Source organism: Bactrocera tryoni, chromosome 3 (assembly GCF_016617805.1).
Source record: "Bactrocera tryoni isolate S06 chromosome 3, CSIRO_BtryS06_freeze2, whole genome shotgun sequence".
In the NCBI taxonomy this organism is placed as follows: Eukaryota; Metazoa; Arthropoda; class Insecta; order Diptera; family Tephritidae; genus Bactrocera; species Bactrocera tryoni.
In genome coordinates, this window is record NC_052501.1 from 36,215,106 (window position 1) to 36,342,371 (window position 127,266).

General features: G+C 38.0%; 2 protein-coding genes across 2 annotated transcripts in view; both read left to right on the top strand.

Moving 5' to 3' along the window:
* LOC120770118 (serine-rich adhesin for platelets-like) overlaps positions 1-12,417 on the top strand; it is a 21,425-nt gene extending 9,008 nt beyond the window's left edge. The window contains 3 exon segments of the mRNA XM_040097296.1: positions 10,439-11,160; positions 11,220-12,240; positions 12,325-12,417. Of these exon segments, the coding sequence (XP_039953230.1) occupies positions 10,439-11,160; positions 11,220-12,240; positions 12,325-12,353 (1,772 nt within the window). The 3' untranslated portion in view covers positions 12,354-12,417.
* Positions 12,418-43,659: 31,242 nt separating this feature from the next.
* On the top strand, positions 43,660-121,260 carry LOC120770386. Its single transcript, XM_040097807.1, has 23 exons — positions 43,660-44,639; positions 82,946-83,037; positions 100,404-100,471; positions 102,010-102,145; positions 103,996-104,067; positions 104,192-104,336; positions 107,069-107,124; positions 107,200-107,448; positions 107,516-109,021; positions 111,711-112,871; positions 112,955-113,221; positions 113,282-113,403; positions 113,684-113,789; positions 113,849-113,994; positions 114,059-114,178; positions 115,180-115,295; positions 115,520-115,639; positions 117,598-117,665; positions 117,737-118,100; positions 118,163-118,580; positions 118,647-118,721; positions 120,359-120,472; positions 121,152-121,260. Exons 1-23 carry the CDS (start codon positions 43,781-43,783, stop codon positions 121,258-121,260), a joined length of 6,489 nt encoding a protein of 2,162 aa, XP_039953741.1. The 5' UTR covers positions 43,660-43,780.
* The last annotated feature ends 6,006 nt before the right edge of the window (positions 121,261-127,266 follow it).

Genomic DNA, 127,266 nt, shown 5'->3' on the forward strand with positions numbered 1-127,266 from the left:
GAGGACTCATGCTTTGGCGTAAGAGGGAGTGCGGTAGACAAACACCTCACCTGAAAACGCATCAAAATGAGTTAGCTCAAGATCTCATTATTTTCTTTCATCGGGTTCCAGCGACAGAGGAAAAGAGCATATATAAAGTATCAAAGTATCGATCCCGTACAATGGTAATTATAGACTCTTGCTACATCAATAACATATATCAACTGCTACATGCTAATACATTTCTAAAAGAGGAAACATTATAGAGCTAAGGGGTGAAGGGAGAACAGGAGGCAGCTAATAAAGTAGAATAGCGCGCTGGCGTTTCTTTTATTGAGTTTACTTTATTGAGTGCATTTCATTGAGTTCCAGTTAGTAACGAAAGATATCCTTTGTTGCCAGCACAGAGGACTCTTCTATAACAGAGTGTGTGCGTCTGTGTGATTCGAAGTGTGCAGAGGTCCATTTGAAAAGGCGCAAGACACAACAATGCAATTATGATTTATGTTTGTAATTGTGTTCCGCTTTGTGGCCGACCTAATATACTCATATACATATGTGTGTACGTAAAAGTATTTCTATTATTTGTTAGCAAGTAAATTTCCATACTGAGCAGCGCCTTTCTGAATTGCGTCAAGCATCACGCGAACAAATAACCGGCGATTTGATTAGATCCGATAAAATTGTTGTGCCAAGTTATGTACAGCAATAAGTTTTGTGTTTATCGAAGCGAGTATGCAACACATTTTAGATATTATATACTATACATATAAGGACTTGTTTGAATACCTATGGACATACATATTAAGCTTTTCTGCAGCGTGAGCGAGAATGAAAGGCTGATGATCGCTTGAAAAGACAATAAATCCATTGTATCAACGACCGAGCGTGATTTATACCCACTTCCAATTCAATAAAAAGTTCCACTTTTGTGTACAATGTGTAAATATTTAAATAAATGTGAAATATGAAAGCTCTAACCAAACTAGCTGTCATGATGTGTCACAGTAACAACGAATTGATAATTCTGAGCATAGTTTGTGGCTTATATTATCTTCTTAAGTTCGTTCAGTGATCGATGCTCAAGACGGGATTACACATGGATTGCTCTATGCGGTCCTTCTTCTTCTTAATTGGCGTAGACATCGCTTACGCGATTATAGCCGAGTTAACAACAGCGCGCCAGTCGTTTCTTCTTTTCCCTACGTGGCGCCAATTGGATATTCCAAGCGAAGCCAGGTCCTTCTACACTTGGTCCTTCCAACTGAGTGGAGGTCTTCCTCTTCCTCTGCTTCCCGCGGGTACTGCGTCGAATACTTTCAGAGCTGGAGTGTTTTCGTCCATCCGGACAACATGACCTAGCCAGCGTAGCCGCTGTCTTTTAATTCGCTGAACTATGTCGATGTCGTCGTATATCTCGTACAGCTCATCGTTACATCGAATGCGATATTCGCCGTGGCCAATGCGCAAAGGACCATAAATCTTTCGCAGAACCTTTCTCTCGAAAACTCGTCACGTCGACTCATCGGTTGCTGTCATCGTCCAAGCCTCTGCACCATATAGCAGGACGGGAATTATGAGCGATCCATTGATCCATGAGGCGATCCATTTCCAGGTCCCCTTCTGTTTTTTTTAAGAAAAAAACACAGAAACTTCAAATTAAGTGGAGGAAGGACATTCTTTAGCATTTATTTTTGAATATGATCTCTTTCAAAAGTTGGCCACGGCTACGTCTCAGATGGTCAATCCGTTGAGTCCAAGTTTTGATGACTCGTTTAAGCATTTCGATTGGTATCTGGCGAAAGACACTCGTGATATTTTGCTCCAAGACTTGAATCGAAGCTTAGACTTTAGACTTTATGTATCCCCAGAGGAAAGATTCTAACGGTGTGATATCACACGATCTTGGCGGCCAATCGACCGGTCCAAAACGTGAAATTATCTGCTCACCGAAGTGTTGTCTTAATAGATCCATTGATACTTAGATGCGACGTGTAGAAAGTGGTAAGAAGTGGCATCGTCTTATTGACACCAAATGTCGCCCAGATCAAGGCATCAAAAAGTCGGATATCATGGCGGATAACGGTCGCCATTGACGGTTACGCCCCATCGCTGAACAAAATTTGTCTCGAAAATGTCGTATCTTCTGGGAACTTTTCAAAAGCCGACCAGGCTTCAGTTCTGGCGCAAGCTGTATTTTGTACGCTTTCATTTTAAGATCTCGACGTAAAGCGCGTCAGTCCGAGTTGCTGCGAACGGCGCCGAATTGACTCTCCCCGGTTTTCGTTTACACGCTCAGCTCCTACTGCTATCTTTTCTTCACTGCGTGTTGGATGTGATCTTTTCGGTCGAATATTATCAAATAATGAATGCTAGGTCTCAAGATGGGTGAGGGTGTTGCGAATAGTACGCTCAGTAGGCCAATTATGTTGACCATAAGTTCTTTACAGAACCTGAATTTTCGTAATAAAGTTGAACGATTTGTAAACGTTGTTCAGACGAAAGCTTTGCCATGATGAAATGCCAACAATACTGAACAAAAATAACATGACAGCTTGACACGACCCTCGTGGTCTGTAAAACAAAAAAAACTATCGAAAAAAGGATCTCTCCTTAGCTCACCCAATATGTCGATTAACTTATCGCAGAATCAGGACAGCCTGCTTGAAATGATTCAACTTCGTCTTCTTGCAAGCGTTGGCAAATAAGATTAGTAACTCACCGCGTGGATACCAATATGGCCATGACCGCAAACAACCTGTACGATTACAGAAAAGCTAAGCGGGCTGCTGAGAGCAAAGGGACAGCGGGTTCTCTTGAGATTTACATTGAGCCAGAAAGATCTTCTGTCTTAATAAATCTTAAATTTGCCTCGAAAAGTGACTGTGAATGGAACATATTTTAATCATTTCACCTTGAAGCTCAAATGCCTATTATGTCAAAGATTTTTTACTCGTCTTAGTGGCAGAAAATATTCCTAAAGTAGTTTCGAGACATTGTGCTGAGTTGAGAGTCTTTGGCCGGATGAAAATACTGGTTCGCCCGGTTACTTAGACTCGACAGTCGTGGAAACGGGCTTCGTCATTCGTGTTGCTACTTTTCTGCACATAAGTGTGTGACTATTGGGCAAATAAGCATTTAAGCCTTTATCAGTCGTCAACTGCAGCTGGCGCTATCGGCTGACCAGCAGCCTGTCTTCAGCTGCTCGCTATTTGCCAAGACAAAAGTGCGCCATCTAATGTTTTTACCGCTTTTGTATTCCATTTCGGAACTGACGTTGTGCTGCTCATAAAGAAGGCCATACATTATTTGTCATTGCCATGAAATATGGGACCATATATACATATATGATTCGCTATTCATATGAAAGTGTCTATGGACATTTGTATGAACCACGTAAAGTATGCAATGACTTCCCTTAGAACACCCTTCCGCACGCCGCGCTATTCACTTGCACCAACACTTGTTGAAAAAGTGAAATATCTCGTCGAAAATAGGACATTAATGAAAGACACATATTTTGTAATGTTCAGCGTAACGGTGACAGCCAACAGCTAATTATTGCCCGCACATTTGTCAGACACTTCGGGCCACTCTTACGGCTATTCCCCCGTAAGGCTAACTGGGCTCGTCATGACACGGCGTCGGCTGATGTACGCACAGCTGAGGAAAGCGGCATTTGCCGTGTGTTTTTTGTCTAAGCCAAAGCTTGTCCTTTATGCCCAGAATAGCCACGCCGTGTCCTTGTAGGACAGTTGTGGTATCGAATCAGCCATACCTTCAGTTTGAGACAACCAAATGGTCAGTGGCCGACGTAGTTACCTTTAAGCTGGGGCTAAGCAAATGTTGCTGTTTTTGTTTTTTTTGTAGGATATTTGCCGTTGCAATGTTGGTGGCGCCTTTTAGTTTTGGCCTCTAGCCTTTGCCAGGGGACCGGGCGACTTTTGCGCCGAGATGCACAGGTCACATGGGTGTGTGCGTGGACTGGTGTCTGTGTGTGAGTGTCATGTGTCGCACCAACACTCGTCGAGGCAATGCCACAATGCTAATAGCAATAAAAAAACAATGAGCTGCCTTGTTGTTCGCCAACATCAACCGGATACTTTTCGGCCTGAACACTTCCACAAATACACCAGCAACCACACAGAGGAGCGCTTGCACTTTTGCAGCGGCATTGTGTTGTTCGTGCGAAGACATGGCTCATGCAAAATGCAATAAATACGTCGGTCCACTTGATTTAAAGATGGGCCATCTATCCTCGCCGTTGTCGCTGTGTGTTGTACACACGATATTTCGCTTGCAGCATTGCTGAGTGAATATTTTTCCTTTCTGACCCTCATCTGCCGAGGGTTTGTTTATGCCTCGCTCTCTGCCAATATTTTCCACAGCCGTGGTGGGGTAGCGACTTGACTAGGCAAGTGCGCACAAGTGTATGGCGCTGTATGGGAACCGCTATGTGAGTGAGAGAGTGCGTGCGTTCCTCGGTTGTAACAGCACCAGCAAGTACCGCTTGACGCTTAGCCTACGGCCTTGCTCTTGAACATTGACTTGCCTGTCATTTCAGTTGTGGCATGTTCGAGTATATTTTATTTGCGTTGCAGCCAGCGCTTCAAAGTTGTTTGTTTTGTAATAAAATGGCAAGACACTTTGCATTTAATAGATATAATATGCGAATAGTGATGACGGAACCCAGTGTCAGCGACACAGGTCCCTAGACATTGCTTACAGAGTAGTTCTTTCCTTGCAGATTTAAAGAAAAAAATACTAATGTAACTCTTTATGTTGGACGAAACGCCGCCGTAACTGCAAAATTTAGCGTTGCGAAATTGAACTCGACGAGTGTTAACTCCTTTAAGGGGAACAGATATGTCGAAGTATACATATCCAAGTGGATGTCAGTCCTTTTTGACAGATCGCGCGTGAGACGTGTCTACCTGTCATGTTATTTTTTTCAGCATTGTTTGGCCATGGAAAGACTTACGCCTGAACAACGTTTACAAATCGTTCAATTTATGAAGAAAATTCACGTACTTCGCTCAACTTATGGTCAACAGAATCGGCTTACTGTGTGTACTATTCGCAACACCAACAACCAACTTGAAACCCAGCATTAATTACTGGATAATATTCGACCGAATATATCACTTCCAGCTCGCAGTGAAGAAGATATAGCAGCCGTAGCTGAAAGTGTACACGAAGACCGTGGGGAGTCGATTCGGCGCCGTTCGCAGCAATTCGGACTGATGTATGGAACGACTTAGCGCATTTTACGTTGAGATCTTAGTTGAAATCGTACAAAATACCTATTGCGCAAGAACTGAACACGACATCGCTTAGCTGTATGGGTTCTTGAAAAGTTCCAAGAAGATCCAACGTTTTCGAGCCAAATTTTGTTCAGCGATTATACCCATTTCTGGTTCAATCAATCGGAAGACATTCAAGATTTCATCCAGAAAAACAACGGTTTGGTGTGGTTTGTGAGCGGGAGCAATCATCGGTCCATATTTCTGAAAAAATGGTGCTAAGAACGTAACCGTCAATGGCGACAGTTAACGCGCCCTAACCGACTATCTGATACTTGAAATTGAAGCTTGTGATCTCGATGACATGATCGGTTTCAACAAGATGGCGTCACTCTTCACACATCGCATCAATCAATGGATTTATTGAGAGAACGTTCGGTGAGCACGTTTTGAGCCGGTCGATTGGGCACCAAGAAGTAATATCATACCGTTAGACTTTTTCTTGTGGAAATATGTAGAGTCCAAAGTCTATGCGGACAATCCCGCTTCGATTAAGGCCTTGAGGCAAATCAGCACGCATTTCGGGTGATTGTGTCTGGAGTGTTTGCTTTGTGCGTGAACAAAGTCCATGTAAGAGACGGTGACGGACGATATGGCAAATATCGTGAAGGTATTGGTTTGTGAAGACTTGCAGTTTTTGGATGTGAGAGACTACGAGTTTCCATTTGGACTAACCATTGAAGACCGCATTGAAGGCGTCTTCAATAAACATTAATAAACGCCTTTTAAATTTGATATATTTTTATTTAATTTGACATTTTGTGGTGCATTTAGTCATCAATCAGCTATCAGCGCATTCAGTATGCATTAGCTGTAGTTATCAGCTGTCGATACGAGCATGAATACTTTGCAAATATTTGTTAACGTCTTGTAACCGCATTCTTCTAATCTTTAGACGCTGGCCGCCCTGATGACTTCTCCACTTGGTTCATTATTTTCTTGTTAAATGCCGAAGGAGTGTCAACGCGTACAATCAAACCAAGAGCTCCGACTTTCGCCCCCTCTTTGAAAGCTTTACAACATTTTTCTTGCACCCTTCGCATGTTACCCTCCATTACTCCTCGTCATCCCGCCGTTGACGATAGTCTTCGTATAGTTCCATATGCGTGTGTATGAATGTCATTGCTGCCGTTGGCATTGTCTTCGGCGCTGTCAACTGTCTACTGACTATTGTCATGCCATAACGTACTGTCGATTTGTACATTTCCGCGTGCGTGTCGTGCATAGCCAACTACTGCCTCGCATGCATGCGTCATGCATGTACATGTGTCCGTGCGTCTGTCTGCTGGCGCACATGTGGGATCCGCGCGCTGTGTGTATGGGCGAGTGTTCGCGCGTCCTTCGCTGCTTCGCTGCTTTGCGCTTTTTGCGTTGCTCGGACGCAAGCAGTAAACAGTTGGTCGCGCGCCGGCTGCGAGTTGATTTTGTTAGAACGCGTGAACGTTCTTTACAAGCGGGTACAACGTAACGGCTAGTCGCATAAACCGCACCGCGGACCTTAGAAAGAACCATCAGAATCGTCGTCGAGGCAGCAGCAACAGTGGAAAAACAGTGGCAAACGCCGCGCGGCCATACAGCCTAGGACGGAGGTCCGCCACTGCTCGCGAGGACAATATGAAGCAATAAATTTCCGGTTGGTGTACGCTTTCAAGTGGTTATCTTTCCTTGTGCGGCCTTTGCTGTTGCTTGCGGTCGCTATTGTTGTTTAGTTTGAAGTCTATTATGTGCAGTTATTTGTGTGTATTGTTGTTTTTTTTATCAGCTGTGCTCGTTTTGAAAGTTCTAAAAAATGTTTTTTTTTGTTTTTGTTTTTGCGCTTGTCGCTTTGCATATTGCCAATGTCAATTCAATTTGCCCGAAGTGGGCGGAAAACGAGACATTTCGTTCTTTAAATGATTGCAAGTGGCTTGACAAGCGCGTATGCCTGTGTGTGTGTGCGTGTATGTGCATGTGTGCGCAGTGGGTGTGGCAGTGGCCAATGTAAATTTGTCATGTTGGACAAGTTAGTTGTCATGTTGTGGGAGTTGGCGCAACAAACGCACGCTACCTTCCCCGGTGCAGTGTTCCCAGCATAGTTGGCGTACGTGTCGTATGAGTAATATATTTTGAGATATGACATGTGTTGAAATGAAATATATCTAACATCTATTGCGTCTATACGCTATTTTTATCAATGAGGGTGACAGAAAGATTATTTTTAACTCCATTAAGGAACAGCCATTGTATGTGCTTACAGAAGTGGCCATGGATCCTTGGAAAATAATAGTGCAGTTCGATTTAATTCCAATTTTGTTTGGTTATTATATTTGTGCTTTTATGAAGTATTTTCGACATTTCGAAAATACATTTGACATCGACATTTGATTCAGCCATTGTATTTTTCCGCTAAAAAAGCGTTTGTTAATTTTGAACTCAAGATTTTGTTATATGTAATCCTAGAGGCCATATAATGATGAACGAAATTTTTTCTTTCAGTTTCGACCAATCGGCATTATGTGGTTGGTTTTAATTAAATTTTATAACAAAACATGCAGTGAAGCAATAAAGTTTACATACTATTAAATTATGACCCGTTTATTTGTTATAAAATGAATAAATTTTGAGTTTTTAGCTGGACGTACTGCCACAACCACAAATCGCCATTAACCGAAGTCATATAAAGTGCCATAACTAAGCACTAAATTAAGCTACAAAACTGTAATTCGGTCCAGACGATCGTAGTAGCCAGTGGCAGCTGTGAGTAAAAAATTTTGAAAAAGTTTCATGTACATATCTTCTACACCAATCCAGCTAGAATAACCAAGTTCGCCCGGCTCAAATATTATAAGAACTCTTACCTATACTGTGAAAATGAATGAAGCCCTGCTCACTCCCCATATAACAGTACCGTTAAAAATTACCAAAACGAAATAAATTCATAACTAAATACGGCAGAAACATTAAATTTTACCTACGACATGGTATGAGAGGGTTTAATGAGAGTCGATGTAAAAATTGGACACCGCCCAGTTTTTGGTGAAATCTCATATCTCAGGACCTGACCAACCGATTTCGACAAAATTTGGTACCTGACATATAATATAGTATATCATGATTTTCGTTTTTCTAACAAACCCTATGTGTCTGTCAATATAGGAGTTATACGAGTATATGTTATTTTGTACTATCGATAATATAAAATTGCTTGGATTTCGATCCTCTGGTTAACGTTTTATACATTCAAGTATTTCCCTCGTTTTGATTCTCGTAAGTTGCAAGAGTATAAAATGTTCAGTTGCTCCCGAACTTAGCCCTTCCTTACTTGTTGAAGTTTTCTTTACGTGAAGCTAATGGCTTTCAATAGGAGGCTTGTTCAAAAAATATCGCACATTTTGTATTATTTAAGAAAGTGTATATTTATTCATGAATATCTATTTAGTCTCTTGGCCAAATACCATTTTCTTCACATCCTTAATGTTTTTGTGTTTTCTTGACATGCTCGGGCGTCCGGTATGCTTTTCGTCGTTCACATCTTCTCGATCCTCTAAGAACATTTTGTTTGTTTATCGATAAATGTTGCTTTTGTCCAAGGTAGCTTCACCATATGCCACATTCAACAAAGTTTGCAAAGCGAAATTGTCGCAATCTTTCCCAGATGAGATAAAAATTTTGAAGCTAAAACTTCTAGACTCGACGAGAGTAAAATATCTACCCAAGGTCCTCAACCTGCTGCTGAGGCACTCTTCATATACCTAAGTCTCGTCTCGCGAGTCAAGAGTCGTTCTAGATATTACTGTAGCTTAAACTCCAACTTATATAGAATCGAACAAACAAATCAAATATATGTCTTGCGCGCAAAGAATCCCCCATGACTCTAACAATGTGTCGCTTGGACTTAAGCTCCATACAATCGCTCTTGGCATATCAAAAACTTGCGAATATACAAGGTGCGTTCCAAAGTAAACAGGAGTTTTGAAACTAGCGCCCCCTGGTAGCGCCATCTATATGTCGACTAATGCGTTAGCATCTGGTATATTATCGATTGTCCAGTGAGAATTTCATGACAATGATTGGAAGTGAAGTTATTGCGTTTTAAGTTTCAGAATGTTTGTGTTATCGGTGCGAAAATAAGCTTCGAACAAAGAGCCAACATTAAATTTTGTTTTGAAATTGGTAAAACTTTTACCGAAACATTTCGATTGATGAAACAAGTTTATGGCAATGATTGTCTATCTCGCAACAGAGTGCACGAGTGGCGCAAAGTCTTCGTGAGGACATAAATGACGATCAACATGTGGGCCAATCAAAATCCGTGATCATCGGAAATTCCATCGAAACTGTGCGTGAATTTATTACAAATCAGCCGAAATCATCATTGAAATTCATGGAAATGGAATTGAACATCTCCAAAACATCGATTTATCGCATTTTGACCGAACATTTGGGCTTACAAAAGGTGTGTGGTTTGTTCCGCACAAATTGACTGACGACCAAAAATTGCTCATATCGATCGACGCTTGTGACCGATTGTTTGACCAAAAATCACATTTTAACCATTAACCACTTCCCGTATTCACCTGATATGGCACCGTGCGCCTTCTTCCTTTTCGGAAAAATGCATTTGCCAATGAAAGGAAAGCGTTATGCAGACGTAGAGGCCATTCAAAAGGCTTGCACCGGCATATTGTCGGTCATACCTGCCAACGAGCTAAAACACTCGTTCGACATGCTTTTGGACTGTGCAAAAAGTTGTATTGAAGCAGAAGGAGACTATTTTGATTAAAAAAAATTGATTTTGTCGAAAAACCTATTGTTCGGTTTCTTTTTAAAGTCCTGCTTACTTTGGAACGCACCTTGTAGTATGATTTAGTCGACGAAGTAACAAAATTATTCTCGTTCTCGCAGCAGATTTTAGGAAAAATCCCTAGAATTGTTAGTAAATTAAAACGGTATTTAGATTTGAATGGAACTGGACATGAACATTTCGATACTAAATCCTGTAGTTAAGAAGTTTTGAAAATGCAAAAAGAAATATATTTTATATCAGATAATTTTTGATACACAGTGAAACAAAAGTTGTCCCCTAGCGACTATCCCTGACTTTCTGCTACTGTTTCCTAAATAAAATGTGCCTTGCTTCTGAATAATTTTCATTAAAACCGTTTAAATGTTTTCAGAATCGAAGGAAAACGGAGAATCAAGCAACAACAATGTTGCTAGTGCAAAACCAGCAAAACCAACAACAACAACAACTACTAAAACTACAAAAACAAAAGCAACAACAAGACACCACAACACTTCCACACCAATGCAGCAGCAACAACAGCAGCAATTGCAACAACAACACCAACACCAGCAACAACAGTTGCAATTGCAGACGACGCAAAAGCAAGCACAGACGCAACAGTTAACCAACAACATCATATTGCTGCGCGGCGCACGCAACGAAAACGGGCAAATTGTCATACAGAACAAGCATGGCATAATCAGCATATATAATAATGATCAGCAACAGCAACAGCAACAACAACTGCAGTTGGAACATCAAAAACAGCAGCAACAGAAAATTGATAAAACAACCGTTGCTGCGACACTGACACAATTGCCCACAGCCACAACAGTTGCACGCAAATCAATACAAACAACAGCAACACCCACAACAACAACATTACTTGGTAATACGAAAAGCCCTGCTTATGTTGCCAAGGAGACCGCGGCGACACCGTCCCAAGGTGGCAGTGGGGGCGGCGGTGGTTCCACTGGCAATGCGACCAACACAATTCTGTTGCAAACGCCAATCAATGCAAGCCAACTGGAATCGGTGCTGCTGCACACGGCCAATTTGAAGAAGACATCCAACACTTCTACCGCTGCAGATCGCCAGTATCTCTTTAAAACGGTAAGTACCTGTTGTTTTACTTATTATGAGCACTGTACTAACGCTCTCCTGCATTACAGGCCTCGCGTAGCCTCAGCACGGACAGCAATCGCCTAGGTCGCGCCTCGGAGGGCGGCAGCATGGGCAGCGGTAGCTTGAGCAACAACAGCAGCAGCAGCAGCAGTAGCATCGCCAGCAAAGCACCGTTTGTGTTGCAAACACTTAAGCGGCTGGAGAAGTCGCAATCCATACTAGTCATACGTAATCCGTCTGCCTCATCGGTGGCTGCGCTCACAGCCTCTGCTTCCGCATCATCGCTATCGACTGTCTCCTCGTCGAGTAATATTGCGCACGCCGCAACCTCCACCAGCTCAGATAATGTGTCCAACACCGGCGCGCTACTTTCCTCATCTTCCGCTTCCTCCTCCATATCGGGTTCCACGATTTCACTGTCTTCAGGCCATTTGGTCACGGCAGCGCAGACGGTTAGTGTTAGCACCAATACACAGACGGGCGCCGTGAACTTCACACGTGCTACCAAAAGTCAACAGACCAATGGAACGGCTGTGGTGTCATCCGCAGCTACAACAACAGCCAAATTGGGCAATATCACCGTGAACCGCACCAGCAGCGGTGCAACAACAGCTGCTGCGTTATCAACGAAAACGACGCTGCCAGTTTCTGCTGCCACAACAACTACAACATACTTGCGCTTAGCCAATGCAACAACTGTGTTTGCCAACAACAACAGCGGCAATCACAATAATGGTAGCGTCAACGGGGTGGGCATGAATAAGGTTGTGGTGGTCAGTGGCAGCAAAAGCCATAACGTCAGTGCTGTAAACAGCAGTAAGAGCATCAGTGCGAGCGGTATGAGAATTGTTGACACACATACCCAACAACAACAGCAACAGAAAACACAACTCTGTTTGTCCGACATGCAGTTGAAGTTGGAGACACGCGGTGGTGGAGCGGGAGGCATCGTTGTTGCCTCACCACAGCAGCAACAAGCAACAGCAACAACATCCGTGCACCAACAACAGCAACAAGCTCAGGTGCAGCAGCAAAAACAGCCAGTGTCAAATGCGCCTCGCGGGAGCGGTAAGTCGAATACCTGATTTCATTTGCTTTACAAGCGAGCCAATTTTTACCTTTTCTTCATATTTTATTTGGCCATAATATTAGTGGCTAGTGCTTTTAGTAAAAATACGTAACTGAAATTGTCAACAAAATACATTTGTCAGCGTTTAGACGTGCTTTGTTGTCTATTTGGAAATTCGGATGGTGAAGTGTCACTTGGGAATTCACCGGTCGCACATATGGTGGTCTCCTTTACCTGTAGTATTACGGTCGTATTTTTGATAGGAAGTTATGTGCGTTTTTCGGTGAGAGCATTGGTTTTGATAAATAATAAAAATATGAGCAAGTGAATAAAGGTGTGATTGCGTCCATTACCGAGGCTTTCTTTTGATGACTAGACTGTTGTTATTTATATTTGAGTTTATGCTTTCGCACACAATCGTTCGTGTTCGTGTTCTACGTGCTTAGCTTACGTGAGCATAACTCAATTAATGCGAATAAACCTTTCTCCAGGCGGAGTGACCTAATCGAAGGCAAAATCATCAGCAATGATTGCGAAGACTGCGCTTTTTGATACTTTTTTATTTGCGATTTAAGTCTGTAAGACAACCTTTTATCCACGAGACCACTTTTGTGATTTCGGCTAGTTCAAGTGGTGTTGGTTTTACTAGGTAATTTGAAGCTGGCTTTGACTAAATTTGATTAGAGTGATGAGCGGGCAAACCGACAAAGGTTTTGAAAAATCATATCAGATAAAGGATTCTTGGTATAACTGCGAGATTATCTTTGAAACTAAGTTTTTGTATTGTAGTCTTTGGCATTTGCATTTGCATTTGGCCACATACTCGCTTTATTTTAGAAACATTTTTAGTCTCCGAAGCGACTTTTGTATGAGAAGCGGGATTTTTGAACTTCTTAGCAAGATAGAATTCGAATATTTCTTTCTTTTTGCCTTTTTATTATTTCTTATTGATTATTCCAATTACAATATGTAATTAATGAAAACAGATTAATTTTTTGATCCAATAATTTGTGAATTTTTTTTTAATTTTTTGTACAAACTGAAATCACAATGCTTTTTTCATATTTGAAGACAAGAACATGATGTGCTCATTTCTAAGACTGTCTGATATATCTAACATTCTGATCTTTTCTTTGAGAAGAGTTGCCAGTTTTCCATTATTGATCTTGATTTACTGTAAATTCAAGTCCATACTGCGTAAATTATTCTGAAAGAAACGTTCTTCATTACCAAATGAAACCGTCTCCTAGGGACTTCAAGAGGTCATTCCGACCACATAGAACAACACGCCGACCAGACTACGAACGCAACTAGCTTCAGATATGCACTGAGTGCCATTCAGTGAAGTCATTAGGACATACTGCGTAAATTATTCTGAAAGAAACGTTCTTCATTACCAAATGAAACCGCCTCCTAGGGACTTCAAAGGGTCATTTCGACCACATAGAACAACACGCCCACCAGGCTACGAACGCAACTAGCTTCAGATATGCACTGAGTGCCATTCAGTGAAGTCATTAGAACATTCGCCGACTCCCTCCCAGTGAATCGCGTACTTGGAGTAAAACCATCACCCATTGCAGACGAATAACTCGAGTGTGATGCGAATCTAGAGCGACGCTTGTCGAACTTTGTTATGAATATTTTAGCATATTAAACTCCTACTCATTCATAATCGATCTAGACAAATCTAATATATATCCTGCATGCAATAAATGCCCGCAATGTTTGATAATAAAAGTAAGAAATGTCTTGTGTAGGGGAACCCAGGCCTGCTGATATCAATAAAGGGTTAAATGAAACCATGGATGTTTTTATAAGCTTGGACATTGTAAATATTATTATTTTAATGCCCTCCAATAACTCTGGTTTAAAATAATTCATAGTGGGCAATTGAGGATATGTTCGAATACCATTCTGAATCCAACTGGTGAACGTAACCGATACTACTTGCATGTTCTCTCGATAATTAAGCGGAAGAGAGAGACTGTGATTTTTATCGAGTTAAAGGTTGTTCTCCAAACTATGTGGTAAATATTTTCTTTATAACAACAACAACAGCGTGAAAATACTTTTATTAAATTGTTTAATTTTGATAAAAGCCTGAATTCCTTCTGCAACATTTTGGCTCGTTAAGCCTGTGTCTTCTATTTAAAGCAAATTAAGAAGAATTAGTAAAACTTTCGAGCGTTGCGTTCTATTTGTGCCTCGTTCTCTATTTCCTAATTCATTACCTTTCCATCATTGATTGCACTCTCGGCGAATTTGTGCCCATTCACTTCGGTTGTAACATGAAAAGTTTCGCACAAGTGTTTGCGGCTCATTGATATGCAGTTGGTGGTTTCTTGAAAATTTGCTGAGTTCGCTGTTGTGTATTTACACCTCAGGGAGCAAATTGCACTTGAGTGACTTGGAGGAAGAAACTTGTTTCGTTTGCCACTTCCGACTTTTGTGAAGTTAAGTTCATTGATTTCTTTTATACTTAGTTTTATCATTATTCACTTGGATGTTGTTAAAATATCAACGCGCTGGAAAGGGGAATTGTGATTATGAGGATTGGTGATTACCAATTCGAAATAAATTTAATGCCTTAAACACCTGAACATTATAAATAAAATTAATATTGTGCTCGATAGCTCTGATTATGACGAGCGTGCTGTATTGATCCGAAGATTTTTGAAAATTTCGCTTCACTTTCGTTTATACTGAGTTTTACTTTCATCTGATGTCTAGCTAAACTTGGATTCGCTAAGCATGAGAAAGTAACGAATCGAACATATTATACGAGTATACCAAACATACAGTTAGCACTAGCAAGAAGTTGTAGAAAATAATGTATGTTTGCTTGCATTGAATAAATATTTTGAAAAGTCCGAGTTATTTTTGTGGATTTCTTTCCATTTTTTTAATATGTTGTGTTTCCGTCTTTTTGTAATATACTATTAGAAAGTGGATATTTTAATCGAGATGTTAAAAAAGGATATTTTGATGACGAGGCGAGTTGAAATTCGGGTGAATATCTGCCAGCAAAAACTGAGATATTGAGATCTTGATGAAACTTGATATGCGATTTTCGCGATTTTTTTTATAAATAATACATTCATAACGAATATAAAATGATATTTTATTTTTATTTATTGGGTGTATAATAGTTAAATAAATAGTTGAAATGATAAAAAAACGATTGCGGCCGCAATTTTGGTCGAAAACAAAAATTTCAAAAAGATTATTAATCTGTAGGAAAGTCGCTTTTGCGCCATGTAACCTTTTTTGTTTTTTTTTTTTTAAATTTGACGAAATGGCGGTGGTGTGAACAAAAAGTATCGAATTTGGCCGCTTTTTCGACAGTTTTTTGTAAAAAAAAATATGAAAATAAAAAAAAAAAATTAATAAAAGCTTCCTTGGCGCGATATCAAATGATGTTAAAAATGTTATTTCCAAATTGGTACCAGATACCTTCAAAACTCCTCCTTTGAGAGTGGAAACCGTTTTGAAAAACACCATTCTGAGAAAAACGCGTTTAAAGATTGGATTCGCATATATCCCCACACTGTTCCCTTTCCAAAAACAAAAAAACGCCGTAGCGACCGTAATAATTTGAATTCCGATTTCAAAATTTGAGAGAACGGTTATTATAGTGTATACTATGCGATAACGCAACTCAATTTCTCGAAAATTTCACATTAAAACGATCCCTTAATGAAAAAACTACGAGTTCGTAGATGGGCGTAATGGCGCGCTGCCACGCCCACAAAACACCATTAATCGAAAACCTATAACAGGCCATAACTCACACCAAACTAAGTACATGGGATCGCAGTAGTAGTGGTCGTGGCCCCGCCATCTAATAAATTTAATGTACATATCTCCTAAACCAGTACAGCTGCAATAACCAAAGTTACTCAGCTCAAATATTATAAGTATTCTTACCGAAATCGGAAGATAACTCCCACACTGCCTACATAACGGTACTGTCAAAAACCAATAAAAGCGCGATAAATCAGTAACGAAATACCCCAAAACATTAAAATTTGCCTACAAGATGGCATGAGACGACTTTATTAGAGCTTGTGTGAAAATTTGACGATGGACGTTGCACCGCCCACTTTTAGGTGAAATCACATATCTCGGGTCCCAACCACCCGATTTCGACTAAATTTAATACGTGGTATTCTTCTCATATTTATACCCTGAACAGGGTATATTAAGTTTGTCACGAAGTTTGTAACATCCAGAAGTAAGCATCGGAGGCCTTATAAAGTACATATATAAATTATCAGTATGTTGAGCTGAGTCGATTTAGCCATGTGCGTCTGTCTGTCTGTCCGTCTGTATATATACGAAATTTCGCAAACGTCATTTTCCCTTCAAGAAGCTGCTCATTTGTCGGAACTGCCGATATTGAACCACTATAACATATAGCTGCCATACAAACTGAACGATCGGAATCAAATGCTTGTATGGAAAACTTTCACATTTCACAAGATATATTCACGAAATTTGGTATATGTTATTTTCTAAGGCAATAATGTAATCTTCGAAGAAATTGATCAGATCGGTTAACTATAGCATATACATAGCTTCCATACAAACTGAACACATTCTATCTCACACAAGTGCGTTTTCTTGTTCTATCTCACAGTGCGAAAATAGGCGAAATCGGATTAAAAACACGCCTACTTGCCATATAGCATACTTTTAAATTCCATTGATATTTGATTATTCCACTTTCCAGTACACAAATCAAGAAGTAATTAACTTAACGGGATACAATTTTGCACTAATAATTCCTTTAAAGGAATCCAACCAAAACTGTTCAAGACCCTAGATACCTAACATGTGGACCGCAGTATCTATAGTTGACTTCTGACCGCAAATATCTGTCAATATGTGAGATATATAATTGAACTTCAGAGAGAATGCTTTCCTGGAAATAGTATACTCGTATCGAATCGGATCAATACTTCATTGAACACCCGCATACCTAATAGTTATAAAGATTTTCGAACTTTCGATCAATCAACTTTCAGTCAATCTGTGAGTTATCTTAATAAAATTGTAAGCGCATGTTTTACTCATAACTGTGTATCTTTGTGCCTAAAATAGTAGATAAATTTGAGCAAAAACGTGACCTAGCCACCATACAACTATTATCTGGATTTTCAAACATCCGGCTGACATTACTCCATATGATTGGTGGTTGTACGGGTGGCACCTTAATGAAACCCAGAGAACACTTTTTTAGTATGCGGCATGATAATAGTTAGTAGATAAAATCGGGTCGATATTAGCCCAACTCCCTTAAACTACATATAACGTTTGCCGACTTTGCCGGTCAGTGTATAAGTTATATAAAGTATATGAATTAAAAGTTACAAATTCAAACTTTAATCCATGTTTCAGAGATAAAAATCCAAATTTTCGATTTTTAATCGCAAAACGGAATTAAAAGTCCAACAATAATACTCCAAGGTAAGTCTTTATATCTTGAATATTTTAAGAATGACAAATAATTGTTACTTTTAAAAGCTGCGAAAATAGAAAAGTTACTCGAAATACAATCCAGCATGTAGTTAAAGAATCACTTTAAATGTAAAGGTATTTGAATTGAATTCACTCTTTTCGAAGAGTTTTATTATTTTCCATGTCGCATTAAAACTTATCGCTCTTCACTCTTTTCGTTAAATTTGAGATTTGCTTTTCACACTTGAAAATGTAAATTGTGACTTTTAACACGCTCTAAACTACAATATGTTGATGTCAATCTTTCGGCGCACAGTCGCCCACAAGACGCTTGTATCGAGTTTCAAAATGTCCTTTGGCCATTGGGAATTCGCAGCAACTCAAAGGATAATGTAGCATGTTTATTTGCTGTTCACATACACAAGCACACATCTATTGAAATGTATGCTAAAAATCACATGGCATCGCTTATAGATGAGAGTAGGGAAGCTGCCACTCTGCCCCGTCAGAGATCCTTAGCTGTAGCTCAAGCATCGTGACGAGTTGAGTTGATTCAGCCACGTCTTGCAAGCTCTACAAGTTATAAGCTTCGTTGTAGGGTGTTTTAAGGGTATATACTATAATTCTCTAATAGGACAGCTGTCAAAGTAGACATATGAGTTTGAAGTTTATGTTCAGTATTCTTCTGTAAATTACTATGTAAATAAATTTCTGTAAATTACTATGTAAATAATTTAACTAGAAAAGTTTTTAAAATTCGTCTGAAATCATTTCCTAACCCCGCATTCTGTGCGGCCAGCTTATACTCGTATATCTCTTCTCATATGCTAGCGAAGAAACACATTTTCTAGTACTATTCAAGTATTTAAAGCGCGAACTATCTTAAGGAGATTTTCCAGACTTCCAAATAAGCCTGAATTTGACACATAGGTAATCGGATTTGACTCCGTTAGAGAACTTAAATATATGTATGTGTATGCGTTAACATTATGGTCTCATCTATGTCGATCACCTAGCAAGGACTGACCTGTAAAAAAAAGCTTGGCGTGCCATTTGCAAGAAATGCCCGGTTTTGCTAGAAAAAAATCAAAATTGGACCGAGAGAATAATCTTAGTAAAACTATAGCGAGCGTTAGCGCATTAATTTCTCTGTTTTTGTTTGAAAATAAAAGTTCTACCTCTCTAAAACACCCTACATAGAAGATTCGCCAGTGGAAAAATATTTCCGAAATATTCTTATAAGCTGATGGCCGATATAATTATCTTCCACATCTCTTGTTGTGGCAATTGGTAATCATTTCTTAATTTAAACTACAGTTACTCATACAAGTAATAAAATCCTTAGACAGCATGTTGCGCTCGGGTATACAAATATGTTCACATGTGTTCACAGGAAGCCTTTTGGGGGTTTGGTAAGCGCACTTGAAGAGCCAACCCACTTACAGAGCACGACTGACAGCAAGCAGACAACAGACGAAGATGGTTAGTTATTGTTGTTAGTGGTATTGGTCGTTTCAACGATTTGTCGATTTGGCATTACCGATTACGCTCAAGTGACAACTTCACTTGCGCTCGAGTGCAGCTGTGGCAGTAAGATTAAATAGGTGGCAGCACACACGAACAGCGTATGCCAGCCGAGCAACGACGAAGGGCAAGTCGCAAGTGGTAAATGGCAGCAGCGCCTACGGGCGTCGACGCGCCGCGTTGTGCTGATGTCTTCAGAATTTTCGATATGTCGCCGCTGTGATAATTCGACAATCTCGAAGCGTTTCTGCTGACAAGCAATAAGAAATGCTTATGATAAACGATTGAGAGGACGAAGCGGCGTCGACTGTGCCGCAACGAACGCGCGTGCAGTAGCTACTACGAACCCACGTGAGGAGATGCTTCGAAATCACTTAGTAAGTGGATTCGCCAACTTGAGTATTGCGTCGATAATTCACAGCAAGTGGCGCTGTGGGGCGTGGGTGGGCTGGTTGCCGCTGCAATTTTTGGCTTTCGCACAGCTTGGCGCGATTGTTATCACGACGCGCCTGCTTTCAAGGCAAGCGCCACATATCGTGAGCAAGAATTAATGAAAATAAAATAAGTCGAGTAAATACTTGTTATTGATAAAACAATAACTTTTGTGTGTAATTTGTATTGTTTTAATTTTTTACTTATTTAAAGTTTGGCAACGAATTCTCGCGTACACACGTGTGAGCTTAAGCAGTGATATACAGTCTATTAAATTGTGGTAACACCAAACACCCTTCGCTTATTCGCGTTTTTAACCTTCGCCGTTGTATCTTTGTTACATGCAGCGCCTGATTTTATGCACATTTCAAATGTTACGTATACGACCCGTGGCACAATCACCATTTAACCTTTCGCCTCGTTGGCATAGCCGTTGCACTCATAGCTATTTCTTTATTTTCAATGCTAACGATTGCAACAAACAAATGAGTATAAAAAGTCCAGTTGTAAAACAACAATAAAAATGTTTTATTTATTTGCGTTTTTGTCTGTAAAATAAGTGCACAAATTTTGGAATTTTGGCAGTAGATCAGTTGCATCTAGGAGAGATATGCAGGCCAGTACCTGGCGGTGCAATAGCTAAACAATGATCTCCCTGATTCCCGCATGCTCATATTTGTACAACTTCATGCGAATGATTGCGGGCAGGAAAAGTTTTGGAGAAATTAAAATCCCTCAAATAAAGCGATTCAAGATTGGCTTCTCCTGCAAAGGCATTTGAACTATTTTGTATTTAAAGCACTAAGCATAAGAACGTTCTGGTAATAGCGTTGAGTGTTTTGTTTCTTTTTTTGTTTTTTGGTTTTTTGGTTTCCGAAGCAGGAATTTTCCAAAGATAGTGCTGAGGTAAGCTGGCAACAGGCGTGATTCATATTGTCTGCTAAAGTACAGCTCTTTCGGGTGCTTTCGCAGCTGTAGCTTGTATTTGGACCTGCGGCACCGGCGTTAAGCACTACTTCGCTGGACCAAGCAGATAAATGCCTCTTCACACTCTCTCCTAATTTATTCATGTGTTCCGCTGCCTTTCTTTTATTCTTTTTTCTTGTAGCGCTATTGCAGCGCGCTCTTTCTTTTTAGCCCACACCAACTCTGATCGCAGCATGTGACTCACTATGTTGTCGGGCGTCATCCTTTCGTTTGTTAGTTCTTTTATGGTGGTTCTCTCCACTACACACCTCAGTTAAAAAAATGCTCTGCTCTTTAGCCTACTTTTCTTTACCTGCCGCATCCAATTGTTTTTGCCACTCATCGAGACTTGTCTCTCTGTCCTTTTCGCGCTCGCCGGCTGTTAGGCGCCTATTCATGGCTCTTGTTTTACAATAGAATCCTCTTAAGTCAGAGTTCTTTATATCCGTTGGCATAAAACTAGACGTGATAGCAATCGCTTCGTGTGGCATCGTTCTAAATAAGAACGTTCAGTGTGATCACGGAAATTTGCAGTAATGGAAGCCATGATAATCAGCCCACGTTTCCTCAATGGTTACGGCCGTGTTTGTAAATATTCCGCCAAATATTACAGAAACTGCTCTCCTAGCCTGCAGCCAAAGTCAGTTCATAATAGCTAATGTAACGTTTCAACAAGAAATTAAGTGTTATGGCCTGATGTGCTACGATCTTTCTGACCCAAACCTAAGAGTTCTGGTCTTCACAATAGTCCAGCTGTTCAAGTGGGATTTTTATTGGTCATTGCCCTATTGGCGTCCAAGCTGTTAAGCAGGTAATATTACCAGTCGCCATCTGCAGAAGCTGTATGGAAGAACACGAAGTGGAGACATCTCAACACTTCCTTCTTGACTGTTTGGGAGATCAAGACATAAACAGAAGAGAGCGCATATTTTCAGACATCCCACCGAGCTGGATGGAATGGAAATTAAACGCCTGTGCAAGTTTGTATTGGTGGCCTTTTGTTAATTTATAAGTTCGAACGCAGCAGTTCTTCATTTTTATGGCTTCACAATGGACTATGTATAGCAGACCACGTGCGATCTCTAGATCTGCCATCTAACCTAACCTAACCTTCAAGGCCCGAACGTTTCTACACTTTGCTCTTTAAATTTTCTCTCCATTCTACTGGAAAGGACCAGTTTATGTTGCCAAGGATTTTAAATTTCCGATTTGCGAATAAATCCGCAGCAAGTATTTAATTTTCACTGATCACATTTTTTCCAAGAAGTATACGCTTTTTTTATAGTAGGAGGAAGCATCGAAGCCGGAGTGCGGGACTTTAATCCGCTAAACCTAACCTACTCCCACCTTATGTCTCTCCCACGGGACTACTGGACAAAGTATTACTTCATGGGAGAGAAGAAGACGGTGATACTTGATGAGTGTCTATTGCCCAGCGCATCTATAAGTTAGACTAACTTGGCTGTAGCCATTGTAATGTTTCCTAGAAGCAAACTTAGTCGAAGCTTGCAATCTTGAGCTTTCTGCCAGTTCTGCACAGCCTTTATTTAGAGCTTGCGACAACCAAATGTGTGCGAAATATTTCTCACAGGGCCTACGCCGTTTGTCTAAGTATTCGTCAACGGTATTGTACAATTTTTCACCGTTACATTTCTAAACTTTTTATTATATTATTTGCGCGCAACTTATTTTATTAGTTGGCAAAGTGCATAACGGCCTCGCGAGGGAGCATTCCACAGCGGCGTTGGCGTTGCACACGGTTTACAGAACAGTGCTCGGACGCGACCGCCTCACACTTGCATGCGGGCCAGGCCAAGTTGGTGCTGATTTTGTGCAGCTTTTGGCGCTTAATTTGCTAACCATTTCGGCTTGAGCATTTAGCACAGTGCGCACAGAGCTAACATTTGGACAGCATTACATTTGTTTTGCTCAACAGTGCATTAACTGCATGCGAGAGTGCGCTTTGCTTTGCTCATCATTCGCTTTGGCCGCGCTTTGCGGTGTGGAAGGGGCAAGGGCTTTGTGAGTTTCGGAAACTTTGGAAGTTTACATAAATGATTTTTTCCTTTTCCGTTGCCTGCTCACTCTGTCTGTCTTCTTGCACGTTTTTGGTATCTTCTATGCTTGATGCACTTTTTGTATTTACCGTTGTTTCAAATATGCTCTGTAGTTGCAAATAAAGACAAGTGAAATCTACATTTGCTCACCGCTCGTTTGCTTGTGTGCATGTGTGTGTGTGTGACATGTTGTTTGGCAAAGTTTTCGTCTTTCCATACTCCACTATCCCCTCAGGGGTTTCTCAGTTTTTTTTTATTTTGTGTGCTTTCCGCTTTGTCCTTTGTGCTTTGCACTTTGTGTATTTCCGGCGCATCGAAATGGAACAGTTGGTTCCTGGTACTAGGTTTCACTCGTCTACTAATTAGATATCACTCGGCTCAATTTGTAATTTTTCGCCTCTACTAAAGATGCCCGCCTCACCCTCTCCACTCGGTCTCGGCTCCGTGCGCTTTCTTTTTACTGTTTTCCTGGTGGCAAAAGAATTTCAAATATTTTTCATGTGAACACAAAAGCTCGGCGCTTATTAGGCCTACAAATAGACAAAGAAAGATTATGACAATATTACACATCAATTACACTGTGCTCCACTAATGTGTATATTAACCTCACCGAGGCACACTTTTTCATTTGCGAATGTATGTTTGTATTTGTTGGTGCAGCGAGCGACTTGTTTTCAACGCTCTTTTTAAGTTTCGCTACTATTTCCGTATTTTTTACGTCGAAATTAGTTTAAAACTGCCTCTGACACTTTGGAACGATGATTGCCGAAACAAGCCGGGCGTTGCCAGCTAATTTTCTCCTCACGGAGTAGGGCGTGCTCTACTTAGCAGCTAAGTAAATTGCATTTTACGTAATACTTGTAATTAAAAGTTGGTGTTTTCGCTACGAAACTTGGCCTGTGATATTTATTTTGCCGTTTTGCCGAAGTCCGCATACAAATAAAAGGTAAACAAACAAAGATTTTAAAAATAGTTGAAGGTCTTAAGAAAACAGAGAAGAGCTATACTCATACTTGCAATGTAATATATACATATCGTCATCTAAAATGCAAAATAACGTAACAACATTTTCGAAAATTTACAGTGGCGTGAATGAAACACGAAATAAAATGGAACAAGAGTGAAAAAAAAATTTATATTGGTTAAAACTGGTTTATATTTGAACGCAGAAAATGTTGGGCAAATGTCATAATATGAGTGTAATTTGAAGTAGTGAATCGTAATCAATAAGATACTCAATTCCGAATTTTTTGATGATACGTTATTTTGCATTTTAGGTGACGATATATTAATTCTAAAATACAAAACATAAATAATCGGTTGGTTTTAGAGCGCACTGAGCGCGCAAATTATACAGAGAGTAGTGTTCCAAGCAGCTTTGGCAAGATAAGGGCTTTATCGAACCAACTTGCTAGGGACAAATCATTCTTACATTGGAGTTATGCATTCTACTCTAGTTGAAATACAGAACAGAAACCTACTCGTCTCTCACTGATTTTATCTTTGAGCACTGTTCAACTACTGGCATATTAGCCGTGGGATGGCATTTTCCGATCTCTTCACATTGCCACGGCTAGGTTAGGTCACGATAAAAGATAAGGATCTAACTTAGACAAAACGATAATTCCGTTGTTGTACCTAAACTCCTCTATAATTTATCAGAAAATCCTCATAAATGATTGGGTTTAAAGATAAAACCATACTATCCATCTTTTCCATGACACCAATCAATGAGATGGTTTATAATTGTGTTTCTATGTGTAGTGTGGCGAGAGCTTCATTCACAGTGGTGAAATAAAGTTATTGGCGAAACTAAATTTGCGTTCGTTTGCTTGCTCCTTGAAGTATTTGCGTCTTCCATAAAAGCGCTTGGTTGTTTGATGTTAGGTCTTTTATTGCCGAGAACATTAATCAGGTGAGTAATGACATTATGCTTGGTATGGTACCGCGGCTTCCTGTCTTAATTTAAAATTGAAAACATTTATTCAATGAGAATCCCAGAAAACTGCAAGAGGATAAATAATGTTTTGCATATTCAGCAAGAAATCCTCACTTCTTTCTCGCGCTTAAAAACGTTCTTATGCTATTACCATATTAAAACTGAGAAGAGAATCCTTCTAACACTCTACAAGTGTTTACAGTCTAGTACAGTCTTATCAGAGTATATAATATAGCCGATGTGAGCTAATATCTAAAATCTACTCTTTCATACTAAAGAGTGATTCATTTCGAGCTTCCCTACTTTTTTTTTTAAGAAAAAACGCGAAAGAACATTCTTTGACATTTATTTTTTGAAGATTATCTCTTTAAAATGTTGACTGCGGACATCTCATATAGTCCATCCCTTGAGTCCAATTTACGATGAAATCACACGATCTTGATAGCCAATCGACTGGCCCAAAACGTGTAGCTATCTGCTCAACGAAGTGTTTTCTCAATTTATTCATTGATTGATGCGACGTGTGAGAAGTGGCGTTGTCTTGTTAAAACCAAATGTCGCCGAGATCACTAGCTTCAATTTCATGCACCAAACAGTCGGTTATCATGGCGTGATAACGATCATTCATGGTTACGTTCTCTTCGGCATCATTTTTGAAGAAATATGGACCGATGATTCCATCTGCCACAAACCTCAACAAAAACCAAACCGTTGTTTTTTGTGTGTGAAGTGGCAGCTCTTGGATCTCTTCAGGTTGCTCTTCGTCCCAAATGCATGTTTACATACCCATTGAGCCAGCAATAGGCCTCATCGCTGAACAAAATTTGGCTTGAAAACGTCGGATCGTCTTGGAACTTTTCAAGAGTCCATAGAGCGAAGCGATGTCGCTTTGGAATGTTGAAACGCTTCAGTTCTTGCACAAGTTGTATTTTGTACGGTTTCAATTTGAGATCTCGACGTAAAATGCGCCAAGTCGTTCCATACATCAGTCCGAGTTGCCGCGAACGCCGCCGCATCGATTAACCACGGTCTTCGGGTACACTCTTAGCTATATTCTCTCGGGTGCTATATTTTCTTCACTGTGTGCTGGACGTGATCTCTTTGGTCGAATATTATCCAATAATGAGTGGTGGACCTTAAGACCGGTGATAATGCTGTGAATAATATGCTCAGTAGGCCGATTATGTTGACCATAAGTTGAGCGAAGCGCGTGATTTTCGTAATAAATTTGAATGATTTTTAAACGTTGTTCAGACAAAAGTTTTTCCATGGCAAAACAATGCAGGTAGACACGTCTCACGCGTGATCTGTCAAAAAAATGCTATTTTGGAAAAGTGCCACTATTTGGAGCGTCCGTTGTAATTGATCAGCGTGACGAACTTAGTCGATTTAGCGATCTCAGTCTGTCTGCCTGTTTATAGGCGAAGTAGTCCGTCAGTTTTTGAGACTTCGATGAAATTTTGCAAGCGTTCTTTACTCGCAGAGAAGCTGCTGATTTGTTGGGGTCGCTGATATCGGACTACTATAGGATGTAGCCGCCATACAAACCGATAGATCAAAATCAAGTCCTTGTATTGAAAGCATTTTTGTTTTTGAAGGGTGTGAACCTGTTATAAAATTTAATGTTTCATTTTAATCATTCCGTTTATTTGTCTACTTTTGCCTTTTTACTTATATACTTTTTATACTTGAAAATACAAATCTCTACACAAACGAGATAAATTCTAATTTTATGCTGCCGGCCAATTTGCTATTTCGGCAATTTAATCGTTAATGATATTGAATTTTTAATTTCACATAATCAATAAACAATAATCCACTTCAGCTAAGAATCGCTGCAATCCACCAAAATAGTGCCTATTAAACCCGGCTCCGCAAGCTAGGCAACAACAAATATGGACGCCTAGTTGGCCATTATATTCACACATGTATGTGTGTTCATGTGTACATTTGTGTGTAAACAGAGACTCTTAGCTTCCAAATTGCCCAAAACAATGAGCTCATTACCATCGGAAAGTGCTAAAATAAACAAAAATAACAACAGCAACTGATTCCACCGCTCCACTGGCAGCCTCAGCACAAATATAATACAGTTTGTAATATTCCTTCTTTGTTGCTGTTCTCGTTGTTGGTGTTTCGAATTTAGTTGCATTATTTTAGCTATTTGCTAATAATGTCATTTTGTTGTTGCTAAAATATAGTCATTCCACTCAAGTTGTTGTTGGCGCATAATAAATAGTTTTGTTCTTGCTGTTGGCTGGCATGGTAGAAGAGTCATAAAATTAATCTTTACTCAATTTATTTTGCATTAAATGTAAACAAAAATTAACAACCACATACACACACACACGCAGAGGCAACCGAGTTGACCAGAATTTGCATGTGAAGTGGCACAATTACGCACCTATTTGCCTAATATTACACAACATTTTTGCTCATAGCAAATTTTGGACATTTTGGTATTTCGGCTGCGAGAAAATTTTATCGTCCACGAAGTGTATTTATCAGACCTTGTTAAAGGCTAAACAGAATAGCTACGTGTACATTGTTTTACAACTAATAAATAAAAATTATATATATATATATAAAAATAAATAAATCATAAAATTATAAAACTTTTGGGTGTTGAGATTATAAGTGCTAGTTTTCTTTTCGTAGTATGCCCAGACTCCAGTTCAAAAAAGATAAAAAACAAGATCCGCAATATCTTGTCAAATAAAAAAAATTTCCATGCAAGAATTTGGTTTGTTTGACAGCTATATGCTATAGTGGTCCGACATCGGCGGTTCCGAGAAATAGACAGCTTCTTCGAGAGGAAAGGGCGAGTGCACAATTGGAATTAGACGCAAATGTCGAAAACTTAGTGACTGAGAGAGCGCGTATATTCAGACGGACATGGCTAAATCGTCTGAGCTCGTCAGTCTGAACATTTATATATTAGTACATTTTATAAGGCCTTCAATGCCTTCTTCTGGGAGTGCACACACCTTTCGTAAGCCCAAATGTTCGGACAAAATACGATAAATCGATGTTTTGGAGATCTTTAATTCCATTTCCATGAATTTCAATGATGATTTCTGCTAATTTTTGATGAATTCACGCACAGTTTCGTTGGAATTTCCGGTGATCACGGATTTTGATTGGCCCACATATTGATCGTCATTTATGTCCTCACGACCACTTTGAAAACGTTGAAACCACTCGTGCACTCTGCTACGGGATAGGCAATCATCGCCATAAATTTCTTTCATCAATTGAAACGTTTCGGTAAAAGTTTTACCAATTTTAAAACAAAATTGAAAGCTGACACTTTGTACGAAGCTCATTTTCGCACCGATAACACAAACATACTGACACTTAAAACGCAATAACTTCACTTTCAATCAATGAAATGTCATGAAATTCTCACTGCACAAGCGATAAAGATAGCAGATTCTAACGCACCAGTCGATATATAGATGGCGCCACCAGTGGGCGCTAGATTGGGAAAGTCCTGTTTACTTTGAAAAGCCCCTTGTATTTGAGTGTTGTGCGTCATTTGTGCGAAGTTATTCTTGAAAAAAGGTCGGAAAGACCGCTTCTGCGGAACCATTTTGAGTTAATTGAAGACATTAAACGCGCATTGAAGGCTATTCCGGAAATCGAGGATTGAAAAAAACGTTTGCACAAGTGTATTGTGGTCAAGTGGGATTACTTTGAGGGGGCGACATAGATTTTAAAGAATAAATTAAGAATTTTAAAATTATGAACAAAGTCTTACTATTTTTTGCTTCATGGTAGTAGGTTCCGTCGGTGGGAATACATCTTTGATTTCGATACCATTTCTGTTAAAGAGGCTAGAAAAAAGTTGCTGAGGCAAGATTCGAAAAATAATTTAATTCAATTCGTCTCAAGTCAAAAAGTTATGCAATCATTTTTATTGAAAAGCTCATGTGTTATCATGTGTCCACTTTGCAGTTTGAGTTTTCGGGCACCCAAATATTTGAAACCAATATGATGTTCACTACGTTCCTTTGATATCTTTAGAGAATCGACTATCGCGATGAACATAATTTTACCGCCATCATATTTTGGTTTAAAACTGGGTTTCTCTCGAACTTACAGTGGGTTCATAGTCTTTGGTCTGGTCTGTACGGATCATTTTTAGTATCAGTGGATCAATAAAAAAGCTGTTTCATTTACACGAAATTCCTGTTTATCCATTGTTTTTAAATACTCAAAATATAATCACAGATAATTTTGAAATTTATGCATATAATACTTTCTGAAGATTAGCACCTATGTTCCATGCACTTGACATACTAACAAAATATTCTTAAAAAATATTAAAGTTTTTTAAGTTTAAGTAAATCCTTTTTGTGTTTCTGTTGCTTCGACTTTGCCGATCCATATTTATCTGGACGTCCAGGATAACAGTTATTATTTCGCAGATATGGACATAGCGTATACGAGGGACAGTAAAAACCCATTTATTTTGGCTTCTTTGATAAATTTTGAATAAAAAGAATTATGAGGATTCTCACAATTAAATTGGCAATAAGAGTTCAAGCCACAAACGTGCCGTCTTTAAGATCAAGTGTGAAACAATGATTTCGCTCCTGTAATTTTGGCTGACGGTCGTGAGTTTCGAATGTAAAATTAGGGTTTATTGTTGTCTCAACGCCTCGTTGTCTGAAAACCTATGACGCGTGGGTCAAAATCTCGGCTCTTCAGCGACAGTTAAGTGCTTAAAGCTATTTTAGGATTTTAAGCATCCTTGTCATGACCTTTCGAAAACAATATAAAAATGTAATTATCCTTCGCTTAACGCATTGAAAAACTCACCTAGGACACGTGTGCTTGTGTGGGTATGTATGTGTGTGGTCGTATTGCTTTCTTGAATGTCAACAGGAGTGCATTTGTCCTTGCGCATAAATATTTGCATTGCACAATCCAGTGCAACTTGATTAACATTCCACGGATGACAAGCAGGCGAGTAGAGAAATGCGCGTGCCACATACACCACGCGCATACAAACAAACATATATCCACTATATGTATAAATATAGTGCATGGAATAAATATTTATTTAATGTGTGCGCACGGCACGCAGTTCGTCAGGTGCCGCGGAATGCACTTAAAGTGCTGTCAACGCGCGCTAACTCGCCACTTGCCACACACATTCCACATGCTCGTGCGGCATTCCACATAAATTCCACTCAGGACGAAAAGGCGCGCAAACCATCCAGCCAAGGAAGCGCTGCTGCTGCTCGTCTGCAAAAGGCAGTGAAGTGCGGAAAAGGCATGCCAAAGAAGGAAGCGAGAACTTTGTTTGTCAACAACTTTGCCACGTGCCACGTGACACTTGTTGTTATTGTTACTTTGAGTGGTTGTAGTGGTGGCAACGCTGTTGCTTTTATTGTTATTGCCATGTTATCGTGCAAATCACAAGTGTTGCTGTAGTTATTATTGTTAGTGTGGTTGCTGCGTTGCTTGTTTGCTGGCGTTTGCACGCTTGTTGTTGTGGGGAAGGTGGTGCCCAAAATTTTGTTGTTAGTCTAAGCTAAGGCATGCTTTGGCATGCAGTAGCAAGGCACAAGCAACAACAACCACATGGTCAGTTATCGTTGGCCAATGCGCAGGACGCCAAAAGCCACCCCTGAACCTGCTTAGATTTCACAAAATATGAATGTGCAAAAAGGAGCTAAACGAAGCGCTGGCTAAAAAAGGCGGGAATGGGCTGTCTTAAGCGGCCGGCAATGCATCTATACATGCGTATGTGTGTGTGTGGATGGCTTTGTTTGTGCTAAAAGTTGTGTTGTCTTCGGTGAGAAGGTGCGTGGGCGTATGAGTAACTTTTTAGCCAAATTATGAATTATTTTTCTAAAAATATGCAAGCACATAAATGTAATTAATTATATTTCTTGTCATGTGTGTTTATTAATTAATTTGTTATTTAAACTTAATTATTGATTTATAAATTGATGAACATTTTTATATATTTTATTTACTTCTTGGGGCCTTGGTACAAATTTCTTAATTTTTTTATGAATTAGAGTGAATGCTAAAATTATAAAAAACGGGAAAATATAAAAAAGTTTAAATTAATTTACGATATATTAACATTATTAAATTTTTTGCACAAATATTAAATTGATTTAGGTTATTGAACAACGCCTAATCTGTTAAAATGATTTGAATAAAATCTGGTACCAAATACATATATTTTATTTGTTGTAAATGCACTGCATAAAGACATTCAAATAATATTGCTAGAAGAATTATGAAAACAAAACACTTATTTCTCCCATAATACTATTGATATTTCTGCCTAAATTTAAGGATCCAGTAATTGATTAAGCTGAGTGGATTTAGCCATCTCTGCCTGTATATAGGCGAAATGGGCGCCCAGTTTTTGAGATATCGATCTGAAATTTTGCATACGTTCTTTTCTAATCAAAAAGCTTTCCATTTGTCGGAACTGTTGATATCGGACAACTACAGCATAGAGCGGCCATACAAACTGGCTGATCAAATTCAAGTCGCTGTAAGGAAAACCCTTTAGTTATCGAGATATCTGCACGAAGTTTGGCTTGGACTATTATATGAGGCTTATAATCTCCGTAGAAATTGTTCAGGTCGAACCTCTATAGCATATAGCGGTCATACAAACTGAACGATCAAAATCAAATTCTTGTAGCGCAAACTTCTTGTTTGTGATGGGTATTAAAGATTCGGTGTAAGCAACATTTTGGAATTAGCGCTCATAGTGGTGCATAGAGACCCATACTAATTGGAAAAGAAGTGATTTTCGAAATTCCAATTCAACTTCTTTCATAAAGTTTTTTTTTTGTCAAATTATTTTATTTATTGGATCTGCTTTTTCTTAAAGCCTAACAATAAGTTATAAAATCTTAAATCTATTTAAAAACTAGACAGGCTCAGTCAGATTAAAGGATCTCATCTATGAAGTTAAAAGATTTTATTTTTTACGATCACATGCTGTTGTTGTAGCACCAGAAAATATTTCAAAAAAAAATGGTAAACGCTGCCTGGTTAATAGGCCGAGACCGATAGTAATCCCAGTTCCATTTAGTCGCGCAGAACGCTGGTCGAGGTTATCGAGGTCATACTGTTCTCCTTTTGAAATAAATAATTTGCGATATTAGATTACGAGCTTCATGAAGTATTATCTATTGTAACAATAATTTGCTGTGAATTGAGTGCAACTTCCTTCAGAGGTAATCCTTATTTTAATAAGAGCATAAATGATAATCTGTATTTAGAAAAGCTTCAATCGGTTATACAATAATCTAAAATGGCATTTGCACTTGATGAGCCACTCCAAATTATGCAACGCACAGCTCCAACAAGTATGCAACTGCAACAATAACAGTAATAATAGCAAATGAACAACAAAACGTGCACGAAACCAGCCCCAAACCACACTAACACGCTCGCAAGCCACTGCTTCGCATTCCGTTGGTCGGTGCGAAGCTATTTCCTTGCACAACACTATCGCCATCTCGCTCTGTGCAATCGCAATGCAATCACGAGACGCTTGCACACGTGCTACGACCCATAAATCGCGTTGTAAGCCCCGTGGGACTCTGTGCGTCTATGTGTGTGTGTGTGTGTGTGTGTGTGTCAGCGTGGCGAATGGAACGACGAATCCTTTCTTGGCTGGCGCTTCGCAATTTTTGGCGACTTTAGTTTCTAGACTCTGGCCTCGCGTGCAGGACGCTTTGCTGTTCGTTAGCACAGGCAACCTTGGCGCGTTCGTGTGCATTTCAGCTAAGCTCGGGCGGCAGTCGTAGTAACGGCAAACTTGCGAAACTCGCTCGGCGACAGTTTGAACCGTTAACGGATTTGTGCGTTTGAATTTCCGTGCAATTTTAATGCGCCACTGTGCGTATAAATATTGAAAACATTAAATGAATATAAATAAAACGAATAAAAACATTATAAAAATAAGAATGTGATTAGAAAAACTTACGCTATGACGGCGAAGCATTATTGCTGAACGTTCAATTCGTAAGCTACAAAAGTTGTTTGAATGTTGTGTTGTAATTTTTTTTTCTGTAAAAACTTGACGTGTTTACAACCATTAAATGTTGCTCAATTGTTGTTATTATTGCTGTCATCATAAATCCTATCTATGTTATACTATGTGTGTTGACTCTATTTTGGTTGTGGAGTTCAATGTTGTGCTCAACTCATAAATATTTGTGTCTTTTACATGTTGTTTATCTTTCGTATCAATGTTTTCCTGATTAAAAATGTTGAAATGTTGCAATTCTAGTTAAATTAAGTGTTTAGTCTTCTGCGCTATGCTGTTCTATTGACTCGCCAAACATCTCTGTGTCTATCATAAATGTCAACATTTGCCAGCTACGAATAAATAACATTTGCTTATGTGTTTACGAAATTATCTAATATTTTTTCTAAAGCGATTACAAAAACAAGAAAAAATGTTAACTCCAGTTGCACCGAAGCTACAATATAGGAACACCTCACAAGTTTAGCTCTCTTCCCAAACAGAAACATGATTTTGATCGTTTAGTTTGTATGGCAGCTATATGCTATAGTGGTCCGATCTGAACAATTTGTTCATAGATTATGATTGATGCCTGGGCGAATAAGCCATGCCAGATTTCGTGAAGATATCTCGTGAAATAAAATTTTTTTCCATACAAGGGCTAGAGTTTGAGAGGTTAGTTTATATGGCAGCTATATGCCATAGTGGTCCGATATCGGCGGTTCCGACGAATGAGCAGCTTCTTGATGAGAAAAGAACGTGTACAAAATTTCAGATCTATAGCTCAAAAACTGAGTGACTTTTCGTCTATATACAGGCAAATAGCGAGAAATAATTCGACTCAATTCATCTCTGATCATTTACATATAGATTTTAGAGAGTCTCCTACGTTTCCTTCTGGATGTTACAAAACTTTGTAGTAAACTCAATATACTTTATATATATATAAAAATAATTTATCTCTTCACCGCAAGCTTAGCGCTCCAGCCTTGTTCAAAAAATCTGTAAATGCAGTGTGAAATATTCTTAAATAAATTAAATGAAAAAATGATTTTCTGCTTAGTTAAAACGCAAAATTGTACTAGATAATCGCTATCTAAAACGGTACTTTTAAATTGACAGCTTGAATTAGCAGTTTTGATAAGAAAGATATGTGTGTGCTGCTTTAGTGTCTGCAAGTAAGCGAGTTCTTAGTACAGGCCTTTGAATATTCTCTTTTTAATAAAGACTTTCGGTGGTTTTGCACTCAAAGCAAACGATTTATCGAACCACAACAACACAAACGACGCGTTATCGTTGCTTCCGGCTTGTTTATAGGAAGTGATCGTAGCAAATTCAAACTTTAGAAGCCAGCTAATGAAGGGAAACGCGGAAGAAATGTGAAAATAATAACTTTCAAAGTAATATCTATCTGTGTTGATCCAGTTCCAATTGAAGCGCCTTACGGTGACTACCGCAAAACAGATTCATCTAAAGTCAAACGGACAAAAAAAGTTTTATTTACAGACAATCTTGCATCTGACGACACTTTGTTTTTTTGTATAAACAAATGGCGGCCTCATGAATTTTTTTTCCAGAATTTGGAGAAAAACCCGAAAAAATTGTATAATCTTCTTTGAAATTAAAGAAAAAAACACTTTTCAGGCTACCTTGGTCACCAGTTCAGAAAACATAGTTCAGAGAAGTATTGAATATATTCATTTGGAGTTTTGCGTTTACGTTTCATAGCACCTGAGAACCATTTTTTAATTATCAAATAAGTTGAAAGGTATTAGTCGGACTTACTTCAAGTATGCAGAGAATATTTTTACGATCTTATACACCAAGAAAATGCAAAATAAAACAAGTTATTATTTCTCTTTTTAAATTCTGACTACACAATCAATCTCAATATATGCAAATACATAAGAAAACCTCCAAAAATTATTCAATGCTTATTGTTTCGAATATAGTGCAGAGTTTCTTGTTTTTTTTGTAATTAAATCAACTAGATAAATTATAAGGGCTTGTCGTCACCTAAAATGTAAAATCACATAACATCACTTTTCATAAGCTGACAAGTGAAGGAAAAACTATATAACAGAACTCACATTGAAAAATTTATACTATTTTTTGGTTATAAAACAGTTACATATTGGATATATATGGGACAGCGTTATACGAAATTGCACCTGGCAACACTTGCCTAGACCAGAAATATATATAGCAGCCTCCGTATACATATATATATTATATAAGTCACTATCGTAAGCAGTAAAAAACTCAATTTTGAATTTCTAAATGATACGTTGCTATAAATTTCACGTGACGTTATACTCCATTTTTTCGGAAATTTCTGCATTCTTAGCAAAAGCAAAGAAAAAGGCTTTTTAAAAGCAGAAAAATTCAACACATTTATTTTTTCAAAGTTCTTGCTAGAATAATCCAGGAAGAAATTATTTGAGAGTGCACACGAAATATTATATGTATAATCTTAATACAAAACAGTGCCAAAATAGCCCCATTCAAAATGTGCCTCTTTTGAAGTTAAAAAGATCAACTCCGATCAACTTGTTCCATGATAAGTACTTTTTCTTAAATTGCTTCGAGAAATGCTAGCTCTGCTTATATCAACGCTGTTTTCTGACTATTTTCAATGAATCTTAGCAGCGTCTGTAACCGAATAATTCCACAAAGTAGAGCGAAGTGTTTGATTAGATATTCAAAGTAGTTTTATATGCTAATAATAGTCGATCAGTCGATCAGTCGATCACTTCTTTCTCTCTCTTTCTCTCTGTGGATAATTTTGCCAACTAACCGGTTAAAACTTCAATTCTTATAACTTTTAAGGGGGTATTCTGGTTTAGAAGCCCGAATTTTAGGTATTTTTTGACGCGATAAAAAAAATCAAAAATTATTTGACTATCCATTTTTTACATGCTTTTTTATTGATATTCTAAGAATACAAAACATAAATAATATAAGAAAAAAAAAATTAAATTAAAAAAAAACTGCAGGTCGGCGATATAGGGACTGATGAAACAATGGCTTGTCCTGGTGTGCCGGATATAAATCCTTTACGTGTCCTAAAATGAAAATTTATGCGAAATCCGTGAAGAGTAAAAGTGTAGTTATCGCACTACAAAACGTTTTTGAAAAAATTTTTTTTTTACAAAATGGTGGAGGTTTGGTTCAGAATTTAAAAAAACAAAAAAAAGGTTCTTTCGAAAGCTCTTCGTAGTGCGATACTATAATACATAAGAAAGCTCTGTGTAAATTTCATGTGCATCGGTTGAGTAGAACTTGAGATATCACGCACACCGTTTCTAGAAAAGTAGTTATGAGAAAAACGAGTTTAAAGTTTGAGAACTAGTCGTGAGAGTTTTCAGTATTTTTTTTGCTATTAAATCATGTTATTTTACAAAAGTAGTAATATGGCATTGTTATAGGATGTATTGACGTGAAGTCACGAAAATTAAAAAAAAAATTTAATTTCCAAAGTTTTAGTTGGTTGTTGTGACCCTGTTCCAAAAAACGGTACGTGCGTTGACAAGCATAAGTCCTTGAAGATTCATCTAAAATCAATCGGACAAAAAAATAGTTAGTTTTATAAATAGATAATCCTGGGCCTGATCGAAGGATTTTTTTTTTCAAAATTAACAAAATGGCGGCCTCAGGAAATTTTTTCTAAATTTTTGCGAAAAAATCAACAGTTAATTGGTCCTAAAAAGTCGAGATTTTCGAAAAAATAAAAATCCTTCGATCAGGTCCGCGTTTATTATGTATACTAAAAGCTGCATTTCATTAAAATCTACTGAACGGTTTTCGAGTTACAGTTGTCACCGGTTCAAAAAACATAGTTTTGAGAAAAACGCGTTTAAAGTTTCACACTAGCGCTTTGAAGTGCCCGAGCTCGCTTTGTTATTTGTCGAATAACTCAAAAACTAATTATCGGATCAACGTGAAATTTTCAGGGAATATTTTTAAGATATTACACTTAACGAAAATGCAAAGAAAATATTTTTTTGAAAATTATAACTAACCCCCTAACCCCTTAAGGCAGCCAGAGGAGATGCTAATACATCGGAAAATTATGAGAATATTTCTACAACCGTTAACATAATAGATAACTGAGTGGATCGATATATTAAAAACTGAATGCTGTTCAACTGAATAGAGGTTTCGAAGATGAAGGAGCGATCTAGCTTTACAAATTTGTACTAAGATATTTAGGGCCAAACACTTAACGATTTCATACTAAGAGTTACAAAGTGAAAAATATGACTATTGCTCTTGGGTCGTAAAAAATATGCAAATTCAAGCTGCCGCGTCCTCTAAACAAAAAAATATAGAACCTGACGAGCTCTGTGTTCTAAATCAAATCAAATTAGATTCCATTCCACCTTATAACTTCAAAAACTCTAAGTTTTTTGTAAAAAATTTATTATTACTCATCATATCAATAACCGTTATTTTCTTAAAAAAAAATTAATAGAAAACACAACTTAGCTGTATGATGATTTTTTTTACAAATTACTAACCATACGAGTATTACTAACCAAACTTCCAGCCACGTGCTTCCTCATGGTTAACTTTGTGAATGCGTGTGTTTCCGATACAAAAAGGGAAATAAACTTGGTGATTCACATAAGCAAATGTTGTCTATTTAGCTACTAAAGAATGTTGTTTTAAATCTAAGCTATGTATGTGTGTAGGTATGTAAATATTTTGTATTTATTAATTCTTGTATAAGTATTTATCAAATATCTGTGTATTTTCGGTGTTCTAAGTGTTTTAAATGTTTGTTAATTGCTGTTAAATTAAACAACAACATTATTGTATATACATACTATTATTTATAAGATTACTTATTATTATCACCAAATACGATCACGACTGTGTGAGTGCGCCTCCTGGAACGGTGTTGGCACACAGTGGGGAGTAAGTAGTCGGAAATTCTTCTGCACTGAGGAATATTTATACATATGTACTTATCATGTCTGCGAATGTTAAGCGATTGATAATATTCAAAGCAGTAGTAAAGAGTGTTTTTATAAAATATTAAAATCCTTTTTATTTTTGAATTTGAGTACAGCACCTAAATCGAGTTCTAGATAGGCCATTCGACATAACTTGCAAGTCTAAAAATGAAATCGCCCGCGGTATTTAATTTCGGAGCAAATGGTTCAAGCTAGAAAATGTGTAAGAAATAAAGTGTTATCCGAAGAATATGCAATTCAGCACACTAGTTCAAAAAACATTTCTTTAAGCTCGAATTGTAGTAGTTGGAGCTGAAACAAATAAGTCAATAATCAGAAAAATATAATAATGTAAGTAGATCTGGTACCAAAATACTGTTTTCCTCGTAGATTTCCATGATTTCATCAAAATTCAATTGCTACCTTTAGTGTTATTGCACATTTTAAGCCGCTACCATCCCTCTTGATGGACATTTTTGCATCCGGTAAAGGAATGTTCTCTATTCAATTTTGCTTAGAGCTATGAAGGTTTTCTTTCATAGGTCGATCTTCCTCAAAAATCGGTAGTCTACTTTGAAATAACCGATATACGTGTATTGTTCTTGTTTTATAGAATCCATAGCCGGAACGATGTTTTGTACATTGCACATTGCTCACAACTTTTATAGTACAACCTAGAGTTCTCATAACTGTAAATTTTAAATTAAAATTATGCAAGACTTAGCATCGATTTTCAATATGAAGTTTCTTTGCTCAAAGAGAGTAATTGTCCTTTATAAACTCTTCACTTACCGAGCTTAACTTAAAATCTATAAAACACTGCCTGATATCATTTCGAAATTGCAGACGCTGTCAGGGAAACATTTTTATTCTAAAATAGCACATATTTTTTCATCGGCTGTGAAAGGACTCATTGTTCTCACTTCCCAAGCAAAATTTCGGCAATATTTATATTAAAATTTCCCATAGTGTCTAGGTGTTCCACCTATGTTCTCAAAATCGGCAATATTATACACATTATCTGCATTTAGAATTGGAAAGTAGTTTGGGCTCTAACCTCTCTGTTTGAGTCCCAACCTTTTTAACTCGCTAAAATCATTTAAAAAAATGTTCTTCAATCTTAAAATACTCTTCAAATTGTTGTTCATAGCCGACCCCGATACGACATTTCTCTGATCGCTAATCTTGAGTTCTGTTTTTTTATCAAAATATTTAACTTCAAGTACGAAAGAATACATATGTGAATACCTCACTGAAATGCTATAAATCTTTCAGTATCGCTATTTTCGTTTACTTGATATAAACAAGTTGCTTGTTCGATTCAACATTTGTCAAATTTTTGGAAAATCGAAGACAACAATGATGTAGTGTTGCACAGTAAGTTGTGATTGTAAATACCGTACGAAACGATATCCGAAAAGCAAACAAAAACTTATTTTTGAAGCAGCGCCTTCCTGTAGGACAATTTTTCCATAGAATCTATAAGTTCTTTGGAGCTGGCTGAAACGCGTAGTTTGGACTATTTGTCCGAGATTAACATAATGTTATGAATAGCAACAAGGATTGCTTGCTAATTGGATACCATAATGTAATCTTCGCATACTTCTTCTTCCGCGATTTATTTCTTCTTCTTACTTCTCTTTTTTATTTTACAGTGACTTTTTTATCTTAGAAATCTTCTTGTCTTAGGTACGAGTATTAAGCACTTTTATTTAAAACGACGCAGATCCAAAAAAAATGCTTCTTAAACGTGTATTCCTTGTGAAGAAGAAAGGCAAACATTGAGGTGAATCAGCTTTTAAGCTTTTGTTGCCCAACTAGCTTACGGTGAAGCGAAAATGTAAAGTTTGTTAGTTCAAGTACAAACTTGTCACTCAAACCCCCAACGGCAGCAGAATTCGTGAAAAAGGTAAACATGGAGAAAAAGAAGAAGAAAACCACTACAAAAATAAACAAAAATTTCAACTCTTGCATACGAGTGTGTGTGTGTACTTATATTTCTGCAGGTATAAATAATAAGTAATAAAAATAAGTCGAGCCACTTATGTTAGCCATATTTATTATATATAAAAATATTAAATAAAGACAATGATACACACGTGTGTGTATGGATGCGTGTCTGCCATGAGTAGAAAGCACAGTAAGTGGGTTGAAGGCAGAAGTTGTTGTAAAGCGATAAGATTTTCCTCTCTTACGTATGCAGCCAAGAAGGCGGAATGCTACTGTGTCCACCAGAGATTTATGTGTAAGATAAATCGCGCTAGCTAAAACATGTCTGTCTGTGTGTATATTATCAATTTAAAATACTAAATATGTATGCGAAATTATTATTTTATTTTTTTCTGGTTTTTTGATTATTTTCTTTGAACCGAGATAAAATGTTGAATGGTGTCGAGCGAAAAGTGGAGTGAGCGCCTCTTCACGAAAGCATTTAAATTTAGTATTAATTTACCAACGTGGAAGACATTGTTTTCGCCGCGATAATTGCCACATTAAAATGGATAATTGCCTTGCTCGGAAATAAAGTGTATAGAACTGAAAGCATTTGCAAAGACACGTCTTAGAACTGCAAATATAGCGTAGTATAAATATAGTGATCGATCAAAAATGTGTAAATAAATAAATGAATAATTTTCAGAAATTTAATGGTATTGTCGAAAACCACATTATTTGCACCTAGCTTCTGAGCAGTGAAATTTAAGAATAAGCGTCGAAATAAATGCGTTTGTAAACTCATTTTAGGCTGCAGTGCGCTTTAAAAGCATGAGTACTCGTCATTTTTTTGTTTTTGTAAAAAGCAGAGAGTTCAGTAGAAGCCAATGATACGAGTTGATGTAAGCTTTGATATAGAGATTACGCTGCTTGCCTAAACAGTCAAAGTAAATTTAAAATTTTTCTCATTGATTTGTGAAGCGATCGTTTAGAAACTCCCGTGGCACTAATTTCGCACGGAGCCAGCGCCTAACTTATTCTTACTCCTCTTTTCGCTTTAGAGTGCTAGATGTCTAAGTCAACTTTAATTTACAGTCTTCCAGAATCAGTAGGTAAAAGTATCGGATGTTTTCGTCCGCAACAGCGCTTAGTTATCGGTATTTGTGTGCCCTTTACGGAAACCCTGAGATAACACTTATAAAGCGATTTTTGGTCTTCATAACCTTTTGTTTAGATCAAGATTTTGTGCTAATAACACATGTAATTTCTTTATTCAATTTTATTCAAAAGAGAAATTTGGCGTTATTTAAAATGCATAATTTTAGTACAAACCAATTTCACAAACCTATCAGCTGTGAAATTTGTACACGTGGTTTTTGAAGTTTAGGTCTGCTTGCGCAGTAGTATTCTTTGATAAGATGTACATGCAGATAATAACTGAAACTCGTTTGCAATTAGTAGTTCTTCGAGTAAAATTAAAAAAAAAAACTTAAAAACAACATAAAAGATTCTACCTCAAGTATTATTTTTAATCACAGAGCAGGTCTTTATGACTCTATTGCCTTCGAGTAGCCGAATTGTGTATCATTTCTTTTCGACTAAACATAAACAGTTCGTCTAACATTAATAATACTGGCAAAATCAGTTGAAAGGAAAATTTAAAAGAGATTTCTTCACCTTTATAAGTTCTCTCTTGTATTTAATGTCTACTGAACTCGCAGTTTATTAAAGGGGTACTCTCATGTGAACGCATACATTTTACCACTTTTTAGGAAACATTTTTTTATGCGACAACAAAATTCAATCATTTTAATTCTTTAATATATTTTTATTTGTATTTTGAAATGGACAAAAAAAATTTTTTTTTTCGTTTTTTACATTTTTAAAATATATCTTTTTTAAATCAAAGTAGTCCCCAACAAAAAAAAGTAGTTCACTGGTCATGGTGATAGCGGCGGTTCATGTTGTCTAAAATAAAAAAATCGAATGGATTATTATTCAGTAGTTCTGCGGCTATCGTCCCTACTAAATAGAATCAATTTCATTAAAAAAAATTTCAAACTTCAAAAAAAATTCACGAAAATCTTGTTTTTTTTCGTTAAAAATCGTTTAAAAAATATGAAAATATTTTCGAAAATAAACAATTCAGGTAGGGACGATAACTATAAATGAGTAGAAGAACACATGCAAATTTTAAAGCAATCGGTTCAATACTTTTTTTTAGGACCATGACCGTTTCAGAAAATGATGATTCGAGAAAAATGCGTTTAAAGTTTAAACTTGTCATGGCGCCTGGTAGACAGTCGCTTACGACACGTCGGCGACTATGAGCTGTAACTTATCAAATACTATGAATTTCGGTCTGAATTTTTCACAGAATGTTTTCAATAGGTTTTACTGTCCAAATAAAAAAAATATAATTTTCGAGGTGATTAAATGAGAATACCCCCTTAAGCAGGAAGGCTATACAGTACTACGTAGGTTGCCTTTTATATTTCGGGACTCGAAAACAAAAACAATTTTTTCATCGAAAATCGCTTTATTGTTTTTCTAAGTATTCTCCCTTAAGATATACTATATGTACCTTTTTCTGCGTTTGGACCAATTTTCGAAGCATTTTTGTCACTTTGATTGAGATATCTCCAAAACATGCCTTTTGAATGCATCAAAAGCCTATTCAGGTGTCGAAAAAGTTGACATTTTAGATTATTTTTTACGAAGGGAATAAAAATAAGTCACTCGGTGCTAAGTCAGCACTTTAGGGTGGATTACCCATCAAATCGATGCATTAAGTGCTTAAAAGCGAAGTTGTTGCAGTCGATGTGTGAGAGCTTGTATCGAGTGTCATCTTTGGCAGTTGGTTTTCCTGATTTCTTAAAAGACAACTGACTGGTTCTGAACCACTCAATATTCACTGTTCTGCGTTGTTCTACTGGTATGGTTGCGACAAGTCCAGTTTTTCCAAAAAAACGGCAATCATTTGCTTGGAAGTGCGTTACGAAAAACTTTTGTTGAATTAAGTTCATATTGAAACACTCATACAGTCGACTGCTCTTTACTTTCGGGCTCATATGCGTAAATCAACGATTTCTCTCGATCGAGTTTTTTTTGAGATTGACAAATTGTGTGGTATCCAATGTGAACCATTTTTTTCACAGTCAAATGTTCATGCAATATTAAATGTATGCTAATCCCACTAATGCCCATAGTTGTCTCAAACTCACGATAAGTCGCATGGCGATCTTGCAATATCAAGGGGCCTATTCTGTAACTCGATTCGAAAATGTATTCTATTCGAAATTCGGATCTATTTTATCATTATGCGAAAGTTGTGCCAGGAAAAATACGTACAATTTCCGTTTTTGCTTTCTACAACTCAAAAGCTAACGAATATTTTACTCGAAAATTGGCTTGAAAATCCGAAAATCGAGTTACAGAATATAAAAAAATCCGAATTTGAGTAAATTGATTTTCGAATCGAGTTACAGAATAGGCCCCCAGTTTGCGCACAGCATCAACTTCACGAAATTCGTCCCTGAGTGATCTACGATCTCGATTGAATTCACCACACCATTAATAAACACTAGTCCTTAAAGAAACTTCATCGTGAATTAAGTTCATCCATTCACTCTTCATAAGTTGAGAGTATTTGAAGCGGAACTGTTTAGTACAGAGGTAGTACCGAAGTTAAATATTTAGAATCTATATGATCATAAATTGCATCGAAGATATATGTATAGTGCCGACCGGTTTTCTTATTTCTTCTCTGTAAGGTTGGTTTTAAAAATTTGGTTACCATACCTTCTCTATAAAACGGTACAAGACCGTATGAGGTTTAGTTCGGATAAAAGTTCCAAACTGACATCGGGTTCAGGCTTTCGATGCTTCCTCCTCGTAAACAAAAATCTTCTTTACAAAAAATTATTCAAACACAAAAATAATATCTTTGAACTTTACCTAAACAATGAAAATAATGCCATGTTGGCATTTCCGACTATTATACGTTATATGTAAAAAATAAAATCTCAAAATAAATATATATAATGGTTAAAACCACTTCCCAGTAGCAAAACAACCATTACACATTAGTTGAAAACTTATATTTCGGGGTCAAACAAACAACTTACAAAATTTATAAGGTCATAAATTCGAAAAAAGCGGAAATGTTATCAAATATCAGCGCATAAGTCGCATAATCAAAACAAACAAAAAATAGAAGAGAAATAGCGGAGCACCTACACCAACCAACACATGGCGGGCTATTGCTCGCTCCCGCTGGCACCCGTAACGGCCACCGCTGCCATGGCAGCAGCAGCAACGGTCGCGGCCGCAGCACCGCCACCCAGCGCCGGACCGACGATGTATCACCACCAGTCGATGACGGCAATGTCGAATAACGGTATTATCTATCAATCGGCGGTACACGCCTCCATACACAGTTTGAATACAGTACAAAATCAACGTTCTACAACAACACATCATCACATTTTAGCGACGGCGACTGCCACAGCAGCAGCGGTAGCGACTACAACAACACGTCAATATGGCGCAGGAGGTTCGGCAACATCGCCGCCGCCACCACCGCCGCCTCCTTTGCCACCCGCACCACCACCCTCTGTGTCGGTGGGCAACGGCAACGTCAGCACCGCAGCGGTGATGCCGGCTAGCGCTGTCGGTGCAGGCCACCACTCGCTTGCGCTGGCCTTGCCACAGCATCACACCCAACAAACCCACCAACTCCAACAACAACAGCAGCAACATCTACACCCGCTGCAACATCCCCTAGCCCACCATAATCACCGTCAACCGCAACAGCACCAGCAGCACCAGCAGCAGCAGCAGCAACACCCGCAACTCCATCAGTTACAACCCCACCATCATCACCACCAGTTGCAACAACACGCGTACAACGCGCAACAGCAGCAGCAGCATCATCATCACCACCATCACCATCATCATCACCAACAATTGGCGCTGCATCAGAACCACTTGTATTTTAGCGGCGCGGCTGTGGGCGGCCATATCGGTCATCACGGGCATCCGCACCACCATCATCACCATCGCCAGATCTTCAGTCAGATGCAAGCCGCCATTATGCCGCTCAACATAAGTAAGTATAGCCAATAAGCTGATGAGAGATGGCAATGTTCTTATAGTATTTGTAAAAAACATAGTGGAATACCATAAGGTAATCGCACCCAGAAAGGTATCCAAACACATCTGATATACTACGTAATATATTTCAAATATTATACTAATTTTTTAGATTTATCCTAATTATTCATATCCAAAAGGTATAATATTTTTTACTTGGAAGTACTGTTGCTTTGTTGTTCGTTGAGCAGTGAAGTCCAATCTATATTTTCGTAACTTCGGTAAGGGAGCGGCCATTCCAGGCGCATGCCCTTAAATCGTAATCCTTAATGCCGTGATCGTCATCAAAAGGGGGCTCTCTCGTCCGAGACTGTTGTTTCCTTTTCATGGGAGGTATTTTTTACGTGGCGGGTCCCAAACCCAGCGCATAACCCTGGAGAGGTAATTGCATTTATTTCTCTATCTGATAGTGATTCGAGACTGTGCAATCTTTCGGCAGAACTTGAGATCAATGAAATATTTCCTGATCTCGAAAATTCATATTTTCATACCCTTGCAACATATTGGTACAACGTCTGAGTGTGTTTAACGTGGGATCCTGCTGTCGACAGCTTAACTCCACGGTGCTCAAAAGCACAACGGATCAATACAATGCGTCGATCAGCGCCCTGAAAACTGGGTAAACATTTTCAGTACCAATTGGCAGTGTGGCATGGACACACTAACCACCTTGGTAGGGCTCGACGCCCATCTAAAACCTCTGCCGTACTTTGGGCCCGGCACCCGGTTGCAATGCAACTCCACATTCGACTGACAAAGACAGTTCTTCCCGCGATTTGGGTTTTAACCACAGCCACCACGAATCTCCACAAAGGGCCAATCCCAATGAGCAGACTGGAGCGAACTCCAGGGCTACTGCTCCCCGTGGTACCAGGTTAAAGTCTTTGGTATGACCTTGTAGCCGAAGCTACGATCAGTTGAGCTTCCATATTGCTCTGGACTGGTGGCCAGGATCTTAGTCGCCTCTTACGACAGGCATGCCTTACCGCGGGTATATTCGGTTTCCCCCCCGAACCCTGAGGGGGTCCCCCCGTACCCGCAGGGGGAACATATTGGTACAGTATAATAGTTTTGTTCATCTAACGGGTGTTTGTATTATCTATGCAAGCGATAACTTGTGTAAACGGAATCAAACCATTGCTACGCCTACAAAAACGCTATTAAAAAAGTCTATAAAGTAACATAAGAAAGCACTTAATTAAGACACAAAAGTAATTTGGTACAGGTGATCGCAGAAGGCAGGGCTCCTGTGAGCTAAATATAAGAAAATGGACATGTTTCCATCCCCTAAATGTTTTAATGTACATACTTTCCAAACAGGTAAAGCTAAATTAATCCAACTCGCTCGCTGAGAAGAAGTCATTTAGCAGCTTTTCAAGTTCTATGTAAAATCCGATAATAACCACGCCCACTCCCCGTATAACGGTTATGTTTATAATTGCCCATTATCATAACTCCTTGACTAGATAAGCTACAAAATTTAATTCTACAATGACGATAATTGGCGCGGCGTCTCAAACCTTTTTCTCAGGAACTGTTTTACCGGTTTCCAAAAAATTTGGTGTGTAAGATGTAATAAAACAAATCTGTCATACACTGTGAATATGAGCGAAATCGGTCGGATAACAACCACGCCTACTGCCCATAAAACAGTATATTCCATTTGATTCTTTATCTTCCTGTGTACAAATCAAACATTAATGAAGTTCTTAGAATTTGTATTCCATCTTACGTCCAAACACTGTCAAAACCGAGCTATAACTTCTGCCAAAGTCGAAAGTGTTTACCTTAGAACCCATATACCTAACGTAAATATTTTTGATTCAAAATTCAAAACAAATATTCAAAAATAATTTGTGTCTAATATACGTAACAGTATCCCCTCTTGCCTTAAATGGTTGAAATCACAGCTCTAGTTTAAAATAAATTTTTGTCAACGTCTGAAGTTGTCTCCCAGGCTTTGATTCTTGCAAGTTGCGAAAGTATAAAATGTTGGGTTATACACGAACTTAGCGCTTCTTTAATTGCTTTTAAATAAAACTGTCTGCCGAGTACGCAATAATGGAGAGTTGTTATGTATGGACGGAGCAGGCTTGTATAAAGGCTAATGGGAACATGTCTGAAAAATTTCTCTTATTTTTTAAAGTAGTATTATTTATATTATAAATATGTTCATGATATTCAAGTTTCCCATGTAAAATACAAATCAATTTTCATCCGATTCACTTTATGAGTCATCCAAGTGCTGAAGAAGGAATAGTTTCCATCGAGTACGATTTTCATTGGACGCAAAATGCTAGCATTTACCCGAAAGTTGTTTAGGTACATGGATGTCTGAAATGAAAGAAATGTTAATTTTGGAAATTCTAAATTAAAATAATGGCACCATTCGTTCGTAATAACAAGTTCAAAGCTTTTTTCATACAATTATTCGTAAAGAAAGGCTCATAAAAATTACTCTTGTGAAATTTCTTAATATTAACAGCTGTTTCTTCATATGTCAGCAACTATTTTCGGCTAGCCGAAGCCTACCCTAGCGCTTGGCGGCCTCTCTTTCTGCAGCTTACGCTCTCTTCTTTTTTTTTTTGGCTTCCAGGAGAAACTTGGCTAGCTAATGATAGTTAGCTGCAGTAAAAACAAACCTAATAAATTTCAAATATTTAGTGAAACCGCATAGTGAGATGATGTTTTTCTAAGCCCTATCATTCCAATTTATATTTCAAATATTAGTATTAATAATAACTATATTTAATTGTTTTTTTTTTTTTTGTAAATTAGTCGCGGATATCGATATTGGTGAATTAGTAGTAAATAATCGCATTTAAATATAATATTTCGATACATACATACATACATACCTCTGGAAAGGGACATTTGTGATTTAAACTGGTGTAGGGTTTCAGAAATTGAAATAAATACTGCACCAATGGATTGCGTTGTGACTTCAAGAACCGGCACACGTCATATTCGGTATTCAAAAAGAAGCTCCTATATTCACCGCTTGTATGCTTCATCAGCACAACTCGTACCTTTGGGGAGAGGAAAATACTTCTATATCTATTAATACTGCTATATTGGAGAGGCGAAGTGAAGTACCTACAGATATATTGTCCAGTGGCGGTTTGAGCACCTTCAAACGCATATGAGCTTCATGATCTGCGTTCACCCCGCAATCTTCGAATTGTAGTAGTTCTTGGTCGAGCGCCTCGCACTCCATTTTTGTGAATGTGTATTTGATCGCGCAAATGCTCGGCACAAAGGCTTGAAGTGATAAAGTTATTAAAATTATGCACCAGGTCAAAGAGTCGCTCATGACTTATGCTGTTTGTCGTTGCGTACGGACTGAGCAACATTTTTGAACGAAATAAAAAATAAACACAAAGCGAATATTGTTTACAGATGGTCTAATGCGAATATAACGAGTCTAATTGGTAATAATTTGAATTGATTGACTTGTTTTAATGTGTTTATAATTTTGTGAGGCCGAAATATTTCTGTAACTAAAAATAAACCGATTATGCAATTTGCATAGGTTCTTCAACTATATTACATATAAGCTTATGTGTATAAAAAGTAATAACAATACACATTTCCATATATTGGGCTAGCGCCTTATCGAAGCTTCGACGCCGCTGCTCACACTTTTCTACTACCGCACTCGCACTTTTTGACCTTGAACGGCGTTTTGATATCAAGTTTTCCATTATTTTCCATTCAAGATGTTGTTGTTGGATGGTAAGGATAAGATAATCTGTCATTGAGATCATCCAGCGGTAGGCCCAGAAAACGTGCTGTTTCGACGGTGTCGGACCATAGGGAATGGGGTGTCAAATGTTAGCAAGGCATGTAAAGAGGAGATTAGTGGTGCGAGGCCTCGTTGCACGCTGAACATATATTTGATATGTCAGGGTAAGTAGGACTTTAACCTGCTACAGTATCCAGAACGAAGTTGCACAATGGTAATTCTCGATTTTCGCAGCAACTCGAACTCGACGGCTGCAATGGGTAGTGGTTTTACGCCAAGTACGCCATTCACTGAGAGGGATTCGGTTTGGGTGATAATAGTTCCACTGCTAATGGCGGTCAGTGCACGTCAAAAATTTCCTAAACCAGAAAATAAGTGGCATAGTATTGTGGATCTGCTGAAATCGATTATTGCTTAAATTAAGAGTATAATCTTCTTCATTTCATAAAAAATATATATAAAAAATATAAAAAATAGTCTGAAGACAAATTAACTTTACATTATTTTACAACAGAAGTTTTACCCAAATATTAGCAACTGTATTTTGGTCAGACTTCTTTCAGGTATAAACAAGTTTCATACTACTTTATTTACTCATTTCAATTTCAATAAAAAAAAAATTCAATAAAAATACCGCAAGACTTTTTTGACGACCCTTTATAATTTACTTTAGTTTATATCCTCAGTACGATTTTCACTTGGGATTTCTCTCTAGTCTCTCATTTTTCATTTTGTTGAAAAAGTACTGGTCTACTCGCACTCTTTCTGAACCAACTGTTCGACCTTAATTTCGAAAATTCAAGTACTAATTTTAGAAATACAAGATATTTTAAGTCTTCTCTGTGAGAGTCGTAAATTTTTCAACCGTAAAACTAGCGGCTAGTGTAGTTCTTAATGGATTCTGTGAAGATAGCCTCCAAATGGAAATTCAGGTTTCCAAATCGTCTGACTAACCACGAGTGGATGTCTGGTATTAGACTGTGGGATCACCGTGCTTTAGGTGAGGATTGCCACTGCTAGTTCCACATTTTGGGGCTCTTATTTCGCTTCTTTGTTTTGTCGATACTGTTTCTGGCGCTGGGAGCTAATGTAATCGCTCGAGTGCTTCTCCCTGGTTCTCAATAGGTGGCAACTGGCTAATACTACGGCAGCGTCGGTTGATATAGTCCGGAAAGCAGCAATTAGTCGTGCATTGGATTTGTCATCTAGAGTCTGGATCCATATTGGAGCCGCATACAATATTACTGAGCTCATTACTTTTGCTGGAAGGCAGGCAGTCCTGTATACTATCATTTTGATAAAGCTTTATAGATCTTACTTGCTTTTCTTGACGCGTACGCCACGTGCTCTTTGAATTGAGATTTTCAGTTTAATATTACACCCGGATATTTCAGTTCTGGCTGTGAATAAATCTCACACCCCTCTATGGTGACACCAACCAGTTCCAATCTCGTTGAAGATAATTGTATCCCTGTATCTGTTTGTGTAGAATTTTTGGTTTACTCGTTACTCATTCGCCCAAACTTTTATGCTTTTGACCTCAAACATTTATTGTTTATAATCTGACTTACCTCTATGCCTATTATGTTCTCTGTATAAATATTATCGATGTTGTTATTGGTGTATTATTATAATTAAGCTTGAATGCGAATGCATGTGTTGTTTTGGTGTTTATTACTTGGGTTGCTTTGTTAGACTTCATTGTTGGCCTGTTCATTTGCACAATCGCGCTTCGTCTGCTTATATTCTTTAGTTATTTTGGGAGGTCTGGTGAAAAATAATTAAGTATGAAACCAAAATTTTATTCAAAAATTTGGCATGAAAGAATTAATTCATTCTTTCGATTAATTGAATTTACCGAAAAAATCTAGAATGATATGTCATCCGAGTTGATGCTAAAAGTAAAATTTAAATTTAAAGAATCAAAATTTCCAGAATCGTTTGAATACTGGTGATATTCTCCTTATCTTCAAATAGAGATGCTAATAGTTAGACCTGCTCCATGAAAAGTAATTTTCGAGAGATCAAAATACTGTGAAGAAATTGTGAAAAAGATTGTAGTTTTTACATACTTCTGCAAAAGCGCCAACAAATACAAATACAACAAATAAATGTATTAGACGATTTTGAAAATCAGCTTTATGATATTACGATTCACTTTACGAGGTCTTTGTGTAGAATGTTTCGAAGGGGATTAACCAGATGTTAGAATAGTTTTTTTCAGAGAAACTGGATACTTGAATATCTACCATTCAATTCAAGAATCTACTTCCGTACTTAGAGCAACTGCATATCTGTATGTCTATAGGTGTGGTATACTGCCACCTTTGGAAAATTTCATTGAACTCCTCATTAAAGGGATGTAAGGGGATCAGTTGCCATCTTTACGGCTTGTTCGAAGCGAACTGAAACAGCACCGTTCACATTAACACTCTAAAAACTCTTACCAGACCTTCATACGAGTACAACTGCAACGTTATCCAAGCAGAGTGAGCTCTTAATATAAGCTCGGCGAAAGCAGGTCAGTCGGCAAAAATTTCGGTGTCGCATGATCCTACTACCTCTACGAGGTGTGTTCAAAAAGTATCGCGACAGTTTGCTGACAGTTTTCTTCGATTGCAGGGGCGTGGTGCATCATGAGTTCTTGCCACAGAGAAGAACGGTCAATAAGGAATATTACCTGCAAGTTATGAGCAATTTGCGCGAAGCAATCCGCCAGAAACGCCCGCGTTTGTGGAAGAACAAAAATTGGCTTTTGCACCACGATAACGCCCCTGCTCACACATCGTTGCAGTAGTGATGTCGCAGCCATCGTATTCCCCAGATATGACCCCCTGTGACTTTTTCTTGTTTCCTAAACTGAAGAGGCCCATGAAAGGACGACGTTACGCTTCTCTTGACGAGATAAAGACGGCATCGAAGGAGGAGCTGAAGAAGATTAAAAAAAAAAAAATGATTTTTTGAAGTGCTTCGAAGATTGGAAAAACCGTTGGCACAAATGTATAATATCTCATGGGGATTACTTTGAAGGGGACAAAGTAGATATTCATGAATAAATAAATAATTTTTGAAAAGACACAAAATTCGCGATACTTTTTGAACACACCTAGACAGTTTTTGATGTTCAGTGAGACACAATAAAGAAGAAGAAGACACAATTTTAGCTGGTTATGTCGGCTGACTGGTCACGGTGAGATTGTTCGATGTTCGATGGGGCCAAACAATTATCTTGCTGCCTATTATCGAAGTTGCTGGCATCAGGATTGAATTTATTCATGCGTTCAACCTTTTCTCTTGAGTGGTATTGAGCCTGAAGTCAAGTTTTTGCTGAAAGCAATTCCTTAATTTTAGTTGTGTAATAAAATTATACTAGAAACCGATATATTCCACAGCTGTATGTACATATAATCGACCACATTTGCAAGAGTAAACTATGCACACTCGACTGAAATTTTAATTTCCACAATCGCTTTCGAATTTCAATTGAATGTGTGTTGGTGTGTGTCTTGCGAAGCGGATTGTTCGCACCTGTAAATGTTTGTGAATACACAAAACTCCGATTTGGAGCTGGAACTGCCGCACCAATTGACTGAGCCGGTAAAAATATAGTCCCTCATGCAGTTAAAGACCAAAGGAATGTCTATTTTTCGCTGTTCGCTTGTTCGCCTGTCTAACTATGCATGCAAATGTGTGCGTGTGTGGGAATGTTTGGCTTTATTGAGGTCCTTAGTTAGCTGGGATTTTCGCAAAGCTCCGAGCACACAACAGCCATTCAACAGCGTTCCCGAAAGTCGTCATACTCGCCCAATAACACGAGTGTTAAAGCGTTTCTAAACGCATTTATGAGCCTCATTACAATCGCTTTTTATTGCATTAAAACATTTCAAGTGTTCTCGTGTCGTGCGCACACATTCAGACTGACACGCATACATGTATGCCTATATTGCCTGTTGTCTGCTATTGTATGTGTTGTTATTGTTGTTGTTGTTTTGTTAGCATGACACTTCAAACGGCACAATAAAACTCCGAGTGAGTAGCGAGGATTAGGCAATCGGCGACGTGGCAAGGGGCCCAAGAATAAAGGACAAACGCGTTTGTTCGCTGAAAGTGCACTTGGGTTGTACCATAGTGTTAGTGTGTGTGTGTGTGTGTGCTGTTATGGCACAGTTGAGGCTTCTCCGTTTTGAATGGATGTTTTGAAATGCGTTCGCAAAAACGCAACAAGAGGTTAGTGTTGCTTCCTCACACACACACACGCATACACATGCTGTTACATTATTGTTGATGTGTTGTTGTTGTGTGTTTGTGGCTGCAATTGTTGCAATGACAGCGACGACACTTTTGTTTTATTCCACATTACGTACACGACTACCGCCAAGGGGCACAGTTTATATTTTTTAGCGCTTACCTACATAGAAGAATGCAAATAATAAAATAATAACAACAACACACACACACACAAACAAGCTTGGGTCACATTGGGGCCATTGTTTGTTGAGGCTCTTGGCAGCGCTTGGCTGTGGTGCGATTCTGCTTGTCTGTCGGCCACATTCACTTTATTATCCTTATGTAATAATATTTTGTCTCTTCCATGGACACATGGTAAAACGCGCCACCCCCTCACCCTCCCCCTCCGCTCGCAGCGTTCACATTGCAATATGTTTTATTTACATGTGTGCGTGCTTGCTTTTTACAATAATATTTTATTGTTTTTCGTTAGGTTTTGTGTGTGTGGAGAAGCGGCTTGAGCCAGCCAACAATGGCCAGCGATTTTTCACCTGTTTTTGTATGAAAGCGCCACGCGGATTTCGGTCGTGCCTTGAGGCGTTCGGGCCGTTTATTGTGACAAACACACGCGCCATTGTGCTGTCCGTGTGTGTGTTCATAATTATTTATGTGTGTCTGTGTGGCGTCGGTCAAAGCGGTCGTAACTATTCATTGTGTGTTCGTTATTATCCTCAGACGCGTTTTTCTCTTAGTTTTCCGTACACATACGCTCATTATGCACACTGCGTTTGTGTGCGTGTCTTTAAGTTTGGTAAGGCTCGCACTAATTTCGGAGTGTTTTGCAAATAATAAGATATTTAACTTCGCGAAATAGAGTTTTCGTTACTTTTTGTCTGATTTAAATTTGTTTTATCAAAATGTTACAAATATGGAATATAGAACTACCGAAATTGCGGATATTTTTGAAGCAAACAAACATTTTGCTATTCTCCAAAAATGTTTCCTTTATTTTTTCAACTTCAAAGTTATTCACTTCAGTCCTTATACTTGCAAAAGTTTTCAATTCATCAAACTTATTATTTTCAAGGCACTTGCTCCATCTTATACAGTGCCTTCCATAAATAAAGGTTTTGTTTTCCAAACTATAGGTGGCTTTATTGGTAAAAATGTGGTAATTAGAAATACATTGCTTTGCTATAGCTGACTGTTTTGTTCAATACTTGCTGCATTTTTAAATGTTTATTTTTGAAAGTAGGGGTTTGATTATCTCTCAAGTGTCCTGAACAATTTTGTCACTGATTGCATCGTTCCCTTGAACAACAAACCATGCCTAATTTGATCAAGATACGTCAAATGAAAAAGCTTTCCATACAAGCACTTGATTCCGATTTAGTATCGATATCTCAGAAACTGAGGGACTGGTAGGCATATTTACAGACAGACGAATAGAATCATTCATAGTACTAATTTTACGTTCTAAAAAATATGAGTTTGATTTAAATTCAACTAAAATATATTTTTATTATTAACTTCATGTGCAACGCAATTGGTAATAGTAAAAATATTGAAAAAAAAAACAATTCATAAATAGTACAAAAACAAAAGTAAACTATAAATTTAAAAAATTCAGAGGACAAAAAATATAGAATCATAATATCTTACATTAAAAAAAATTTACAGAGAAATAATTGAAAAAGTTGTTAGTACTTTGTAGCGTACCCTTTATCGTCTAATACAGATGCACGTCTTAGGCATAGACTGAATCAGGCTATGGCAAGTGCTCTGTGAACAAAATACCAGACCTTTGAACCTTCGCTCAGAGTTTGGCCTTATTTTTAGGTTTAAAGGGTGCAATATTTTCCTTAACGATTTCCATAAGTTTTCAACATCACACTATGTCGGAACAGCCCCAAACAATTATATTGCGGCCACGGGGTTTGAAGAACTTGGTCGTGTAGCGGTCGAACATTTTTTTGTTTTTTGGACGTCGGACTCACGTCCAACTATCATTTCTTATTATATTAATTTTGCGTTAAGACCATAGAAATTAGGGCCATTTTTTTTTAATTTTTACCCTAATTAATGTGTTGTTTTGCAACCTTTATAGGATTCCATCTATGCCGTTTTCTAAGTTTTAGTACCTTTCCGGACAATGTGTCAAATATATTTTTCTCCACAAGTTGTCTTCTTACCGTTCTTGAAGCAATGTGTGCTTCTTATTCTTGTTGAATGGCCGCAGAGGTCTTAAACGGATCACGCATCGACAATCTTGCAATATTTTGATCGACTTCCGCAGTCGTTTTTCGTGGTCGGCCTTTATTTCAACCTTTTTTGGGAAATTTTAAGGCATTAAACACAAATTTTTGAGAAATATCCAATATTTTTGTAATTTCTCTTCCTTGCAAATTTTGGAACATAATCTCTCTTCCTCTGAAAAATGTTTTGCTTGACCCATTTTTCTACATAAATACATAACACAGCCCGACAAAATTAAAAAAAAATGTTGCTTCTTTGAATTTATCAACTGATTCTAGTTAATTTGGGCGCGCTGAATTCAAATTTGTAATCAGTTTGTCTCTATCAGCTCTAGTTTTCATGATATAGCTTTTTTTATACCCTCCACTTAACTTATGACCTAAAAAAAATAAAAATATTTTTCGTTTATGAAACCATTCGCTATTGATTCTATGATTTTGTCCTTAAGCGCGCGGCATCTCTAATGCCATTTAGACTTTTGAAATTACAGTTGACTGTAAAACTCGACAATGCCGCATTTTTCTTTTTTTAAAGTACATAGGGTTGCAGTTGTTATTATGCAAAAAAGTTACTGCAAAAATGAAAAATTTCCAAAAAAATTTAACCATTATTTCAAAACAAAACCTTTGATTCTATTTTATTGTCTGTAACTGTACGTATTAAATTTTATACTGTCTCTGACGTTTTCTTTGGCAAACTTAGTATACTCTCTTCAGGGTATACGAAACGGAAAGCTTTTTTAAAACTTTTCTGTTTGATTGTACATAAGTGTTTTATCGTGTCTATACTTTTTGCATAATAGTATTTGGTATATGTTATACCGCCCTTATAACGAATCTGGAAACCACCCGACAATTACATCGTGTTATCGAAAAGTTGTCTAAATTGGTTCAGCCGTTACCTTGGCGAGTGGCTCGCTGGGAAAAGATTTTACTCAAATGAGGAGATCAATTTGGAACAAGCGGCTCTTTTAAAGGTCTCGAACTTTTACAAGATCCAGCTACGTAAGGTTTAGTACTCATTAGGACAAGGTCTTCAGAGACAGTGCAGTATAGCAATGATTTACGGCTAGCACTCTTTCTCTGCTACGCCTAATTATTTTGGCATTTTTTTGTCTTCGTTATGACCTTAATCGTATTATGATTTGTCGGCCTAACTAATTCAGTTACCCATTTCATATACGTCGTTTTCTTCCTATTTAATGTCAATTTATCACGGACACAGTGTCCTTTGGGCAAAGACGTTTCTCATATTTCACACGAAGTATTAATTAAAAATTAATGTTGTAATTTTTCTACTGCGAAAATCATACTCCTTGCAGCTGGAATCATTTGTCCAAAATGATTTTACGATTTCCTTGAAGGCGATACGCTGAAGTGTCAAATACAAGTTATAGAGGCATATGGCAGCCACATGCAGCTACACACATTTCCCAAGTGGTCTTCACAGCAGCAAGAAAAAATGAAGAAATAACGAAATGGCAACAACTGAAGAAAGTCAGCAAAATCGCCGCTATCGTAATAGTTGACAAGAAATCTTCTATTAATAAGTCTTCAGCACTAACTCTTCAAAAATTACCTTGACACAGACATGCTCCACTCAGCAGTTGGCTGATTCACTTTTGAATAGTCTGCCGTTTGGGTGAAAACTTTCGCAAGTTACCAATTTGTATATGCTCATTGTGGTTAAATCGGCGAGCGAATGTCCTTTGTCGTCGTCTAAGGCGAAGTGTGGTTGCATGTTCAGCGTCAAATCGCTTGTTTCGGCTGATTTTTGCTTGAGTTTGTGTCGTCCGCTTACCCAAACACTCACATATACACATATGCTTTTCATTTGGCAAAACTTCCTTTTATTTTTGCTCATTTCGCTGTCATTTCTCTAGTTTCTGGGCTATGTCTCGTGTGTCCAATAAAAAATTCAAAATGGTCACATAAGGACTTGTCAAAGATCACGTACTCAATAAATATTGCTTATTCGTTGGTTGGCTGCGTTCTTTCCATTTTCCTATTTGTGAATGTCCCAGTGCCTTTTTAGGACTTGGCTAACGGCGCCTTATATTTTAATCTATGAATTTTCGCTTTTATTGCTGTCCTCCATGAGTGAATACTCGAGGCATACGAGTGGAGATGTGGAACTACATATTTTGTGTTGGATTGAAAAATGCATGAGCCTATCGTAATTTCATTTTTATTTCCCACTTTAGTGACATAATACAAGTGACGTGGCGATTTTACATAATTTTGGATTTATGGAAGTAACGGAAATCAACAGCTTTCGTCCTTATTATTGTTGTAAGGATTACCAAGGATTGTTGACGTTAGCTGCTGTCAAGTAATATAAGATTTTATGAACTTATGTTTAGAATTCAGCAAGTTTTAAATCTAAATATATGGTTTTGAAAGTTTATAGAGTTGATGTGCACAAATTATTCTTTAATTTAGTCACAAATCATTTCCAAACTAATCTGTCAAGAGTTGAGTGTTACGAAGTTTTACGAATTTAATTATTTGGAAGCATTTGGATACGAGTGGACACCAAAACTATCCTAAAACTGACTGAACGCAGCATTACCGAACAGTTTTTCAGACATGATATTGATATGAATCGGAAACATGCTGGATTATTCGAAAACGGCGGCATGAAAAGTGATAATTTCCTTGAAGTAATTTAATCTACAAGAACTTAATTTTAATTGTCAGTAAGTTTGACAGTTAAATGCTAGAGAGGCCCAAAAGAACGGACGGGCAGACAGGTGGACTTGGCTAACTCAACTCAGCTCGATGCGCTAGTCATTTATCATATACTCGTACTACTATGAGCAAAAATAGTAAGACTTTGTTCGCAATTTTAAATTTCTTAATTTATTCCTCAAAATCTATGTCGTCCCCTCAAACTAATCTCCTTTACCCCAATACACTTGTGCCAACGTTTTTCCAATCCTCGAGACAGCTCTGAAAGACAATTTCTGGTATATTCTTCTATGCGCGTGGCAATTCACGTTTAATGTCTTCAATTGACTCAAAACAGTAGGCCGCACGGGACTAAATTAGGCGAATACGGTGGTTCTGCCACGATATTGGCTGAAAATTTGGCCAAAAACTCACGAAGAATCATTTCAGTATGCGACGGTGCATCATCGTGGTGCAAACCAGGAGTTTTCGGCCCATAGATCCGATCTCTTTTTATACTTTTCCAGTTACTACAGAGTATTCTAGTTTTGTTCACCTAACAGTTGTACGTATCACCTAAAACTAAGCTAGATAGATATAGAGTTATATATATCATGATCAGGATGACGAAAAAAGTTGAAATCCGGTTGTCTGTCTGTTTGTCCGTCCGTCCGAGCAAGCTGTAACTTGAGTAAAAATTGAGATATCTTGATGAAACTTTCGAGTTCGCATGTGGGCGTAATCGAACCACTGCCATGCCCACAAATCGCCATTAACCGAAAACATATTAAGTGCCATATCTATGGACTAAATTAAGATATAAAATTGTAATTTGGCATAGGGCATCGCAGTAGCAAGGGGCACCTGTGGGTAAAAATTTGAAAAAGTGTCTAATATGCTTAATGCTAAGTATAAATCTTATAAGAATTTCTACCGACAGTGTGAAAATGGATGCAATCGAAGATAACCCCACTCACTCTCCATATAACGGTACTGTTCAAAACTACTAAAAGCGCAATAAATCCGTAACTAATCATGCCAGAGACATTAAATTTCATCTGCGAGCTGGTTTAAGAAGGCTTTATAAGAGCGGGTGTGTAAATTGAACAATGGGCATGGCACCGCCCATTTTTTATAGCCGATGCCAACTAAATTTAGTACGTGTCATTTTTAAAACATTCCTATGTTACAGTGTGAAAATTGGAAAAATCAGACTACAACCACGCCCACCTCCCATATAACACAATTTAAAATTCTTTCACTTTCCAGTACATAAATCAAGAAGTAATTAATATAACCAAATAAAATTTTGCAGCAATAATTCCCTCAAAGGATATACCTTCTTCAATCCTTCAATGATATGTCTGTATTTAAAAAATTGGTAGAATCGGGCCAATATACGTACCTCCCTTAGTCCCCGTATACTTCTACTTTATATGATTGGTTTTACACCTTAAAGTATTTCCCTGGCTTTGATTCTTGCAAGTTGCAAGAGTATAAAAGGATCGGTTGGACCGAACATAACCATTCCTTACTGGTTAGAAATAGCTTTGCGCAAACGACGCATAACACTCAAATAGTATTCCTTGTTGACAGTTTGGCCGGTCGGAAGGAATTCGGAGACCTCGATAATCGAAGAAAACTGTCAACATAACCTGGATTTTTGACCTGATTTGACGTGGGTTTTTCGTCTTCGGCTCACCTATGACACGATATGCGGCCGACTGATCGTCAGTTTCCCGTGCTGAAAGCACAGATCCAATACTCATCGCTAGTAATAATATGTTTCGTGACATCCTGGTAGTTGGTAAGGATTGTTTCACAGGCGTTATGGACGCTGTTTTTCGAAAAAATTGAGTGATTTTGCTTTCACTTTTATTATGCCCAAACGATCTTTAAACATATTTTTCACTCATTCTTCCGATATTCTCACAATGCTAGTAAGATCTCTGGCTGTTAATCATCGATTCTCAAGCATCAATTCCTTTATTTTATTGACGTGTTAATCATCAGTTAATGTTGATGGCTGTCCTGGACGTAATTCATCGTCAGCGCGTTCTCGTTTTAATGGAACTTCTTTGTTGAATAATTTCAATCATCAGAAAAATCGCCGAATGCGCTTGATATTCTTCAGAAAGACAAGCGTATACTAAACACTAATAATTATTTTGCTGTGACATTTGTTAAAGATGTCGCTGGCAGTCATACCAATCTAGAAAAATATTGGGTTGTCAAAAAAGTCTTGCGGTATTTTCGCTAGTTGGCGCTGAAAGCGCGTAGTTCTAGTTTTACTCGTCGCATCGGGTCATGCTATACCTTTTTGGAAAGCTCATTTCCCGCGGTAACACGTGTTTGATTGATTGTCGTTTCTTTTAAGTCGTTCGTGAGTTATAGCGTCGCAAACATGGAGCAAAATAAAGAAAAAAAAATACGGCATATTTTACAGTACTACTACGATAAAGGCAAAAATGCATCTCAAGTCGCCAATAAAATTTGTGCAGTTTATGGACCCGATACAGTTTCCATTTCCACCGCACAACGATGGTTTCAACGTTTTCGTTCTGGTGTAGAGGTGGTCGAAGATGCGCCACGCTCCGGAAGGCCTGTCGTCGAAAATTGCGATAAAATCGCTGAATTGGTCGGAAGAGACCGGCATAGTAGCAGCCGTAGCATCGGTCAAGAGCTGGGCATGACTCATCAAACCGTTATAAACCATTTGAGGAAGCTTGGAGTCACTAAGAAGGTCGATGTATGGGTGCCACACGAATTGACGCAAAAAAACATCTTTGACCGTATCGACGCATGCGAATCGCTTCTGAATCGCAACAAAATCGACCCGTTTTTGAAGCGTATGGTGACTGGCGATGAAAAGTGGGTCACTTACGATAACGTAAGACGCAAACGGTCGTGGTCGAAAAGCGGTGAAGCGGCCCAGACGGTGGCCAAGCCTGGATTGACGGCCAGAAAGGTTCTTCTGTGTGTTTGGTGGGATTGGCAGGGAATAATCCACTATGAGCTGCTCCCCTATGGCCAAACGCTCAATTCGGACCTGTACTGCGAACAACTGGACCGCTTGAAGGCAGCACTCATGCAGAAGAGGCCATCTTTAATCAACAGAGGCCGAATTGTCTTCCATCAGGACAACGCCAGGCCACACACATCTTTAGTGACGCGCCAGAAGCTCCGGGAGCTCGGATGGAAGGTTCTTTTGCATCCACCGCATAGTCCGGATCTTGCACCAAGTGATTACCACCTGTTTCTGTCCATGGCGAACGCGCTTGGTAGTCTGAAGTTGGCCACAAGAGAGTCCTGTGAAAATTGGCTCTCCGAGTTTTTTGCCAATAGGGAAGCGAGATTCTATGAGAGGGGCATTATGAAGTTAGAATCTCGTTGGGAACGCGTGATCCAACAAAACGGCTCATATTTGACTTGAATGGATTTTCGCGCGAAATTGAAATTGAAAAGTGTTACTATTTTTCCCCCTCAGTAGTAAAGCTTTTTTCTTGGAATATAATTTAAGTGAGGACATTGTGATAATATATTAAAAAAAATAAAAGACGCTTCTCATTTGATTCCGCTGCATGTAGATATTCCACTTCGCAAATACTTTTTCCAATAAGTATTTGGAGTAATTGTTTCATTACGAATATTCCAGCACTTCAATGCACTGACCTCATAATGGTCTCTTCGTCAAGTTGACAATGGAGAAAAGTTGCTGATTTTGTTATTGTAACTCATTGGCCTATCGTTCAGCTTTTCACAAAACTCTTAAAGTCGGTAATCTCCAGGTGTGCATGCTTTATCAATCCTGATCGATTGTTCTCCTTTAGAAAAAGTATACATAAATTTTTGTTGCTCTACAGACAGCTTCTGCTGCGTGACTGCACGCTGTCTCGTATAAACAAGTTTAGTCAGCCGAGCGGCAGCGGGAGCAGCAGCGAGCTGTGTTGTCTTCATGAATCTTACAATGATTTGCGGCCTCAGCTGACCATTTGGTTGGGCTGCCATGCAGTGGAAATGGAACACAACTAAACGCATTGAAACTGAACTAACAATTAAGCGCCGCAGTGGCCTGTGCAAGGTGTGTTCGGCGGTCGGCTGGCTGCTTGCCGGGGTGGTTAGCCACCGAGTTGATGCAGGTCAGCAGACTGCTCGAGGCGCACCACTATGTATCGGGTTGTATGTGTGTGTGTGTGGCCGGCAGGTACACGGCCGCTCCGATTGCTTGGGCGGCTGGCAATTCCGAGCAATTAAATCACTTTGATGGTAATTTGGATTAATATGGCGTTGTCCAATCGAGCCATACGAACAATTAGTTTGGCAAATGCATGCGTGCGCGGCCAGTGCACTCATGTGCGTGTGTGCGTGTGCGTTCAGTTCGATTAGGTGAATCTAAAATAGATTTATTAGTCAGTTGCATTGTATACGAGCTGTTATGTTGCAATTGCATGGAGTGCGCCTTGCTGCCACATTTTTGAACTTGGCCGCTGTTGTTGTTGCTATTGTTCGCCATTTGTACATAGTACTATATGTTTGTATGTTTTGGTGTACAAATTAGCCGATGGTGGCGAGCAATCGCTTTCGGGGGCAAAAGTCATACCAAAGTCACGCTGATTCAAACAAATGGCATGTCCATTGGATCGATTTGTTTTTGCTGCTGTTGTTGTTGTTTTGCACTTTTAACAACGTACACATTTAGCTTGCTCTGAGTTGCTCACCTGGTGATATTGGCCATTGGCTTTGCATGTGGGTCCATCAAGTGACTGCAGGTGTGGCGGTGTGACGAGGTCGTGTGTAATCGGCTCGTTGGCGTTATTTATTTGGCTTATCGGTGCTGGCGTTAGAGGTGCTAAGCGCGTCTGCTGTAACATTGTCGTTGTTTTTGCCATTGCATAGCGTTGACCATTCAGTGGTCAACAATTTGGTTGTTATTACAATATTATAATTTCCGTGCGACCATATTAATTTGTTAGATAAATATTTGTATTCAGTTTAGATTAATGAGCTGATCGGCACTCCATTCAGAAGCAATTAAACTTCATTCAGCCCATTCAGCAGCATTTAAACGCCAAGTGAGCTGCTATTCGTCGAAGCGTTCTACGAGTTTATTATTTTATAGTGTGGTATGGTTGAGCGAAAAATCCACTGGCTTTAATAGCCACTCTTTATACTTATCAGTTAATAATAAGAATAAGAACCCCTGGAAACTACAACATCAATATCATTGGTTATATACCAACCACCCTCTATAGATGGACTAAATGCAGCGCGTTTGAGCTACTTTTAGTACTTAAATGTCGGTCATCTCTGCTTAAAACCATTCTAACCCCTTTCTGGGGGCTTGGAAGATATGTTTTTTATAGTCTTGCAACATGTTGCTACAGATCATAATAGTTCTGTTCACCTAACAATTGTTTGTATCACCTAAAACGAATCCAGATTGATATGGGGTTATACATTATATATATGTATATTATATATAAATGATTAGGCTGACGGGAAGAATTGAAATCCGCATGACTGTCTGTTCGTTCATCCATCCGTCTGCCTAAGCAAGCTGTAACTTGAGTAAAAATTGAAATATCGTATTGAAACTGGGTACACGTGTTCCTTGGTAGAGAGGGACTACTTCCCAAATAACACAATTTTAAGATCTGATTCTTTCTGCTCTTAAAATTGAATAGGAAGTTGGATATCCCTTACATTTTTAAACTTCTGCTAGGCGGTTTGGTACTGAATCAACAAGCTTTGAGATTTCTGTCGAAGAGATTTTATTCACTCCTACCGCAGCACATCCTCAACGATAGCTTTCGAGGTAATTATGCGTTGGTGAATTTTTCGTTCCAATAAATCACATAGGTGCTCGTGGGATTCAATTCTGGCGTTTGCGGTGGCGCTCGAAGCTGGGAACGTTGTAGAGTAACCAAAGCTTAACTATGTCTGCGGTATGCTCCGGGTCGTTATCTCGTTGGAAATAGAAGTCGCTTCCTGGACCCGCTTTACTTTTTTTTAATATTGAGGTAAAAATATTTGTCCATAGTGTAAAATAATACGTTTCACGCACGCTCTATTCCATTTATTGGAAATTTATAACTCTATTTACATACATAGAATACAACAAATATACGAATTTTGAAAAATAAAACTCCAACCCTTTTCTCCGACCATTCAGACCATATTTTAGAAGTTTCAAAATATTTCCTCCCATAAAAGACCAAACTAAAGAGGAATATTAAATAATGAAAATTATATGCGCGCGAACTGATAAATACCAGCATTAAAACAAATTATACCTCATCACTAGTGAGCTGCCATAAAGGTGAAATATGAAAAAAAAGCTTTGCAAAAATGTGGAATGAAATGGAGAAATGTAAATAGAATTAAAATGAAGGTTCTCAATACATACTTTCGCGCTTCCTTCGTACTTACCACTCAATTCGAGTGCATGCTCGTGTGTTTGATTTTTTTCTTCTCACGTTACCGTAATGGTCAAGGCGAGATTTTGCGGCGCTTTTATGCGAGTCTCCAGCCACAAGCACAAAGGGCTGACGTGCCAACTTAAAAAAATCTGAAAAAAGTCAAAAAATCTTTGAATGAAAAAATACACAGGAAAAATCTCCAAAAAAAAAGTGAGCAAATATAAAAATTGTATAAATTACAAATCCCTCGACTTCGCTCGCGGTTGAGTTCATATTGCAAAGTAAAGACACCCTTGCATGTGCCGGAGCAGTAAAAAATTAAAATAACATTTGAAAAGGTACAAAAATAGTGAAATTATGATTGGAGCAACAGAATTTAGAAATGCAGCGTGGTAAAAGTGAACCGCGGCTGCATATTAATATATTTTTTATACTTCCCCGACATATGTTTCCGACTCGCATACTACACTACGCTTAAATGGCTCATATGCATAAGTGCACTGATGAGAGGCAACAGGCAGCAATAATAACGGTAAAGCAAAATACAATTTGACCATACATCCCTGCGTCCTTCGCCAACAAGTCATTTCCAGCTCTAGACTCGCGCGCTGTATTTATGGTGTCATCATTCAGTCCTCATATGCATTTCCTTTGCTCTTACAGTCGTTTAGTTGGCTTGGCAGGCAGTCGTCGTTTCTCTTCGTTTTGCGGTGCTGGGAAAACTTCAAAAAATGCATTAAGTAAATTTCATTTTATTTCATTCATTTCTCAACATCCGTGTGGCGGACCTTAATGGGCCCATTTCGAATATTTCAAGTTTTGAATTTACTAAGGCGGCTTGTTGCTAGATGTACGATATTCCAGCTCTCTCAGCTACATATTCTGATTGTGAAGTATATTTGTGAATCCTCTGCACATCGTGCTCTACAAATGACAGGCTCGTCAACGCTTCAAACGTCATTTAAGTCATTGTGAGAAATGAAAATGAATTTCTCATAGAATGTGAATTGGCGAATAAAACATGTCGTGGAGTCGCATAATTGCATTGCCTTGCGATACTCAGCGAGCAGGGTGGGGCAGCCTGGTTTCGCCGCTGGCTTTCACTTCTCTTATTTTGGCCCCACTTTTGGCCTCGCCATTATACTTTTCATTGTTATTTTACTTGGTTTTCCTTCACTGTCCTTTGTCTTCCATCGTATTTCATAAACAATTTATGTCATTTCTCTTTCTGCAAAGTTACCTGTGCTTTGTGGGAATTCATTAATCCTTTGGCGTTCTTTTTGTTTTCTTTGATTTAATTCATAACTATTCTTGGCTTTTCGACATAAGCATGTGAATTCTTAGATACCCTGCAGGAAATGCGACGTTGCGGAGCTCATCGTGCAAGTAAGCTGAGAGCTGAAGAGAATGTAGTCTTCAACTGGCCAAACGAAGAGTCCGAATTTGTTTAAAGTTTCTTTATGCTCAGATTTGCAACAAAATTGAAAAATATGGGAAACGAACTTTTCCACTCTATATTTCTGTATTCTTATTTGTTCCAAGTTGATTAGAATCAGATTTTAAATTTTAATTATCAGAAAACTGGATTGCTGAAGCACTCTAAACTTTTCCTACAGGCCTCACTAGCAAAAAAATTTCATGTTGTGCAGCACATACAATTATTCTCCCGAGGTTGACTTCTTCCGTGGCCTAAGTTGTCTTGTTTTAGTGGACTTTTGTACCTTTAAATTCCGTAGAATCGTTTTTCCGTGGCTAATTATTGTTTTGGTATAGTTTCTACATGGGGCAACAGCGCATACAAAATATGACACTAATTATTGCTAGTGCCGAAATAAAAAAAGGAAATGAAAAAAAGGAGGAAGACAACTTATGTAGCCAGCGACTCACAAAGAAAGTGGATTTGAAGAAACACAAATGCACAGCGAAAATGAGGCAGCAAAATTTGTCGGTAACAAATGACGGTATCGGATTTGGCGAACAGACATTTTTGAACAGAAAATTAATTTTACCCAACCTGAATGCGAACTAAAACAAAAGATAACAGTTTTTACTCTAGAAACTCAAGAAGATTATTTTATTGGAATAGTAGAATAACAGCGAAGTTTGTCAATGTTGCTTGATGCTATATAGGTTATAAGTTTGGAATGACTCCACATTCTTGTTCGCAGCTGTATTGTAAATAAAACTCAAAATATTTAATTATTCGACAATATTTATTTTGTCGCCTTTAACATTATCTCCAACAGATGTAAAACACTTATGCTAACTCTTTTTCCAGTCCTCGAAACACTTTTCATAAGCCCTTTTTGATATAGCCTTCAGCCCCTTAAGCCCGTTTTGTTTTATTTCTCCGATCGACTGAAAACGGATCCCTCGGTGTGGAAATTTCAATTTGGGGAACAAGAAAAAATCACGCGGAGCCAATTCTCGTGAATACGCTGTTGATCAATGATATTCATTGCATTTTTGGCTTTAAATTCGGTCACAATCGTGGCTCGAAGTGTCGGTGCATTATCATCGTGTAAAATTCATGAATTGTTCTTCCACATTTCCGGCCGTTTTTGATAAATGTTCTCACGCAATCGCATCAATAGGACTAACTACAATTTCTTTTTGACCGTCTTTCCCTCCGAACCAAATTCATGACCAAACCACGAATATTGGAAAAAAACAAAGAGCTCTTTTGCCATCTTTTTAACACTTGTTTGACGATTTTCAAGTACCATATCCTTCACTTTTTTAATATTTTCATCAGTTGAAGAGGTTGTCCACAACTAAGCATGTCTTCAACGATCTCTCGACCGTCTTTGAAGGCTTTGTACCACTCGTAGGCAGGTGTTTTTGATAAAATAGAATCACCGTAAGCGTTTTCCAACATTCACAACGATGCCGTACACGAAATTTGGCTAGAAATACAGAATTTGAGACAAATTCTTTTTTCGATAGTTCTAACAGCTTAGCAAAAAATATTTTTTTGAAATATCATATATTCAGGGAATTTAATTACGATTTCCGTGTGCTTTTTTGTCACAATTTATTTCGTTTTAGCTTGTTGATGTATTTGAGAGTAGCATTGCTACCCAAATAGTAAGGCTTTACATATCCCAAAGAGTGGAACTTGGAAGCCGTTATTTCCTAGTGCTGTCATAGTGTTCGCTAATTTGCCGTCGTAAAATAAAAAGGATAAAGAAAACATATTCATAACTTCTCGATTACTACAATATATAAAAATAGTTTCTGTAAATTTATGGATTCCATCCCATAAGAGTTACTGGGAATTTCTGAATATTTGTGAATGCCATCCCAGAAGAGGCAAATAATGAGTCAAGCCAGTTTTTCATACGCTGTTCTGATGTAAGGCGTATTTCAGTGAGAGCGTTCTGCATCGATTTTGTTCATATTAAAGTAAATTTATGGTCAATTCAATGACATATTCTGAAAATGAGGCGCGACGCCAGAAGCTTTCTAACGCATGTTCGCGTATTGGAGCAATGGAAAGGAATCAAGTTACGCCATCTCTTGACAAACCCCACGGATATAGTTATAAATCCAAGATTTTTAATACATATAAAGTGCTGGAAATATTTAGTTTTATCTGGGCTCACTGGTGAGTTTTAAGAGTATAAAAACGTACTATAACAATCTAAATAAAAGTTTACTTTGAGCAACCATTGAGGTATTACTGTTTGGTAAAATTCCATATTATTTAAACAAATTTATTAAAAATAAAAGCTTAGTTACATACATACTTTACTAAACCTTCACAGCATGTCTCTCCATTTATTAAAAAAAAATTCGAAGAGTATGAGCTATTTCCATTGTAGTTTTCTCCATATGCCTTCCCTCTTCAGAGTATGCCCACTTGAAATAACTGTTTGTTCCGAGTAAATTGTGTTCTTTGCAATTTTTTGGCAATAAATATAACCAAATCCACATTTGTCTTTGGTGTGTGTCTTTTAAAAGGCAAATAACCGTCGACGCTTTTACGCCTTGCAAAGTGTTTTGCCATTTTTCTTCTCAGACTTACGAGTTTACCAAAATAAAAATTTGGTTGTTTGAGTGTGTATGTAGTTGTTTATAATATATATTTATATATATACATACTTGCAGTTCAAATGTCTGTTTGCTTTACTTAATTTTGGATGTGATATATGTTTCAGTCGTAAACAATAGGGAAAGCCATGTAAGTAATTTTAGATAAATGGTATATACCAATACACACTCACACATACGTATATGTATATGCGAGCACTACTATTCTACTTTGAATGTTAGTGCCGTCATAGGATTGTTGTATTTTAGTAGCTATTCCCATGAACTGCAACTATTTTTCGCGAGATACACACCTCTGAATACATAACTCTGCACACTTGATAAACGTCAAAAAACTGGAAGCTGCGACTCCAGTCTCTAGCCGCTTGAGTCTCTTTATGTCCCTGATCCAAGGTGTCACTATTAAATGCTACTTCCGATATTGTTTTTGAGAAGCGATTATTCCTTCATTTCTTTATATATCAGAACCTCGTACACCAATTATAAATCAGCCAACTTTGCTTTCATCAAAGGTGATGTTATCGCATGTTATAAAGTTTGCCGTCGGTTACCCGATTACCACGCGTTGGAGTAGTACACTGTCGGCAGTTATTCAATCTACTCCAGTTTTAGACTGATCTCGCTGAGTGTGCGCTCAAGCCTAGTGAGGGATGTCTAGACCAAAACTGAATAACAGGAAACTGCAAGACTGTTGTGTTTGCTAGGTCATTATTTCAATCTCACTAACTGCAAAATGGAAACTGCCGGGCCGGAGCTTGGTTGGCTTCTTGCAATTCACCACTGGATGGTTGGGCCGCTGACCAACTCAGCGAACGATCAACTCAACATTCATCTAACCTGACCTAACCTAACCGTATATTCATTCGATTCATGTTTGATTTTGCTGAAATAATCACTAAAAAAATAGAAAACTGTGTGTAGGAGGACCTTGCCGTTTCAATTTAAAACTCATGTGTGGAGAGGCTTTCTTAGAGGTGTCTAGGAACCTATTTTTCCGAGGACCAAACGAAAAATAAAATGTTTTTGAATCACTCTTATATACATATGTACATATAAATTGATTACTTATGTAGTCGTATGCTCTATATGTATTCGATTGCGTTGTTTTCAAAATACAATAAATCAAGTAGTTTAAAAGAAAATATATTCAAGAATTAAATGAATTACCACAAAATTCGAATTATGAAAAATGTAAATTCTTTCGTTTTATGTTAAGCAAACAACTGTAAAATGGGCGTGACAAGTGGAAAGACGAGCACAATTTTTGCGCTCGAGCCAAGCAATTCTCCTTACGCGCCAAGAAAACTCATCAGAAATCTTAGACGTACTCTCACACCATGTGTGGCCATAATAATACAAAGGATTGACAAGAATTGCTACACATGACACACACATACATGTTTATTTACATGCATTTAAGAACGTGTAGTACTGCAATACAAACAAATCGGGCATAAATCAAGGCAAACATCTGTCAAATTGCAGTCTCAACTCAAGCAAAAACCAAAAGTTATTAAACATTGTAGAAACGGAAAACTTGTTTTTTTTCCTAAATGGAATATAAAAATTTACACTCATACATACATACATTCACTGATGCGTATAATGTACATACAAAGCATAGCAGTAAATTTGATAGCAAACGTCAACTATTTTACTATCTTTTTGTGATAATTAGCAGCCTCTGTGGCCAGCGGAAAGATAATAGCAAACACAACAACAAATTCATAACGTCACACATTATCAGTCCGGTATCTTGTCGAGTGTTTACAAATACCAGAAACTAAATGTAAACTGCAAAAAGCGCGCCACTTGTGAAAAAAGTCTAGGGAAACACAAGCTTTTGGTATGAACATGAGTTCTTGACTCAGTTAAATGCCTACTAGGTATGTCTGTAAGGCATTTAAATAGAAGCTTATCGCTCGTTTGATTAGTTGGTAGATGTGAACTTAGTTGCATCTGTGATAAATGTGATTATATTCACATATATACTTGAATGTAGTAAAGTAGCGATGTGAAGGGTGCGTCACAACAAGAGACTTGTATATGAGATAAAACGTAAACACTTTTTTTCGTTCTTCGCTCGGCCAGCAGTTGAAAAATTTCCCAACCACTTTTTCGGTATTTTGAGAGTAATCATTATTTTATCGAATTAAAATCATAATATTTTATTTTGTTGTTTTAAGCTTTAGTTAGTGACCGACGTTCCGCCCTTCCTAGTGACAAGTAGTTGTTTTCTCCGAACATGTAACATGTAATACATCAGCTCTATTAAAAGGGACCATATGGTACTGGGCGCCTGAAAAGGCGAACTTCTTCGCTTTTCTCGGTCTGCCTATTATCTTATATTTGTCTTGACTACTACTAGAAAATGGATCCCCAGTTTAAATCCTTGGTTCCTTTTGCTATTATCAGAAACAAAAACTAATTGTGTTTGACGTTGCATCTCTGGATTTTACATAGACTGACCTATTGCTGAATGCGGGGATAGAACTTTCGACCGTAACTGCGGCCGTCATTTTGCTCTGCTGGTACAAATACCTTCTTTAATATAAGCAAAAGCATCGTTTATTGCTCCCATCGCTCCTTCACGATTCTATTACATATAGCATATCAAAAGGTTCGGTATCATCATATGCCTTATACATCATATTATTAGATATAGGAGTAATTCAAAATAAATCGAATGATCTTCCGTAAAAGTGGAAATGATCATTGAGATAGTATATGTAAGATTAGGTTACGTGAAGTTAGATGGCAGTTCCTTCAAATGTAAGGTGATCACTCTAAAATGGAAGGATAAAGCCCTTCAGGTAGCAAATACTGAGTTCACACCGATGACTTTATCAATACAAGCAAATATTTATAGATTGTACTGTTGCCTTGATATATGCAAGGTGAGTTCCAACGCAAACAGGACTTTTTGAATCTAGCATCTAGATGTCCACTGGTGCGTTCGAATCTGCTTTTCTTTATCTATTGTCCAGTGAGAATTTCATGACTCTTCATTGATTGGAAGTGAAGTTATTGCGTTTTAAGTGTCAGTATTTTTGTGTTATCGGTGCGAAAATGAGCTTCGAACAAAGAGCCGACATTAAATTTTGTTTTAAAATTGGTAAAACTTTTATCAAAACGTTTTAATTGATGAGACAAGTTTATGGCGATGATTATCTATCCCGTAGCAGAGTGCACGAGTGATTTCAACGTTTTCAAAGTGGTCGTGAGGACATAAATGACGATCAACATGTGGGCCAATCAAAATCGGTGATCACCGGAAATCCATCGAAACTGTGCGCGATATCGTGAAAAATCAGCCGAAATTATCATTGAAATTCATGGAAATGGAATTGAACATCTCCAAAACATTGATTTATCGCATTTTGACCGAACATTTGGGCTTACGAAAAAGCTGTATTGAAGCAGAAGGAGACTATTTTGAATAAAATAAATTGATTTTGCCGAAAAAACCTTTTGTTCTGTTTTTTTAAAGTCCTGCTTACTTTGGAACGCACCTTGTATATCCTTAAATAAAATAATTTTCCATACAAGAATTCTTTGATAATTCAATTTGGATGACAGCTTTATGCTAAGTGCCAATCTCGAGTGCCAAATGAGCAGAATTTTCGGATGAAATTAAGGACTCTCATAAACTGAGGCACAGGCTCGCATATATAAATCAACTCAGGTCGTTAAGAATTTGAAAATTTCGAATATCTGGAGATGTCAATTTACATCAATTTACTATGTTGATATACATATATACATACATGCCCGTGGAGTACTAAAATTGTATGCTGTATTTAATGGTTGCTTTATCTGTACATAGTAGCTGCTAAGGTTAGGTGCGTTATCGTTTGTTGATAGAAATGGATCCGAGAGTTTGTTTAAAATTTTGCGTAAAATATGAAATTAAGTGTGACAAAAAATCATGATCAACAATTTACTAACTTTTAATTTTCGCAGTTTTTTTTTTTTTAATGTTAAGGTTTTATTTTAACATAAAGAAATATTTAATGAATGTTCTTACTAATTTTCAAGTAAACTAGCTGATTGGAACTGAGGAAAGGCACCCTAGAATCGTTATCGGTAGAATGGGAACGGGTCGGTGCTCCTGCATCCTCTTGTGCTCTATGTACTACTGGATAGCTGGGCCTCGCGGCTGCTTGGTCAACGCTGGGCCAGCATTGGTACCTGCGCGGTCGCAAAAGCCTTTTGGCCCAATATAGATCGCAGGAGATCTAGTGATCTCTTTGCCCTAAGTAAGGCCAGCCTTTCATTAGTGTTGGGGCTCTTGACGGGCCACTGCCCTATTGGCATACATGCTGTAAGACTGGGAATTTTACCCCACGCCGCATGCAGGAGCTGCTTGGAAGAAGATGCGGTAGAAACTAGCCAGCACTTCCTTCTTGACTGTCCCGCCTTTGCGAGATCAAGACTTAGACACTTGGGGTCACAAACCTTCAGACATCCCACCGAACTGGCGGGTGTAGAAATTAAGCGCCTTTGCAAATTTGTATTGGCAACTAAGCGTTTCGCCGATCTTTAAGTCCGAACACGGGAGTTCTATTTTCAATGGCTTCACAAAGGACTACATCTAGTCCACGTGCGATCTCTGATCAGCCATCTAACCTAACCTAACCTAACTGATTCTATTCCGGGATAGCATGAACGGAACGAGGAGTAGTTTCGAGAAAAACGTGTTTAAAGTCTTAAGTTCGGATTTGACCGGTGGACTTACTTCGATAATAGGGCAGCAAAAAATGAAACAAAATATTTAGGGTAAACTTTAGTTTTTATTTTGAAAAAATATTAAGATTTCTTTGTTATTCTGTGTTTATACTTCCAGACTAGAGATTTGTAATTTTGTCTTTTTTATTTTAAGATATTTAATTTTTTGTTTTGAATTATTAATTTGTTTAAATTCTTTTAATTTCAAACTGTATATTATTGGTTATTTTTTTAATATGTAATGTCTTAAGCTCTTTAAATTTAAATATTTCTTTAAGTCTGCTTTCCAACTAAGTGCCGTTATTTATTTTTTTTCCCAGTAGTTGCACGATTTGATTGTGGTGTAAAATATTGTTGCATAGTTTCGGGCGCTGTAGACAGTTTAACGGCACTGTTTAATTGTCAACTAGCAGGTCGGCGCGCGAAGTAGTTCAAAGTAATTTCACACTCGCTGCCTTTTGTGCGAATTTTATGTTTTAAAACTTTAAATAAAAAGATTTACTTTATGGTGTTTCCGGTTTGTTGCGTTGCCGAGAGTCATTTCGGCCACGCCCAACACCGCTTGCTATTGTTAATACAATTGTGGTCGCAGTACATCAAGATTTAAACAAGTGCAGCCAACTCCACGCGGTCCGCCGGCGTACGTGGCTGTGAGCCCGAGTCCACGGTATTCGTACAAGTAATTCGCATTCAAATTTATTAGCTCATTTTTACAAATTGTGTGTGGCATTTAAAGTGATGTTGCGAGTGGCAAACTGCTGGCCGTTAAAAAATGTTTGCTGCGTGTCCGAAAGTTATGACGGGCGAACTCGGGAGCTGGGCTAACGGCACTTGCTGCTTAACTCACAACTCATAGCACTCGGGTTAGCAAGCAGCGTTTGTGTTGTGTATGTGCGCTCATGTTCGTGTCCACAGGGATGACTTTAAACCGGAGTTATGAGATTTCGACTATTTTGTCATGTAGCTTCTTTACGTTGTTCTGTGGTTTTCACCATTCCCGTTAATTTCTTGTGTCTTGTTTTTTTGGTGCTGCACATTTATCACAATTAACATGGTCAAATTACCACTTGTTCAACAAAAAACAGAAAAAAATGCGTGAATTGGCAAAAGAGGGTGAGGCAGTGAGGTGAAGTTACACATACACATATAAAAAATTAAGAGCTAAGGCGTAAAACCGCCGTATAAATGTGTGGAAGCGGGTCCTAGCATTCTGGCATTTCTGGCCCGCTGACTTTGTACTCTCACATTTCGCTGCCTGAAGCTGTGCACCTTCAGTGGCGTTTAATAAAAAACCAAATCTCTGCAACACAGTCGTCGTCTCTGCTGGCGTTGCTCCTCCTGGCAGACAGTTGCAATATTAAGTTGTGAAATAATAAAATACTTCGTTATCCATTGACAGTCAGCGACGTTGACGCGTGTATTCGCACTTTGTTTACTTTTTGCTTGAGCTGTTGCTGAGGTGAGTCGTTTTTTGGACTGAAGTTCACGCGAAGTACTGCGCTTCGTTGACACGCTCTGTAGGAAATACGCGGCGATGTTTCGCCTAAACTTATAATCTGCACAAACTTCTGTTAATAGATATGCATGCTGTATATGCAATATATATAATACAAATATTGGACATGAAGAGGCTCGTTAATAAGTAAGAAAGGGCTCAGGGTTTAGGCGAATATTAAACATTTTCTTCTTTAATCGCGTAGATACCGCTTACGCGGTTACAGCCGAGTTTACGACACCGTGCCAGTCGTTCTTTCTTTTTCTGTTTGGCACCAATTGGAGAAACCAGGTCCTTCTCCACCTGGTCTTTCTAACGTGGTGGAGGATTTCCTCTTTCTTTGCTTACTCCGGCGGGTATTGAATCGAAAACTCTCAAAGCTTGTTTGTTTTCGTCCATTCGGACGACATGACCTAGCCAGCGTAGCCGCTGTCTTTTAATTCGCTGAACTATGTCAATGTCTCGTATATCTCATACGGCTCATCGTTCCATTGCATGCGGTACTAGCCATTGCCAATGCGGAAAGTACCATACATTTTTCGCAGAACCTTTTCCTCGAAAACTTGTAACGACTCATCAGATGTTGTATTCGTCCATGCCTCTGCATCTTATACCCGGACGGGGATGATAAGTGACCTGTAGAGTTTGTCGAGAGAGGACTTTACTTCTCAATTGCCTACTCAGTCCGAAGTAGTACCTGTTGGCAAGAATAATTCTGCGTTAGATTGACTGACATTGTTGTTGGTGTTAAAACTGATTTCAAGATAGATGAAATTATCTACGACTTCGAAACTATGACTGTCAATACTGACAGGGGATATTTCGTCTTGCACTCGTTCACTACCAGACCCATTTGCCTCGCTTTCTTATCCAGTCTGAAGAAAGCAGAACTAACGGTGCGGTTGTTAAGTCCAATGATATCAATATCATCTGCGTACGCCAGCAGCTATACACTCTTATCGAAGATTGTAATTGTCTTTTCAGATCTGCAGCTCGAATTATTTTCTCCAGGAGTATATTGAGAAGTCGCACGATAGGGAGTCGTCTTGTCTGAAACCTCGCTTAGTATCGAACGGCTCGAAGAGGTTCTTCCCGATCCTAACAGAGCTTTTGATATTGCTCAACATCAGCTTACATAGCCATATTAGTTTTGCGGGGATACTAAATTGAGACATAGCGGCAAAAAGGCAGCTTTTTTTCGTTCTGTCGAAATCAACTTTGAAATCGACGAACAGGTGGTGTGTGTCGTTCCTCTTCTCATGTTTGTTTTCCAAGATTTGTCGCATGGTGAATATCTGTCAGTTGTGGAAGCTGTTGCATACTCTTTATGAGTTCTTCGCCGCCGTATTTGATTAGCTCGGCCGGCAATCCATCGGTTCAGAGTTTCGAAGCATATTTTTGATTGACAGTAAAGTAATATTATGAATTATTTTTTTCCTGTTTCAAATTAAATGGAATTAAGTTGTCACCATTAATTTGAGAAATATCAGTTATTAACTAATTTCTCACTGGGTTTTTAATTCGTTTTTATCGCACGAAGTCTGTTCAAACTACCGAAAAAATTTAAGTAAAACAAAGAAACCACAATTGCTGATGAAATATTTAGCACCAGTTAAAAAGTTAAAAGTTCTCTCATTCAAAGCGAAATTGTTTGGCAACAGCAACAATGAGTCGGAGACTGTTTTGTCATGTTGCCTCATTGTTTCGCGAACACGAGCGCCGAGTGTCAGCAAGCCAAAGCAAAAAATGGGTAGCGGAGTGGCACTTCATTAAGCATTTAAAACGCTTACCTGCTGTCAGAGATGTCAAAGCGGCAATTGGTGTATGCGTTACGCATAACGGTACATTTGTTTATATAAAAATCTCGACTTCTATTTGTTTTACGACGCTACAAATGACAAGTCCGCGTCCTTTCAATTTAACCAAACGCAAATCGGAGGTGTGTTAACACCACCAACCGCATGCCCTCAATCGCTTACCCCCCACCCGTTTGTGAGCGCTTCGGTCCTTTGGAGGAAATGACAAATTAGTCGTGTAATAAAATAAAAAGCCGACCGGCAACTATTATTGCCGTTGTGAAAAGTTGTTGGCAATTTGTATTATTGTGTTGCTGTTACTGTTATTGTTGTTGCTGTTGGCAGGCAGTTTTTTATGGGGAAAACTTCATAAATACCACATTGCCACAATAAACGAAGTTATTTACAAGCAGCAACACACTGACAACCGCACAAATGTGGGGGCAAGTGGTGGCGGTGGAAGGAGCGAGGGCACGCACTCGCATTTGTTGCTGTTGTTGTTGGTCTGCCGTGTTGGGTAATAAAAATCACGTATACGCCCTGCCTGCTTGGCTGCTTGGCGGTGATTATCGACGCTTCTTTGGTGGTTGCTTGTTTATTGAAATCGTTTGTGGCGCACGTCTGAGCGTTACACCAACAACTATGCACATTAATTTGGCATCAATGAGACATACCTACAGACATACAAACTTATATACTTACATAAGTGTGTACTGACTGCGTTTATGCAAGCAAATAAATTACATTTTTTAGTTTAAGTGCAGTTTTTGAAATTTATCCTTTTTCCCACACATTCCTCCGCACCCGCTCGTCCCTGCGTCTTCTGCGCCTCTTCGGCCAAAGCGCGCTGCGTGTGGACAGAACGCAATGAATGCCAACCATAAAAATTGATTTGATATATTAGTTTGACTAACGAGCCATCAGCGTAACAACAACAACAATGACAGCAAAGAAAAATACATAAAAATCACATTCAAAGACTCGACTCGCGCTACAGTGGTGGCTTTGTTGTCTTCGCTGTGACCGTGCTGCGATAAGTAGTTGCCACTAAATTACACTTGGCCACAAGTTAGTGACAACTTGCAAGTCTTGGCTGCCTACCTACTACCTACGAGCCTTAATTTCTATATAAATGATTATTATTTTTGTTGTTTGACATTTTAATAAACTTTGCTGTTCGCTTTGGTGTGTTGTTGTACTAGTTGAGTTGTAAAGTGGAAAGCGTGGCGGAAGGGGCTGCACTAAGTGCAAGAAGTAATTATTCATCGGTTGGTATTTGGTTCTTTGTGCTGCAAAAGTTGTTAACTCGCAGCAGAACTCGTAAAATTGTAAATGATTATGGTTTTGGTGTGACGCTGAAGGCTATTTAGGGCTGATGGTAGCATTTTATTGCTCTAGAATTAATGCGAAACCCATTTTTAGATACAAATAGTATTTGTTGTTAATTTAAGGCAATAAATAACGGAAGAAGTTGTAGTTCACATATGCATAATAATTGTCAATAATGAAATCTAATTGCAAACTACTCTTATACTTACTTAGCGATGGCAGCGACTTATGTAACTTGGTATTAATCACCTAGTGACTTAGCAATAAAGACTCTAATTTTTTGTCTCGTTTGTTTTTATAATCAAAAAATGTGCTAAGATTAGTGACACAAAAGAATTTTTATAACAAAAACAGTTTTTGAGATGTTTTAGAATCATATTTAATAAATTGTAGTGAGAATTGAATTTTGCTCTGTGTCCAATGCTTTTATAAAAAACTGAATAAATATATATATGTACTAGCAATTAATTACAAATGAAAAATTAATTTAAAAAAACATTTTCCAGTGGACCAAACTGTGAATCTAAACCATCCTCGAATCTTTTTAAACACGCACAAAAAATTTCATCAAAATCGGTCCAGCCGTTTAGGAGCAGTTCAATTACAAACACTCGGTCAGAAGATTTATATATGTGACCTGGTCTACGGGAAGGGGGCTTAGGTGTCAAAAAATCAATTTTCACTTTTTAGTTGAATCTGATGGAAGATGAGATGCTTTTTCACGTGATAGAATCCAAAAAGTCATAACTTGTTTGAAAGTTCCCTAAAAATGTAAAGAAGAGTAAAAATATGAAAAAATACATTTTTTTGTAATGAACAAAACACATTGAATTATAAGCTATAAAGACATGATTATACACTAGAAAAACGTATTATGGGCCAAAAACAATAATGCTTAGTTTATGTATTTTTCTTTTTCTGAGATACACATACTTCGTCTTCATCATAATCGCTCTCTTCATTGTTTTCATCATCCTTTTCATGGAAATATTGTCCGTATACGGCACTGAACTCCTCATCAACACTTATGTTTCGTTTCATGCGAAATGTGAAGACGATAATCAACAGAAACACTTACACAAATGTGATAACAGAACATCCGGAAAGAGAGACGAATGAAAACAAGACAACAGCAGCTGAGCGGTATTAGAGTAAACGTCACTTCTTCAGTGTTACTTTTTTAAATGTTCCACACTAGCAACTTACACGATGAACTATAATAATATTCCGACCAAAAACAATACTTACTGGACGGCCTTGAAGCCTCTGGAAAGGAGAACAATTAATGAGATAACGAGAAACTGACGAAACGAGTTGTTTATTTTTAACAGTTGTTTCCGTGGACCAGGTCACATATATTAAGATATGTAAAAGTAGTACATTTGTATGTTCACGTTATAATATTCCTAGGCATCGGACTTACCCTATTAGGGATTGAAGACATTAAGACTAGTAAAAAGAAATTCATTATTTTTCGAATAGATGGCTTAGAAGCGTTAGAAAGACAGGTTTTTATACTAAAAACTGCCTAAACTACATATACTTGCCGGAATATTGTTTGAAAGCGCCTCAAAGATGTTCCTCTGTCTATAAAAGAGAAAGTACGGCATATTTTGTAGTTTTACTTCGATTAAGGCGAAAGCACAAGCAAAGCGACTGAAAATATGAATAGTCTTTGTTAAAGTTTTAAAAATGCTTGTAATAAAAAAAATAAAAAAATTAAACCGCATGAGTCGAATTTCTACCTGCTAATCGTTGCAAAATTGATCCATTTCTGAAAGGGATTGCGACTGGTGTTCAAAAGTCGGCCAGCTAAGACAAGATGAAGCGAAAACGGTACTGATCAAACCGCGGTTAGCCGGCGCAAAGGGTGGCCAAGCTGGTTCAAGAAAGCCTGTTTACTGTGTGCTGGTGAGATTGGGAAAGAATCATTTACTATGAGCTGCTCCCTTATGGCCAAACATTTAATTCAGGCCTGTACTGTCAACAATTGTACCGTTTGAAGTAAGCAATAGTCCAGAATGTGTTAGCTTGGCTAATAGGACAGAAATTTTGTTCCATCAGGACAACAGCAAGCCAAACACATCGACAGTGAGAGGCATGTTAGGGTGGTTTTTATGCCAGTCGTTTCTTCTTTTTGCAAGGTGGCGTCAGTTGGAGATTCCAAGCGAAGTCAGGTCCTTCTCCACCTGGTCCTTCCAACGGAGTGGAGGTCTTTCTTTTCCACTGCTTCCTCCAGCGGGTACTACGTCGAATACTTTCAGAGCTGGAGTGTTTTCGTCCAATCGGATGACTTGACCTAGCCAGCGCAGCCCTTGCCTTTTAATTCGTTGAACTATGACAATGTAGTCGTATATCTCATACAGCTCATCGTTCCATCGAATGCGATATTCGCCGTGGCCAACGCGCAGAGGACCATAAATGTTTCGCAGAACCTTTCCCTCGAAAGCTCGTAACGTCGACTCATCAGATATTGTAATCGTCCATGCCTCTACACCTTATAGCCGGACGGTGATGATGAGTGACTTGTAGAGTTCGGTCTTTGCTCATGGAGAGAGGCTTTACTTCTTAAGTGCCTACTCAGTCCGAAGTAGTATCTGTTTGCAAGAATAATTTTGTGTTAGATTTCGAGGCTGACATTGTTGTTGGTGCTAATACTGGTTCCAAGATAGACCAAATGATCTACAAATTCGAAGTTATGACAGTGTTAACAGTGTCATGGGAGTCAAGTCGCGACTGCGACGACTGTTTGCTTGATGACAGGGGATATTTCGTCTTGCTCTCGTTCACCACCAGACCCATTTGCTTCGCTCCCATATCCGCCATCCAACGGCGCGGTTGTTAAGGCCAATGATAGCAATCATCATACGTCAGCAGCTATACACTTTTATAGAAGATTGTACCTTCTCGGTTTAGCTCTGCAGCTCAAATTATTTTCTCCAAGAGCATATTGAAGAAGTCGCACGAAAGGGAGTCGCCTTGTCTGAAATGGTATCGAACGGCTCGGAGAGGTTCTTCCCTATCCTGACAGAGCTTTTGGTGTTGCTCAACGTTAGCTTACATAGCCATATTAGTTTTGCGGGAATACCAAATTCAGACATCGTGGCAAAGAGGCAACTCCTTTTTGTGCTGTATGTCTGTCCATCCGTCCGTGCTAGCTGTAACTTGAGTAAAAATTGAGATATCTCGATGAAACTTGGAGAAATTTTTTTTTGAAAAGTGATCGTGGCGCCGCCATCTAACTATCAATTTGCTGAGTACAAAACTTATAAGAACTTCTATCGACAGTGTGAAAATGGATTCAATCGGATGATAACTCCATTCACTCCCCATATAACGGTACTTTTAAAAACTACTAAAAGCGCAATATATCAATAACTAAATAATCCAGAGACAATAAATTTTATCAACGAGATGATATGAGAGAGTTTTATGGGAGGTGTTGGAAGGACTGGACATGGGCGTGGCACCGCCCACTTTTTGATGAAATCGCATATCTCGGGAACCGACCAACCGATGTCTTAAATCACATTGTGAAAATAGACGAAATCGGAAAACAACCACGCCTACTTCCCATATAGCATAATTTTAAATTCCACTTTGTTCAAATGAGGATAATCCTTCTTTTATAATGGTATGTCTGTATGCCAAAAATGGGTTGAATTGAACCAATACATCTTTTAGCCCCCGTATATTTAATGTAAAGATTTTCGAACTACCTGGTGACTTTGTACCCTACATATCGGCCAATATGTGAGTTATCTCAGGCAAATAAAGGATTGCGTGTAATTCATAACGGTGTATCTTTATGCCTAAAATAATAAATTTGAGCGAAAACTTGGCCTAGCCGCTATATAACTAATATCAGGATTTTCGAACGTCCGGCTGACTTTACTCTATATGATTGGTTTTATACCTTGAAGTATATCCCTGGCTTTGATTCTTAGCCCTTCCTTACTTATTACGAATAGCTTCGCGCAAACGACGCATAACACTCAAATATTATTCCTTGTTGACAGTTGACAGGAATTCGGAAGCCTCCACATTAGTAATACGTTTCATGCCGTCCTGGTAATCGGAAAGCATTTTTTCATAGTTAATGTTTCACAATAACTCACAGCTGTTTTTCGAATAAATTGAGTGATTTTGGAACTAATCGGGCTTTCACCTTTCTTAGACCTTTGATCTTTTAAAATGGTTTTCGCTGATCCTTCCGATATTCCAATGCTGCTGGTAAGATCTCTCGATTCTCAAGCACCAATTTCTTTATTCTATTGACGTGTTGATGGCCGTCCTGGACATGGTTCGTCGCCAACGCATTCTCCACCTTCTTTTAATAATTTGTATCAATCTAAAGCACTTGCTCGCGACAAGCAATTATCAACGAAGGCCTTCTTCAACATTCTGAAATGGGTTTTCGAGCGAAATTTAAATTAAGTAGTCTTACTACATATTTTTTGCCCAAAGTAGTATAATAGCTTTTTATATTTCTGCAAGATTTAAGATGTGAAAAACATATGATTTTCGATTCATTGTTATTTTTTTAAATAATTTATGCTAAAAAATATTAAAAAAATAAATTAATATTTTTTTCAAAGAATTAACATTAATTCATATAAATTTAATAATATACATATTTTTCGGGCATTATGACAATAAATAAAAATAAGTCAAGCGGCAATCTTATCGCTGCCAGTTTACTTAACTTAACACAAGAATTTAAAAGGTTTATGTTACTTGTGGACTAATTACACTCTTAATCGCAACACTCATTTCTTTGTCCATATTATTTTCTTAGACAAAATATACCACTGCACACCTCTTGGTATTCGCATTAGATAAGTGAGTGTGTGGACTCCGTTTATGTCCCGGCTAAATACTTATGATAAATGAAACGGCCATATGGCATATTAATGTTTGCGTGTATCTGTGTATATGTGTATCTGTGTGTTTCAATGCAAAGTGAAAGTTAATATTCCAAGCAATAAATCAAATTTAATATACTCACGTATGCATAATATTTACACCTGACTTATGACTTACGGCGGGCATTTTGGGAGATCAGTGTTAAGTTAGTGAAGCGCTTTGCTCTTTCTTCTTGGGAGCAATATGTACTGAAATCATTGTGCAAATCTCATGAAGAAAGAATCATAACGATGCTTCGTCGTCATTTATTTAGCATTTGTTTTGCATTTCAAGCGTCCTCGGAATCCGCTCCGGAATAATGCTGAGCGATAGTTAAATTGAAATAATCTGCGTCCAGCGCCATTAATGTGCGCATTTTCCAAGCGAGTGCCTCACGGCCAGCGTTCGTTGCTTCGTTGCGCCCCTAAGTGTGTCTTAATGCAAACATTTCGTATGGAATAAATTGATTTTTTATTGCAAATTCGGGTGAATGCTTGTTGTTTGTTTTGCTGTTTTTCTTTATAGTTCTTGTTTACTGTTTGATTTTGTCTATGGCCCTATGGCCCTCTGTCATTTGACAACGTTGCATTTTGAGCGCAAATAACTCATTCCATTTCGTTCACTTTAATTTCCTTTACAGATGGCGAACCTATCAAACTTCCAGACAATTTGGAGAGCTTGCCAAGAGCTGACAGTTTCCCGTCACAGCGACATCGGTGGAATACAAATGAGGTCAGTTTTATTTACATTGATTTGAATGTACATAAATTTTGCATAAAAAATGCAAAACAAAAAAAAAATAAAATAAAATATATGGAAGGGTAGCGACAGCAAGTAGCGGTTGTAGTCATAAAAAACATTCGAATCGCGTTTGTTGTAATGTCATATACAAGTAGATTTTGAGACCTTAAGAGCAATTATGTGAGTACCGCTTTTCATTTTGAAGAGTATGTGCATTTATATGGCAATCTGTTGGGTAACACAGGGTTTTATTACTCCATGCTAAGAACAATTAGTTTACAGTTTAAAAAAGTTACTAACACACAATTTGCGTACCATCCAGATGCTTTTTACATCTATTAATTAGCATAAACTCAAACTTTCCTCTTGAATTTGGTATTGTAAATAAAAAGAAAAAATCAACCGGAATCATCCGAAATTTTCGATTATTTATACTTTGTTACTTAACGAAAAGATTTATAACAAATTTAGCGCTATTTTATATTGATCATCTCACAATCTCGGAGGAAGCGATTGGTTGGTCTTTGAAGCAGGGGTTTTCGAAGTGATGAAGGTTCCATTCTTATAAAGGATGATCCATTTCGAGATTCCCAACTTTTTTGAAGAAAAAACACAGACTATATCATATGGTCTATACGTTGAGTCCAACAGGCGAATGGCAGGCGTGATGTTTTGCTCCAAGACCTAATCGAGGCAGGATTGTTCGCATTAACTTCAGGAAAAAATCTAACGGTGTGAAATCATACGATCTTGGTGGCCAATCGACCGAGTGAAAACGTGAAATTATCTTCTCACCGAAGTGTTTCTCAATAAGTCTATTGATTGAAGTGATGTGTGGGAAGTGGCGCCGACTTGTTGGAACCAAATGTCGCCGAGATACGAGCTTCAATTTCAGGCATCAAATAGTCGGTTATCATGGCGCGATAGCGGGCGCCATTGACGGATACGTTCCCACCGACATCATTTTTGAAGAAGTATAGACCGCTGATTCCGTCAACCCACAAACAACACCAAACCGTAGTTTTTTCTGCATGAAATTGATAATTTATTCGGCTATTGTAGCGTTGTTTTATTAATATATTCCAAATTCCGTGAAGATATCTAGAAAAATTAAAAAGTTTTCCATACAATTACCTAAGTTTGAGCGGTCAGTTTATATGGCAGCTGTATGCTATAGTGATCTGATATCGGCATGTCCGACTAATGGGTAGTCTCTTGGGAAGATGTGTGCCAAATTTTAGATCAACATCTCAAAAGCTGAGGTACTAGTTCGCCTATGTAGAGACGGATAGACGGTCAGACCGATGAACATAGCTAAATCAACTCACCTTGTCACGCTGATCATTTATATATGCTTGATAGGTTCTCGGAAAACTCCTTCAGGGTGTTGCAAACTCCTTAGCAAACTTAATACATATACTCTGTTCAGGGTATGATAATGTTGTTGTTATTTTAACGGGTATCAGTTCCCGTTAAGGTGATAAGGGTTGTCTAGGTTGTTGTCGACGCCATCTGGCGGGAGGCCCAGGAAACGTGCTGTTTCGAATGGGTCGGACCAAAGGGAAATGGGTGTTAGATGAGTAGGGTTGGCGGGGCATGCAAAGAGGTGTTCAGTGTCATGCGGAAACTCATTGGATGCAGGACATATATTGGAAATGTCGGGGTCTATTCTGGACATATAGGAGTTTAACCTTCTACAGTATACAGAACGAAGCTGCGCAAGGGTCACTCGCGTTTCTCGCGGCAGCTCGAACTCTTCGTCTGCAATGGGTGGTGATTTGACTCCAAAAACGCCATTCACTGGAAGGGAATCGGTGAAGGTGTTGATAGCTCCACTGTGAATGGCGGTCAGTACCTGTCGGAAGTTAGTTGCGTCCGAAGTCCGGTCGGCGTACTGTTCGATGACATCGACGTAGTTTCGGAAAGACCTCTTGATGTTTCTAGTTCCGCTCCAAGCAGGTGACTGCAGGGGTAATTTTTACGAAAACAGCCTAGCAGGAACTGCTTGGAGAAAAATTCTTTATGTTCCTTAACTAGGAGCATTAGCGTCACACTATTTAGGTGTTCGATGGGAGACATCAAGAGGCATCCTGTCGTGGTCCGGAATACAGGTCTGAAGTTTCTTCATCTGCGTACCACTGCATCCAGGTTACCATATTGGTGCAGCATAATTGAGGACCGACCGATTGCCTTGTAAGTTGCCAACAACGTTTCTTTGTCTTTTCCCCAAGTGCTGCCGGCTAGCGACTTGAGGATTTTGTTGCGGCTCTGTACCTTGGCGTTAATCGCGGTCGTATGAGAAGTAAAGGCATATACTGTCAAATGTTACACCTAAAATCTTAGGATTATTGATAGTCGGAATCTTGACGCCATCATCTGCAATATTAAGCTAGAGTCTATTCTCCTTCGTCCAGTTCGTAAATGGTCGCTGTGTATTTGGTGGGGGAAAGTGTTAGGTTCCGTGAAAAGAGGAAACGAGAAAGGTCGGAGAGATAGCTGTTTACTTTTGAACACATGCCATCGATTCCAATGCCCGACGCCAATATCGAGCAACGATCAGCATACGAGGTTATGTAAACCACCTCTGGTGGCTGTGGGAGTTTCGAGATGTAGATGTTAAACAGTAGCGGGTAAAGGACACCACTCTGCGGAACCCAATGTTTAATTCTTCTCAGCTTAGATGTTTCTCCTCGAAATAGTACGGATGATTGTCGACCGCTCAGGTAGTCCGGTATGATATCCGTCATGACTTTGAACCCCCCTATTGAAAGATGAATTTTGTTTTCTCTCTCAAACATTGAATAGAAATTTCGAAACTACTTCATTTTTGAGAAAGTTAAATTATTGGCTAATAGGACCACACGTGGAATCTTAGCAGAACTGCATATATTTTAATACGTTTCCTCAAACTCTTGAGTTTTGTATGTGTGCAGGAATATTATCGTTTGTGACATTTGAGCGTAACGTTACTATTTACTTAAACTGTCATTCCTCAGCACTTGATCTAAGTATATTCTGACAGTTAAACCACTGTCAAACCGCAACGGCAACAGCAAAAGGATCGCGGCTGCATGGCATACCAAAATAAAAACAATTGAGAGAAAAGAGCTAAAGTGACAGTTGTAAAACAACTACAAGTTAACGAAACACATTTCGCTCGTGTCACTACGAACACGATGAAAAAGATATCAATCGTTTTCAATTCTGCGAAAAACTTAAGTCGCGTACACGTGACACAGCTAAAAGAAGACATCAACTGCGCTGACAAGTTGTCACTTTTAAACGGTGTGTTGACATTAAACAGATTTTATGGGAAACTCGTGACTTTTTTGTTGTTGGCACGCGCTTATGCCCAAGGATTCAAGGAATGTGCTTAACTGCCACACGATGGCACGATGCTTTCAGAGGTGACTGGTTGGTGGAGTTTGGCTTGATGAGCATAAGGTTGACTGATTAATGTTTGGCGTTTTTGTTGTAACTGGTTTGAGTTCTTGTTTAGCCAAAAGTTTTTATTTTTGGCACAACTTTTAGTTTTTTGTCAGTTGTTTGGTGGACTTGGTTGACAGATTTACATATCCACTTGGGGTATTTACATTGGCTCCCTTCTTTCGCAATTTTTCATCTCACTTACATAAGTATGTAATTTGAGAGTGTTTTGTGTGCATTTAATTCAATATTAGAAATAAGAATTTCTCTGGCGTTGCTTTCTAAATACTTAATGATTTGTTGCCGATCCAATAGAAGTCTTCGTGACCACCACGTTTTGCCGCTAGTTCCTCTATATTGATGTTTTTGTTCTAAGGGCCAAAGGCTTTGTTCGACTCAACTTCTAACAATTCACAAAAGCTATCATGTCAGCCGTACCAGCTGAATTATCAATGTCAAAAGAGCCACATCTCTTAGATGAAAATATATATCCGTTCTTTCCAACAAGAAAACGTGGAATATTACGAAACGCAAAATTTATGGTACGATGATGCGGTGATAAAATGACACTAAATGTACCGTTAAGTAAGACGTACTCACTCAATCGTACTCAGCAAAAGCCAGCGAAATATTTACTTAGTCCTGTACTACTCTATTATCTACCTTAATAAATGTTTCCTCTACTCAGTCGCAGCCCATTGTTTATGATAGAGCTTTCGATATTGTAGGAAATTACCAAATTAGTATTTGAGAATATATTGCGATTGCCAAGATTTCAATTATCATATTATAGTAATATAATCAGTGGCGTAGCTACAACTTCGGGCGCCCGGGGCCAAGGATGTTCTGCCGCCCCCCTTTATCTACCTACCTACAAGTTTCATGAGGTGGTTCGAGCCAAAGTGAATTTTTACAAAATATCTTCGATGTTAAATATATAAATTTAGGAACTAGAAGCCACGCAAATTCTTAAGTTCCAAAATTCTCACAATACGGTTTTTTAGGAAATTGAATTCTTCTTCTTCTTAATTGGCGTAGACACCGCTTACGCGATTATAGCCGAGTTAACAACAGCGCGCCAATCGTTTCTTCTTTTCGCTACGTGGCGCCAACTTGATATTCCAAGCGAAGCCAGGTCCTTCTCCACTTGGTCCTTCCAACGGAGTGGAGGTCTTCCTCTTCCTCTGCTTCCCCCGGCGGGTACTGCGTCCAATACTTTCAGAGCTGGAGTGTTTTCGTCCATCCGGACAACATGACCTAGCCAGCGTAGCCGCTGTCTTCTAATTCGCTGAACTATGTCAATGTCGTCGTATATCTCGTACAGCTCATCGTTCCATCGAATGCGATATTCGCCGTGGCCAATGCGCAAAGGACCATAAATCTTTCGCAGAATTTTTTCCTCGAAAACTTGTAACGTCGACTCATCGGTTGCTGTCATCGCCCAAGCCTCTGCACCATATAGCTGGACGGGAATTATGAGCGACTTATAGAGTTTAGCTTTTGTTCGTCGAGAGAGGACTTTACTTTTCAATTGCCTACTCAGTCCGAAGTAGCACCTGTTGGCAAGAGCAATCCTGTGTTGGATTTCCAGGCTGACATTGTTGGTGGTGTTTACGCTGATTCCAAGATAGACGAAATTATCAACGACTTCAAAGTTATGACTGTCAACAGTGACGTGAGTGCCAAGTCGCGAGTGCGACGACTGTTTGTTTGATGACAGGAGATATTTAGTCTTGCCCTCGTTCACTGCCAGACCCATTTGGTTTGCTTCCTTGTCCAGTCTGGAGAAAGCAGAACTAACGGCGCGGGTGTTAAGGCCGATGATATCAATATCATCGGCATACGCCAGCAGCTGTACACTCTTATAGAAGATGGTACCTTCTCTATTTAGTTCTGCAGCTCGAACTATTTTCTCCAGAAACAGGTTGAAGAAGTCGCACGATGGGGAATTGGGGTTTTTAAATACCATTTTTGAAAATTTGGAGAAATAAAAGTATTTGTTACATTCAAAGCTTAGGGTAACTGTGAGAGTGACACGTCGCTAGACAAAGCTAGAAAAGTGCATCTTTTAGTTCTATCACTATTTTTAAGAAAGATATAAGACAAATTCAAAGACTGAAGAGTATTCGAGTAAAAATTAATATTTTTCATCGTTATCCCAATTGATGCCATTATGTTTGCAACCAGATTTCTTTTATATGGCCACAACGTTTGCAGAAATTCTGTCGATGAATCCAATGTTCTACTTGCTAGCGTGTTGGCATAGACCATAGATTTTACGTAGCCCACAAAAAATAGTCTAACTGCGTCAAATCGCACGACCGAGGCGGCCAATTGACTGGGCCATTTCGTGAGATAACACGTTCACCAAATTTGGTTTCCATTAAATCGATTGTGACATTCGCTGTGTGGCTTGTGGCGTCGTTCTGTTGGACCCACATATTGTCTATTCCATATCATCCAATCCGGCCCAAAAATATTCGGTTATCATTGAGCGGTAACGATTCCCATTTACAGTAACATGCCGGTCTTAATCATCACGGAAGAAGTACGACCTAATGACGCCGCCGGCTCATAAACCCCAACAAACCGTACTTTTTTCAGGATGCAATGATCACTCATGGAGTACGTTGTAATTGCTGCTTGACCAATAACGCATATTTTGCTTATTGACGAAGCCATTCAGCCAGAAATGAGCCTCATTGCTGAAGATGATTTTTCGATGAAAATCCGGATCATTTTCAAGTTGTTGCTCAGCCCAATTCACGAACGTAGAACGATTCTGGTGGCCAAGCTGGTTCAGTTCTTGCGACAATTTGATCTTGTAAGGATGTAAGACAAGATCTTTTCGCAGAATTTGTCACAATAACTTCACAGAAATGCCCAACGCTTGAGAACGCCATGTGAGAGACTGATTTTGGGTCTTCCAGTCGTTTCTTCTTTTCGCTACGTAGCGCCAATTGGATATTCCAAGCGAAGCCAGGTCCTTCTCCACTTGGTCCTTCCAACGGAGTGGAGGTCTTCCTCTTCCTCTCAGAGAGCTAGAGCATCTTCGTCCATTTGGACAACATGACCCAGCCAGCGTAGCCGCTGTCTTCTAATTCGCTCAGCTCATCGTTCCATCGAATGCGATATTCGCCGTGGTCAATGCGCAAAGGACCATAAATCTTTCGCAGAACCTTTCTCTCGAAAACTCGTAACGTCGACTCATCGGTTGCTGTCATCGTCCAAGCCTCTGCATCATATAGCAGGACGGGAATTATGAACGACTTATAGAGTTTGGCTTTTGTTTGTCGAAAGAGGACTTTACTTTTCAATTGCCTACTCAGTCCAAAGTAGCACCTGTTAGCAAGAGAAATCCTGCGTTGGATTTATCGTAGTCCTTATTTTGTTTGCCATGGTCGTCATCAAAAGGGGGGTCAATCATCCTAGGCTTGTTGTTCCTTTTCATTGTGGGTTTTTTTTACGTGGCAGGTCCCAAACCCAGCGTACAACCCTATGTAGGGGATGTTTCGCCTTCGAACGGATGTTCTTAGGCTACCCAGAGGATACTTGGACAAAGACCGGAAGTTGTGAGCTGCTTGAGCCATGTGTAAAAGAATCGTTTCTGGCCACTCCCAAGTGAATGGCGATCAGAGAACTTTCCTCACTTGCGTGAACTTCTACACATGACTCCATCCTCCTATGGCAAACCTTACTGAAGAGAAATGTCAAAAGAGCGGGAAAAATATGGCGTCGTTATCGCTTTCGGTACACTTTTGTAGCGTCTCTATTGAAAATCTGTTATATACTGCCTTTGCAGCATTTCTGGACTTATAAACTTGTTGGATCTTGATCTGTGTTTCCGTTATCAATCGCTAACCTAAACCAACCAGTAATTTTATAGCATTTCTCGATTTTTCTTTTAAATTCCTGCCACAACTATGCGTTGTTGCTTTTGTTCTAATTTAATAACTATTTGTCCAGCTGTAATTGAGGTTTAGTTGCCGCGAACGCGCGTAAAAATCACGGTGACGCGCAATTTAAAAAGTTAAAACTTTTTACCGTTGTTTATGCAGAAATTTTCCGGCTTTCGGCAAAGACACTTTTTACGTTGCATTTTTTTTAATTTTTGCCAAAAGTATTTGTTTGTGAGGAACAATTTAACTTTTTGATTTTTGCGCTTGCCGTAATACGCCGTGAAATTTGGTGTTTTTTTGGCGTATTACTGCTGGTGTTTTCCGTGTTTCGCTGCCCATTGCGCGGAGGTGCTTTATAGGCGAAAATGCGCCGTCGTTTTCGGTTTAAAGTTCGAAATAAAATGAAAAGCGTGTGGCCAGCCGCACCACAACGCCAATGACATAGCGGCTGGTGCGCGGCCTGCGGCTGTGGCTGTCCGGCGGTGGCATCCGGTTGCGGTCGAGGTGTGCTGTGGCAAGTGTCGTGGGTCAAGTTGGACGGGCAGTGTGGTTGCTGAGCCTCACACCACTCACCTGAGATGCTTGCGGTGGCTAAAGTGACGTTGGGCTTATACACGCTGTAGTACTTTGTTCCGGTAGTGTTGTTGCTGTTGTTGCTGGTGAACTTTTCGTTGTAAACGTAGCAAAATAAGCGTGCGTAATTTTATTTATGTTTGGCAGATGATGTTATTGCATTTTGTATGCACAGCGACCAGCAGCCCATGTCACACACACACACACACACACACACAGCCAGCAAGCAGCTGCCAGCCGCAAGCAAGCGTTCACGTGCGCTCCAGGAATTTACACTTGCATACGTACTTGAGTCTCACGCTCCGCGACGGTGTCCTGCTTCGTTGTTGTATTGTTGTTGCTTGTTTGCCGTGTTTTTGTTTTCGACTTTTTCTTGTCGCTTTTTGGCATTTTAATAAACTTTTATTTTTCATTTAGTCAGCTTGTTCGGCAAGTGTGTAAGCAAACGAATGTTCACATGCACTCGTGTGACTCCACGAAGTGACATTAAGCGCTCGCCTTCTCTTCCCACTCCGCTCGTGCTGCTTCGCGCGCTCGTTGGCTCATACTCCTGTCAGTTTTTGTTAGTAGTTCTTGGGGTCATAAAATCAGAAGGTGAACCGCGCTCGGCCCTCAGCCCTCATTTACAGTGCTCTGGGTGTGTGTGTGTGTGTGAGTTCGGTTAAAGTTTACTGGCCATATGGCAAATGAATATTTGCGGTCGCTCTTAATTCACGCAAAAAACGAAATGAAAATAAAAATTTGGTGGAATAAAAATACCACAGCAGTGAATTTTCATTTAAAATTTTTGTCACTTTACGCGCTAAAAAACGTGTGTCCGCTTTCGGTTGCGCGGCTGAACGTCACGTGATGTGTAGTTTATAAAGTTGGTTTTATGTACTATTTACATATTTGAATGAATGTACCGTTGATCGCACGATCCTCCCATAAACCAGTTGACATGAAAGCGTTCAGTGTGGCCAGCGAGTTCAACCATATCATTTCCATTAAGTCGTACAGTGGTGGGGTGATTAAATCGCACCAGCACTGTTGCGCCTTTGAGCCACTGACCAACTGTTTAACTACAGTCTCAACCATAAAATATTCACTCAAGTTGCTGTACATTGTTTCCTACAGTTTATGATAGATTGAAGTTAAGGTGGTCGTTGAATGGGTGAGGTTTATCGGAAACACAAAATTAAAAGTAGAATTTTCAAATCAAGTTCTGTATTGTGTTATACGCCTAGCTGCCACAGGCAAGATTTCGTTGCGCTATACCAAGAACGTCAAAGGTGGTCAATAAAAATCAACGAAATTTTTTTGAGACAGTTTGTCAAATTTTTGTTGAACCGAAGATCCATCAATTGCTATTAATATTATTTTTATTAGGCTATGAATGCCAATTTCGTTTGGTGTTGGCACAAAAGGTTACGTTAGGTTATACTGACCAGCTGTCACGCAATACATGAACCTACTGGTCGTTAGTAAAGCCAGAGGTTCAGTTTAATTTGACCTCAAGTATATGTCATACAGGACGTCAGCGGTTTTCGGGAGCCTTACGAGTGACTTGATATCTAACTTTGATACCTAACCTAGTGACTTGAACTACAATGCTCCTACATACGAGTTTTAAATAAAGCTCAATCGAATCATAAGAGAACCCAACTGGCTCGTATATGATGTCAGTGTTACTGCCGGTTATTAGGCCAACAACAATCGTCCTGCAGCCAATTCGAGACTGAGAGTAAAACGCTTACGTGTTTTTCTTGAGTGCTTGTTTTGTTTTTAGTGACTTATGTATTACCTGTACTGATTCGGTAGCCAGACGGTTGGCACATTAGACAGTCTCTCATCAGCTATTTTGTTTCCCGGATTTCTTTTGTGACTTGGAACCCAGTATATATGCAGCCGTTACATCCACTGCCGTTCTCCCTGCTTTTAAGGACATTCTCTGACGTAATGCGATGTAAGGTTATTGATTTAATTGCCGCCTGTTTGATTTTTGCGCTTTCCTGACCGGAGCAAAAACTCCTGTTTGGCAGATGGTGCAGTATTCCGGAAGCTGGAAAGGTCGCCTAAAATCCAGCTCCTTGCCAATCGACTACAGCGCCATTCCATTAGCCGTTTTTAATAATTTTCACTCAAAATAAATAATCCGAATTATCATAAAACATTTCTTTAAGTATTATAATTTTAATTGTTTTACATTTCTTATTAACGATCTGGATCGGTGGCAAAACTTCAGTCAGTTTATATATACTTTTGGCCCTTACAGTCGTTCCAATTGCTAAACTTCCGAATCTACCCGATCCAGTCAACGGTCAAAGTGAGTTGCTCTCTAATTTCTAAGTGACATGATCTCTTATCTCTTTACCTCTGGATGTATCTTATCTTGGGTAGGTCGAGCGGTTACGGTTCTTGCACAAGCTGTATTTTGTACGCTTTCAATTTAACAATTTTTGGTCGTCAGGTGGCACATCTTAAAGGCACTATTCATGCAAAGTTTTATATCGTTGCTTTCATCGGTGTTTGATTTAATCCTTAAGTAATTTAATAGAGGCCACTAACCGCCGAGTTCTCACCTTCAGAAATGTTCCCGTTCTTAGGCAGCTAAGGTAGAAGAATTTAGTAATTTTTTTAAATCCAGCAAGATTTTGTATGTGTCCTAGCCACGAGACACTTGAGCGCAGAATGAAGTTTAAGATGACTTGAAGGCATTTGATTGCGGTCAGGCGGCCTCCAAACACATACCAACTCAGTAACCACTCTTTAAAATACAGTTTTGGATTTTTGAAATAAAAACCATTTTTTATAAAATCAAGTTTCGGTCATTTAATTGCCAAATGTTAAAAAGCAAACTTAAAGTTAATTTCTCTATAACAATAAAGTAATAAATCGCCAGTGAAAACATTTGAGAAAATAATATCTCAAAAACACCCAATTGAGTTGCCAAAAAGCTTACAGAGCGGCGCGGTTGGCAGGATTCACTGCCGTATAAAGTCATATTCTTTGTGTCGAAAATCGAATTTTTCAGATATGAATTGCATGTATGTATGTATGTATACATATTAAGAATTGTTATTCAATTGCTGTACGTTGCAATGTTTCAATCGATTAGTGCATTCTTAACAATATAGCAAGCGATAAATCAAACGAATTGTCGGTACTTAAAGGCCAACTTTCTTCCTCCTTTGAGCATTACAGCCAAAAAAAACCATGTTTAACTACATACACATGTATATAAAATGCATACATGCACATAAATAATAACTTTTGCTTATGTCAGCACGTAGCACATCCTATTCCGCCTATTACTCCTCATATTTCGTGGAGGTCAAACGAAGGATGCGAAAACGCGATTGCGCTGCCAGATGTTGGCTGGCGCGACCTTTCACTCAAAATAAAAATGCAAACGAGCATCGAATGTGATTTGTATAATAAATAAATATTCCTATTTCTCAATCAAATAGCTTGCTTACTTGCATCCATGTGTGTGTGTGTGTATATGACCTCGGAAAAAATTCGCAATTGCCCAGGGGAAAACAGTGTCACCATCATAGAAAGTACGCTCTTTCTGTGTGGAGCGTGAGGGCTTGCGTTGAGTGCCCTGGGCGATTTACTCCACACGTTCAGTGGCGCCCGAAAAGTGAATTGCTCAGTGGATTTGAAACATATTGAGTGTTGTTGGGCGGCTGTTTACACTGAACTTATCAATTTGTTTGCCATTCTTGACGTTTTATGAATAATTGAAGTGTTTTGGATATTCTTTCGAATTTATCATCTCTCAATGCAATGCTGCCACTGCATGCATAGGCAGACATTCTTACAAGGTGATTTCCAAAGTAAACAGGACTTTTTGAATCTAGCGCCCCCTGGTGGCGCCATCTATATGTCGCCTGGTGCGTTCGAATCTGCTATCTTTATCGATTGTCCAGTGAGACATTTCATCGATGGGAAGTGAAATTATTGCGTTTTAAGTGTGAATATGTTTGTGTTATCGGTGCGACAATGAGCTTCGAACAAAGAGCAAACATAAAATTTTGTTTTAAAATCGGTAAAATTTTCATCGAAACGTTTCAATTGATGAAACAAGTTTATGGCGATGATTGCCTATCCCGTAGCAGAGTGCACGAGTGGTTTCAACGTTTTCAAAGTGATCGTGAGGACATAAATGACGATCAACATGTGGGCCAATCAAAATCCGTGAACACCGGAAATTCCATCGAAACTGTACGTGAATTCCTCAAAAATCAGCCGAAGTCATCATTGAAATTCATGGAAATGGAATTGAACATCTCTAAAACATCGACTTATCGCATTTTGACCGAACATTTGGGCTTACGAAAGGTGTGTGCACGGCACCAAAAATTGCTCAGAATCCAACATTCGAAGGATATCGTTAAAGAGGTCAAAAAGGACAAAAAATCACATTTTAATCATTACCCACTCCCCGTATTCACCCGATGTAGCACCGTGAGACTTTTTCCTTTTCGAAAAAATGCATTTGTTCATGAAATGAAAGCGTTATGCAGTCCTGTTTACTTTGGAAAGCACCTTATATTCAGCGGATGACTCATCCAATCGATGTTTTGAGTGCTCAAAAATGTTGTTTCAGTCGATGTTTGAGAGCTCGCATTGTCGTGGTGAAAAGTGATCCGTCTTCGGCGGTTGGTTTTCCTAATTTCTTGAAAGATAACAGAAAGAAAATGGTTACATATCACTCTGAACTTACTATTCTGCATTGTTCCGGTAAAATGGTTGCGACATGTCCAGTTTTTCCAAAAAAAGACAACCACAACCAACCAGTCGACTGCTCTTTACTTTCGGGTCCATAGGCGTAATGTCATAATATCACAGACGTGTTTCGAAGCACCGTTATCGTATTCTGTTAACATTTATCTCGATAAATCGAGCCTTTTTTGAGCGATTGACAAATTGTGTGGGATCCAAAGTGAACTATTTTTTTTTTACAGTTCTATTTCATGCAATATTGAATGTATGCTAGTCCCATGCTAGTTTCCCTGATTTTGGACGACATTCTCGAGATTTGTCTTGGAGTGATCTACGATCTACGTTGAATTCACGGTACCATCTATAACGTTGGTCCTTGATGGAGCTTCATCGTCAAAAATTTAATTAAGTTGATCATATCATACACTCTTAAAGAGTTAATTCACGTCGAAGGTTGTAAAAAATAGTCGCGCGAAAATGTTCACGATTTAATTCCATTTTTCAGTCGAGAAGAATGTTTTAAGTTACTGTAAACAACACAAATAGCGCTTGTATGTCAAAACGTTCTGAGCATGCATGCCTTCAAAAATGTCAAACTTTACAAGAAAATTGTGAGTTTCCAGATTGCAACACTAGTGTTGCCAAATCCCGAAATCTAAAGGCAACCGACGTAACGTAACATTTGCTCAATTAAAGTTTTTTGTTCTTCGTACTACTCATTGCTACATCTCATGTTTAACTAAAATATGTATTTACTTTGTTGTTGTTGTTTTTATTCGAAGGATCGCAGTGAGCTTTCATCTCTAAACTTATAGTTGTAAAGGGCAGCGAAAGCTTTCCATATAAAAGCAGCCTCTAAATTTGTCTAGCTATCGAAAGCTGTGCTGATTTCACTTCAACGTCACTGTAAATGCCCCTACTATGTAAATACTAATGTGCGCTCATGACTCGGCAAATATGAAGTGTTCGTCAAGTGTCTTATTTTTGAGTGTCATAAAGAATGCCAAAAGCATATTTGACTAGAAAAGTGAAAGGCTCGAAAGCACTGCCGTGCTTTCTGTAAGCACCGCAAGCATTCAAGAGCTTAGCTGCAGCGTGTTGTCGCCTTCGATTATATGTGTTTGTTTATGTATTTGTAAGGGCTTAGATTGCGGCAAAACCGCGTGCCACGTCTAATTCGATGAGCGTTGTCCTTGTTCGCGCACTTATTTCTTCTTACAGCCCGCATGGATAAATCGCTTACATACACTCAAATATATACATGAATTATTTATATGTGTGTATGTGCTTCAATTCCCTATTTTCGGCGAATACTTCGCTTATAAATCGTTGTTTAGCATCCGCTCCTGCTTTTGCCACTAGTTCGGAAATATTTATGATGTATTTCATATGCAAAACACACACGCACTCGCACACATTGACAATGGCACAACATATGCTTCATGCGTCGCGTTCACTCGTCTTATGCTCCTCTTCCGGTTTCGCATTAAATATTCATGCGTTTCGGCAGTTGCTCCGCTTCGCCACAGGAGCGGCTGTCCAGCGTGGCTGTCGCAAGCCAAAAATTCCGGTGGCGTTCTCCGGCTGCGGCTCCGTATGTACATGCGTGCCTGTGTGTGTGGCGTTTGCCACAACAAATTGCCATGAATACTTGAATGCCAACCCTTTGGTTGCCTCTTAACTTTGATTTGTTGCGCGCGTTCTGCCTGAGAATTGTTGAGTGCGCACAGCAGCCTTTTCTTCTTCTTCTACTTGCTCTACTACCTCACCTTCGCGACTGCTTAGCTTGCGTTGCCACAGTTTCCCACATGTGTGTGTGTGAGGTCTACACTTATGCGACGCTTAATTAACTTAAGTTTGATTTATAAAACCACTCACATTCGCCATGGGTGCGCTATAAAATTTTAGAGTTTTCCTTTTGTTTTGATTTACTTTGCGTGAGACTTCTGCCCGAATAGGTAATTGAAAGCGTTGAGCGTAAAAATTTAAATATTTGCTTAATATGATTCTACTTAATTTGGGAATAACCCATATTTTGATTATGGTGGTGTATATACTTGTATTAATTGCATCCCGCTCTCTCTTTTTATACCCTGAACAGGGTATATTAAGGTTGTCACGAAGTTTGTAACACCCAGAAGGAAGCGTCGGAGACCCTATAAAGTATATACATATATAACTGATCAGTTTGTTGAGCTGAGTCGATTTAGGCATGCCCGTCTGTCTGTCTGTCCGTCTGTCTGTATATATACGAACTAGTCCCTCAGTTTTTAAGATATCGTTTTGAAATTTTGCAAACATCATTTTCTCTTCAAGAAGCTGCTCATTTGTCGGAACTGCCGATATCGGACCACTATAACACACAGCTGCCATACAAACTGAACAATCGGAATCAAGTTCTTCTATGGAAAACTTTCACATTTGACGTGGTATCTTCACTAAATTTGACATGAATTATGGCTAAAGAAAAAAAATGGATTGAATTCAGATCGGATTATTATAGCATGCAGCTTCCATACAAACTGAACACATATGTATGTATGTAGTTACTAAAAGAAATGCACCTATGAAGGGTATATTAGCTTCAGTGCAGCCGAAGTTAACGTTTTTTCTTGTTTGATTTCAAAATATTTAGAAATTACTCAACATTCGAAAACTTATTCTTTTACTTTACTGGCGTAGACACCGCTTTTGCGATTTTAGCCGAGTTAACAACAACGCACCAGTCGTTTCATCTTTTCGCAACGTGGCGCCAGTTGTATATTCCAAGCGTAGCCAGGTCCTTCTCCACTTGGTCCTTCCAACGGAGTGGAGGTCTTCCTCTTCCTCTGCTTCACCCGGCGGGTACAGCGTCGAATACTTTCAGTGCTGGGGTGTTTTCGTCCATTCGGACAACATGACCTAGCCAGTGGAGCCGCTGTCTTTTAATTCGCTGAACTATGTCAATGTCGTCGTATATCTCGTACAGCCCATCGTTCCATCGAATGCGATATTCGCCTTGGCCTAGGCGCGAATCACCATAAATCTTCCGCAGAATCTTTCTCTCGAAAACTCGTAATGTCGTTGTCATCGTCCAGGCCTCTGCACCATATAGCAGGACGGGAATAATGAGTGACTTATAGAGTTTAGCTTTTGTTCTTCGAGAGAGGACTTTACTTCTCAATTGCCTACTCAGTCCAAAGTAGCACCCGTTGGCAAGAGTTATTCTGTGTTGAGATTGTTTGAGATATTTCGCTTTGTCCTCGTTCGCTAGAACCACAGACCCATTTGCTTCGCTTCCTTATCCATTCTGGATAAAGCAGAATTGAGACCAATGAAATCAATAACAGCTGAAACTTATTTGATATTTTGACGTGAGAACTTTTAATTGAGAATTAGGTTTTTTTTCGATTATATTAATATTTTAAATATGAAAATATAGTCTATGGGATATAAGAAGGTAAGTTTACACAAAAATTCGTCAAAGAGTATTTGTTTTTTTTTGTACAAGATTAGAAAAAAGACCAGAAACTTGTTTTTGATGTTGCCTGGAAAAAGCTATAATACAAAAGTTGTCGATATCTTTATTACCTATAACTGTGCCATATAAGTTTTTTCTATAGGACTCGTAATTTTGTCGAAAATCGAGATAAACCGTTTTTGATACTTAAATATTCAACCACGCCGCTCCTTTCCACTTCCCGACCACAGATCAACTGTAAATTAATTTTCTTTTCACTTTTATTATTTTAACTTTCGTTTCCAATGAGTTTTAATGTACTTAGAAGTTTTTGATTTCAAAATTCATCTACCCATGTCTAATTATCTTGTGCTCTCAGATAGTCAGATTTGAGGTTAGGTTAAGTTTCGTTGTTGATTACCACGACGGGGATCATGGAGATACAGCTTAGACACTTGAAGCAATGGTTATGACACAACCCGATTTGAGTGTGTGACATACATAGACATACATATACCTACTGGTCCTTAGTAAAGCCAGATAAAGGTTCTGTTTGAGCTGAAGCATTCATAATATAGGACGTTAATGCTTTTGTCGAAACTTAAGAGGCAAGAAGTTAAAATGGAAAATGTTATTCCTTATGTTGAAAATTGAGAAACTTTTCCAGAGAGAGGTGGAATAAATCAGCGTAATCTAAGCTAGCCCACTTTGGAATGTGTGAGGCTCGACTAACGGGTAAACTTATCACTTGAGAAATGGTGTATGAAACACCATGTCGCGTGTTTAAGCTTAAGGAACGTAATTTATCTTTGTTTTCCACATCACGTGAAAAATAGTCAGTGTCGTTTGAACTTTTCCTCAGATTTCATCAGTCTGTTAAAGCAGATAGTCTAACTACAAATTACCAAATAACGGATGAGATATCTTTATTATTAGTGAAACACATAGCTTTTTGAGCCACATATATTCGTTTATAGCTTCAACTCTTTATAACGAAGAAAGCTATTGATAAATATACAAAGAACGATTATAAAAATTTAAGAGACTTTAATAAAAAATACTGCCTTGAACAATTTGTGTGCTCATACATACACACATGTCTACGTTTTTAAGATTTTAACTGTGTTCAGTTGTAGACTTGTTATCTGCTTTTCGCCATAGCGTCACAACAATGATGTTCACAGAATAATTCCATGGCAAAGCTAATATTTTCTTAATTCTTGTGAGCTTATATTTACTTAAGTATATTTATGTTGTTGTTTTTGGCATCACAGCAAACATTTATAGAATTTTTTTTTGCACATTTCCAGGAAATCGCAGCGATTCTTATCAGTTTTGATAAGCACAATGAGTGGCAATCCAAGGAAGTCAAAACCAGGTGAGTCAAGCCAAAAATTATTGCGTTGAAATTATCTCGTACGTTGAGTGGACCCAAGCTGTATCGTAATGTACAAAAATATATATGTATGTACGTATGTATGTATATGCGATAATGTACTTGTAAAGTTGCTACAGCCGCCAAGACGCATGTACTATATACCTTGTAATACCAAGTGTTTTGTGTCGATGGTCACTCAAGTCCATTTAAGTAAAAACTAAATATGTGTTTATTCCGAGGGGGTTTAGAAAACATAATGCTCAAATGCTTATTATGCCACGGTCTGCTGTATATCGACATTTGCCTAAGTGTGGTAAGAGAAGGGTGCAATAGGAGAGAGGTGGACAGGGACGCTGAAATTTACATATTTATATATAGAGATACAGTATCTTAAGGTTTTGTAAAAACTAGTGAAACAATGCCTTGTTCTCTTAGTAGATCTAACATTCTATTTCACAATAAAACTGCAAGGTGTTCCAGGACATAATTATATTCCCGGTAACTGTGAAGTAGATGAACTAGCCAGAACGCGCACCACTCTTCAATTATGTAGACTCCGATAAAGATGGTATGATATATGCCTCCCGCTACTTCTAAATATATAATCGTCAAGCATGTTATGGATTATAGATATATAGGCTCGGTCAATCCCAACTTGCTCAACAAGCAGGCAAGCGTTGCATGAATGGAATATGGGTCGCACATGCCGACTATTAAAGTTCAAAAGGAATGACATATGAATTCTAGCAGGAGTGCAGTTGCCAAGAGGTAGAAGAAAAATAGACTACAGAGTAACTTCTAAGCGTTTGAAAGACTTTCTAAAGAAAGAAAATAATCGATGTCTCGGAACATATAATACTGTTTGCATTGATGAATTTCAACAGGAGCACAGGATGGTTCAGAGAAGACATTTGTTATGAGGGGATTTTAGTTCCGTTGGTTTCACATTGTGAATTCTAAAGGCCTACATGTATCATCAGACATCCATTCTACCTACCTACATGAGAGCTTTCTCTACAAATTCGGAAATGCTAGAGATTCTTATTTTATAAATACAGGTCTAAGTAGTAGGAGTTCAACATAGCTTGCAACAGTTTTAACGACTTCGGTCCGAGTAAAGTATCTCGTTCCTTTACTCTGTAGCGAAGTACTGAAGAGGAACAAGTTATTCCACATTTCAAACCGTAAGGATCATCAAGGATCTTGATGAGATACTACACATTTGTATCATATTCATACAAAATTTCCTTAAATGTTCCTAAATCATCGAACTCTCTCCGAGGTATTAAACCTCATTGGAAAGGTTGCTTTCAACTCTTCTTTTCTACTTTAATCCACAAAAAGTCCATGAGCTTCCATTGTCTACACTTTTGGGTTCTGTAACTCCCTCTTAACTATATTGTAGAGTTAAACATTTTTCGTCCCAGTTTCTTTAGTAAATTCTGGGCAAAATTAGAATTAGGCATGTAGGTATTATGTAAAAATGTATATATGTTTCAAAAGTTTTCACTTTATTAACCCGCTTCATCTATTTACAGACCGAAGAGCGGTTCGCTGCTGTTGTACTCCCGCAAGAAGGTTCGCTATCGTCGTGATGGCTACTGCTGGAAGAAACGCAAGGACGGCAAGACCACGCGCGAGGATCACATGAAGCTGAAAGTGCAAGGAACAGAGGTAACAGAGCTTTTGTTATTTATAGAAGTACATCAAGCTTTAAGTAGCCGTAAAAGGTTCACACTTTGTTGACGCTAATTTCCGCGTAAGCTTTGTTGTTGTACTTAGCATTAGCGTTTTTTTTTTGTTTGTTTATTCGGCGAGCCGGACAACACTTGCTGTGCAATTAGGCAATTAGAGCCAATTCCCTGCGCTTGCTTGTTTGGTTTCCTTCCTGCTTGACAGCTTTTTTGATAACCTCGGCCATTTTTTTCTTCGATTTTTTTCTACACACTCGCCGCGCCGGTTTGCTGACGGTGTTGGCCATTTGTTGGCCACTTAAGAATGGCGTCGTCGTTAGTCAGACGCTGCCCTGAAATTAATTTACAAGATAATGAAAACAAAGCCAGCTACACAAGAGGAGTATTTAAGAAAAACTAACTGCTCTTTTATCATTTGCTTCTTTTTCATTTTCTTTAGATTTTTTTCAATGCTCGTTCGTACTGGTGGCGACGGCACATGTGCAGCATACGTTGTGTCCTCGCCCCAAGGGTTGGTTAGCCGGTTAGCCGGTGTATCCATGAGTTATGATTTCCCGCCGGAAACATGCATGGAGTGACTGTTTGGCATTTTTTGCATTACTGACGCCCTTTTTACACAAACTGCTCGTGGCTATTTGTATTTACTTTTGCCACTTTTTTTCGCCAATTTCGTGAAGTCCTTTTGGCAGGGGCCTTCTAGGATGGGATAAGCTGCTAATGCAATAAGTTAAGGGTTAAGTGTATTTACAAGTCTGAAGTGTATAAACTTGTCGAGCCATCAGCGAACTCACGCTCACGACCCTGGCACTGGCTGGAGTGGGATCGCGTCCGTGTTGTTGGTGGATCTTGGGCTACGGAAGAATAAAAGAAATTTCTTATAATTTCACGCCAATTTCTTCTAGTTATTGTCTTTGTTTTACTGCTCTGCCGATTGGCGTGAGTTTTGTTGTTTCAATTTTAAATGCCTTTGTTTGTGATTTCTGCTTTTTTTCTGCCGTAGTTTTTTTCCCCTTCTGCTTCTACATGCCATTGCACATTGCATTGCCAAGCGATTTTCTCCCTCTCTCTTCACCCTGCTCGCCTTCTAACACTCGTGTACGCGAAGCAGTATCAAGATTTATGATTTGTTTGAAGACGGAAGCGCCAAGACATTGGCTCTGCCCCAAGCCCAGTGTCTCATAAGTAAACGCCGGCACTTCGCCAGCATTGGGAAGCGATAAGCAATTGTTTTGCTGCTCTTAATGGTTGGCGAGAGCGGCGGTGGGAACTTCGCGTATTTTACGCCGTCTCGTTTGGCGGCATCAGCCGTCAGTCATCAGCGGGCGGCATCCAGTGCAAAAACTCCTATTTATCTTCTGGGCAAGCCAGTGAACGCGGCAAGTACAAGCGCTCGCGCGTGGTGTGGGACAAAATGAAAAATATTTCACATACGAAAGAAGGGTTGAACTTTGACATTAGGCGGCGAAGCTCTTACTCATTTTTATTAGTGTTTTTTATTTTACCGAAATTTGCCTACTATACCTATTTTTATTATAACAGTTTTTGCTTGCTCACAGCGTGACTTTTCCTTAAGTCAAAACTAATTCAATTTCACTCACACTACCCCTGCTCTCCCGCTTCTTTTGCTATTTTTTCATATTCTAATTAAATGAATTTGTTTTCACCAATTTTGCAGCGAGATTTTAGTGCATTTTTATGTTGGTGTTTTTCTTAGACAAGCTGGCTTATTGATTCTTCGCATCTATGAGATAAAAATATGATATTTCTGAACTTTTATATATGTAAGTAGTAGTATGGAAATAATAAAAATATTGTTTTGCTTTTTTACAGTGTATTTATGGCTGCTATGTTCATTCCGCAATTCTTCCGACTTTTCATCGCAGGTGCTACTGGTTGTTACAAGTAAGCAGATCTCTATTCCTCAGTTACTATTCTTTGTTGTATTTCCGTAACCAAAAAGTGGCACATTAATCTTTTGTGATGTTGATTAAACCCTCTTTATTATTGTTTTATGTTATTTTATCAGAATCCAGATATAGTTTTGGTACACTACCTGAACGTTCCATATCCAGATGATAATAAAATGGCTGTCATTGCTCCGAGCATAACACTGTGGGGCGATAAGAAAGAGTGGACGAAGGATGAGCTTGTCAGTCAACTTAAACCTATGTGTAAGTTAACAAATTATTCATCTTTATACTAAAAACCAATTCCTACTCAAAATTAATGCAAATCGTCGAATAATACTTCTCTCTACTGTATACTCGTAATAATACTCAAGTCACTCAAGTCACGAAAATATTGTTTTTTTTTTATTAATAGCGCTATTTTTTAGCATTTGGTGAGACAAGTGGTGCATAGTTGCCGGTCTACTAGCCATGTTCATACCGATATTTTGTACCTTCTAGAAAACGGAATATCCCTAAGTTGTGATTTTGAGAAACTCTGTTTAAAGTTGTCCCCTGAGTTAGATGTCTTGGGGGTCTTTGAAGATCTGAAAACTATTTTTAACTATTAGACAAAATTATTACAATTTGAAATACTAGTTTAATAATTTTCATATATCATAATGAAAAAAAACCACGAAGAAAATATTTATCAAAAATATATTTTATAGAGTATTTTTGGAAAATTATTCAACTGAGAATGTTTGAACATAAATGCAAAATAAAACATCATACAACAAGATATGCTAGTCATACGAGTATACTATACAATATCTAGGGCTGACCATTATTATTATCACTTTTTTTTACTTTTAGCTTTGGGGTCGTTCAAGTATTACGGAACGAATTTTAATACTCTTGCTCAATGTTGCTATAGAGTTTAAGGGTTTTGTGCACCTTTTGTGCTAATTAGCTTAGTGAAATGTCTTTGTGCATAAAATGGTTGAAATTGGACGTAAACTTTCCTTAGCTAAATATAACTGATATTCAGGATTTTGAAACGTCCGGCTGACTTCTTCTTCATTGGCGTAGATACCGCTTACGCGGTTGTAGCCGAGTTTACAACAGCGCGCCAATCGTTCTCCCTCTTCGCCGTTTGGCGCAAATTCGAGATATCAAGTGCAGCCAGGTCCGTCTCCACCTGGTTTCTCCGAGTCGAGGTCATCGTCTTCCTCTGCTTCCCCCGGCGGGAATTGCGTCGAATACTCGCCGAGCTGAAATGTTTTCATCCATTGGAAAGACATGACCTAGCCAGTGGAGCCGCTGTCTCTTAATTCGCTGAACTAAGTCAATATCGTCGTATATCTCGTACAGCTCATCGTTGCATCGACGTATACCGTCGTTGCCAATGCGCAAAGGACCATAAATCTACTGCAGAACCTCGTAAAGTGGTTTTCATCCATTCGGACGACATGACCTAGCCAGTGGAGCCGCTGTCTCTTAATTCGCTGAACTAAGTCAATATCGTCGTATATCTCGTACAGCTCATCGTTCCATCGACTGTGGTATACGTCGCTGCCAATGCGGAAAGGACCATAAATCTACCGCAGAACCTCGCAAAGCCGACTCATCTGATGTTGTCATTGTCCATACCTCTGGAACATGTAGCAGTTCGTCGAGAAAGGACCTTACTCCTCATTTGCCTACTCAGTCCGAAATAGCACTTGTTGGGAATAGTTATTATCCATTAGATTTCGACGTTGTTGTTGCTGTTAATCCTGGTTTAAAGATAGACGCAATTATTAACGACTTCGAAGTCGCGGGAGCCTAGTCGGCCGAGCGACGACTTTTTGTTTCATGACAGGAGATATTTCGTCTTGCTCGAATTATTTTATACAGCGGTAGATTGAAGAAGTCACCCGATAGGGAGTCGCCTTGTCTGAAACCTCGTTTGGCAGAGGTCCTTCCCGATCCTGACGGAGCCACACTGATGATGTCCAATAAGTTTTTCACGGTGGGCTTTAATATTTAACACCGTCGTTAGAACCGTTATATGGCTTATTCCACAGCAGTTGACGCAGATTGTGGGGTCTTCCTTTTTGTGGATTGGGCAGAGCACACTTAAATTTCAGTCGTCGGCCATGCTTTCGTCCGGCCATATTCTACAAAAAAGGTGATGCATGCTCCTTATCGAATCTCACCGATATTCCCTGAATAAAAGATCATCCCCTCCGCTTTGTTCTTCAGACGGGTAATTGCTATTCGATGGAGCGTCTGCTCCATCGTAATCGATTGGGGAATCGGGTTCCTCATCTCCAGGTGTGATGATGATTGAAATTCAGCGGAGAAGTGTTCGCTCTATAATTTAAGTATGGTCTGCGCATCAGTCACTAAATCACCTCTGGGGGTTTTTCAAGAGTATGCTTCAGTGTTGAAACCTTCGTTCTGTTGTGTCCTTTTCATTGAGGGTGTTTATTACGTGGCGAGTCCCAAGCCTAGCACAACCCTAGGGAGGCTTGATTCGCCTTCTCACTTTTGCTCGCCTTCAAACGGATGTTTTTCGGCAACCCAGAGGATACTTGGTCTAAAACCGGAAGTCGAGACTGCTTGAGCTATAAGTAAAAGAATCGTTTTTGTCCATTCCCAAGTGAATGGCGCTCAGAGAACTTTCCTCACATGCGTGAACTTCTACACATGGCCCCAGTCACTGGCTGACTTCATTCCTTATATATAAATAAATGCTAACAGCCATTCCGTTTCTCTGCCCCCAATTAATGGAGTATAATTTTCGCTGAAGGGAAGTAAAATATAATTGTAAAACTAAGGGAGTCTCCCTTTACATACGCTGTAAATTGCGTAATTGTTCTGAATCGTCTTCCATTCGCCCGGCTGATTAGCAAATTACAAGCCGAATCCTTGACAACAGTATAATAAAAACATTTTAAGGACCCTAAGATGCTTTTCATAATGCAGTCCACAAACGTTACATATATTTCTAATTTGTATTTTCCGTTTAGTATCCACGGTTACTTCGGATGATGACTCTGATTCCGGCAACGACATAGAAATATCGGTGAGTGCCATCCTTCATACAAATGCGAGTTTTGTCTTATTTTGCTAAGAAAAAATAAATAAATTTGTTCCAAAGACTGCCGAGACCGTCGAATCATTGGTGTGCCAGTTGATGGAGAAGCAACGTCTTTCACGGCAGGCGGCCTTGGTCAAGCAGCTGGACTGTGGTTGTGGGGATGCGTCGTGCGCCGACGGCAAAACTTGCTCGCATCCGGTAATGCGGCGGCCTACGCTATTGAAATCGGTTAGCGAGAAGCGTCTTAGCATTGGCGATGGCTATGGTCCGGGGGCGAGCGGTACGCCGAATGTTGTAGTTGGTCAAAAGGTGGGTCATAGGGTTTGAAAATTATAATTTTATTGTTTATGTTTTATTTATTCTAATTTCATGATAGCTTTACTCGCGTTGGTCGGAGCGGCGGCTACGCGATGGCAGCGAACAACTACATCATCAGTATTCGGGCAGCCATCATATGCAACAACAGACTTTGCCGCAGGAGTCGGCGATTAAATTCCAAATCATTCCACCACAACACAACGAACAACAACAGGCTTCCTATCATCAACAACAACAACAACAGCAACAGCAGCAACACTATCGACAGCTGACTGCGCGAAACAATATGCTCTTACAGCAACAACAACAACAACAACAGCAACTGCATCATCAACAACAACAACAACAGCATCAGCAATCAAATTTCAATCAAAACTCATCAACAATTTCCAACAGCAATCATAACAATCAATTAAATTTGCAACGATTTGTAGGTAATAACGGCACCAACCACAGCCACAGCCACAACAACAGCAGCGGCAGCAGCAGTAATAATGTCAACAATGGCAGTAATAATAATAATTCACATGTAAATCATCGCTTACGAATTGCAAAAACAACAATAACAGCTACCTCGGGGGCTGCAGCCGCTGCGGCCATCATCGAGCAGCAGGAGGGGCGCGTGATGGGCCTGCATGAGGATGAACTAATTGGAAACCCCAACCACGCGCCGTTAAATGCCCATGGCACCCTTAACCGCAGTGGCAGCTTTGGGAGTGTTGGTGGTGGTGGCAATTGTAGTCAATTAGTGTTGACACCTCACCAGCAACAACAGCAACAACAACAACAACAGCAAAATGTAATAAATAACAATAGCAATTACAGCTTCAATAAGCATCAGCAGCAGCAGAAACAAACTGATGCACACACTTCGTCTACTTCTTCCACACAACAACAGCAACAACAACAGCAAGATTTTTACAATCGGCTGCAGCAACAGCAACAGCAGCAGAAGCAAACAACGAATGACATAAATATGTCCTCCGTCTCCAATTCTTCCTCGCAATCACCACAACAGCAACAACAACAACAAAAACATCAGCAAATGCACCACCCACATGCACATTCGCAATCTCAAATGCACACACACCAACAACAGCAACAGCAGCAGCAGTCACAACAATCACAGCAAGAACAACAATCAGCAAATACAACGACTCTGAATATTTCCTCGACGACATTTTCATCGACATCATCGCCGTCGTCGTCCTCCTTGTCGACAGTGGAGCCGATGTGTATGTCGCCAGAGCATCAGCCGTCGACACCAGTGAGTCCAACCACGATAGGTTTAAGCAGCAATAGTGATCCCTTGCAGCAACATCAACAACAACAACAACAGCAAAACTCAACTTCTTCGGCGAATATGGTGGGAGCTGGTACATTGGCAACAACCTCACCCTCGTCTCAGTCGATTATGAATGATAATGTGGGTCATAATAAACATGCGACCATTGGCGACACATTGGCTGCCGAGACCACAAGAGTTGATGAAAATTTAATTGGCGAAAATGCCAGTGAACTGGACAAATTCAATTCGCCTGCAGAGGATGACGATGCAACGGAGGTAAGCTAATCTATTCGATTGTGATTTTGTTTAAGTTCCTACACTTAGTATCCGGGAAGTCGGAGTACAGTTAGACAATCAGACATTTAACATATTGTTTTGAATTCATCCATAGAAATGAGAGCAGCCCGAATCGTATATGAATAAATAAACACACACCTTTTGGAAGTTGGTTTCATGTGCACATTTTTTTTAAATACTACTCTAAATCTTATAAAGAATTTAGGGAAAAGATGTTGACGATGAGGAATATGCACATGTTATATAAACATGAGTTAATGTTTCTAATGTAGATTCGACTTTCGTTGGAACGTGGTACGTTTTTTAAATAGATTAATCTAAATATTTTTGGGTCGCTTCAGTAAATACATAAAATCGTTTGGCTAGGTCGTTAGTAAACGTCAGACCAACTGCAGTAAAAGTGGCTAACAATTTGTCTTTGCTGTTTCGATTGGGGCTTCTTGTTGCATGGATTTCTCCAACCTCATTTCTCGAGGACTTGTTTGGAAAGATATAAACCGCAAACCTTAAGGGTTCAAATAAGGCTATAGAATAAGTGAAGTCATTCGAAAGTACAATCTTTGACATATATTTTTAAGATTATCATTCAAATGTTAGCGGCGGCTACGTCTCAGCTGGTGCATCCGTTGAGTTGATGACTCGTTCGAGCATTTCGACTGGTAACTGGCAAATAACACGCGTGTTGTTTTCCTCCAAGGCCTGAATCAAAGCGGGATTGTCCACATAAAGTTTAGGCTTCACAGATCCTTGCAGTCTAACGGTGTGATTGATAACAAACAATCTTGGTGGCCAATCGACCGACCCAAAACGTAAAATTAATTGCTCTTGTTGAAACCAAATGTCGCCGTGATCACGAGCTTCAATTTTAGGCAACAAATAGTCGGTTATCATGGCCCGATAACGGTCGCCATTGACGGTTACGTTCTCGTCTGCATAATTTTTGAAGAAATGTGGACCGATGATTCCACCGGTGTACAAACCGCTGTAATTTCTGGATGAAATGGAAAGTCTGGAATCTCTTCAGGTTGCACTTCGTCGCGAATGAGGCAATTTTGCTTATTACATACCCATTGAACCTGAAATGGGCCCGTTCAGCGATGAACAAAACTTGGCTCAAAAACGTTGGATCTTCTTATAACTTTTCAAGAGCCCATAGAGCTATGCGATGTCGCTTGGGAATGCCGAGCAACTTTAGTTCTTGCACAAGCTGTATTTTGTACGCTTTCAATTTAAGATTTCTACGTAAAATGTGCCAAGTCGTTCCCTACGTAATCGGAGTTGAACGATTTATAAATGTTATACAGGAGTAAGTCTTTCCACGATGAAATACCAAAAAATAGCTATTGAAAAAAAGCACTTATACTTGGATCACCAGTTATAAGGGGTGGGCGTTATTAGAATGCTTTTTGGCGATGAAAATCGGCTTTATTTGTTATACTGAACAGGGTTTAGACGCAATCCAGTTTTCGAGATGTCGATCGCAATTTTGCACACGCCCTCTTCTACCCAAAAAGTTTACGATTTTATACTCTTGCCACCAGTTGCTATAGAGTATTATTGTTTTGTTCACCTAACGGTTGTACGTATCACCTGAAACTAATCCAGATAGATATAGGGTTATATATATTTAAATGATCAGAATGAAGAGAAAAGTTGAAATCCGGTTGACTGTCTGTCTGTCCGTCCGTGCAAGCTATAACTTGAGTAAAAATTGAGATATGAAACTTGGTATCTAGGTTTCTTAGTACAAAAAAAAGCTCGAGTTCGTAGATGGGCGTAATCGCACCAGTGCCACGCTCAAAAATCGCCATTAACCAAAAACCTATGAAGTGCCATAACTAAGGACTAAATTAAGATATAAAACTGTAATTTGGCGCAGGGAAACGCAGTAGCAAGGGCACCTGTAGATATAAAATTTGAAAAAGTGGGCGTGGCCCCGCCCACTAATATGTTTAATGTGCAAATCTCCTAAACCACTAAAGCTACAACAATTTGACCAGCACGAATATTACAAAAACTGTTCAAAATTACTAAAAGCGACAGAAACGTAAAAATTTGCCGACGGGATAGTATGACAAGGCTTTATAGGGGCTATGGTAAAAATTGGACGATTGCCATCTTATGACAAAAAAGTTTTCAAATCCAACCAAATCCAACCAAAACTGTTCAAACCGAACCGAATATGTGGACCCCCGTATCTTTAGTTGACTTTTGATCGAAAATATCGGTCAGTGTGTGAGATATGCAAAGGAAATTCAGAAAGAATCCTTTTCTGTGTATCCAAAATGGGTGGAATCGGTTCAATACTTCCTTGAGCCCTCATATACCTATTTAATATAAAGATTTTCGAACTTTGTGGTGACTTTATGCCCGATATATCGGCCAATATGTGACTTATCTCATTGAATATGAATGAAGTATATCATTGTGCCTAAAATGGATAGAATTGGGCGAAAACTTGACCAAACCCCATGTAACCATTAGCAGGATTTTCAAACATCCGACTGGTTTTGTATAATGACTTTGGTATTTCTAACAAATCTTATGCCGAATATACATATATGTAGGTCAGTGTATAAGCTATATATGTATATGTATATATAAAATTGCTTACATTATGTAAGTTATAACAAGCAGCTAAGTAAACACTAAATTTTTTTCGGTGCAGACGTCATCGGGTAGTGATATGAAACACAATTCAAATACTTCCAAAAACAACAACCACAACAATTGTAACGACAACAATCAAGTAATAGAGTACAACAGCAACAGCAATACCGATGGTTGTGTAAATATTGGTGCTTCCAACGATGATGCCAAGGTAAACAATGTACAACAACAACACGAACAAACCAATCCGAATTCCCATGAAGCATGTGAAACCGAACAACAACAATCCCATACAATTGACTTTGAATCACTGGAGCTGAGCAGCAATGGCGGAAATGGTGTTGGTCAGCAACAACCACACCACCAACGACAATCAGCTTCACATTCCACGCACGATTTCAACGATTCATTGAGCTTCCTTAACGAGACACTCGATCTCTCACAGGAAGATATCCAACGTACGCTCGTAGCGAATTTGCCTTTCGGCGCAACAAATTCGAAATTGACAACAACCACAGGCGCTGCCGAGCCGCATATGATGAGCTCCATCGACTTTTTAGGCGGCAATTGCGCCGGTCAAAGTGACGATGAGATTCTCGTGCATGGCGTTAGCTGTGAAGGAGACGATGAGGACGCCGATGATGTGTTTGCCCATTTGGATGCGTTCGACATGCTCGTCGAATTTCCTGAATTGGATTTGGATGATAAGGAAGCGCTATCAAATACCGTGCAGCAACAGCAGCAACAACTACATCAACAACATGTCGACATACACGGTTCATTAGAGCAGCTAAACAACAGCCAAGCTCACTGCTCTTCTGGCATGGTGAGTGACAAAAAACTGCTAAATATTTGCGACTTCAGTCCGGAATGGGCATACACGGAAGGTGGCGTCAAGGTTCTGGTGGCCGGACCATGGACTGCGAACGCCACGTACACGCTACTCTTCGATGCACTGCCGGTGCCGACGCAACTGATACAGGAGGGCGTCTTGCGTTGCTATTGCCCACCGCACGAGGCCGGTTTTGCTACCCTGCAGGTGTCTTGTAACAACTATATAATCTCTGACACGGTATTATTCGAGTACAAGACCACACTGTACCAAGAAGCGCCCTACGATGCGTACACCAATGATTGTCTGTACAAGTTTACGCTACTCAATCGATTGGCATTGATAGACGAAAAGATGCAGGTGAAATCGGAAGCATCGGCGACGCTGGTAAGTAACTCCACAATACGATAATTCTTATTTTAAATATGTATCATTAGTTTACTACTTTATTTTTTGCTTTCTTGTTATAGTTCGAGCAGCAGACACTTTTACTCCACAAGAACTTCGAAGATCAACTAGTGAGTTATTGCCAAGAGCTCATGAAACGCACTTGGTTGCAGAATGGCAGCAACTGGAGTGGCGGCTTCAAAGGTATGACGCTGCTGCACTTAACAGCAGCGCTCGGCTATTCGAAGCTGGCTTGCGCCTTGCTCAATTGGCGCGCGGAGAATCCAAATATCATACTCGAGACTGAGATTGATGCAATGAGTCGTGATGTCTACGGTTATACACCGATGGTAAGTGAAAGTTGTAATATATATTTTTCTGTCACTTTTAACAAACGTACCTCTCTTCAGGCTTGGGCTTGTGCACGCAATCACGTTGAAATGACCATTATATTGTTTAAGTGGAATCATAATGCCTTGAAAATCAAGGATAATGCTCAACAAACACCTCTTGATATCGCTAACTTCAAAGGGTTTGTACCACAATTTTGTAACTGTATTATTTTTTCTCTCATAACTCTAGATTTTGTATCTTATTTTGCTGCAATTACAATCAGTAATGTTTATTCGAAATGATTTACTCTCCCCCAACTTTTTTTTCGATGGAATTCTCTGTTTTTGACTTTTTCTTTTTAAATGGTGCACTGATTCTCCAGAAAGTCTTAGTTTTAGAGACCACAATCAACTTCTAATAGATGAGCCCACTTGTATAGATATTTCCCTTGCTTACAAAATGTTCGTTTTGTCTTTCAGCTATAAGGCGCTCTTGTCGGAAATTTATCGTCTGGAAGAGGACCGCTTAAAGCAAAGTAAGAAGAATACATTTGGCAACATATCCTTGAGTCTAAATAAATATTTGGTAAGTAGTATGGTGAAACAGTTCGTTTTTTTGCTCATAACGGTGCTTTTACTGAACAGCTGACTGATGTACATTCAAAATCACAGAACACCAACGAACAAATTTATGACGTCAAAGACAACGAACACGTTTTCAATACATTAGATGCTTTAGATATGCAACGTAGTCATGATGGAGTGTTCTTGCGTCCCGTAGCGGTGGCAAGGTGAGTATTTGCCTAGTAAATACAATTTCGAACGAACTTGAATCTCTTTGCATCTCATTCGTAGTAATCAAAGTCCACCGAACGCTAGTCGGTTTTCCAAGCGATCCTCGGTCGATAGTGGAATAAATATGGATATTCGTACGAAGCCCGGTAAATCCTTTAAGGACATAACACGTTTGCAAAGGTAAGCAGTTATGTGTGAGCGTTTGATGAACGCATATTCATAGAATATATTCGAATAACTTTCAAAGTCATTGAAGAAGTTTAAAAAATATGTGGATTAGCGCTTTTTTAAAGTCGCTCAGACTCCTTTGGAAAGGAAAGATAAAAACACAAAAACTAAAGTAGAGAGTGGCGTGTTTGAATTTTAAATGGTTGAAAATGATTTATCTCGGTTGCCGGCAATATTATTGGAATAATTTATAATGCAAAGTTGCAGGCAATAAAAAGGTCTACAAACTCAAAATTTATTTGAAAAATTCAAATATCCAAGGTTTTGGGGTTTTTTTTATCTCCTAAAAAAACGTCTTTATGAAATTTGGTATAAACTTATTTTCTTATGTTAGAAACATTGTATTTTTTAATATTAAAGAAGACACCTTATTTCGACTTAAAATCGAAAAACTCTATCTTTGAATAAAAAATTCTTTGGTCAAAATACCAGATTTTTTTAAAAAGTAAGTCTTTGTTGTTGTTGTTGTGGCGGCAGAGCTCTGGCGTGTTGACAGTTCTTGGCCGGATAAAAATTTCGGTCCCGTTCGGCTTCCATAGACCCACGACAGTCGAGACAGAATGGATCAGTAGTCTTTAGGTATTTTCGGTGAAATATTTACTGTCTGTTGGTATAAAAGCGTATATATTATATTTACCAAATACCTTTTAGACATTCGTCCGATAGTTTCTCAGCTTAATTCACTTATGATAAATTGTATGAGCAAGTAAGTAGGTCCATTCCGGTAACGTAGAACCGGCTGTCTTGGGAATTGAATGAGGTCTAAATGAGGTGCTTGAGCTAGTTTCTAAATATTAGTTTTGAACTAATAGAGAACCGATCAACTTCTGCAAACAAGCCGAGAGTTAGTTAATACTATTTATCAACATCTCGACCAACCCCGATATATACTAAATATGTACAATGATAAAACATTTAAAATATTATTTGCACTTGCTTATTCTCCTTTACAGTTTCGAAACGCATGACAATTTCAAATTGGCCGTGGAGTCAACGCTTGACACACTTGTCGCAACAAATACAACGAACTCCTTACTCTCGCCATCGCGCAAAATGGACTTTGCATTGTGTAAGTGTAACGGTATTATTTCTTTATACATTTTTATTGTTATATACACAATTTAACGGTTTGTTCTGTAAAATTATTTTTGCGTTTTTTAATATTTAATTTTTTTTTAATTTTATTTTGAAAATTCTCTCTCTATTACAATTGTATAAATGAAATTTTATTTGAAACCAATATATTTTTTTCCAATATTATATGTATGTACCCTGTATGTGTATGTGAATCAGGCGAGGTATCAACTGGCGATTCAAGTCCCTTACCCGACAAAGATCACGATGATACATCAACGATCAATAATGATGATGTAAACGATGTGACTATAAGTAATGAGAACGATGCCATTGTAGGTCAGTTTGTGTGCGCGCTCTATGCTCTCTTTGTACTACTACTACCACCACTACATGCATATGTATAATTCACTCTCTGTACGACACAGTACCAAGTACATCTCTCCAGTCCATACACACACACACACACATACACACTTACAAAAATATAACAGTGCTTAAATAGCGTTAAACTTAAAACCGTTATTGTTAAAGTGTACTTGGCACTGAAGATGTGTACTGAATGCTGTTAACGTTATTTATTGTTGTTGTATGTATTGTTGGCCAAACTGAGTAAACGAGCCAGAAGAGCTACAAACGTTATTAACAAGTAAACTGGTGTAAATATTTATGTATTAACCGCAAGTAATTTGGTTTAGCGTAAACAATTGGTGTTTGTACATAAAATATATCAAAACAAGGACGAATAATTCTTGAATTCTCGTATAAAAGTGGCTAAGTTCTTAGTGCATTTTCTTTTTCTGTTTTTATTCGGAATACTAAATCCTTGTGCGGGCAGAAGTATTTGGTTTTGTAAATAGTAAACACGCACAGGTTTTCTATTGCCTTATTTTGGTTATCATTATTATTATTTATTTCTTTGTTGTTGTCATTCATTCATTTAATTATTTTAGAAACACAACTCGCAGGGTTGATTTCATTTCTAAGTCTTTGCATGAGTAATCTGTCAAATTGAAATGTATGTGTTGCTGTAGTTGATGAATTAGTTGGCATATGGGTAAAAGTCATTTATGTATATTTACAGTATCCGACGAAACTATGTATACACTTCGAATGTAAAGCCCAAAATAATTACATATATCTCTCCAGAAAAAGAATTTATTGCTCCGTTTGTTTTTTCTATTTTTCTTATAAAAATAAAAAATTTACATTTGGACTTTTATTTGCAAAATACGGCATCATCTGAGGAAAATAAATATATAGCAACGACAAAAATTTGCAAACCCTTCTATAAAGAGTGATACATTTCGAGGTTCTCTACTTTTTTTTTTAAGAAAAAACAAAGAAACTTCAAATTTAATGGAAAATAGAGAAGAGCAACCTGAAGAGATTCAAGAGCTGCCATTTCATTTAGAAAAAACAACTGTTTAGTGTGGTTTAAAAGCCTGTGGCATGTTTTCTCTCCTTTATTAGAACGACAAGAAGATCGGTCAAGCTTATTATCCAAATATTGTCATACATTTTCAATAGAATTTAGCCGGTAGCAGCTCTATCGATTTTTGATCGAAATATTCTTTCACAAGCCAACAACCACGTTTGGTGTATAAAGTCGTGGCTCTTCTGCCTCCTTCGCCAAACCATTTCGCTTTTTCAGCAAATTTAAATTTGTTCTCATCACACCAAACTTTTCCCAAAAACTTGGTGGCATTTGATGAAACGCTCTTTGACCTTGTACTGGTTAGAATAACCATCTTCTCGGATTCTACGCTGAATTGTTCGCACATAAACATTGATCTGTTGTAGTAATCGGGCTGAAGCAATCGGGTCTTTCTTCATTTACTTGATTGTTTCGGTCTTTAATCATCAAAACTCTTCATTTTGCGAGCGAAACAAAGTTGACGGTAAATAGCATACCGTTATTATTTATACTAATAGAATGTCCAATTCTTAATTGTTGAAGTTTTGGAGGAAAATTTCAAGTAATGATAAAAAATGCGTTGGGGTATTTATAATTTTGTCGGATACTGTACGTATGTGTAAGAATAAGCTCTCCTAAGTGTTTTAATTGCTTGTGTCGGTGTATTACTAAACTTTCAAGTGCAAGCGCCGTGTATAAGATCGGGATATTAAGTCGATGGCACTTCGAGCGAAGTGCTTCCGAAGATCGTATACAGGTGTATTTGCGCGCAATCATTTACTGCCAGCTGTAGTGTTTGTTCACATTAAACGTCTTTGGTGTCCACTAACCCATATGGTGATATAATACGCTAACTTGTGCCATTTGTTACGTTTTACAGGGGATTCTGATGCCAAAGTGCTCACCCTAGCCGAGCACATTATTGCTGCCATGCCGGAGCGTATTAAGGTAGTGCCGCCTGCAGTCAGCAGATTTTTCACATTTAATGTATACTTGTGTTTTCAATGTACTCCGCACAGAATGAAGCCGATGAGATGATGGTGCTGGGCAGCCCACTAACGGAACCGCTCAACTCTGATTCGCCGAGTCTGAATAATGGGTTTATGGATCCACTCGATTCACTGCCTAATGCACACTATGAGAGCTTCGACTTCAATGATCACAGCTACCGTTATCATGATGTTAGCACACCATGTTCCAGTCTAAGCCCGGCCAGTTCAGGTCCATTGCAATCGCCAGCCAGTTACTCCATACTGGGTGCCGATCCCTCTGTTAGCTCACCAAGTCCACCACCCTCAACTAAACAGTTGACTGAATTCTTACATGCTTCTAGCAGCAGCCAGTATCCCTTTGAGGCCGACTTCTCGAAGCTAACATTAACAGGTGTGTTATTGCAATACCAAATGCAAAATATAAGTCTCAATCAACCCTTTTCATTCAATTAGATACGGAGCAACGCGAATTGTACGAGGCTGCCAAATGCATACAGAAAGCTTATCGCTCATATAAGGGCCGCCAGAAGCTGGAGGAGCAAAACAAGGAACGCACTGCCGCCATTGTCATACAGAACTATTATCGTCGCTACAAACAGTACGCCTATTACCGGCAGATGACAAACGCTGCTCTTGTCATACAGCATGGATATCGTTCGTATTGCCGCAATAAGCGCTTCAAGAAATCACAATCGTCATCCATGTCAATTGGCATTGAGTTGTCAGTTGTCGACAGTCAGAGCAGTCCGACATCGCAGTGTCTATCGAGCTTCTACGATCATTTCCGAAACGATCAGCAGCAGCAGAAACAACTCGACTTCAGTTCCCAGCCGAGCACACCAAAGGAGACGAGCCCATCCGGCCCATTGAAGTGAGTTATATTGGAAATTTGTTTGTGCACATGTTTACTTAATATTCGTTTTTCTTTAATTTGTAGACGTACTTACTCACAATCAACCCAAAATCAAGCTGCCAGAAAAATTCAACAGTTCATGAGACAATCACGAATTAAGTAAGTGTCACTCTCCGAATATTGTCTGCAGTAATTCATTAATTTCAAATATTTCCTTATAAATATTATCAGTTCACTTTGCTTGAACTCATCTCATTTAAAATTTTTACAAAAAAAGTCACTCTGCTTCATTATACGAGCCTTTGGGATTTATTTCGTTTAGTTATTCGTTTAGACGCTCTCATATATTTTAAGATCTTGTTTTCATACTTTTTGTTGTTCTCCAGCATTTCTACTATATTCCACTGAAAAATTTTGGAAAATTTGGAATTTTCGAAATAACCTGTATAGAATTTTTGCATTATCTAAAGATATACAAAAGAAAAAACTCCGCATTTGAAAAAAATTTAATTAAAAATGTCAGTATAGGCTATTTTTGTGTCTTTCGATTGGACGTTGGTCGGACCTCATATTTAATAAAAGCTATATTTTGCCTTTCGATTGGACGTTGGTCGGACGTCATACTCAAATTTCCTTCACTCAGCTTGGGTTAAGCGTGAAATTCCCAAAAGATAATCCCTAAATTCAAAATCCGCATCTCAAAAAAATAAAAATAAAATAAATAAATAAATAACACTTTTTATATTGAGAACCATCAACCGTGTTCCAAACAATTACCCTGATCGATCCAACACCGGAAAGGGAAGTTCGAGTTACATACTTGTTCAATTTTAAGTTTGAGGATATTCTTGTATTGGCAATTTTGTATTTCGTTTTTTGGAGAGAGACTCAATCACACTTAGTCATGAATGATTCTTGCTTCCGTTTGTCATTTTCAACAGCAAAAACCGAAGGCAGAAGTCCACTTTTCTTTCTAACATTTACTATGGTCTATTCTGTATTTATTCAATCTAGAATATTCTGATTTGTGGCTAGAAACATGTAGTCTATGTGCTGACCAACTTCAGTTCTTGTTTATGCTCGAAACTGTCCGTTGTGTACGCCTAACCTCAATTCAAATTGTTGTCAATATATTATAGGCCTTTATTTGTTTCTTCATAAACATAAATTTTTGCTCAGTTTGCCATACCATATTCCTTTTACGAAAATTGTTTAGAATAATATTGCAGCGATTTATGAAAAATTTGCAAGAAACTTCAAAAATTCAGAATATGTTGACTCGAAAAATAATATCTTTTGAGAAATCTATATTCAGAATGTGTACAATATTTCGAAATGTAACTAAGTATATAGAAAAAGTTATTTCTTAATTTTTGGGTTTCAGTAACGCTAGTGCCAAAATTCAGCCGTTATACATAACACCCAACAGTAGTCAGGGATCTCACACGTTAAAAATAATTTATTTTTGTACTTTCGAAGCGTCACTTCATTGTTTTCTCTCCTTGTTTCTTATTTTATGAGAGTTTTCAACTCACTCATTTTAAGGAAAACTCTAAATTGTATCAATTCAAATAACTTTAGCTCGACAAAACATAAAAGTTAATAATATATTTTTAAAAAATATTCTACGCAAGCATTTGGGATGGAAATTTAGCAAGCTTGGTAAGGTTTTGGAACTGAAAGCTTTTCTACCAAATATATTTTAATTACACATATATTGACTAAACAACTAAAAAAAGTTTATACATGCTAACTATAAACTAACAAATTTATTTTTAAAATTTTTTCACGATTAGACTGCAGAGAGAACGAGCAGAAAAAGAGAAGCTGGTGCACCAACGCAGGGCGGAATACCTTCAAAGCTTGCAGTATCAAGAACAGCCGGAAATTGTCTGCCAAGTCGAAAGAAAGTAAGTAGTATGCTAATAACTTGCAATTGCACCAACCTAACCTCACATTCTCTCTTTGACAAAAGTTTTTTAAACTCCGAAAGTTCCTAGTACTTCCAAATATATAACCAAAGCATTAAATAAACCTTATGATATACATGAAAATGTTTAAAAACTTATCGAAATCGGCGCTTGAAAATATCATATAACATATTTAAGGATTTCGGCCGACTGAAACCACAAACATCATCTTATAATGGGATTTTTAATAGGGACGATACAAAAGTGGACCTATAGGGACAGCAAATGAAGCCATTTTTTTCCCGTTCTTTTGACATTGACTCTTTAGTAAGGCTTGCCATTTCGTTATGGAAATATTTACGATCCAACAACGAGTCGAAATTATTAAAATAATATATAATAAGGAAATTCGGAGTCAGTGGCCTCAACTTTGAGAGCTATAAACTGCTGTGGACCTCTACATAGCTTTCGGGAGAATTTTTCTGTAGTTAATAAACATAAAGCCTTTGAACAAGCCTTGTGTCTTAAGACCAACATTTAACATAGAAAAAAATTCAAGCAAATTTAATCATTAAATTGTTAATAAGAAAATCGCATTCAGTACATGGATCCGTCCGCGATTTGACTTTCTCAGCTGCAATTATTTGTGTAATAACAGTAAGATTTCTGCTACTTTCAGTGAAATGTCAACAGCAAGCATGACAAATGAGCTTGCCAGCGCGAGTGGTGCAAACAACAACAATAACAGTAACATATTTACCTACCATTTGGGTCAAAACCAACAATGAGCTGTGGAAATGAAGCAATTGCGGAATAAAACCGAAAAAGTCAGTAGCCAGTCAGCAAGCAAGGAAAGCTCTCTCTGCATACACGAAAGCTTTTGTGCCGCAAATCTTGTATAAAGCGGCGTACGATTGTTTACCATTTTGTCAAAATGTATGAAATGAAGTGAAATTGCAACAACAACACATGCATACTTATTATATATACAAGATAAATCTAAATGCATGTAAATACACAATTTCTAGGTATTGTTTATATATAACACATATATATATATGTATATATACATATACATAGGTACTTACGCATATGTGTTGCACATACATATGCATATATACACATATTCCAAAACCGAAATGACGGAAAGCAAACCAACTATAACCTATGACTAATTGTAAATCTTTGAATAGCTTTATCAAACTGAGTGAAACTTTCTATTCGCATCTTTTTGAAATAGAATTGTAGTAGGTCTTATTTACGATTACATAACTTGGAATATGTACACATATTTTTGATTACTCCTAAAGAGATAAAGTACTGTACAATGTACAATGAATTTAATTTTTTTACTTTTGCTATTGCACGGTTCTGTAGAAAACTTGTAGCAACTCTACTTCTCCTCCTCTTCTCGAAATGCAGTTCCCGAATAGGTCAAATTCAAACAATTTACATTTAAACTTAATTAAACTGTTGAAGTGGGGGTGGGCAGGAGGAGAAGGAGGAGCATGTTTCATATTTAATAATATTTATGCACCAGAAAATAAAACTTTTTTGCCTTCTAAATATATTTATATGTAAGTGAGGAATTAACTATTACTACTATTAACTATTAACTAACTATTAAATCGATTAACTACTTATGTAGCAACAACAGCAAAGTATAACATCAAAACACTTTTTACGAATTGTTGGAGTTTTTTCTCTTTTCTTATAACTAAGCAGTGCGTCGTTTAAGTCTTACGAAGAATTTTTAAAAAATTATATATACATATATACCAACAAAGTATGTAGTGAAATTATTAAGCATATATTAATGATTACTAAATGGTAATGTTACTTATTTTTTACAAAAAACAAAAAAAGAAAAAAACAGCAAACACAACATTTTCGTGTTTTAACTTTGTTTTTGCGTTGTTTTTTATTTTTTAAGTAGAAATGAATGGCGAAATGCACGCACGTAAATGTGCAGTTTCGTCTTGAAGAATTCGAAGAATTTGAAGAATTAGAAACTTGAAATTAATTCGCAACACTAAGAGAACTTATTAAAGAAGCCTTCTATAAACTATAAAAACAAGAACAAACAAACTTAACTGAAACTATTTTAGCTGAAATTAATATAAATAATAAAAAACGAAAGTAATGGATAATGTTGAGAAATAGCAAATTTAATAAAAAACACCTTGTAAACTTTTTAAACACTTGCATGTAGTAAACGAGAGCTCTATTTATATTGTACGTATATACATACATATATATACATAAAAACTTGATAGTATATATTTTTAATTATGAATTAAAAATTATAGCCAAAAACTGAAAAGAAAAAACAAGAACAAAAGAATTATGCAACTATAGGTTAGTTACAATGCGAATTAAAAAGCATTTTCGAAATACGTTCATTACGTTACTTAGCCAAAAGAGATATACATACATACATAATAAAAACAAAAATAATGAAAATTTCAAATTTATTACGATTAGCAAAAGAAACAAGTGCGTTTTTAAAAAACAACTATTCTCTACTAAAACTTACTAGTTATTGAATATAAACAAATATTTATGCTTTTAAATTTTTAGAAAAAAAAATATTCAACTTAACATAAACTTACATACTATGAAAATTTATAAATATTTTAACGGTTGATTAAGAATTTGCAATGATTTCTAAAATCAAAATGAAAAAGCAAAATTAAACTAAAACTTAACTTATAAATATACACATTTTTGACTTAACTCAAACTTAACTTAAACTCCACATAACGTTGCTTTGTCGACAGCGTTTGAAATATGAAACAAAAACAGAAAAGAAAAAAGAATAATTAACAAATATTGAGAAAGTGCTTACCAAAAGAAACGTGCAACGCAAAGAACTTGTACTGAGCTAGTGGAACGGTGCGCGTAGCGTGTGCACACGAACGTTAGGTTCGCCGTTATCAGCGTAAGCAGCGTATGGAATTGAGTTGTAATACGTTGAATTGAATAAAAGCAAAAGTATTCTTAAACAAATGTAAATTAAAATTGTTTTTAAACTATAGTAAAACATTTATTTTTAAATGTGATTATATATACATACATATAAATATATATATATATATATAAATATATATTCTGCTCCCCTATTTATAAACTATTATATTCCCATTACCTAACATTAAAGCATAATCAATTAAATAAATAAAAATTAGTTATATTAAATAACAAAGCAACAAACAACCAGAAAATCAATAAATAAACTGTAACTTTTTATTATTGCTAGTGTCTAAGTCGTTTAAGTCGTTTTCAAACTCTACTCTCACTCTACTATTCTAAACGGAACTATATAAATTACAACAACTAATTAGCATATAAACAAGTTTTATGTACGCAAGGCGGCATACTGGTGTGTGTGTGTGTGGTGAACGAAGTTTTATAACAAATATTCCAAGTTTTTAAATTAGCACTCTTTTGCACCCACTTAAGCAGTGCATTACAATAACATTGCTTACAAAAATAGTTTAGCGTTTGCGGTTGAGAGAGTCACCACGAGTGTGCAGAAAAAGTTTTGGAATTATAGCAGTGCCCGCGGGCAGAAAGTTCTTCGTTTCACGTTAAAATTAAAAATAAAAGTGCAATAGACGATGTACTTAGTAAATCCAGAAATACATACATACATACATACATACGCTGTGGAATGCAATACAGATGAAATGATGTGAAAGCTGAGCACCTTAAAATAGAGCATAATCCGATAATGGAATTTTTTTTTTACTATTGGCGTTAATATTTCTTTTTGCTGGTGAAGGAGTGGAAAATATTAATATAAATTATATTTTACATATTAAAATTATATGCACATATATAAGTTTATAGTTTATTCATCTTATATTTTTTTAATTTGTTGTTCTTGATCATTTGTTATTTGTTCATTATTTATTGTGAGTAATCTTTATTTAAATATTTTTAATTTCTTATTTTTATTAATACAGTTTCAATATTTGAATTTATACATTCTTTAATTTTTTTAATTTACATTTTAGTTACTTTTTTTAGTACTAAATTTTTTTATTTAATATTCTTTAATAAGAAATTTTTTAAATTTCTTTTGTTTGTTTTTACACTTTCATTAAATAATTATTTAGTTTTTTTTTACTTTTATTGCTATAGTTTTAATATTTGTATATTATTTTATAAAAAAATAGTATTTTTCTTATTTAAAATTTTTAGTTAATATTTAATACTATATTTTTTTAATATTCTTTAATAACAAATGTTTCTTTAATTGGTTTTTTTACGCGTTCATTTAAATGTTATTTTATTAAAAAAAAATATATATTTTTTTCAATATTTGTTTTTTTTACTTTGTTTTTGTTTCTTTTTTTACGCTTTCATTTAAAAATTGTTTATTTTTATTTTTTATTTCTTAATTTTATTACTATGGTTTTAATATTTGAATAGTATTTTATTAAAAAACAAAAACAAAAATAATTTTATATTTTAAATTTGTGTAATTTTTCTTTAATACTTTATTTTTTAAAATGTTCTTTAATTATAAATGTTTCTTTAGTTTGCTTTTTTTCTGTTCTTACACTTTCATTTAATTGATTAATTTTATTTTTAATTTCTTTTTTTATTAATATAGTTTTTATATTTGAATATTTTTTAGTCTTAACATAATTAAATTATTATTATATTTATTTTTTAATTAATTTATCAAATTTTTTTGTTTTGTTTTAGTAACTTTTTTTTAAGTTTTTTAAATTCTATTTTGGTTTTAGTTATTTTTAGTTTATTTTTTATCTAATGTATTAAATATTTTTTTGTTAGTATTTTTATTATAATTACAATTTCTTCCACATGCAGCCAATGAATGCCAAGCCTTCTTTCCGTTAGAAATTTTCTTTGGAAATTTACTGCAAGAAAGGTTGCATACTTTTAGGCGCCTTGTTCTATTTAGTCATCTAATATGAAATGTAGTGGCGTTTTGAGTTAAGCGGTTACTGGTGTGAAGCGACAATCTGTCCTGGAATGTGGCGAAATAAAAAGATTATAAAGCAAAAATGGGGAAATTTTAGTAAAATTTAAGGTATAAATGTTTTCAGTGTTCTTATAAGGATATTTAGTCAAATGAAAAATATTTTTGAAGTTATCCAATGTCATATGAATTCTTGTAACGGTAGATAATGGTACTCGCGACACTATCGGAGCTGCAGATTATGTCACGAGCCTTTTTTGACTTCACAAAATATCAAAATATAAACTGTCTTTTATTTGTCAGACTTTGGACCACTCTGAGGCGACTTAGTAAAAATTGATAGACTTTTAAAATGAAATAAATATATGTATGTATGTAAATGATTAGCGCCATGAGGTGAGTCGATTTAGCCTTCTAGGTCTGTCTGCCCGTCTGTCCGTATATACGCGAAGTAGTCCCTCAGTTTTTGAGTTATCGCTCTGAAATTTTGCACACGTAATTTTTTCACTAAGAATTTGCTTATTTATCCTTATTGCTGATATTGGACCTCTGTATCATATGGCTGACATATAAACTGAGCTTTCAAAATCAAGTTCTTGAGAGAACTGTCTAGGGTATTCAAGCTTCGGTACAGCCGAAGTTAACGTATTTTTTGGAATGTCGGCTTTTCGGACAATATTTTCGCGGTGTATAAGAAAAAAATGTTTTTTTTTTGGCCCAGCCTAATGTCCATACCTGTGTAGGTATATCCGTAATCGGTTGGTTTGGGCTTGGCTGCAAGGTGCAAGTGTCGTGCAACTAATTGCTTTAATTATTGTTTTTTAACTTTTTAGTTTTTGATAAAATGTTTTTCTTGAAAACTAAATGTGTGTATTGCAATAAAATCATTGAAAATCCATAAAAGGCAACAGAAAGTCAAGTTTCGCCAAATTAAATACGTAAAATCTAAAATTAATAAATAAACAGTAACAAATAAATACTTAAAAGGCATAAAACTAGAAAAGCGAACTAGAGCAGTAGCGATATGAATCCAGTAGATGCGTACAAACTTACATACATACAAACGTATGTGATATTGAAGAGTAATGCGGCTGAGGCGTGGCCTGCAGTAGTTGAAGTAGTACTAGATATGTAACTTTTGGCATTGTTTTCGTCCGTCCACGTTGTTAGCTTTCATAAAAGAGAATATAATGAATATAGTAAATAAATAATTGTAAAATAACAAACAAATCCATGTTATATAATTGAAAATGTTTCTTTGTAAAGCTGAAATGAGAGACAGCAGGCAAACTGAGAGCGGCACATGGAATTCAGAAGTAAAAAATATACAAAAAAAAAAATAAGAATTATGAAATAGAATAAAATTAACGAATATTTACTTCCCAAAAATGTAAAGTTCCACCACTTAAATATTTCCAAACCCAAACTTTTAAAAAAGTAATGTACAGAATTATAAAAAAGTTGAAAATCATTACTGTAAATGCAAAAGGAATCTCCAACTAGTATCTAGAGCATATTAACTGCACTTATTTACTCAAATATATACATACATATATACACTTATATAAGGGCCGTTAGTTCACTGGCATACAGGCCTGCAACATGAATACTAATGCGCACAAACACACAGTTACCTAATGCGTATTTGTGGCTTTGAAAAAAATTCAAAAAATCAGAATACACCGCGGTGTACACACACATACTAACAAACGTAAGATAAGCAATCCAAAAACCGAATTAATATTTGTAAAGAGCTAATATCCTGTTCCTGTTGGCCATGAAGATCAGTCTTCCTACGATAAGACGCCGTTCAGCAAATGAAAATATGCAAATACAACCC

What these genes read in the sequence shown, in the direction of transcription:
- LOC120770386 (XM_040097807.1), top strand. Translation starts at nt 43,781, where the DNA reads ATGGCGGGCTATTGCTCGCTCCCGCTGGCACCCGTAACGGCCACCGCT. An exon ending in GACATAACACGTTTGCAAAG is followed by an intron (nt 114,179 to 115,179) that starts GTAAGCAGTTAT and finishes TCTCCTTTACAG; the next exon opens with TTTCGAAACGCATGACAATT. An exon ending in CTCGAAGCTAACATTAACAG is followed by an intron (nt 118,101 to 118,162) that starts GTGTGTTATTGC and finishes TCATTCAATTAG; the next exon opens with ATACGGAGCAACGCGAATTG.